Source organism: Rosa chinensis, chromosome 2 (genome assembly GCF_002994745.2).
Source record: "Rosa chinensis cultivar Old Blush chromosome 2, RchiOBHm-V2, whole genome shotgun sequence".
Lineage (NCBI taxonomy): Eukaryota > Viridiplantae > Streptophyta > Magnoliopsida > Rosales > Rosaceae > Rosa > Rosa chinensis.
In genome coordinates, this window is record NC_037089.1 from 5599092 (window position 1) to 5737633 (window position 138542).

The 138542-nt window shown below is 38.9% G+C and overlaps 19 protein-coding genes, 2 long non-coding RNA genes and 3 other non-coding genes across 29 annotated transcripts; 12 read left to right on the forward strand and 12 right to left on the reverse strand.

Moving 5' to 3' along the window:
- Positions 1-4154: 4154 nt before the first annotated feature.
- LOC112185984 (protein DETOXIFICATION 51) lies at positions 4155-6516 on the forward strand. Its single transcript, XM_024324331.2, has one exon. It carries the CDS (start codon positions 4738-4740, stop codon positions 6454-6456), a length of 1719 nt encoding a protein of 572 aa, XP_024180099.1. The 5' UTR covers positions 4155-4737; the 3' UTR covers positions 6457-6516.
- Positions 6517-25766: 19250 nt separating this feature from the next.
- LOC112188257 (protein IQ-DOMAIN 14) lies at positions 25767-27711 on the forward strand. The gene is made up of 3 exons (XM_040514969.1): positions 25767-26418; positions 26534-26749; positions 26859-27711. The coding sequence occupies exons 1-3, from the start codon at positions 25978-25980 to the stop codon at positions 27525-27527; spliced, it is 1326 nt and encodes a 441-aa protein (XP_040370903.1). The 5' UTR covers positions 25767-25977; the 3' UTR covers positions 27528-27711.
- Positions 27712-32259: 4548 nt separating this feature from the next.
- LOC112189269 (probable pectinesterase 53) lies at positions 32260-35030 on the reverse strand. Its single transcript, XM_024328561.2, has 5 exons — positions 34570-35030; positions 34190-34382; positions 33907-34113; positions 33226-33461; positions 32260-32471 (listed from the first exon to the last, which is right to left on the reverse strand). The coding sequence occupies exons 1-5, from the start codon at positions 34932-34934 to the stop codon at positions 32324-32326; spliced, it is 1149 nt and encodes a 382-aa protein (XP_024184329.1). The 5' UTR covers positions 34935-35030; the 3' UTR covers positions 32260-32323.
- Positions 35031-40592: 5562 nt separating this feature from the next.
- Positions 40593-44730, forward strand: LOC112189968 (probable glutamate carboxypeptidase LAMP1). Of its 2 annotated transcripts, none has more exons than XM_040515530.1 (14): positions 40593-40663; positions 40874-41502; positions 41590-42007; positions 42169-42236; positions 42404-42485; positions 42566-42692; positions 42815-42885; positions 42965-43033; positions 43214-43301; positions 43440-43523; positions 43670-43758; positions 43887-44003; positions 44082-44225; positions 44385-44730. In XM_040515530.1, the coding sequence occupies exons 2-14, from the start codon at positions 40973-40975 to the stop codon at positions 44565-44567; spliced, it is 2070 nt and encodes a 689-aa protein (XP_040371464.1). In that variant the 5' UTR covers positions 40593-40663; positions 40874-40972; the 3' UTR covers positions 44568-44730. The 2 variants fall into 2 exon arrangements, with proteins under 2 accessions (XP_040371464.1, XP_024185145.1); XM_024329377.2 differs by having other exon boundaries at positions 40595-40663; positions 42566-42658; positions 42733-42885.
- Positions 44731-46165: 1435 nt separating this feature from the next.
- Positions 46166-50769, forward strand: LOC112190994. The gene is made up of 3 exons (XR_002932740.2): positions 46166-46462; positions 46528-46654; positions 49376-50769. It is a non-coding gene; the product is annotated as an uncharacterized LOC112190994 (long non-coding RNA).
- A 10847-nt stretch (positions 50770-61616) lies between these two features.
- Positions 61617-61689, reverse strand: TRNAK-CUU. The gene has a single exon. It is a non-coding gene; the product is annotated as a tRNA-Lys (tRNA).
- Positions 61690-62027: 338 nt separating this feature from the next.
- On the reverse strand, positions 62028-62100 carry TRNAK-CUU. The gene has a single exon. It is a non-coding gene; the product is annotated as a tRNA-Lys (tRNA).
- A 262-nt stretch (positions 62101-62362) lies between these two features.
- Positions 62363-62435, reverse strand: TRNAK-CUU. Its single transcript has one exon. It is a non-coding gene; the product is annotated as a tRNA-Lys (tRNA).
- A 159-nt stretch (positions 62436-62594) lies between these two features.
- On the reverse strand, positions 62595-63066 carry LOC121051360 (programmed cell death protein 4-like). The gene has a single exon (XM_040513639.1). It carries the CDS (start codon positions 63011-63013, stop codon positions 62777-62779), a length of 237 nt encoding a protein of 78 aa, XP_040369573.1. The 5' UTR covers positions 63014-63066; the 3' UTR covers positions 62595-62776.
- Positions 63067-63551: 485 nt separating this feature from the next.
- On the forward strand, positions 63552-64310 carry LOC121051539. Its single transcript, XR_005806045.1, has 2 exons — positions 63552-63696; positions 64002-64310. It is a non-coding gene; the product is annotated as an uncharacterized LOC121051539 (long non-coding RNA).
- A 535-nt stretch (positions 64311-64845) lies between these two features.
- LOC112187435 (arginine--tRNA ligase, chloroplastic/mitochondrial) lies at positions 64846-71224 on the forward strand. 3 transcript variants are annotated; one of them, XM_024326213.2, is made up of 18 exons: positions 64846-65003; positions 65187-65257; positions 65363-65499; positions 65609-65684; positions 65801-65902; positions 66008-66223; positions 66760-66840; positions 67254-67337; positions 67421-67525; positions 68229-68407; positions 68570-68654; positions 68824-69007; positions 69206-69275; positions 69804-69873; positions 70227-70316; positions 70551-70619; positions 70739-70840; positions 70950-71224. In XM_024326213.2, exons 1-18 carry the CDS (start codon positions 64904-64906, stop codon positions 71058-71060), a joined length of 1932 nt encoding a protein of 643 aa, XP_024181981.1. In that variant the 5' UTR covers positions 64846-64903; the 3' UTR covers positions 71061-71224. The 3 variants fall into 3 exon arrangements, with proteins under 3 accessions (XP_024181981.1, XP_024181982.1, XP_024181983.1); XM_024326214.2 differs by having other exon boundaries at positions 64864-65003; positions 65183-65257; XM_024326215.2 differs by having other exon boundaries at positions 64870-65003; positions 65168-65257.
- A 555-nt stretch (positions 71225-71779) lies between these two features.
- Positions 71780-72788, reverse strand: LOC112187436. Its single transcript, XM_024326216.2, has 2 exons — positions 72422-72788; positions 71780-72299 (listed from the first exon to the last, which is right to left on the reverse strand). Exons 1-2 carry the CDS (start codon positions 72679-72681, stop codon positions 72044-72046), a joined length of 516 nt encoding a protein of 171 aa, XP_024181984.1. The 5' UTR covers positions 72682-72788; the 3' UTR covers positions 71780-72043.
- A 1598-nt stretch (positions 72789-74386) lies between these two features.
- LOC112189155 (mitogen-activated protein kinase kinase 6) lies at positions 74387-77684 on the reverse strand. Of its 2 annotated transcripts, none has more exons than XM_024328426.2 (8): positions 77469-77684; positions 77075-77153; positions 76316-76450; positions 75574-75798; positions 75280-75462; positions 74912-75135; positions 74787-74832; positions 74387-74686 (listed from the first exon to the last, which is right to left on the reverse strand). In XM_024328426.2, exons 1-8 carry the CDS (start codon positions 77549-77551, stop codon positions 74594-74596), a joined length of 1068 nt encoding a protein of 355 aa, XP_024184194.1. In that variant the 5' UTR covers positions 77552-77684; the 3' UTR covers positions 74387-74593. The 2 variants fall into 2 exon arrangements, with proteins under 2 accessions (XP_024184194.1, XP_024184193.1); XM_024328425.2 differs by having other exon boundaries at positions 77069-77153.
- A 3499-nt stretch (positions 77685-81183) lies between these two features.
- LOC112189506 (pentatricopeptide repeat-containing protein At5g65560) lies at positions 81184-83994 on the forward strand. Its single transcript, XM_040514026.1, has 2 exons — positions 81184-81714; positions 81853-83994. Exons 1-2 carry the CDS (start codon positions 81263-81265, stop codon positions 83930-83932), a joined length of 2532 nt encoding a protein of 843 aa, XP_040369960.1. The 5' UTR covers positions 81184-81262; the 3' UTR covers positions 83933-83994.
- A 7718-nt stretch (positions 83995-91712) lies between these two features.
- Positions 91713-95283, forward strand: LOC112187344 (glucan endo-1,3-beta-glucosidase 13). 2 transcript variants are annotated; one of them, XM_024326099.2, is made up of 4 exons: positions 91713-92286; positions 93376-94653; positions 94759-94789; positions 94899-95283. In XM_024326099.2, the coding sequence occupies exons 1-4, from the start codon at positions 92232-92234 to the stop codon at positions 95029-95031; spliced, it is 1497 nt and encodes a 498-aa protein (XP_024181867.1). In that variant the 5' UTR covers positions 91713-92231; the 3' UTR covers positions 95032-95283. The 2 variants fall into 2 exon arrangements, with proteins under 2 accessions (XP_024181867.1, XP_040370517.1); XM_040514583.1 differs by lacking the exon at positions 91713-92286 and adding an exon at positions 92998-93212.
- A 206-nt stretch (positions 95284-95489) lies between these two features.
- On the reverse strand, positions 95490-97505 carry LOC112187343 (cactin). Its single transcript, XM_024326098.2, has one exon. It carries the CDS (start codon positions 97435-97437, stop codon positions 95662-95664), a length of 1776 nt encoding a protein of 591 aa, XP_024181866.1. The 5' UTR covers positions 97438-97505; the 3' UTR covers positions 95490-95661.
- Positions 97506-97777: 272 nt separating this feature from the next.
- LOC112187345 (caffeoylshikimate esterase) lies at positions 97778-98762 on the forward strand. The gene has a single exon (XM_024326100.2). It carries the CDS (start codon positions 97818-97820, stop codon positions 98760-98762), a length of 945 nt encoding a protein of 314 aa, XP_024181868.1. The 5' UTR covers positions 97778-97817.
- Positions 98763-99490: 728 nt separating this feature from the next.
- On the reverse strand, positions 99491-100566 carry LOC112187346 (profilin). The gene is made up of 3 exons (XM_024326101.1): positions 100300-100566; positions 99996-100133; positions 99491-99868 (listed from the first exon to the last, which is right to left on the reverse strand). Exons 1-3 carry the CDS (start codon positions 100420-100422, stop codon positions 99734-99736), a joined length of 396 nt encoding a protein of 131 aa, XP_024181869.1. The 5' UTR covers positions 100423-100566; the 3' UTR covers positions 99491-99733.
- A 1377-nt stretch (positions 100567-101943) lies between these two features.
- LOC112190530 (profilin-2) lies at positions 101944-103561 on the reverse strand. The gene is made up of 3 exons (XM_024329962.2): positions 103260-103561; positions 102861-102998; positions 101944-102408 (listed from the first exon to the last, which is right to left on the reverse strand). The coding sequence occupies exons 1-3, from the start codon at positions 103386-103388 to the stop codon at positions 102274-102276; spliced, it is 402 nt and encodes a 133-aa protein (XP_024185730.1). The 5' UTR covers positions 103389-103561; the 3' UTR covers positions 101944-102273.
- Positions 103562-104140: 579 nt separating this feature from the next.
- LOC112190528 (derlin-1) lies at positions 104141-106834 on the reverse strand. The gene is made up of 7 exons (XM_024329961.2): positions 106704-106834; positions 105938-106073; positions 105789-105862; positions 105611-105704; positions 105238-105366; positions 104963-105123; positions 104141-104593 (listed from the first exon to the last, which is right to left on the reverse strand). The coding sequence occupies exons 1-7, from the start codon at positions 106718-106720 to the stop codon at positions 104461-104463; spliced, it is 744 nt and encodes a 247-aa protein (XP_024185729.1). The 5' UTR covers positions 106721-106834; the 3' UTR covers positions 104141-104460.
- A 14526-nt stretch (positions 106835-121360) lies between these two features.
- Positions 121361-123947, forward strand: LOC112183992. Its single transcript, XM_024322304.2, has 2 exons — positions 121361-122204; positions 123085-123947. The coding sequence occupies exons 1-2, from the start codon at positions 121606-121608 to the stop codon at positions 123749-123751; spliced, it is 1266 nt and encodes a 421-aa protein (XP_024178072.1). The 5' UTR covers positions 121361-121605; the 3' UTR covers positions 123752-123947.
- A 3114-nt stretch (positions 123948-127061) lies between these two features.
- On the forward strand, positions 127062-129910 carry LOC112188072 (acid phosphatase 1). The gene is made up of 3 exons (XM_024327094.2): positions 127062-127599; positions 129216-129425; positions 129545-129910. Exons 1-3 carry the CDS (start codon positions 127202-127204, stop codon positions 129720-129722), a joined length of 786 nt encoding a protein of 261 aa, XP_024182862.1. The 5' UTR covers positions 127062-127201; the 3' UTR covers positions 129723-129910.
- A 219-nt stretch (positions 129911-130129) lies between these two features.
- LOC112188071 (leucine-rich repeat extensin-like protein 4) lies at positions 130130-131790 on the reverse strand. The gene has a single exon (XM_024327093.2). It carries the CDS (start codon positions 131544-131546, stop codon positions 130326-130328), a length of 1221 nt encoding a protein of 406 aa, XP_024182861.1. The 5' UTR covers positions 131547-131790; the 3' UTR covers positions 130130-130325.
- A 2985-nt stretch (positions 131791-134775) lies between these two features.
- Positions 134776-137470, forward strand: LOC112190756 (phosphatidylglycerophosphate phosphatase PTPMT2). The gene is made up of 7 exons (XM_024330237.2): positions 134776-134964; positions 135058-135260; positions 135719-135841; positions 136162-136255; positions 136356-136438; positions 136548-136637; positions 136795-137470. Exons 2-7 carry the CDS (start codon positions 135072-135074, stop codon positions 137053-137055), a joined length of 840 nt encoding a protein of 279 aa, XP_024186005.1. The 5' UTR covers positions 134776-134964; positions 135058-135071; the 3' UTR covers positions 137056-137470.
- The last annotated feature ends 1072 nt before the right edge of the window (positions 137471-138542 follow it).

Genomic DNA, 138542 nt, shown 5'->3' on the forward strand with positions numbered 1-138542 from the left:
AGGGTTAGGATTATTAGGAGGAAATTGTAAGGTGGGCGTAGAGCGGGGAACACGGGCTCCCGTTATTGAAACAAGAAGTGGTGCAGTGTGAGCCAAATAGGTGAACACGTACAGAAAGAGGCATCCAAGAATAGAATAGTGTCAGTTGGATCATTTAAGGGTTAGAAATGTGTGTGTCATATTCACCACTTAACCCCACTATAAGCCACCACAAGCTGGCTATCCGTATTCGATCCTCTTGCTAGCCAGCCACCTTCATCTCTCAGTTTAATTTCTCTGCTGATTCTGAGCCACCCAGAATGAGCCAGCGCCAGCATTACACCCCACCTTCACTGTTCATTTCTCATGTTTCCACCATTTCCATCTAACCTATCTATATCTATCTATTTATCCTCCACTTTCTATCTTCATATATATATATATATAAACACACACACACACGGCGATCTCTATTCTCTTGCAAGCATTAACAATATGCAACTCATAGAAACCGACAACAACAGTCAATTACACTCAACTCAACAATGACAGAGATATATGAGAGACAGACTTTATCGATCATTGCATGCACAGCACCGAGGTAACAGCTTTGAGAAAACCCAAGTAAATTAAAAATGCCAAGATTCAAGGCATATAAATGTGTGTCTGCTGTCTCCTTCCTTCCATATGTTCGTGGAAACCCAGCGAGGTCCTGACGACTCCACCGTCCATCATACACCTATTGAACTTTCTGCTTTTATCGTCGACTCAGATCTTGCATTTGCATGCACGTGTACACTGTGAAAAGAATAGTCTCTTAATTCTCAAACGTAAACTTAATACATAGGATATATAGCTCCATCTTGCCATTTTCTTGTTAATGGCCAGTTTGCTACACACCTAATATCTTGTGTGAGGCCTTTCCAATATAACTCGAGATTTTAAGGGTGTGCTGAGTTCTAAATTTCATCAAGAGATTAAGAGTATATTTGGTGGTTGGTGCAACTTCACAATTGTAATCTCCGGTCAATTACTTTTAAACATTTATTCCGGAAAGCCAACTTTATAGTTGATGCTTGTGCAAACTCAGGGCAATCTCACTGGAGAAAAAATATGGGAAAATCACCTACGACCAAGGATTATGAGAGCAGTCCTGTTTGATAGATTAGGATCTGGGTGCCGCAGAGGCACTTGTTTGTAATTACGTCTTGCTTATGTTTTTTATCCAAAAAAAAAACTTCACAATTGTAACAATTTACTCTTTTTTTTGTTTTTACATTTGTTATTGAATCGACGGTTTGTGTGCTTATCCTCTTTCCTTTAGAATTTAATATAGTCACATTTATTGGCTATATGTATTTACATTAGGGGTGGGCATTTTGTACCGAAAATGCGGTTACCGACCTGAACCGCACCGAACTAAAATAGTGTGGTTTTATGATCACACCGCACCGAACCGTATAAAAGCGGTTCGGTTGCGGTTTCGGGTTATAAACCGCCCGATTTAAACCGACCCACACCGAATTTATTTTAATTACAATTTATTTATTTATTATTTCTCTATTGATGGAAATGTTGGTTTTCAATATATAAGAAATCCATTTTTGATTAGGTTTTCAGTTTGTAATAAGTTGCTATCTTTGCTTGATCATTGATATATATATATATATATATATATATATATATATATATATATATCTGTGTGTGTGTGTAATAAATTGCTATGGTCTTTCTGCAAGTTGCTTGATATTTGAATGACATTTGCTGATTTGTGTGGACTCTAAATGCATTCAAAATTTATTTATGCCTTATTGAAATTGTTAAGTAAAAATAAGCCTGATTTTGGCCATCTCTTTCTAGTTGAAATTAATAAATTGCTCCAAACCAAAACCGACCCGCACCGCACTGAAAAATGGTGTAACCGAAATAATCGGTTCAACCCTTTTGTAATGCGGTTGCGGTTTGATATATAGGCCAACAGAAAAAAGCGGTTTGGTTGCGGTTTGGGCCTCAAACCGAATCGAACCGCACCGCGCCCACCCCTAATTTACATGCTCCTCCTACTCGAGGATAAAAAAATCATGGGTTTGTAGAAAAATATGAGAAAGTTGACCTATAGCGATTCATATATATCGAATTAAAATAGATTAAAAGGTGACTGGAACTTGTTAATTTGAAAAGAAAAAAACAAACGTCGTCTGATAGAGTCAACCTGTGGGGAAGTGGGGTGAAACATATAAACAGAATGTTGTCCGACCCCACTTCCGCCGATGATGGCATTTGGACCACCCCCATTCAAGAATCCATCAAGCAAGAGGCGGAGAGGTGACGAAAACTGAGGTGGGATAAGACTTTGGAGGGAGGGCAAACGTCGATCGACAGTATTTTTGAAAGTAAAATGGGAAGGGAGTGGTTTAGCTGACGTGTAGAGGCGTGACCTTATTTCTCCAACTTAGTGTCCATTACAAAAACTCCAGTCGTCCAACCGGATCATCCAAAAGGCCACAAGGGCCCCACCGCCACCGGCCACAACAGGTGCTCCTCTCATTCCGGCTACTCCCTAGCTCTACTTACTATGATCCAAACCGAATTCTCCATCCATTTTGTTTGCACCAGAGAAAAGCCTAGGAAAGTAGTAGTATATAGACTTTGAAATCTTAAGCTTAGCTTCAACGAAGTGCAAGTGACAAGCTTGAGTGTGACCTCACAAGCCACTCCAATTATTATCTAATGACTTCGATGATTTGATCCCTAAAAACCAAAATGATTACGAATTATGCGGTTCCTATTATATACATGCCGAGTCGAAAACTAAAAGAAATTTCAATCGGGAGGTGGACTATTTGTATTGTTATAACGTAGTTTCCTATATACAAGCTAAGAAGGGAGATCATTTTGTAAAATCAGCGGGTAAGTCTATTGGTCTACGAAACCTCACAGAGATTTGCTCAGTTTTCCAAGCACCAAAGAGTCGAGGATTCAAAGAATCGAGGGAATGTTCGGAAATCTCCTAGCACCATAGCTTCACTAGACACGTCTCTTCCAATGCCTACTTATAAGTTCACATAATATATTTTTCATTGACTATAGAATTGTCTATTTTCCAAAGCATTTTGTGAATGAAACTGTCAGGACTACGACTTATAATAATGAGAAAGAGATTAAGACCAAAAATCTTTCGTCTTTCTTTTTAATATTTGGGAGGACTGGTCCTCAGACTCTAAAAAATAAAATAAAAAGAGAGAGCAAAATTCGTTCAAACATTCACCAAAAATAATTCTTCTCAATCTACTTCTATCTATGAGTAGTCGTCTCCATGGACTGGTAGTTAATCATGTGCAATAATGCGAATAAGGATATTAGGATTGAACACAATGCAACTCGTTAATTAGATTGTGTATGAGGAGACATAATTAATAAACTCGGAAAATGGCTTGTCGAATTGAGTTTTGAGGCGTCAAAACACCCTCTCCGATTCCCAAGTTCGTTGTGCTGCTACATGAAAGATGTTTGGAATGAACATAATTCAAGAACCTTTTCGATTGTGTAGTTTATTATGGAGAGTGAAATTTTAAAATCCACAATCATTATTTTCTTTTTTGATCAAAAAAGACAAAATTTAAATTACTAAAACGAGAAATAAAGAGTGTGAATTATAAAATGAAGAGTATGGATTTCACATAAGTGCAACGATGCTAATGATGGTAAAACAGTCCATTAATTGTACTATATATATATATATATATATATATATATGTTTGAGAAAGCATCAATAATCATGACCTAAACACGACTTGTCAAACTGCATTTCAAGTGTTAAACACACCCTCCCTCCATCCTAAGATGGCTGCGCGACTGCATGAAGAGTTCATTACGTATGCCCTACCGTTAATAGTAAGTAGACTAACCAATGTTATTCTGCGTCCATGCTTTTAAACTGTCTCAAAGTTGAAAGTTTATATTCTATAATCTTATTTTGAGATATAATATGATTAATTAAATGCCAGCTAGCTAAAAGTAATGTACGTAGCATAATTTCTTATACTTGAACGTGATGAGGTATGTATACACAAGTTGCTTCTCCTTTTGCATGGGCGCCCTTGATTAAGAAAAGGGTGCTCGAATAAAATGTCATTTCAACAAGTACATTGTAAAAATCTACGTAGGTAAGGCCAGAAAGCAGAGAGTACAGAGACACACAGCAGATCGAGAGTGATGTGATGATGAGAGCTATGGAGCTTCGTTGAGAGAAAAATCACCGGAAAAAAAATCGTCTCTTCAAAATTTTCACTCATCGGAAATTGAATCCTCTCTGCGTAATCTGACATCTCTGACGTCTGTGTATTCCAAACCACTCGTATATTTCCACATTTCTTCTTCACGGAATTAGGAGCTCGATCGGTTGTGGTTAATTTAAAAGATTTTAAACACAGAGCATAAAGATAAAAGAAAGTAAAAGACAGGAATGCCCCCACCATCAACGAGCACTGATCTCCTATTAATACTTGTATATCCCTCCCATCTACGGCAAAAACAACCGGTCTATCCATCTTTGAAGCTATAGGCTTAGAAGACAATATTTAGAGGAGGGCTCTCTACGAGAGTATCTCAGCTCCCAGGGGAAAAAACAGAGAGTATTTTGAAACCAAATCATATATAGCTGCAGGTCAATTCTCCGAATTAACACACTAGTGATCGATCATTAATTGTTATTACAATCTTGACCAGGCCACCACCATCAGCATCGATCGATCGATCATGTGTAATCCAAACCCTTCTGTTAATTCCACCAAGACCCAGAAAGCAGCCGAGCAGGTGCATCAACAGCCACAGCAAGGTCATCTCTTTCTCGACCTCTTCTTCTTGTCAGATGAGCCGCCAAAGCTAGTAGTAAAGCAACTACAACAGGCACCATCGTCGTCGACAAGGAGCAGGAGCAGCCCCCCAATTTGCATCACAGACGTAGTCAAAGAGACCAAGTCCCTGTTCAAACTGGCCTTCCCCATACTCATCACAGCTCTCATTCTCTACTCCCGCTCAGCCCTGTCCATGCTGTTCCTCGGCCGCCTGGGCGACTTAGAACTCGCCTCGGGGTCACTAGCCATAGCCTTTGCCAACATCACAGGCTACTCCGTGCTCTCCGGCCTAGCCTTGGGTATGGAGCCGCTGTGTTCCCAAGCCTTCGGAGCACAACGTCCCAAGCTTCTGTCAGTCACTCTCCACCGCGCTGTAATCTTCCTCGTAGTTTGTTCACTCCCCATTTCGCTGCTGTGGTACAATATCTCGACCATTCTTTTGTATCTTCGCCAGGACCCCAACATCACTAACATGGCTCACACCTATCTCATGTTCTCCCTCCCTGACCTTTTCACCAACTCCCTCATTCACCCAATCCGCATTTACCTTCGCGCCCAGGGCATCACCCACCCCCTCACCCTCGCCTCCCTCGCCGGAGCCGTCTTCCATTTCCCCATGAATCTCCTGCTCGTCACCAGGCTCCGCCTCGGCGTCGCCGGCGTCGCGGCCGCCTCCGCCGCCTCCAACTTCTTCGTGCTGCTCTGCCTAGTTGCATACGTCTGGGCGACCAGGCTGCACGTGCCCACGTGGACGGCGCCGAGCCGGGAGTGCTTGACCGGCTGGAAGCCGCTGCTCCGGCTGGCCGCGCCCAGCTGCGTGTCCGTTTGCTTGGAATGGTGGTGGTACGAGATCATGATCGTCTTGTGTGGCCTCCTGGTGGACCCCAAAGCAACCGTCGCCTCGATGGGAGTGCTTATCCAAACGACGTCGTTGATCTACGTGTTCCCGTCGTCTCTCGGGTTCGCCGTGTCCACCCGGGTCGGCAACGAGCTCGGGGCCAACCGGCCCAACCGGGCCAGGCTATCCGCTGTGGTCGCCATTCTCCTGGCCTTCCTCATGGGCCTATCCGCCACGACCTTCGCGTCCGGGATGAGATCAGGGCTGTGGGGCCGGATGTTCACCCACGACGCGGAGATCATACGGCTGACGTCTGCTGCGCTTCCAATCCTAGGGCTGTGCGAGCTCGGCAACTGCCCGCAGACGGTCGCGTGTGGTGTACTCAGGGGCAGCGCGCGTCCGACTACCGCAGCCAACGTGAACCTCAGCGCGTTCTATCTGGTGGGGATGCCCGTGGCGGTTGGGCTCGGGTTCTGGGTCGGAGTCGGGTTCAATGGACTCTGGATCGGGTTGCTGTCGGCCCAGATTTGTTGTGCCGGGCTGATGTTGTATGTTGTTGGGACCACGGACTGGGATTTCCAGGCGAAAAGGGCCCAGGGGCTATCGTGCGCCGGGTGCGATGTGATACTACCTCCTCCTCCTCCTCCAACTTCAACTTCAACTTCAACTTCAACTTCAACCAGTAGCGATCCTCCTTCAACAACGAGTAGCGATTCCAAAGGTGAAGAAGAGGAGCCATTGATTATAATTACAGTGCCTTCTTCTTCTTCTTCTTCCCGATAATCCACAAATATCAAGATGTAATTTTGGCCACTTGCTATTTTTATATAAATTATTTCTCCATCCTCTCGTTTTCTTTTAGCATGCATGATTGTAAATTTTATCATTATTATTCTTTCTATATAAGATTTCTCGATCTTTCGTCACAATTCTTTTCAGAGATTAGATTATATTAACGGAAGATGGATCAAGTTTAAAGTCACCATAACTCCGTGAGTAATAATTGAATGGGTTTCGTTTCGATTTGTCCACATTGTGCTAGTACAATCAGGGACAAATTAATAAGCTACAAGCATTACACTAGTTGTATTGAAAATTTTATCTCGTACTGAGACAGAATGAGTTTTGATTTGTTTATATTGCATTATTGCGTGAGGAGTATGAAAAAGCAATGTAAGCTAGAAACGCCAAACTCAATATTGAAATTTTATCTCGTACTCTAGACTATTAAGTTTTATTTCACAGCTCATAATTCCATCTTGATTTGAGTATTTTCCTTATTTGGCAAAACTCAATTAGGTACCTTAAAAGAAAGTTAGACGCTTTACTTTTATACATTCGACGCTTGAAATATTTTGATTTGGATGTTTAAAGTTTTATTTCGTCTTTCGATCAAAAATAGTGGGGCACGGTTCGTGCATTATTAGTTTGATTTTGATAAAAGCTTGAAATGGAGTGACATTTTTAACCGAGACAGAGCAGTACACTGGAGTTCTGTGAGAAATGTTTAGGGCAATTGGGAAATGTCTCAAAGATTCGGACATGTTCGATCTTTTCCTTCATCGAGGATGTTGGGTACGTGGACATGCTAAGCTGGGCTTTCCACAGTATCCGATTAGCTTCCAATGAGAGTTCGACACGTAGTAGAGAGTCCCACTCCTGTGGGAGGTAATGCAAGTTTGACCTTATCTTCCAGATTGGTCCCAGAAACCACTGAATTACCCACCTGGTTGGTCTCGACTGGAGGAGCTAATTATACAGTTCATAGGGGCCGAAGGAATTTTTACCTACTTAGCTTAAGCAAAACTTACAGCTACAGATTTGATGTCCCATCATAATGATAGCTCTGATGTGATTACATACTAGAAAAAGAATGGGTGGAAAAGTGGGAGCAAGAATCATGCTCCGATTTCCAGTCTAATGTCCTTTTCGTTCTCTAGGTAATTAATTAACTTGACGCTTTGATTAATTATCTTCTTTCTTTTCTTTCTTTTTTTTCAGAGAAGGTTTAGTCTCTATCACTTCGTGACATTCAAGGAAAAAAGAATACATGGAAGAGGAACAAAACCAAAACCTCTAAATCCAAAATCCAAGCGTAATGAAATTTTAGCTAGTTAATAAAAACAAAATCGGGGAAGACGTAACGGATTATTCTTGAGTGTGAAAGGATAAATGAAGGTGGTGGATCCCATCACACAATTCCAGATGAAGACGAATCGTAGTTTGCTAAAGTATCTGCAAGTCTATTCCCTTCCCTAAAGATATAAAGAGATTGAAATGTCGTCATAAATATATTGAATATACAATTATTCCACTGAACTCGAAGATTTCAAGGCACAAGAGAATGATTACGAAAATAATCAATTACCAAAGAGCAGTCAACTTCTAACTAAATATGCTTCCAATCACAAACCCAAATAGTTCAATTGCCTTGATAACCACCATAACCTCTGCCGCCACGGAGCTAAGAATAACAATAATATAAGCAAAAGCTCCAAGAAAACCACCCTTAGAATTCCTGAAAATTGCTCCATAGCCCCCCTTGCCTATCTCATGCTTCCATGCTTCATTAGTATTAATCTTGACCCACCCAATTATAGGAGGACGCCAATTAACCTCCACGACTATTGGAGCATGATGTTGTCTACATTGCACCTCAAAATACGCAGATCATTAATAGTGTTAAGCATGCTACCCCTGGCCAAACCACTTGCAGCACGAATCTGACTAGAAATAAGCCTACCAATCTCAGCAACAGAGAAGTTTTTTTCATCAAACCTGCTCTTATTTCTAGCATGCCAAACAAACCATAAATTTGTAGTAAAGTCAATCAACCATAATTCTCTAACCTGAAAGCTACGTCCAATAGCTAGGTCCTTCTCAAAAGCCTCCAAAATGGATAATGGAATTGAACCAAGTTCAAATATAAAGAAAATTTGTTGTTCCATATGGCAGCAGTAAGCGAGCATTGAAGAAAAATATGGCTAATAGATTCAGTATTAACACCACAAAGATCATAACGTGAAGCCATTGAAACCCCTTCTTTGTAAAAAATCATTGGAAATAATTCTTCTTCTTTCCCATCCCTTCTTATTAGGGCTAGGTTCGGTACGGTACCGGGCCTTCAAGTCTAAAACCACCTACCATACCAGAGCTTATTGGTACACAAAATGAAGTACCATTACCGGTACCAAGACTTCGGTTACCAACTTCTCTGTATCGGTTGGTTGGGCCTCCAATCGAGTTTAAGATTGGGCCACGATCTGGCCAGAGCCCAAGAATTGAGCCTGCTAGGCAAGGCAAGCCCAGATCTTGCAGAGTCAACCCAACCCAACACCACCACCACCACTGCCATCCCTCCACCACCGCCCAGATCACGCCAACTCCCCCAAACTGAAGGTTGAGATCCGTTTCAATCTCCTCCGACCCCAAACTAGCAACCAAGTTCCAAATCCCAACCCCTCTAGGTCTGCAAGATCCGAAACCCCACCCCTCAACGCCCCTGAACTCTCCTTCCTCCTCCCATCTACCATCGTCGCCTACGGCCAAAGCCCGTCCAACTACAGCGGGAGTGACAGCAACAAAGTTTGAGGGCTGATAAGCTTGGATTCGAGAGAGAGACTGAGGTGAGAGAAGCACTTTACAGGTTGCTATTTGTCAAGAAGAAAAAGATAAGAATCAGAAGGGATGGGAAAGAAGAAGAAGAAGAAGAAGAAGAGATAGAAGAGACGGGAAAAGAAAGAAAAAGAAGAAAGAAGAAAGAAGAAAGAAGAAAGAAGAAAGAGAAGAGAGAAGAGTCGTCCAAAAAGAAGAGAGAAGAATAAAAAACTAAAAAGAAGAAGATAAGAAGAGAGACAGAAGAGACGGGGAAAAGAAAGAAAAAGAAGAAAGAAGAAAGAGAAGAAAGAAGACTCAGAAGAGACAAGAAGAGTCCAAAAGAAGAAGACCGAAGAATAAAAAATTAAAAAAATATGAGTATGATACATGTCTTCGGTACGGTACGGTATATCATATATATGTGAAAATTGAAACCATTACCGTACCGTGTATGTGGAGTCGGTACGGTTGTACCGTACCAAGACTTCGGTTACCAAGTTTTTGGCTACCAATTCACTTGGCTCGGCTCGGATGCGGTTGGTATGGTTTGGTTCGGGAGAATTTGCCAGCCCTAGTAAGGACATTCGAGGAAAAATAAATTTGGACCATATACGTTTACCCCATGGCAAAGAATGGGACAGAAAAGCTTGCTTTGCAGTTAACTCCCCATAAGAGTAAGTAGACCAGATCAACTTATCTTCCATCCCAGGATTAGTAGCAATTGTTAATTACGGTAAAATCCTAGCGCACTTGTAAATATATTTATCAATTTGGACTTAAGGTAGAAACTAAAAATTGTTACTCATGTGCATGTTACTTAAGATGAGATAAATTATCGCAATGAGTTTAATCAAGAATAATCAGATGAAAGAACTATATATTTCTCCGATTTTTAAGTTTAAAACATAACCCAGTTGCACGATACATTAACTATTATAAACAAAATAACCATATTTATGAGTAGGGATCCCTAACCAAATCAAACCTACCGCACCTTCCACATAAAATTTAGGGTTATTATCACAAATGGTACTTGAACTATACCTCAATCTTATCGATGGTACCTGAATTTCAATTTTGATCACAACCAGTACCCGAACATTTCGATTTCATTTTAAATGGTACCTAGAACCACCTCCGGTCAAAATTCCGACTAAAAAGGGCATGTGAGGCGATCATAGTGATGATTTTTGATGATTTCAAGGGTTGCGATCATATATAGTGATAATTTTTGGTAATAGACTTACCTTGAACTTGAAATATATATATATATATATATATATATATTTTATAGATTTGGCTTTTTTGGCCAGAATGGTGACCGAAGGTGGCCTTAGGTACCATTTAAAATGAAGTCGAAAAGTTCGGGTACTGATTGTGATCAAAATTGAAATTCAGGTACCATCGATAAAATAGAGGATAAGTTCAGGTATTATTTGTGATAATAATCCTAAACTTTATAATAAAAGCGGTATGTAATGTAAGAGATATTAAATATAATTAATTTTAAATTTCAAAATACAAAAGAGCGATTGTTAATATTACACAGGAAGACATTTATTACTGTTTTATGAATTGATTGTGTTTGGACATGATGAGATCAGATCCGGACTATTCTATTTCGTATTCAATACACAGGAACTTTGAAATTGGCGTACACTCAACGTCTTTGAAGCATCTTTGCCTTTCATACACAAAATATGAACATATATATGACGTTAAAGTTTATAGTTGATTGGATGATTCTTCTTTTACCTTTTACAGCGCCACTTAAATGGAATGTACCACATCCGTGCGAGTACTCTTCTATTTTTATTATTCAACATCCGTGCAAGTACTCTTCTATTGTCATCAAAAACGAAAAGAAAAAAAGTACTCTTCTATTCACGGAGTTTTACCTGCAATGTGCCCAAAGTGATTTTCGGGGACCGATTTAATTGCCGACAACACGTATGCCTGGTACAATGATTCACTATGTACACCTCCCTACCAAAGTGAATAAAAGTCGTAAGAAGGGGTACTGATACATTTCCCATTGTTTGTTTGTAGATGCCTCAATCATGAGCTTGGCTTTCCGTAGTGCTTCGTCTCTAACCGCTCAAAACCCTAATTATTCAAACTTTGACAAAAGCTTCATTCAAAGTTTCAAACTGCGCACACAACATTTTACAGCATTTCATGTGCGATTGGACTCGCATTCGTCGCCTAGTAGCTAGGTTGGCTTATAGTTACCAAATCAACCACTGTATATTTGACAAGCCCTACGTATATATATACATATATAATTTCTTCGGATCATTATCGCGCGCACTCATATATATATATATATATGGCTCACTAAGTCCCATGCCTCTAAAAGTAAAGGATGCAAATGAATTCAGGTGGTTGAATTGTGTCCCTATGAAATGGATAAATGGAGTTTGATCAAGTACCCCAACAAACAAACAAGGGCTATAATGCAAAAGGCTCAGAAAAACTGAAAACTGAAAAGACCAGCACCACCATGGCGAGCAGCTCGGAGTGTGTTGTCTGGTATTCAGAAGCATGAAACATTCACGACCTTTTTGTGCAGAAATTGCACGAGGGGGAAATCAGCCCTTTCATTTCATTTCATGTCCGTTCAATTAATCACTACTGTGACTACTATGGTTTTGTTTTCTTTTGTGCATTGCTTGTGGGTTTTAATTATTGCCTTTGGTCAAAAAATGAAGAAGAAAAAAGTCACATTTTATCTGCTCGCAGCTAGCTAGCTACTGGGTCGGTCATTTTTTATCAATCTCCCCTAGCTTGTTGATGCCAAATCTGCATCCGTAACTTCCAGGCTAAGACTTGTTGGTATTGTACCAAGCGAAATCTGTGGGTTCCATGCCGTCAAATCTATTGAAACAATTATTTGTTTGGCCATGCTTTGCATCGATCTCCAGCATTCTGGATCGTTTCTGCAAATATATGTGTGCATTATTTCTCTAAAAACAAGCCCCCAACTACTAGATTTAATTAGATACTTTAGACTCTCTTTTTTTTTTTTGGGTCTGAATTATTAATATTACTCAGAGTTTGTTCAACATGGGCATTATACTTTTTCTACTTTAATAAAATCAAGATGACAAGTTGCGTGTTCTTTCACTCACAAAGCTTCAAAATTAAGAAGGAAAAAGATAAGGGTCATCCCCTGCCCTCATAGAGAGTCAATTTGAGTTTGTTATCAAAACTTCACCAGGACTATAAACCTAGTAAATAGTATTTTCTTTTAGTACGTAATGGCTAGAAAGGATCAAGATTCACCCAAGTACCGGGTTACCATTCGTGTCATGACACATTGAAGATGATCATCTTCAGTTCAAGTAGACGAACAAGTTGTCGAGATGCATCTTCGAAAAAAACATAGACATATTGTTACCCAATAATTTAGTCAACGCATATACTAACGAAAACAAAAATTGAATACTAATTTAACATAGTTCACTACGTATGTAAAGTTTTACATGGAGTTTGAGTCGTGTCGGATATTAATGCTGCCCTTTTCATCTATATTAAGTCTAATCTCTGTCTTAATACAATCGGTGTAACTATACTGACTTGCATGCATGATACTCTCCATACTACTTGAATATTAAAAGACAAACATGCATGATGCATGTTCCATCTCATTGATATATTAGTTGAGAATTAGTCGCCTTTCGAACATGGTATTAGGGGAGGTGAATTTTAACATATATATTCATCCAAGTATTCATTTTTATTTAAATTAAGAAAGGCCAGATTCTAGCTGGGCGTTTTCGATATATTTCTTAACATGCTAGATTCGAGGGATTTGATATCCAATTTGATAGCTTTAGAATTAAGTATTCTCTTAATTGAAAAACTAGTTCCAGTAGGAGTTAAGTTAAGAAATGGACAGTTTCATGCATTTGATTTCTAAAGTTACTACTCGACAAATATGAAGAACGAGTAATCTATTATTAAAATGAACATTTCTAAATTAATTTGAGTTTCAGGTTTATGTGGAAGATGAACAATGAACATTTATAATTAATTAGTTGGTGCATATATACGCATGTAGTTGGCCTCTAATTTACAATATATTGTCAAAGCATTGTTGTTGGCTAAAACATAATTCAACCCATTCAGATTTGCTTACCAAAGTGAATGTCAACCTCATTCGCCACTAAGCTAATAGATGCATGGGCATTAGTGATTTAGTGTACGCATATATGCGACTGAGTAAAATATATATTAGGAGTACTATATATTCAATAGTACGTTATATGCAGAATATTCACAATATATCATAATCTAGTTCTTTAATTAGATACTGATGTAATCCAAAGATTAGCACAAATTAAGCGCATGATTTGCCATGTGAATGTCAAATTAAACGCAAGCCATCAAAGCTGTCGTGAATGGGATTGCCATAGTATAAGTGCATAACTGGCCGGTCAACTTCTTGATGATATGTGTGTGATACCTATAGCCATCGATCACACAATCAGTTATGTAATTGTCCACAATCATTTATAATTCTCTCATTTGTAAGTGGAAATAAGTTATAAGTTTTGATTTATGACGACTAATTGTTGTGTAATTTTCGAATAATATACAATAGTTGTGTACTTGTGTACTTATATGTTTCAGGAAGGCCAATATGGTGCATGGCCTACGCATGCTTTTACCCAAAAATAAAAAACAATTGATATCAGCTACTAGCTACAATAAGAGAAAGATTCGAACTTATAATTTCCGACGAATGAAACCTTGTAAAACAAAAAGAAAAGGATGAGCATCTTTCGGATTCTTTCCTACCCGCATTTGGGGACCCTGCATGTGATGGGCTGATGGCACTCTAATTTTACTTCGTGCCCATCAAGCTAGGCTAGGGCAAAAGGTTGGAAACTGCAGTCTGTAACCCTAGCGTACATAGCATGGTCCAGACTAGCTCGAACCTTGATCTGGGCGTGTCCATTATCATTATCATGCACCTGCACTGCGTACATGAAAGAAGATATATATAAAGCTAGCTATGGCCTCCCTGGCCTCCTCAATCATGGTGGTCCTTCTGTAGCTGTACGTAGATTGTTCATTGAAATGAAGAAGGAGTTCGGTCCTCCGCACTGTGGTGATCCATATCATGAGCTATAACTGTTACAAATAGATGCTGGTGGAAACTCAAACATTTCGATCGATGCAGCAGCTGACCTACCAAAAAATGTCAAATCAGTACTGCATGTTTTCAGTCTCAAACTGGCCGAAAATGCCAAAGCATTATTAACCCCATTCCAATAGTTACATGCTTCTGCCTTCTGGCAAGGAGCCAGAGCAATATTAACCCCGCTCAAATAGTGAACGTACTGATCTATCTCAGAATATATACGTACTTCGATCGTATCCATTCTGACAGATATTAATTTATAGCTTCTGGGACAGCTAGGGTAAATACAGATGAGATCGACATAGTGATCACAGGCCTTAATATAACTAGCTAGGTTATAATGAAATGAAGAGAGCATTGTTCATATAAGATTATCTTGTTCTTGGGGGGATCACATAGCATTGAAAGCTAGCTAGCTAACTAGGCTTATAATAAATCGTCATTCTTCCCATCTTGTCTGAGTTGTCTCCTTATCTAAATCTTACCTAAACTAAACAAGATTACTTCTCCTTGCTGGCATTCGCATGCATTCTCATATATAATACTAAATGGAATCCTCAACAAATACCAATTATGAATCTGTGACACATATATATATATACATATATATGAACCAAAGTAGCCCCAGAGGACTCCGGCCATAATGGCTGTCCCTTTGCAACCCCATAACCACTGGCTCTTGCCCATGAAGTAGAAGAGGCCTAGCCTTTGTCCACCTTAGAAGCAACAAGAGCTTAGCTAGTAGCTAGATAGGTACATTGATTTCATGCACTTGGGATATTATTGTATTACGTACTTACTGGGTTCCTTACAAGGAAGGCTAGTTAAGATAGTGAACTTTTGCATTGTTTTCTCCAATTAATGGGAGATAGCTAGGCATGTCTTATGTCTGATGTCCCCCCTCTGGAGGTACTCAACTCCTCCACACATGGCATGTACGTGTCACCATCTACCTCTCATTTCCAAACCCATCATTTTCTACCCCTTTTCGGGTCGACACATGGGTCCTTACACTCCTAGCGTTGCTCAACATAGACTTAGAGCATATGCCTATGTACAAATTAAGAGTCCTACTTGCAGGTCATCATCCAAAATATCCAAAATACACGGTCATGTCCTTTTTGGTTGATTTGGATTACTGTTTGAAGGTATATGGAAGTGGAAATATAAATTTTTGGAGTTAGATCTATCATCGTTGCCGGACCACCCATAATAATTGATCGACTGACAAGCATTAAAGTAACTACTACGTACTAGAGAAGTACTATACACGCAATCTTTACATACATGTAGTTTTACCTTTTCCTCGACCAGCATTTTGAGCGGACATGGATGATTAACTACTCCTTTACATTGTCATATTCCTCTTAGATTTTTCACAAAGCATCACGAAGATTGGAGGAGTTATATGAGTCAGTATTGGTGAAAAATTTAAACAGAATATAGCGATACAAATTTACAATTACAGTTCAAGAAGTCACCACTGTTCGCATTACATTGATTACGTTGCTGGCCCAGAGTTGGAAAAGAAACCCAAAATTAATGATAATGTATCTTTTGGGCCGAAGGGGCCGTTTGTAGTCGGTCCAGACAAAACTACCCAAAAGAAGATGGTAGCATATGCTTGTTTTTCACATTTCTAATCTGATTTCCTTTCATGAACAATGCTTCTTCCATTTGAAGAAATAGGAGTACCTTCTGAAATGTTATAGCCAACAGTGGCATCAGAAATACAGTCGCTACGTATAAAAAGATTCTGTACCTTATATATGTAGTGATTGATAAGCTATGATATACGTACATATGTAGTCCTTTATGTATTGTATTTCCACATGCAGGTGATGAACGTACTACCTGGAGCGTCGAATTTGTAACACCATATATTCATGCTCACAATCATATACACATTAACTCGACAACAATCATAAAAGGACCAAAGCTTACCTTCAGCAATCACATGCATGGATTCCATCTTCTGCAGCTGCAAAACTTGATCACTAGAATATAGCCTTATGTTGCTTACCAACTTGCTTCTCAATGGACAGAACTAATGCAATAAAACGTGGTAGCAACAGGGACCAATTCATCTATTTATATAGGTGACTTAAACCTCAAGAAGCTTCCCATTAAAGCAGTTCATATCTGATTAGGTCTCCTAGCTAGATCCTTAATGTAACACTTTGTTCTAGTCTTTCTTGCAGACTAGGAATTGGATTATTAACCTTAATGAATTGATACACTCTTTCATTAACCTACAATTATTGGTTTATAGTTTGTGTCCATGTTGAACTAGTTTTGACATTAAGCTAATTATCGATTTACTTTATGTTAATGTGTGACAAGTCCATAAGGATTCTAACAATCCTCCCCTTGGACTGACACATATTAAGCTTGATAATTTGCACAAGAAAATGTCATAAACTACTCAACTTACTGTAGTGCGCGCCAGACAACAAAATCAAACCATAAATCCATTCCAACATGGTCAGATCACAGTTACTTATGTAGAGCAAGAAACAGTATACAGTTTAACAAAAATGTAGAGTTTCAAAACCACAAACACAACCTCCTCCAATCCACATATGTCAAACCAGAAATGATACAATATATGCTAATGTGTATCAACAAGAAGGCATATACCAGGTCCCCCTGAATGTTTCTTAAACCAGAAACTCAAGCAAATTTATTGAACACACTGATGGCTTAAAATTATTGCTTGAACCTTAACATCATGGTGTACACGATTCAAGTCATCTGATAGCAAGTATAAAAATCGACAATTTTCAGAACATTTCAACAAAAGCTGCAGCAATAACCAAAATCTGAAAAATACCTCAAAATTTCATTGATAACTTTAAACTGTCATTACAAATAAGTTGTGATGAACAAAACTAAAGACACAAGAACTCAAAAACCTCAAAATTTTAAAATGCTCCAACTGGACTAACTCTCACTTAATTTAAACATCTAAGCTAGCCAAAACTCCAATGCTTGCTGTATGGTTTTGGAATGCAGCCACTGACAATGCCTTGGTGAAAGGATCTGCAACCTGTGAATTTATGTCAATGCTCAAAATAGCTATCTCACCATGCTTTACCCTTTCTCTAACACTGTAATACTTTAAATCAATGTGTTTAGAATTATTTGATCTTTTAAAGTTCTTGCTAAAGAAAACAACTGCTTCATTATCACAATAAATCCCTGGTGTTCTAGCTACAATGTGACTCAACACCTTGGTCTGCATAAAAAAATTTCTGATCCAAAGTCCTTCACAAACAGTCTCATACACTGCAATAAATTCAGCTTACATGGTGGAAGTTGAAACAAGTGTTTGTTTCATGGTCTTCCAAGCAATGGCACCTCCTGCAAGCATGAATACATATCCACAAGTTGACTTCTTGGAGTCTGGATAATTCCCCCCAAAATTAGAGTCTTAAAATCCAATGAGTTTCAGATCCACCACTTGCCTATACACTAGCATGTAATCCTCGGTTCTCTGCAGGTACGTACCTCAACACTTTCTTCCCACCTACCCAATGCTCATGGCCTGTATTAGACTAAAATCTTGATAAAATCCCTACTGCAAAAGACAAGTCTGGCCTAGTGTAGACTTGTTCATACATGAGACTTCCTACAAGTTTGGCATAAGGCTTTGACTTCATATTTATCACTTTTGGAACTTTGCTTCTTGATTAGCTTATCTCCTTTGGACATGGGAACTTCTCCAGCTGCACACTTTTCCCTACCAAATCTCTTTACACTTTTGGTAACATAATTCTGTTGAGACAAACCAAGTAGTCTTTGTGCCATATCTCTTTTAATCTCAATACCTAGTACATAGGATGCTTCTCCTAAGTCTTTCATGTCAAAATTCTTTGACAGAAAGCTCTTGGTATCTTTAAGCAGTTTTAGGTTACTGCTAGCCAAAAGTATATCATCCACATATAGAACTAGGAAAATAAAATTGTTCCCAACTGTCTTCAAGTAAACACACTCATCAATAAGGTTTTCTGTAAATCCAAAAGTAGAAATCACATAATCAAATTTTTTGTACCACTGTCTAGTAGGTTGTTTTAGGCCATAAATTGATTTTCTTAGCTTGCACACTAAGTTTTCACTTCCAGCTTGTATAAAACCTTCTGGCTGCCTCATATAAATCACTTCATCTAGTTCACCATTCAAAAAAGGTATTTTAACATCCATCTAGTGTAGCTACATATCAAAATGAGCCACTAAAGCATGATTATCCTAAACGAGTCTTTTGTAGAAACTGAAGAAAAAGTCTCAGTAAAGTCAATGCCCTCCTTCTGTGTGAAACCTTTGGCAACTAACCTTGCCTTGTGTCTCTCTACATTACCATTAGCATCCCTTTTGGTTTTGAAAACCCATTTACAACCTATAGGCTTCTGTTTGGGGTCTGGTTCAACTAATTCCCAAACTGCATTTTGGCTCATGGAATCAATTTCTGCTTCCATTGCCATCTGCCATTGATGAGATTCTCTACTTTCAATGGCCTGATTAAATGTAGTTGGATCACTGTCTTCTGCATAGTCCATTTCAATTTATGCTTCTTGCAGATAAACAATGTAGTCACTCTCTCTCTCTCCCCCCCCCACCAATAAGTTGGTTTTCTTGCTCTCTGTGATCTTCTAGGCTGAGAATTTTTCAGGATTAGGTTGAGCTACTTGAGGATTTTGAGGTTCTGCATTAGGGATTGGTTCAAGTAAAATTTATGGTTCAGCTTGATGATCATCAAGATACATTTCCTGATCAGGCACTTGATCTTGTGCATCTTGATTTTCTGTAACAGTTTCAATTACTAATGCTTCTTGTTCTAAAGGCAATGCTACACTTGTATTCTCATCTGACACAATTTCCTCAAAATCTGAGGTTAAATTCTCAAAGTTTGTATTGTGAACTTTTTCACTTAGAAACTTTACTTGATGTGTTTCAAAAATTCTAGGTGAATGATGAGCAAAATATAATTTATAGCCTTTAGATTTATCTAGATAACCTATAAAATAGCAACTAACAGTTTTGGAGTCAAGTTTATTCAAGCTTGGATTATAAATCCTAGCTTCTACATGGCATCCCCAAACATGGCTGTGATGAAGACTAGGTTTCCTGCCACACCAAAACTCAAAAGCAGTCTTTTCTATGGCTTTTCTAGGTGTCCTGTTGCAAATATAATTTGCAGTTTTTAAAGCCTCACCCCACAGAAATTTTGGCAAACCAGTTGTACACATCATGCATCTAACCATGTTCAAAAGTGTCATATTCTTTCTCTCTGCAACACCATTTTGTTGTGGATTATAGGGTGTTGTGTATTGAGCTTTAATTCCATTGTCTTGCAAAGCAAGGCAAATGGACCCTTTTGTTGGCCGGATTTAGTGTACTTGCCATAGAACTCACCACCTCTATTTGATCTCACTGTTTTAATTTTTTTTTTTCTAGTTGATTTTCTACTTCAGACTTAAAGATTTGAAAGGCTTTCAATGCTTGTGCCTTTTCTGAAAGTAGATAAACATAACTGTATCTAGAAAAATCATCAATTAATGTGATGAAATACACATTCCCACATATAGTTTGATGCCTAAATGGACCACTTATATCAGTGTGTATAAGTTCTAGTAAATTTTGGCTTCTATATGTAGTCTTCTTTCTTGTATTGGTTATTTTTCCCCTAAAGCATTCCACACAGTCTATTAGATCTGAAAAATCAAGTTCATTTAGGATTTTGTTTTTCATCAAAATTTTCAATCTCTCTTTTGATACATGGCCAAGTCTCCCATGCCATAAAAATGCAGACTTTTCGTTTAGTTTGGTTCTTTTAACACCTGTTAAAGTGCTAGTACTGTTTGTGTTATTTTCAACAAGTAAAATTTATTGTTTGGCCATTGAACAATTGAGCTGTAAATAATCATTCATAATAACAACAGAACCAAAATGAATATAAATTTTAGAAATAAGAATTCCATTACTATCAATAACAAGTCTACAACTGAATTTGACTAAAACTGAAATTGAAACTGAAACCAAATTCCTTCTCATGGAAGGTACATAAAAGACATTGTCCAAAACTAACAATTTTCCTAATTCTAAATCGAGCTTTAAGGTGCCAATAGCCTTGACTGCCACTTTCATGCCATTGCCCACACACAGGTTCACTTAATCACTTTTTAGGATTCTCCCCCTTATGAATCATTGCAAAGAATTAGTAATATGAATAGGTGAGCCTAAATCTATCCACCAAGACTGTGGTTCAACATTTACAAGATTAATTTCTAAAGGAAAAACTGAATTAGAAAATATCTTACCCTTTTTGGCTAACCAATTCTTGTAGCCAATGCAGTCCTTTTTCATGTGACCTACTTTCTTACAAAAGTAGCACTTGAACCTAAATGACCTGTTTTCTTTAGCCACTGTAGCTGTTGAACTCTTAGTTATGGCTTTGGTAGGCTTGAGGTTGTTCTGGGGTTTTTTCTTCTTAGTCTTCTTTATGAGATTGATGGTTGTGGCAGGCTCTTTCTCTTTATTAATCTTATCTTCCTCATCCACACAAATAGATATGAGCTCATCTAGAGTCCAGTTACCCTTTTGAGTATTGTAACTGATTCTAAGATGACTAAAACTGTTAGGCAGGGAATGTAGTGCATAATGCACCACCTGTTCATCCCTAACCCCCATCAATAGCTCCCTGAGTCTGCTATTTATATTGATCATCTTCATGATATGCTCTCTAACTCCCCTTGAACCCATGTACTTTAAGTCATGAAACTCCTTAGTTAGCATAACTGCTCCAGCTTTCTCACTTTCTTTAAACTTAGCAGCTATAAGTTCCAAGAAATCTGATGCTAACTCAGGCTCTTCTACACTTCCTTTGATACTCTTAGACATAGAGGTACGGATGTGGTTCTTAGCCATTCTATTGGATCTATGCCACTTCTTGTAAAGGTTAGTTTCTTTCTTGGTGCTCTTATCAGTCAACTCTACAGGCTTATCCTCAGTAAAGTAATAGTCTATGTTTTCATGCATTCCCATGTAGTTCTCTACAGAGTCTAGCCAAGCTCTATAATTGGTTCCAGTTAGCATCAAGACACTGTTCAAATTTATGTAGTAGTTACCTAAGGAGCAAAAAATAAAATTCAAGTGAGTTCTCAATTTATAAAGAAAATAACTTTAAGTTTTCTGTGTTTTATTAAGCTTTAAGCAACCAAAACAAGAACAATCCAATACAAGATCATATAGAAAACTTAATCAATCCATACTTGCATTCATGTCAGTGCACATATAAAACAATATTAAGCATCACTTTTGAGCAGAAGCATAATATTTCGGAGTTCTTTATCAATATGCCATGCTTAACAAAAATAAGTTATCCAAAGAAATTTATCCACATCTTTAGACAAAAGAAAAATTTCCAAGTATCCAAATATATTTCCATTAAGCATGCATATTGTTGTCTTGCATTCTAAAACTACACTTGACCACTTCTTTGGAAGATAAACATAAGCATAGTTTTAAAACAGAAGACACAATTTTAGTTTTGTTATACCATATGCTTTCTACCAACATCAATGAAGGATGTTTTATGCACCATGTTCACTTATGCCAACAGAAAACCACAAAACTCATGAGCTTTTAACTTTATATTCTACCCAGATCATATTGTCTTTATAAGAAAATTAAGCTCTTGTATCTGTTAATTTCAACAACGTGTAAAGCTTTTGGGAGATTCTAATTCTTCATACATTGTCACATGATCACAGATGCAATACCATATAAACAATCAATTCATCATGCATATTCAAGCACAACCAAAGTTGTTTCGATTCCAAGAAACCAAAGAACAATCAAGAAGTTGTAAGTTTCATTCGGTCACCATCTACTCTAGCCTAACGCACGTCTGGAATGCAACTAGGGTTCTTGAGCACAACCAAAAACTTAATAATCAAGCTATGAATTGAAACCAATTTTCACATAAAAACCTGATTTTGCTTTTTCCCCAATTTGCTGCTAAAATTCTCAGCGGAACCATGAGTTCAATATCCAGAAGCAGAAATCAACTCCACCGGCTTCTTGATTCACAGCAATTGGGGTTTTGAATCCCTTCTCGAGATGAAAACATCTCGCGCATTTCCAAATCCAGTCTCAGACCTTCGTCTTGATCAAAATTAATCGTTGTGATACAACGGTCACCTATTCTTGAGGTTGTGGTCGAGTTTAGGCCTGGAGCATACGCTTGCTGTGACTGGGCCTAGAGCTTGTTAACAGGTTGGAGGCTTGTTAACCCATAAAGCAAATTTTTGTTTGTTTGTTTTGCAAAACCTTAAAACGATTTTTATGTCAAGCAAAACTAAATTCATATTTGCGAGCCTATGCTCTAATACCAATTGTAAAACTATATATTCACGCTCACAATCATATATACATTAACTCGACAACAATCACAAAAGGACCAAAGCTTACCTTCAGCAATCACAAGCATGGATTCCATCTTCTGCAGCTGCAAAACTCAATAACTAGAATATAACCTTCTGTTGCTTACCAACTTGCTTCTCAATTGACAGAACTAATGCAATAAAACGTGGTAGCAACATGAACCAATTCATCTATTTATAATTTTATATAGGTGACTTGAGGTTTAACTTCCCATTAAAGCAGTTTATATCGGATTAGGTCTCCTAGTTAGATCCTTAATGTAACACTTCATTCTAGAATTGGATTATTAAATTTAATGAATTGATACACTCTTTCATTAAGCTACAATTATTGGTTTATAGTTTGTGTCCATATTGAACTAGTTTTGATATTAAGGTAATTATCAATTTACTTTTATGTTAATGTGTGACAAGTCCATAATGATTCTAACAAAATTGAGCTAAAAGGATAGATACATGACATGCATATACATGGACCGAAATACGGAATCATAATGGACTTTCACCAATGCCAGTACTGGGCCATAAATGAACTGCATTTGCAAATGCAAGACGTCGTGTGCACGTATGACTCGATAATTAGCATTCGGAAATGAGATTTTGAGGTTCAAACCCACAAGAGTGGAACGAGTAATGCATATCAAGCTAATGAATTTATGTTGGTGATCATCATGATACTTGTTGCATGGCTCCCGTGTTCAGAAAGATTTGGTCCTGAACTTGTCAAGACTCAGAAATATATATCTAGTTAAATAAATCCGATACTTGCGATTCACACAAGTAGTAAATTTTTTTTTTTTTTTCACTGGTTGCAGAACAAAAGCTTCATACAATTTGTGAGTGACATACAGAGCAAGAATTTATGACCTTTCTTTCACAGTAAACTCGACTGTGTACAAAATCTTCCTATATCCATGTAAATGGCCGCAGGGCGTCATTGTTTCACGGGGGCTTCATTTATGAAATGCCAATCCAGGGCCATGGGCCGAAGCCCAATTTTCCACCCACTTGCAGATATTATTATTCGTACGCGAAATGACGGAAGCCTCCCCGAGTCGTCAACGCTGCGACCCGTACGTTTCCGTAAATACAACAGATCTTCGTGACCTCATTGTGGATTTCACCTTTCAATACTGCTAATAAGTCAATAGAGATGAAATTACATTTTGCCCCCTCTTCAGTGTTTGAATTTACAAACGAAGGATGAAATGACCGGAGGCCTCTGCAAAAGGACATTACGTTATTGAGGACCTTTTAAGTTTGATGAAGCTGCTGCTGCCGCGGCGGGGGGGGGCCGTACGTGCTTCAGAGTTTTGCAGGAAAAGGGTAAAAGCTAAATGAGACCGGTGAGATGAAAAAGGGCTCAAATGATTTACCAAACAGTGAAAAATGCATGCATGCATTTCGATTTGATTAGTTTCTGAATTAGAATCATATGCTAGCTGCAACAAGCATGGCCTCGATTAGCTATTAAGGTATTGCCTATGGCTGTTGCCACATACGACGAAGAAGAATGGGGTGTTCTGTGGTGCTTTGGAATATTGAACAGATGTTCATTCATTCATTTTATTGAATGCTAACTGAAAAAGCCATGTAGAAATTAATATTTGGCGATGGAAATTATATCTCCGGAAGGTCAAATTTCACTCATTGCCATGGTCATGAGAGAAATTGATTTCAGTTCAAAGAGAGAAGGGTAAAAGTCAATGGTGATGATGATAGTAGTCTAATAATACCATTATTTTCAAAAATAGAAATGAAATATTCCATAATATTTGAGTTATTGAGAGAGAGATTGATCTTTGATTCGATCGCCGATCCTTAATACATAAATAGCTGGTTTGAGTTTGGAGTAATTTTATTTTGTGTCATTTAATTCAAACTTGTCTCACCAAAGAAGTGGAATATGTTTTAATTGACTCACTTAAGCGAAAAATTGACATTCTTATCACAACACTTGCACCACTTGGGGTACTTTAGTATTATCTTACTTTTCCTTAATGATGCTCTTAGAATTAAGATTTCGAATTATGAATGAAAATTAGGTATTGGGCTCATGATCTTTGTTATGTTTGAATTTGCATAAAATTCCACATAAAAATGGTGGGCATAACCTTATCAACGTAACTAAAAGATCATATCTTGTTATCCATTAAGTTAACCGATTGTGTTCGAATTTAAATTCTCATACGATAAGCTAAACGGACTACCGCAATTCGATCCGGGCATTTACAGAAAGGATCGAGTTGAGCTTGACACGCCTCTATGTGCGTACGAGCTAGTGTTCCACGTGCTCATAGTACTACTAATGAAACAGAGCTTAAAGAAGAAAACTTGCCTAAAATCCAATATCACAATAGATTCAAAGGCGTTTTTCCCTAATCAGTATTTGTTTTATGTTCATAATGAATCAATGAGCAAGTCCATTATCTAAAAATCTTTCCAAAATATATAACAAAGGCATCACGAGAGTGTCAGAAACGCTGTAAGACACTTGAAGCATCTTTCTTTTTTCAGACACGTCGCTCCACAAAGTTGTAATATCATATACACTATGATATTGATCCCTCCTTTTCTCATATACAAAGAAAGCAAAACCCTTTCTGAGAAATCCGAGTTGCCCATTGGAGAAGAACATGGACGCGTCCAAATCCAATGCGTTTTCAATCGCTTTCCCCCAACCCACTCTCCTTCTTTTGTTTAAATTTTTTCCAGTGACGAAAGAATCTGATTCTACCGAGAGTGAATTTCATTTCCACCATTATTTTACTCGCCTCTGTTTTTTGGCTTCACTCTAACTTCCCTGTTTTTAATTCAAACTTGGGGATTTGGGATTTTGTGGCGCAAATTCCTCCTCCCTCTTCGTTTTGTTTATTCATCTTCAAAAACCCAAATTTGAAAAGAGTTGAGAAACAGATAGGTTTTCTGTTTCAAACTTCTAAGTTTTTTTTTTTTTTTTCTCCCAAAGATTTTATTCTTTACCGACTACTCTGTTTCTCCGAAAGTACATAAGTTTGTGAGCTGTAACCCTGCTTTTGCTTTCACACGCAATCCTTTAAACACTTCTCATCTTCTTCTTCTTCCTCTCCACAGCTTAAACACACTCTGACTGTGAAAATGGGTAGAGCAACGAGGTGGCTTAAGGGCTTGTTTGGGATTAAGAGGGACAAAGACAGAGAGCAGCAGCAGAGACCCAATTCAGATTCAGCTTTGGTTTCCTGTTTTGAATACAAGAAAGCTTCAAGCTTTGGGAGGGAGGCGAGTCCTCCTCCGGCGACGACTCTGCTGTGTCATAATCCGGCCACTATCCCGCCGAACATTTCACCGTCCGAGGCTGCCTGGCTGAGGTCCTTCTACAATGAAACAGAGAATGAACAGAGCAAGCACGCAATCGCAGTTGCGGCCGCCACTGCCGCCGCTGCTGATGCCGCGGTTGCTGCGGCTCAGGCGGCCGTGGCGGTCGTCCGCCTCACTAGCAATGGCAGAGGCACCATGTTCGGCGGCGGCCGCGAGAGATGGGCCGCCGTCAAGGTCCAAACTTGCTTCCGGGCATACTTGGTATGTGGGTTTTGCCTTAATTTTAGCTCAATCTGCACTTAATTCCTTGCTCTTGACCTGAAAAAAAGATTGTGTCTTGGGTTTTGGTCATTTTTGGACTGTGAATTGAATGCAGGCCAGAAAAGCCCTGAGAGCTCTGAAGGGACTGGTGAAGTTACAGGCATTAGTGAGAGGCTATTTAGTGAGGAAGCAAGCCACTGCTACACTCCACGGTATGCAAGCTCTGGTCAGAGCACAGGCCACTGTTCGTTCTCATAAATCCAGGGGCCTCAACCTCAACATTAACATCACTGAAGCCAACAGAATCGAAATGCGCGCACGAAAATCCACGGTAAATAACCAAAAAAAAAGGTCTCGGATTTCATAACAATTTGATCAGTACTGCATTTAATTGAATCTGGCTGGTCTGACCAAATGTGAGTGCTAATGAAATTTGGCAGGAGAGGTTTGATGATAGTCGGAGCGAGCACACAGCTCCGAGCCACAGCAGGAGGCTCTCTGGTTGTTTGGAGAACAACAACAGTTTCAACACCATTGATGAAATTCCCAAGATTGTTGAGGTTGACACAGGAAGGCCCAAATCCAGGTCTCGTAGAACCAACACTTCCATTTCTGAACTAAGCGACGAATTTTACCAGGCAGTGTCTTCTCCACTCCCCTGTTGCTGTCCGGCCAGGTTGACCATCCCCGACCACCGGAACTTCCAGGAGTCCGACTGGGGACTCACCGGAGAGGAATGCAGGTTCTCCACGGCGCAGAGCACGCCGAGATTTGTGAACTCCTGCGGGTCTAATGCCCCGGCGACGCCGGCCAAGAGTGTCTGCGCCGACAACTTTTACAGGGGATTTGGGAACAACCCGAATTACATGGCGAGCACTCAGTCTTTCAAGGCCAAGTTGAGGTCTCACAGCGCTCCGAAACAGAGGCCGGAGCCGGGGACAAAGAAGAGGCTTTCGCTTAATGAGTTGCTCGAGTCAAGGAACAGTTTGAGTGGTGTTAAGATGCAGAGGTCTTGTTCACAAGTGCAGGAAGCCATTAATTTCAAGAATGCTGTGATGGGGAAGCTTGATAGGTCGTCAGATTTTAGTAGCTTGCTGAGGAGGTCTTAATGTTCAAGCTAGTTAACCTTGTTCAGCTCTTAGCAAAGAGATTAGGGTTTATAGCAGAAATTTTAGAAGCTTGTAGATGAAATTGAGTTAGTACTAGGGCAATGAGGTTCTTAATGAGGTTGTTGTGTATGTTAATTATATGAATGCAATGGAAGCAATTATCAAATTATGATTGAATTGCAAAGTGGTTTGCCTTTTCTCTGAGAAATGATGAAAAAAAAAACTTGTATTTTTGGTTCCTGCGGAATCGAATCCCATCTCATCATCATGAGCTTTCATTAAGCTAGCTCTTAATTCCATTGTTCATCTATCTTCTTCTCAATCATTATTTGGTCTATCCATATTCCAATTTTTTCACCTTCAAATCTCTTTTTTTTCTACTATAACCGTAGAAGTAGTCCGACTATGACATATACCAATCATTGACGGTTTAGACCAATCTTCTTTATTTTTGACTGTAGAAATATTTGTAGTATGACATATACCAATTCTGCTCGCTTTATAAAATTTACACTTATTCGAGTTCCTATAACCGAGAAATCGTATTGACAAGACAATGCTGGCAATATATTCCACGGGACCATATTACTATTATTTTACTATTTGAACACGTGAAGCAATTTGGTCCCATACTTTGGGTAAAATCCCAGGAAAGAAGAAAATGTTCCATCATTATTGAATATTGACAAGGACGGAGAAGAGAAGACGAAGAAAAAGGGGAAGTTTGAACCATCCCGCTCTCAAAAGGCTCTTCCTATCTGTGCGATTTGGAGAATTCATTAGGTTTTGTTTGATGCTGTGAAGGGAATTATGTGGAAATGACCCTACCTGCTTTGATTTGTTATGGCTCCGATAATACTTTTTTCACTTTCTTGTGACTATGAAGCAGATGTTTTCTATATTAACCGTTTGATATTATTCTCCCCCATATTATTCAGAGCACGGAAGGTTGAGAACCTTGCAAAGATCAGAGGAAACAGAGAGGACTGTTTTCACGGCTGATTTCACTTTTTTGAGTGAAGAAAGGACTATTTTGAAAAAGTAGAAACTCATATGAAAGGTGATGTCTTTTCACTGTAAAAATTCAAACAAATTGTGTCGGCGTGTCATTATATATATATATATAGGACTAAATTTTCAATAAAGATCTAGAAGATATACGATTCTAATTATTAATTAGATGACTAGATAAATGTTGCATTTGAATTTGTTAAAGATAATTTTGATTTTTAATGAATATGTTGCATGATGTTAAGATTAGCGTACATTCTCGTACAAATAGAAGAAATGACCCACAAATATTAATGTGTTGCCTATTTTTGAAAAGTGACATGATTGATGTTGAAAACATTGTTCCATATTTCACTTGGTGCATATGTGAGTAAATTGGCAAGATGAAAAAGGTATATGAATGTATTAATTGGTGTAGGCTATTGATGGTTGTAGCTTGGTCTTTGTTTGTTGCTCCACGTTATTTACAAGATGGGAAGCTTACCACCCATTGCTCTTGGTATGCCTATATATGTGCAGCAAGATTGATGTATTCAACAAGCATCAAGAAAGCATTTGGCAAGCATCGAAATAGCTTTTGGGTCGTGCATGAGAGTGAAAAAAAAAAGTGCTAAGAGGGAAATTCGTTTACGTGATAATGTGAGATATTGTGTTCTTGGGTATTTTCTGAGTGTGTACAGGGGCTTTGAGATTTGGGTAATGAGATTTAACTCATGTATCTTGTATTAGTTATATTTTCATAGTGACAAAGCAAATATCTTGGGTGAACATAGACATGAAATTTGTTGAATCATGTTCAATCTTGTATCAACTGTTTTTCGTCTTTGTTTGTTTATTTTGATTTATTGTGGTGTTATTTCGGGTGTGTCTGTTCTTGAATCTCGGTTTATTCGATCATGTGGTTAAAATCCCAGCACATGATACAACAATGATACAATTCTTACTGGTACAATTTGATGGTAGTTTAGGCAAAATAAATACTTCAATGAAGATCCAAACTATTTTGATCATTAGATTGCAGAGTTATGTTCGTACTAATGAGAAAATATCCTATTGAAAACGACTTTCACAGTAGATTTATCAATTGTCAAATTTAACAAGAACAAAAGAAAAATAAAACCTAGAGAGAATGTCGTGGTTTGTCTTTTGCCTTGTCCGGCTGCGCCTCGGCTCTGGCGCTGGCTTCTGGCCTCGCTTGCGCACAGTGTGTGCGGCCGGATGGGTCGTTTCCGGTTGGCCTGATGCTTGGTGGCGGGGGTTAGGAAGTTTCTTGTCTCGTCTTCCTCAGTTGAAGGGGGTCGCTGCACCTGGTCGGCTTCGTGGTTGTGGGGTTGGATCGGAGTGAGACGGATCTACATCAGCGCGGTGGGTTTGGTCACGAAGCCACCATGGGTAGTTGGAGGGCTGGTGATGCGTGGCGGCTGGGCTGGCCTTCTGTTTGGAGTAGAATTCCGGTCTGGATCGACGCCTTGGTTGTTGATGGAGATCGAGTCTGGGATCGTGGTGATGGAGGTTGGCCTTGACTGTTTGTCCGATGGCAGCGATGACATGCCGGTGGTGAAAGCCCGTCTCCGGTGGTAGAGTAGCGGTTGTGGTGGTTTGATGGTGCAGCTGCAAACTTGGGCTGGGCTTGAGGGCTGGATCTCGGCTTCCTTGGCTTTCTGGGCTTGGGCTTTGCCTTGTGCCCCAATTTGGTCAATGGACCATTTTGGTTATGTTTTTATTTTTTATGTTTTATTTTATTGTTATTTGTTTGTAAGAAGTGGTTTTATGCCGGCAATAAGTCTCTACCTTATAGTGGTAGGGCGACGTGAGCTTTGTCCTTGATTGCGCTTATGCAGCTGGTCTGCTCTGGTTAGGCGGCGAGTTCCTTGCTTCGTCAAATGATCGCAACCTCCCAGTTGTAGGATGAAACTGAGTGCTACCGGATTATTTTTTCGGTGGCAACATAGTGGGAAAACTGATAACAGTAGTAAATTATGGCTCCGCATGAGCAATATCTTTCCGATGTGTCACCACAATTGTAAAGCGAATAGAGTTACCAGTAGTGCATTCTTCGCTAATTGGTGTTTATTAGAATATATATATATATATATATATATTTAGTGGAGACTCATGTTATTATCTCGGGATGTTCTCTCAATGCTTATTGTATTTTGGGGTTTAGGCACAATGTCCCCTCCCCCCCACCCATGTATTCTACAGTTTCATTAAAGATCAAGGCTTGAGGGCAGCCGTACTGACCCTATTTCAAAAAAAAATAATATATATATATATCAAACAAATTGTGTGTTTTTTAGCCATGTACGAAAGGAACTCCGTCGGTGAGCTGAATAATTTTGTCGTAGCCAATCCATATATGAAATTGGAAAGTAGTCCAGCACACACTATTCATCATAGGATGAGAAATTGAAGCAAAAGAATTGGTTGTAGTAACCTGTATTCTAGCATTACCAATTCCATAAGCAATTCTAGTGCTTCCAAAAAAAGTTACTCTGTATTCTGTGTTGAGAGAAAAAGGAGGTAGATAATAAGCCAATGATGATTAGCTTTGGACGACCTGTCACAATGGGCAATTGGAAGGCTGAACTGTGAAGATTGAAGCAAAGCAAAGCAAGCCACTTTCTTTTTTTCTTGGTAGAATCCAAGCCCAGCTTTGTTTTCATGAAAGGGAGCTTTCAGAAGTGATGCTTTAGCAGTAGGTCAGGCGGCTGCAGAGCCCTAGAGATTAGTGACAATTTGGTTCTCTCTAGTTTCTCTTACCCAAGTACAGTAGCCAATAGAGTAGTCTCGGTAGTCAGTCCTCGGGATACAGTATCGACTGAGTCACTAATTTTTTCTTCAAGTTTGTTACCACATATGCCTTCTTATCTTGCTTATTTGTTCTCTATAAGAGTTGAGAGGTAATTTTGGGTTTTGAAATGACACAAACACAATAGAGGGGCAAATAGCAAAAGAGAGAGAGGGTTTAATTATAATTAATTATAAAAAAATCTAATGAATTTTTATCAGGAAGACTATCTTTCATATGATTAGATTTCAAATCCGTCAAAAAATCTTTCATATTCACCAACTACCAATGAATCTTCATCAAAAGGAGCATCTTTCATTTTGTAGAAGCCTATTTAACTAATCATTTTATATTTAATATTATAAATCACTAATTAGAGCTTAAGTAGTATGTTAAAAAACTAGAGCCATATGATGATATCAATGATTAAAATAATGTCATGCAACATGTAAAATAAAACATCAATACATAATATGTCCCGTAGAATTTTCTGCTTTTGAAACTTCATTATGCGAAGAAAATTGGACGAAGTAGGTCTTATATTTCTAATGGTCGGGCCTCAAATTTGTAGGATGTTTTTGTAGGTCTCAAACTTGAATATGGGATTTGGAACTCAATTTTGTAGGACTTTTATTCCAAACAAAAGGGAATAATTTTGGTGAGTCCGAATTAATTTGGACCCGGCTCACCTCGGTTCCAAATTTTGGACCCGGATTCGAGTCCTGGATTGAGCCTACGTGATGGATTCTTATTCAGTTCTTCTATAATGGGCCGATAATGGATTTTAAATATGGTTTTGGGTTTGGGGACCAAATTTCTGCTTGAGCACATTCCAAAGTCCAGTCTCAAATTCATTTTTGTCTAATTACTAATATCTGTTCTGGAAAAAGACATATGTTTTTTTTTGGTGAGTTGGGGAAGGTAAAGAAGTGCTTCAGCCAATATATCACAATCATTCATGGATAACAATCATGTATACATTAGTAGATGAAAATCAGAATTTGAGCCACTCAGACCCATCTATGAAGGTAAGGGAAATAAAAGGCTTTGCTTCCTCATCAGTGAGTTCCCTAGACCACGACACCCTCCCTGCATACTGAGCCCCAGGTCCTGTGCACTTGTATTGCCCATAAAACACAGTCCTGCACAAACACAAAGACCTAAATTAACAAACAATATCATCATTGCAAAAGCTTCATGCGCATGGCCACTAAGGCCAAAGTGAAACTGCCAAAGCAAAACCAGAATGGGTGATGTAGGAGGAGGATTAGGTAGGTGGCTTGTATATGCAGCACCAGGATTATATGTAGGTGCTGGCGTGGCTGTGCTTATAATATGCTAGCATGAATGAGGTAATGCTTGAGTTGGTAGAGAGGGTTTTTATATCTATGCACTTCTTGAATGTGTGGTGCTGTGGTGCACTACACGTAGGTTTTGCAGAGGGAAAGGGCTAGATGACATATAGTCATATAGACATGGTTTTAGGTCGTCTTTGTGAACCGCCCATTTTGTTTTCAAAAGGCCTAAAGTGGCCTCGGCATGCTTGTATTGGAGGGGTAGAGAGCCTATAGGTGATTCATGTGGCTAAATGGGCCATTTTCACTTTTAAGTTGCAGTGACGATAACTTCTAAAAAAGAAAAGTTTATATTTAATTATGTGTCTAGATTGTGTTTATGTTTAAAACTAAATCAATTTGAACGCTCGAAATTCATATGAGAGCAAATGTAAATTTTGACTTTTAGTGTAAAGTGAAAGTTAGCTGTGAATAAAGTACTTGATAAAATGCCTCTAAGAGTCTAGATTCAAAAAGTTTGATATAAAGTTCTAAAGCAATGTCGTTTTGAGCACAAACACATACAATGCATAACAAGATAGGGAGAGAGAGAGTTGCGTACATTTCACGATTAGGGTCACCCCAGTTGTACCAGCCTTTGGGTGTGATAATGTTGTCCATATAAGTGTAGGCAAAGACTACCCTAGAAAAAGGTCCCCAAGCCCTTCCAAGATAGAGAGCTCCTGAACCCGTGACCTTACAGTTGACAAACGAGAACCCCGTCTCCTCCAGTAAACTGCTCCTCCCTTGCGCCGTTAATGCCCCTGTGCTTGTTGCTATTGCATGCACGTGACATCCCTGCACCACATTCGCACACTTACATGTGAGTGATAGAGCTTGTGATCGAGACTGGAATCTGGAACACTAGGATTAATACGACACTACACAAGACACCAATCGATCAAGAACATGCTTATGCATATGCATGGCCCTAAATTCACTTCATTGTCAAAGAACAAAGTAAATATTCACAACGGCTTGCTCGAATCCGATAAATTTTAGTGGTGTGTTCGACGATCTGTTGCTTGAATTTAGCTCCTGTCTAAAATACGAGAATTAGACCGTATTATTTTATAAAAGGAAAATGATTATATGTCAAGCAACAATTCATTGAATACAATGTTTAACATTGTCATTTAATTATGTGACAGATACGATGTATAGAATCGATGATCACCACACGATTAAAAATCTACTGAAACAAATAATGCTTGATTAGAAGGTGAAAAGTGAATTAAATTACCTCAAACAGAGAGAGACCATTTCCGAAGATGAAATCAACAGAACCTTCAATGTAACAATCTTTGTAATAATGCCTTCCCAAATGGTCGTACAATGTGTCCTGTGCTCCCAAAAATCTACACCCTAAGAAGGCTGCTGTGTCTCCCGATATTCTAAACGCCACTGCCTGCTTTCCGATTGCTCCTGGAGCCGGTACCGGCGTGGTGTTCTGCACATAATCACACAATTACACCGGAGATCAAATACTAATTGATAGTGTTGAGTCCATAAAGCACATTACGTACCTTGAAAGTAATGTTCCTGGCAATGAAATAAGGTGAATTCACAGCAAAAGTTGCAGAATTGTAAGTCCCCATCGGTTGTTTTTTTGGACCTGAAGGTGTTTGAGCTGTGTCTCCCCATTGAACTATTGTCTTGTCCGCCCCTGCTCCTTCCATGGTTATAAACGATTTCAATGGCGGTATATTCACCTTTTCCCTGCAAAACAAAATTTACCATTTCAATACTTGATCAATTACTGCATGGTTAAATGAAAGAAACAAAAGATCGCACAATTTTTGTCGAGCAACAGATGATGAAAGAGTTGAAAAACAGAGCATTTCTAACAGTAAAAGACAGAGACAAACACCAACTCCCACAAGGAAGAAGACACGGAATTACTCACTTGTAGACACCTGCATGGACCTTGATGACGACTCTGACGAGATTGATGAACGGAAGAGAATCAATGGCGTCCTGAATTTTCGTAAAGTCTCCCCGTGAAGGGTTCTTAGCCACATTGAGTGTGTAAGAGGGGAAGAGCTTGTTCTTCGCGTTCTTATAAACCGAGTGTTTGAGTCTCCCAACAAACTTGACCCACTTCATGAATTGTTGCTCCGAGAATTGGGCTCGGGTCATGTTCTTGGCCAGGTGTACTTTTCCGGCGGAGTTTCCCGGCCGAATTCCCCTGGTGTGACATAAGGTCTGTGTTGAGTTTAGGACAAGAAGAAGAAGAGTAGCATAGAAAATGCTTTGGAATAATGTTGGCATTTTAAGAAAGTGAATAGAGAATGAGAAGAGGAGTATGTTATTAGCTTGAAAATTCCAAGCTATAATGATAGGAAATGACTCGTCCAACTCTGTGTTTGGTTTATATACAAGTTTTTTGGTGGGTTCGGTTTAGGTGGAAAGTGAAGTGATGCTGAGATAGTTCTGAAATGGAGAATCAAAGCAGTCACGGGTGGTTTTCTTCTTCTATATGTTTACATGTGAGAGTAGAACCAAACAATCTAAGCCACAAGGAGAGGACAGGTTCGGCTTTTGTGAGCTTATAATAAAAATAATCGTCGGTTAAAATTGTTGTTGTTTGCACTTTTTTGTTGGGGTTTGTTTGGTGGTGCCCGTGAAGTGTCTCTCTTTCTGTTTGTGTCTGTGAATATATTTTTCCACGGAGTATCAATAATGGGGCTGCTTCTGCGATTGCCTAAAACATTAGTATATTGTATATCAGTTATAACCCACTTCCTTATAATTGGTTACGGATTCAGCGCTGTTAGGTTGATTACGAGATGTTCTTCATGATTCAAGAGTATTGAATCTCCGGAGATGTGAAAATCATGATCCACTATGAAACTTTCTAGTTGATTACTGCTGGAATGTGATGGATTGATCTGGGTGATGAAAATGAAGTAGTTGGTGTAGCTGAGAGGATGGTTTTTAGGCCCACTTTGAAGAAGAAGACAGAGATACTTAACCACGTTGAAGGGCTTGTGTTCTGTGGAGAATTTTGGTGATATAAAAGTATTGGAACCAAATATGAACACGGGGTGGAAGAAACCAGAATAAGGTCTAGGTTTTCTGTCACGTAACAATCTAATCGCCACGTCGATCTATTTTCTAGTGTTGTGTAGTATTTCCACAGTGCCACTACGAGTTGCTACTTCATTGGGTTTGAAATAATTACTTGTTGAAAAATAATGGTTACATATATACACGTATGTGTATGTCACCTTATAGGCTTGTAGTGTTGTGACAGAGAATTAACGCAGAGCGAGGATTACTTTACCATGGGATGCAAGCAGGTTGTTCCACGCGCGTGTGAATATTTTTGGCGTTTTGGGTTTAGCACTTGGCCACCTCTGCTCTACCTTATCCAATTTAAGTTGTCAAGTGTTTTGCTGCTTGTTTTTGTTTTTCAAGTCAAGGGGAACCCAAAAGCTTTTTAGGCCCAAGATAAAACCCTTAGACGCATGTGAAATGCTCCAACTGTGCATTGCAGATTTGCAGCACAGTGCCTGACCACTTTGACAGATTTGGGATTCGAACATAGGTCGGGGAGCACACCCAATTAGGCAAGAACCACTAGACCACTTGCAGTGGTTTTGCTGCTTGTTGATCGTGTTGAGTATGTGGAGTGTTGTCTCATATCTTGGATTAATCATAGTGTGTTAAAGTCTGTGGAGTTTGGAGTCTTGATTTTGGGCATAGTATTTTGTGTGATTTAATATATTACTTGGATTCCTAATTGATGTAGAACAAATGACGACAAAGATCGAAGAACAACTTGATTGTAAAAAGGGAAAACCCAATTTGCTGCAAATTTGACATTTGGTGTCCGAATCATGATTGCCATACATTTTCGGAAAGGGAACAACGCTAGGAACAAAACTCGTCGCTTTGCCACAACGTGTGGGCTTTTTGGGGCTTTCGGAATTGTTTCGGGTCTCAAAACAGCGGTTTACTATTTTTCAAAATTTTCAGTTTTCTAGTTAGTTTTGGATTTATTTTGTTTTAACCCGTGGGATTTAGGAATTCATTGTTAGTTGCCCTAGAGTTTCTTTTCTCATATATAAGCAACCTTAAACGGCTGCGGAACCTATCTTTTATCATATTGTCAATCAAATTGAGAGTTTTCTCATTTATCTCTGGTGGACTCTAGAATTCTTCTTTTAAGTTTATTGCTTGTAAACCTGTGTTACTTTCGACTGCGTCACTAATGGATTCATAAAGAATCTGGCTTCTCTAGAAGATTGTGTAGAGTTATAGATTTTTCACGTGTTATTCACTTTTCACTTGTTGTTTTCTCTTCGATCTATTTGTTCTTCAAACAAAACTTTCATGATTATGAAAATGTCTAAATCAAATAAGGTGCTCAATTTATACTCTTCTCTAGGTTAATTAAAGTGGGTGAGGACATTTTATGGGTTTGAGTAATGATACTTTACTCACCAATGGTTAATCTAAAATATGGGAATTCAAAATCCAGAAACAATTAGGGATGATCAAGTAAACCAATGATTAATCAAAGAACAGAGGTGGGAAATTCCTTGGTGAGCCACTTATTCAGCTCTTGCTCTTTTAATACTGAATAAGTGGGAAATTCGAACCTTCGCTATTCTCAACGATACTGAACAAATGGAGAAGAAACAAAATTAACTTGAAATCTAAAAGGATATCCATATTTCAAATTGAAATTGAAATAACCTATAAAATCCGATGGTGAGAGAGGAAGAGGCTAGGAAGAGAGGAGGAAAACATTTGGAGTTGTATCCCTAGTTCGTAAAACTTCCCAATTCATGAGAGGAAGTTGTGATGTTATGAAAAAAGAAGAAGAAGTTAGTGTAACTCAAGTAACGGCAACATTAAAACAGTTTAGGAAGGTTTCTCTTGTACTAGCTAATGTGTCAACTCCTGTAATCATTGGATTGAGATATGATGAGATTTATGTAACTTCACACAATGCTCACTTTAGAAGAGCTAAATCCTATTCATATTCCTAAAAAAACAAGCTAGTTAAGTTATTTGGTTGCAAAGTTATTTCTGACGCAGACGGATTGATAACTAGGTTTACCAGCAATAAACCTAAGCAAAGGATTCTGGAGTCCACAAGAGATAAAAGAGAATAATCTCAATTTTATTGATAAAAGATGATAAGATGCGTTCTGCAGCCTTAAGGCGGCTTATTTATAAGAAAATAAACCCTAGGGCGACTAACAATGGAACCCTAAAGCCCATGGGTAAAAACGAAAACAACCCGAAAATAACTAGAAAAACCAAAACGCCGAAAAATAGAAAAATGCAGTTTTGAGGCCCTAAACGACCCTGAAAGCCCGAAAAAGGTCACAGGTCGTGGCAAGGCGACGAGTTTGATTTCTGGCGCGATTCCCTTTCCGGAAAGATAAGGTGCATCCCAATCGGACTCCGGACGCCCATTTCACGTCTACTAGTCACTTTTCGTTTTCCACCTTTAACACGATCCAATTGTTCTTCAAATTGGACCGCCATCTGTTCTGCATCAATTTCTTACTGTACCCTTAATGGATTAGGTCTTTAATAACTATATATCCTTAAGACATACTTATATAGTATAAATATAGGCTAGGGTTCCTGGGCTGAAGGTTATTCTGCCTCACTAGAGGTTGTATCTTATATATGATTAATCCAAGCTTCTAGGTTGATGTGTTTCTATGGATTTTTTGTTCTTAAAATTTAAATTTGTATTTAATATCTAGTATGCAGTAATGCAGCAAGAAGTGACCCAATTACTCGATTTTACTCAAGGACGAGACCCTGAAACTCCGTCCTCCCTGGTAAGAATTCCTGGCTCCGCCTTTCTTAATTGTAGCAGGTTCTATATATTCGGAATCACCTTAACAACAGCTATTAAGGTGGTGCGGACCCAGGATTTCCCAGTAATCAAGCTATATATACAGTTGAACAAAAGCGGTCCTTTGTTGATCACCTGCCATTCGCTGTCACTTCATTCTACAATTATGTCATTGTTCAACTATTTATGGTGCTTCAATTGCATGTAATACTGTAATAGTGTATTATGCAGCTCTGCCGATATGTGTGCTGAGAATCCACCAAGCGATGATACACGTACTAAAGATCCGATTTATCTTCTTCAAGCATACCTGTCATGCTTTGGGAACACGTGTAGATATTCGTGAAAATTTTCATATCCTCAAAGTGAAAAGTTTATCACGATTCGTCCTTCTGAGTATTGTAATAAGGATCATACTAGAATTATGCAATCTTCTTCAACACGTATGATCGTGGACTTTATTAAGACTGAGTTGTGTTAAACAGCGACAAACGTGGCCCGTGGCCCACCATTGTACCGATACTGTCCAAACTTAACCACCCGTTAGGTGTTGTCCTTCTGAGTATTGTAATAAGGATCATACTAGAATTATGCAATCTTCTTCAACACGTATGATCGTGGACTTTATTAAGACTGAGTTGTGTTAAATAGCGACAAACGTGGCCCGTGGCCCACCATTGTACCGATACTGTCCAAACTTAACCACCCGTTAGGTGTTGAGTTTTTAATTACAAAAGGCCTCGGTACAATTGGGTGAGATCCACCCACTTATAAGTTATATTTTATTTGTCACTTTTCCAATGTGAGATCTTTCCTCTCCAACATGCCCCCTCACGTGCAACCTACTGGACACTTGGTAATTTCGATGGCAATACAGGGAACCCCAATTTGGGCTCATGATACGTGCCTACGTGGAGACGCAATTGGAGAAGGACCCGCTCTGATACCATGTTAAACAGCGACAAGCATGGCCCGTGGCCCACCATTGTACCGATACTGTCTCAACTTAACCACCCGTTAGGTGTTGGGTTTTTAATCACAAAAGGCCTCGGTATAATTGGGTGAGATCCACCCACTTATAAGTTATATTTTATTTGTCACTTTTCCAATGTGAGATTTTTCCTCTCCAACAAGTTACATAAGTAGAAGAGCGTAGAAAGCAGTGTGTTATTGTGGATCAGATACTCGAATTAGTTCAAAGCTCGATCATATGAGGTACTGGTGAAACAGAAAATTATCGATTATTTGGAAGCCAATACTAGTCCTTCCAATACTCGTGGGACGTGTACTATTTGCATGGTTAACTTTGAGGTTGGACGTAATGCTAGTCGATTGCCTTGTTTGCACATTTTTCATGGATCATGCATTGCTGTTTGGCAGCGGAGAAATCATAGTTGTCCCATTTGCCGGATTCCAGTACGCACCTGAATATATATCGTGGTTTTAATAGCTCATTGTAGGATCTGCGTGGCAATATCGATCGACACGTGGCCATCCTCTGCGTCCCCTTTTTTTTTTGGTCACAATCCTCTGCGTCTTAAATTGTTAACACATACATCAAATAAGAACCATGCTTTCGTTTTTATTTACGTACTTGCCATAAGCCTTCCCCCCACCCCGGAATAAACGCACACTGCGTACTGAGTTCGCGGACTGCGTAGGAACCCACTAAGCAACTACCATCACATGTCTCTAAATAGACACACCCATCATCTCCATATCATAACTCTCTGAATTTCTAAGATCGCACCAGGTCTTACCATAGGTTTCATCCCTCACTTCCAAATTATTGTATCAACAAGTTATACGTTACGAGTTTACACCGTCAGGTTAAGCAAGCCTCAATTCATCATCCAACATCCCTCGAATCAGTAGGTAGAGAGCTCAACTCCACGACAGCCACGAACCAAAATATGAGTAGTGTATACCCGATACCTTTCCATCTTTATGTATAGGTGGGCAAAATCAGGGCAGAAGCCTGAAGGCGATGCAGTGGCAAGTACGTAAATAAACAATCAAACGTGGTTCTTTTATTAGTTATATCTATTAACACTAAAATCTCAAGCATTACCACGCGTCCATTGTCATCGATCAGTCAACCTTTAAAAAAAAAAAAATCAAAATTAAGTTGACAGAGACTGACGAGGCAGCCATAGCTAAAACAAGAAGCTTCACAGTCTTAAAGTGTCAACCACTAGCAGACAGTTGCAGTGATTTAGTGGTTTTTGTCTAGTTTGGTGTGCTCTTTAATCTAGATTCGAATTCTGAAGCCGTCAAAAGTGGCCCGACACTGTGCTACAATACACAGTTAGAGCATTTCACATACGCCGAAGGAATTTATCTTAGACCTAAAAAGTCTTTGAGTTCCTCGACAAAGTCAAAAAGAGTCTTAAAGTGTCGGTTTCCAAATTGGGAAATCCGGCAGTCAAGCTTAGCTTTTTGTACTTCCGATCCTTCCCTAATCCAAAAAGTTGAGACCCAAATGATCATCAAAACAGCCACCGCGGCTTTCCTAGCCATACTCACCTCCTTCACCTTCCTCCTCTTTTCTCCGACCCCAAAATCCTCCTACCACTCCCTCTTCATCTCCGACTCCCTCTCCTCCAACACCTCGATCTCCCGCCACCTCCACACCCTCACGCGCCGCCCCCACGTCGCCGGAACCCCCGCCAACGCCGCCGCCGCCGCCTACGTCCTCTCCATCTTCACCTCCTCCAATCTCCTATCCCGCATCACCCCCTACCACGTGGCCCTCACTTACCCCATCTCCCGCTCCCTAAGCCTAACCCCTTCACCTTCATCACCACCCATCACTTTCGACCTCCAACAAGAAACCTACCCCGGCGACCCTTACGCTGACGTGGCAGCCGAGGTCCTCCCCACTTTCCACGCTTTTGCCAAGTCCGGGGATGTCACCGGTCACGTGGTTTACGTCAACTACGGGAGGGTAGAGGACTATGAGACACTGAAGAAAATGGGAGTCAACGTTTCTGGTACAATCGTGTTGGCTAGGTATGAGGAGATTTTGTTTCTATGTTTTGGTTATAATAGAAAACATACCACGGAAAAATAGCAACTGTAACTTGTCTAATTTCGCAGGTATGGGGAGATTTATAGAGGGAGCATAGTGCAGATTGCTTATGAGCAAGGGGCGGTTGGCACTTTGGTGTATACCGATAGGAAGGACTACGGCGGAGGAGGCGGAGGGAGGTGGTTTCCGGAGGAGAAGTGGCTGCCGCCGAGTGGGGTACAGGTGGGGACGGTTTACAATGGGATAGGGGACCCGACTACGCCGGGGTGGGCGAGTAGTGAAGAGTGTGAGAGGCTTTCTGATGAGGAAGTGGAGAAGGGTGGGGATTTGACTTTGATACCTTCACTGCCTATTTCTGGTGCTGATGGTGAGACTATTTTGAGGGCCATTGGAGGACAGGTGGCGAATGATGATTGGCAGGGGAGTGGGGATGCCCCAACTTATAGGGTTGGTCCAGGGCCTGGGGTTGTACATCTTAGTTACGCTGTAAGTCTCAATTAAACCAGGTGAAGCATTTTCATGTGTTCTGTGTACTTTTAGGCACATGTTTATGTTTATGAAGATATCATAACTGTCTTTTTGACTTGAAGTAGAACTCAATGTGCAGCAAGTTTCTATCTTTGCACTGATTCTGATGTTGGTTTTAGGGGAAGCAAGTTATAGAACAGATTGAGAATGTGATTGGTGTCATAGAAGGTGAAGAAGAACCTGATAGGTAAGTTTGAGTTTTTTGCAAGTTCAGTTCTAACATTTGAGAATAAGCAGCATCTATTACTACTAGGATGTCAGCCTACAAAATGACACTACAAGTAGTCTTCATAATGTACTTCTATGAATGAAAGAAAAGAATCCATGCCATTGTAAGTTACCGAATATATGCAGATTTGTCATTCTAGGTAATCACCGGGATGCATGGACATTTGGAGCTGTTGACCCAAATAGTGGCACTGCAGCACTGCTAGAGGTAATATTGGACTTGAATTCTGTAGCATCATCAAGTTCCTGTTCAAACTCAGCACAAGCTCCTTTTGATGTGTGATGCAGATTGCTCAAAGATTGGGGAAGTTGCAGGAAAAAGGGTGGAAACCTCGACGCACAATAATCTTGTGCAATTGGGATGCTGAAGAATATGGCCTGGTCTCCCTTTCTCCCTCTGTCACTATTTCTATTTGTATGTTTCTATGAGATTGTAAACTGAATAAGGTTTACAGATAGGATCAACTGAATGGGTAGAAGAAAACAGAGACATGCTAGCTTCGAGGGCTATTGCTTACTTGAATGTTGACAGTGCAGTATATGCGCCAGGATTCTGGGCCTCTGCCACTCCACAGCTTGATGAACTTCTTAAGCAAGCTACTCAACAGGTATTGCAAAAAAGCATATCTAGATATCCCAACACTATTATTACACTCCAGCTCAGTGATTCAAAATTTGAATTTGAAGGTCAAAGATCCTGATAACTCATCACAAACTCTCTACCAAGCATGGATTGGTTCCAGCAGTTCTCCTACAGTAAGAAATTGCTTCACAGAACTGTATAAAACTTCATTGCTGTGTTTAAGAAAAATTACAATTCATGTCATTTCTGTTCAACCAATCAGCTATCCAAGTCTTGCATTATCTACACATAATAAATGTTGGAAGACGTTTTTCATGAAATGTAATTTTAAACGCTGTATTTTTCATACAAAGATTGGCAGGTTGGGAAGTGGAGAATCTGATTTTGCAGCTTTTGTTCAATATATTGGAATTCCGTCAGCTGACATGGCATTCGGTAAAGGTAACAACACATTTGATGTGGCTAAAGCTCTCAAGTCTCAACCATGATTGCCACTCAAAAAATAGGAAGAATGGCATACTTAACTTCGCTACTTAGCATTATGATTTAAATGGCTTACAAATCATTTTTGAATTACAGGATACCCAGTATACCATTCCATGTATGATGACTTTGTATGGATGGAAAAATTTGGTGATCCTTTCTTTCATAGGCATGTTGCAGGTCTGCTTTATTCTTTTCTCCTTCTTCAATCTCCAATGAAATTCTTTTACTCCACTAAAAAAAAATCCAAGCACTATAAAGTTACACTCTTACAATGACAACGTAAATTCAAGTGTCCCAACTGATTGTGTTTGTGTTGAAACCAGTGGCAAGTTTATGGGGTTTGATAGCTCTTTGGCTAGCAGATGCAGAGTTTGTGCCTTTTGATTATACATCCTATGCGCTGGAGCTACAGGTAAGGCAACACTATCTTTCAGTTAACCACTGTATGTCTGTATGTACTTTCGAGATAATTAGACGTGTTAGTTACATTCAGTCAACCTGAACAGAGTTGTTCTATGATATTGAATCCTTGATTGACAGAAATACATGAAGGATTTGGAAGTCGAGATCTCAGATAAGAACATAAACCTAACTCCTCTGTTCAAGTCCATTGAGGAGCTCAAAAAAGCAGCCACAATAATCAACAACCAGAGAAGGGTATCAATTGTGTTTCCTATGAATCTTAATCGACATTTAATTTCACGAATGTTCTAAATTGGAAGCATAACTGTACAGGAAATAGAACAAAACGAAGGTTGGCCTTCAATATGGAAGAAAGATCATTTCAAGGTGAGAGAGCTCAATGACAGACTAATGATGGCAGAGCGTGCGTTTACAGATCAAGATGGTCTATTCGGAAGGTCATGGTATAAGCATTTGGTATGTTTCTTGCAAGGTTTCAACAGAAGTTATTTCCTTTGTTGTCATTTGATTTTGATCCTCAATATATCTCATAATAAGCTGATGTACCTAAGCCTCAATGCCAATCTTTTATTGTGATTAGTACAAAATGGGCCAATTAGTGTAGTGTTTTTGCAGATTTATGGGCCCTCAAGGAATGATGATTACGGATCTAAATCGTTACCCGGCGTAGATGAAGCCATTGAAAAGGCAAAGAGACTGAATACAGCAGAGTCATGGAAATTTGTACAACATGAAGTTTGGAGGGTCGCTAGAGTTGTGAGACGTGCTGCAAAAGTCATCAATGGTGATCTAACATGATAGGCTGATAGCTAATGAGACATGCCGACTGAAACAGATCGATTTCAAATGATAGCTTGTATAATGTTTTAATCAGATATCTCCATGTACAAAGGAGGTTCTAGTTGGATCTCTAAATTTGCTATTTGGACATCTTCTACTTATTGGACCCCTAATTCACTTTTTTAAATTCTTAAATAGCTAAGTGCACCTCTTTAATTTTACCAAAATATTCTTGAACAATTAAATTTATTTTTCAACAAACTTTTGTTCTATTTTTTATTATCTCTATTAATTAGAAGAAGAAGCAGAATGAATTGACCAAATTGCAAATTTGGACTAGTCAAGTAAGTCAAGTTTCAGTTATTAACGCTGCTCGTGAGTGCCTTTCCTAAAAGCGAAATTCTTTGATGTTGGTTCCCCCGGTTCTATGAATCAATCCAACATTTTGGGGTGTCGTAAGCCATGGAGAATTGAAGATATAAGCTTTGAAGAAAAAGTTAAGGGTAGCAGCAGAACAAACTGATGAGAAATTACAAGTATTTTTTGTTACTGTTGCATTCATCTACCCCTTCCAAAAGTTGAAACGAATAAGGAGTAGTTTTGCTTACAAGTATAAAGGCCAAACTTATCTAATTCCATCTTCAAAACATGGGACTTTAATAGAAAACAATAACAATTTAAAAATTTCTACAAATGTATTATCTCGCATCCAAGCATGGGAGATTGAAGGGAGAACATACTTTGAAAGTAAAAAAGAAAAACGTCGTTAGTTTGTCGTGGGAGGTAAAAAGAGTTTTTTCTTTTTCTTTTGATCCTTATATGTCTTTTTATATGAGTTGACAAAGTCTAATAACTATTGAAAAATGATGGAGGTCCAACTACAACCACCCATGTACAAAAGGAAAAAAAAAAAATTCAGAAAATTTCTTGGTTTTACCAAATTAAGATATCGGAATATTAGTGTGGTACGATGAACTATTGTCATTAAGAATTAGAAAATAAATTCCTAGACCCTGTACAACTAAGAATTTAGATGAAAATTGTTTGATGCACAAATTTGTTTATCAAATAATATGTACATCTGGTTCAATGTCGTCACAGTTTTTTTTTTTTTTTTTGGAGAAACGAAAAAATACATTAAAGGGATCAGCTCCAACGAGAGCTCAGAAGGGGGGCCTCAACCCGTAAATACAAACACATGCTAACAAGCAGAGGCGGAGCCACATAGGGCACAGTGGGTCCCGTGACCCACTGACTTTTTAACATACAAATAAAATTTAGTTACCTTTGATCACCAAGTACTAGCTTGGTGTAGTGGTTGGGATTCACTTATTAAATAATTATAGATGTTTTTCTTTACTTAATATATTCATTTAAAAGAAAATAAAATATTATTGCATTCTGTTAAATGATTGCTGGATTTTATTTACTAAGAAAATATTTTACTAATATAGCTAAGAATACTATTTTGAAACGATTTTAAAATATGAAATCACGTCGATGACAATAATCAAGTTAATAGATAGAAATTTTATTTAGAGATTTTGTATGTTTTTATATATCCATTTGTGCCTCAGTAAACTTAAATTCTGGCTCCGCCACTGCTAACAAGGATTTATCATCTCCACCTGTCACATACAAGACTGGGAATAGAGAGAAAATCTGACAAAACCCAGTAAGGGAGAGTGAATAAAGCTAATTAGAGACAATTGGAGGGCAGGGGAAGCCATCCGATCCGTCTTCAGCACACGAAGCAAAGAGGGTGGTGGCAAGGATGTCCATCTGAGAAGACCCACCATCCTTAAGGCAAGCAATGCCGCTGCATGAGCGACTGAATTCGCTTATCTGGGAATCCATTCCCATCTGATTTCAGAAAAGAATTTACTCCTCCTCTTAATTTCAGCGATCAAGAGGTGATTTCTACAATTCCTACTCTTTGTTTTTGATTGAATATCCCTGATAACTTCCAATGCATCAGATTCCACGATCACTCTACCAGAAAGGAGTTGCTCTTGCTGATGACGACCTGTGGGGAGACTATCGTCCGATTAAAGATAAAATCGCAACTGGCAGTCTAGATCTTCCAACAATAGACACTAATCACAGTAAGTACTCTCTTCTTTTCAACTGCATTAGGAATTAAGGAATTGATGCTTAATATCCAGTTGTCCAAAGTTGTGATGCACTGTTTATCAATTTTCATGCCTAATGAGGATCCAAACCATATCACATCTACCCAAGGGCAAAGGAGTAAAATGTGTTCCATCGATTCCTCATAGTTCCCACATATAGGAAAAGTAGAAGATGCGGCTAACTTCCTTTTATAGAGATTAAGAAGTGTTGGGATAGCACCTGATATGGCTCTCCAAAAGAAGTTTCTGATTTTTAGAACGGTATCCAATTTCCATAGTAACTTCCACATACTGCTATCCACCAAATGAGAAGAGTGACTTGCGCTTTGCTTAGTCCTGTTTTGTTTAATGTGAAGCCAATGATATCCAGACTTTACAGTGTCGTCCCTATTTTTGTTCCATGGCCATATTAGTCTGTCACACCCATATTCATTTTCAATGGGAATCGTCTGGATTAGACTCACCTCACTAGGTTGTAACAGATGTAGTATTGGTCCAAGTGACCAAGTGCGAGTTTCCCAGTCAATTAGGGAGTGAACTCGGGCATGCAAGTTGGTAACAACATTATTGTTGTGGGCAAGCAGTCCGATACCTGGGGGTGGAAGCTAGTTATCTTTCCAGATATCAATTGACAATCCATTGTCAACTTGCCAAGTAGAACCCTTATAAATTAAGTCCCTAGCTTTAATCAAGCTTGACCATCCCCATGAGGCTCTGTACCCCTTTACTGCATCTTTAAAGTCTCTGTCTGGGAAGTATCTAGCCTTCACAAATGTAGCCCATAAAGAGTTAGGATCTTGAATTAGTCGCCAACACTGCTTTGCGATGAGGGCCATGTTGACATCTTGTAGGTCCCTAAAACCCATGCCGCCCTCCGCCTTTGTGAGCCCCAAATGCCCCCAACTCTTCCAGTGGATCTTATTTCCAGTATCATTGGACCCCCACCAGAAATTGCCAAGTAGGGAGTTGATCTCAACGCATAATGAAGCAGGGAACTTGAAACAAGCCATAGGATACACTGGAATCGCAGTAGCAACTGACTTTTTTAGAACTTCCTTTACAGCCATAGACAAAGCTCCTTGCTTCCATCCATCAATTTTCAGGCGGATTCTCTCCTTTATATACCAAAGGGCTTCCTTTTTTGATCTCCCCCAGAGAGTCGGTAGCCCTAGGTATTTCCCCGGATTGTCAACCACATTAATATTTAATAATTCACATATCAGCCTGCTCATCTGACTTGGGTTATTAGGAGAGAAGAAAAGGCTAGACTTCTCTTGATTAATGAGTTGGCCCGAAGCTAGGCTATATTCCTTCACAAGCCATCAATTTGTAGACAGTTTGGAAGAGTAGCTTTCAAGAAAAAAAGAGTCATCTTCGAAAAAAAGGTGTGAGACCATAGGACACCCTCTGCTGAGTCTGATCCCTTTGACTATGCCAGTGGATAATGCCTTTGTCATTCTCATCGACAGAACCTCACTCACAATAAGAAAGAGATAGGGCGAGAGAGGATCGCCCTGTCTAAGGCCTGTGCTGGGCTTGAAAAAAGAGCCGGGGCTCCCATTTAGAACTATTGAGAAGGACACAGTAGTGACACAACCCATCACTAGCGTCACCCAACTTCTAGAGAAACCAAACTTTAGTAAGGCAACCTCCAAGAAATCCCATTCAACTCTGTCGTAGGCCTTGTTCATGTCTAGTTTCAGTCCCATCTCGTGGTTTCCCCCTTCTCTTTTCAACCTTAAGTAGTGATAGGCCTCATGAGCTAACATGATGTTGTCTTGGATTTGGCGGTCCGGTACAAAAGCATCTGGTTTGTTGAGATGATTTGTGGGAGAAAGGTCTTAAGCCTATTAGCAAGGAGCTTGGACAAAATCTTGTAGGAGTTATTACAAAGACTTATAGGTCGGAACTGTGAGGTTCTTTCGGGATTTGGGGTTTTCGGAATTAGTGCGATGTGGGTCTTATTCAGTGCCTCTAGTCTGATTCTGCTAGCACCAAAATCCTTTGCTGACTCCCAAACAATCTCATTTACTATATTCCAGTATCGATGATAAAACAGTCCAGAAAACCGTCAGGCCCGGGAGCTTTTAGAGCTCCCATCTGGTAGGCAGCAACTTTCACCTCTTCCAATGAGAATGGCATCATTAAATCATCATTCATTGCAGGACTAACCACCAAATTGACACCAGAAAGAGCTTCACCCCATTCTCTGTTCCCCTGGCTTTGAAAAATCCTCTTGAATTGATAAACGTAACCCAATAAACCCCAATTTGATGAAGGCTGCCACATTAATCTTCTGGTTTTGGGTATAGATGGTTTTTTCTCGGGTACAATAGATCTCCTCATATGCTTTTTCTTTTCTCCTCAATTTGGGTAACTTCAGTTCTTTCCCTATTTTTCTCTTCTCCTTTCCCTTCAAGAGTTGGACATACTCTAAGGCTTACTTATAGTAACACAGAAAACCAGGGGTACTTGCATACCTAAAGCGTCCAGCTTGTCGCTCAAACTCTTATGCCATGGCTTTCGCCTCTTGCTCCTGATCCTCTTCTTCCTCCCTTGCATGATTAGTACATATTCACTCTGTTACATCCTCACCATTTTATTTTAAAAACCTAAGATGGCAGAGAGTACAATTCTTAATTGTTTGTGTATAATATGCACCCCGTTTGCATTGTGTTTCATGATAATTCGCAGTTGTTTCAAGAATAGCACTCACGAAACAGAGGAAGATATTGAATCCGGCCAGCTATGATCAGAAAGTTCAGAAACTCCACCATCACATGCAGGAGCCAAGTAACAATGTCAATGTTGATGCACAAACAGCATAGCAGGATTGGAACCAATGCTATGAAACTTTCGAATATCAAATGGAAGTTGTTAATGGATCGAACTGGCAGCTGTATTGGTGATCAGTGTAGTATTTGCCAGGAGAAGTTTGACGAAGATGAGTGCGTGATGCTTCGCAAGTGTAAGCATGCATATCACCGTAAATGCTTTATATATATATATATATGTATAAATGCCTCATTTGCATCTTTAGATATATTATTATGTGTCACGTTTAGGCTGCTGCTTCTTTTATTCATTATTTTGTAATTGTTTCAGCTCTGTGCTCTTTTTGAGTACCTTGCTTCATTTTTTTCTCAGAGATGTTTTAGTTCTTGTCCCCCTCTCTTTTTTTGTACTTTCTTTTCTTTTTGTTAGTAAAATAAAATAGAGGGACGGACGGTGGCGGGTTCCCGGTTGCGACGGTCCCCTTTCTTTATTGATTGTGGGTGGGTGCTAGTCATCCCAAATCGGCTATCGCAGAGGAACTAATATCGCATAATCCTCTATTTAATTAAAAAATACATCAATATATTAACATTGTCCCCTTCAAGAACATCAAACCCCTCACCATGGCTACTTTAATGCGTTGTTTCTCTGTTATGCGATCACCAGTGTGTAATGATGATGAAGATGGGGGAAGATACAGCTACGTACTCTTTTCTTTTTGGTGAACCTCGATGAAAACAGGAGTATCTCTTCAAATAGAAAGAAGTAAATTATATAGAGGGGAACTGTATCAAATCTGTCGACAACATCAATAAAAACGGAAATTAAGAAGACTCATTTGGTCCAGATAATAAAAACTATGAATGATAGGTAGAGCCAAATCCCACCAAATAACTAACTCTGAGGAAGTAGTTCCATAATCTACTAATACATCCTCGGTTTGATTCTCTTCACGAAATATACAAGTAGATACGTGCTTCTTATAGTATTAAATTGATAAATAATGATAAAAAAATTTCAAACATGGTGAGCTGTGACTTGTTAGTTAATTATAACTCAAATATTGTAAAAGTCATGAATTCAATTCTCACTAGCATATGTAAAGGTGGGGAGGGCTAAGAGTTTTAAGGAAAAAAAAATGAAAGTACTGTTTTGCTGGACTTCTAGTATTTGTAGTATATCTCAAATGGTGTCCTATATGTATTTGAACTATACATCCAGTAGGGTTTGTTATATGTCGATCAGGTATGTTGTTGTTTTACATTTACTCAATTTTGATCAAAATCCTTCCTTTTTATACCCTGCATATATGTACTAATAAACCACTGAACAATTATAATCACATTGTTATGAACAGATAAAAACAAGTTTTTTTTTTCCCGTGTATATCTCCTCCTCCGTTTCAAAATAGCACTAGCTATATATGTGTAAATTAGTCTTATCCACTCAAATCTGTAAAATTATTTTACGAGAAAAAATTTGTTGCCTTCAAGAACCCTACACCTTGGTAACTTTAAATCCTTCTGGCTGCTATAGGCCTCTGATTGATCAGTTAGTCTGTCTCTCTGAAATGACATCGTTTTTGGCCCCTGCTCCTCAACCCTCTCATCAGGGATTAAATCATGGTGAGTTTGGATTTATTATACTCACAATATACATACTAGTTCTTCTCTGCGTCAGAAAACCAGAGTACGTCCTCTATCCTTGTTTAAAGCTTCTGTGTGTCTTCATACTCGGGCCATTTGTTGTGTGCGCCTTCATACTACTCGGGCCAATTTTTGTGTGCTTCAAAATTATACAGACCATCATTGTAGATACGAGACACCAAACAGGTCAAGCTCACCTTGATATCGAATCTGGCGGCCACCAGTTACCAGCCGCTCCACCGCAGCAACCTGCTGGTAACAATGCTGGACAGCCACGACGGCCGAAGGATTGGAGTGGATACTATGAAATTTTTAGTCATCTGAAAGTTGGTGAGTGTAGTATTTGCCTGGGAGAGTTTGAGGAACCAGATGAGTGTGCGAGACTTCGTAAGTGTAAGCATACGTATCACCGGGAATGCATTGATCTGTGGCTACCTAAATCTTGTCCGATTTGTCGTCAAAACGGAGTATAAGAGATGATAGATGGCTGTAGCTTGTTGTTCTCCTAAACCTTACTACTGTGAAAATGATGAAATCTATGATTGGTAGGCTTCTAATTCTACAGTTTTTGGAAATGTTTCCTGGTTGCTTTGTCTCATATTCTCGCCGTGTGCTATTATTTTTTCTGGGGGCGGCATATGTATTTTGCAATTTTCTTGGTTCCTAAACCCTGAATTTTGTTGCATAATATTTCTTGATTTGTAATTGTACCAAAGCATAATTTCGTCATTCATAAAATTGATGTTTCAGTGTAAGCGAAAACTATGATCTTGTATCTAGAAGCCAAAGAAACAAAAAGGATTTGTACATGAGGATGAGGTAGAGCATATATAGCTTGGACTTATAGAATTTGTAGTATAGCTAGTGACCTATCTGGATTTGAACTATATGTATAGTCAACTAGAGTTTGTTAGTTATTGAGATAAGATTTACCAAATTTTAATTAAAAACCGTCCCCTCAAATTACTGAAATTGTTCCACAATAAATTTGTATCACCGGAAATGCTTGATTAGTGGCTTCTCAATCGTGTTTACGTTCTCAATCGTGTTAGATATTAGATATAAGAACAATTCTTAGATTCACCCCTAGGGTGAATAAGCATATTCACCACTGTTGTCGATTAATATATTTTTACTTAATAAATTTATAATCTAACGGTCTATATTTTAAATTATCTTTTAAAGATTATCTTTGTAAAAAATCAATAGAATCGGAAATTATTTAAATATCTAATTGAATCAAACAAATGGATGGTTCTAACAACACTTACTACTACTGTGATAAACTGTCCATGTATTTCATAGAAATGAATAACTAAGTTTTCAATTTTATTGATTTTTTATAGAGCTAATATTTATATTACGTTATACAATATGAATGGTTGGATTAGAAAATTATAAAGTTATTATGTGTTAATAGCAAGAGAGGGTGAATGAGCTCATTCACCCTAAGGGTGAACCTAAGAATTGTTTCTCGAGATATAATAACTTCAGTATGTACTCCTAATTGTATCATTCTAGTCTGTAATCACATGCTTTGCATGGTGATAAAAATTTTAATTGTAAAAAAAAAAAAAGTTATATGTAAAATAAATAGATTCAATGGGTAATTATTGCAGCGAGAAAATAGTATGAGAGAAAAGTTGAGGTTGTAGGATCATTTCTTTTCAATTTTCTTAATAAAATCATAAAATTGTCTTATATACCCTTGTGATTTAACTAATTGTCAAAGTTTTTTTATTTTTCAGGGTTAAATCTATCAAAATTTTTAGTTTTGGCTAACAAAACCTCTTCTCTTAATAATAGTATAGATATATTGTCCTTTTTGTGCTGGCTTGCTTTCCTCCCATTTGGCTTTTCATCAATGCAAGTTGTTTTGTTGGGTAATTTAGGGTTTGCAGTTAAGCATTTAGGACTCTGATTTGTCTCTTGTGGATAATCTGATCTATTAAGAGCCATTGGAATGCTACCTACTCTTTTCATGGTCTCATCTTAAGTTACAAAAGCTTCTTGGCCGAAAAACTGAAATTGTATGGCTGTAAAAATGGCTCAATTCTTTGACAACTCTAAAAAAATATTTCTTTTTCAGTCGGGAAAACGATAAGCAAGATTAATGCAAATGTAAAGTGTTAAAGAAATTAAAACTAGCCAAATATAATTATGAATTTTCATATTGGCATGGATAGATTTGATTTTAACACATTGTTTTTTTTGTAAAACTAGCGGTACGCATACAATTGCCTGTTGTTTTTGTCAAAACCACTCGTTCTCAAACCTTCTTCTACTAGTGCAACATCTCTAATTCTCTATAAACTAACAAAGATGGAGAAAGCTTTTGAGGCGTTTGAGTGTCATGATGAAGAGGAAGAGAATGTTGTTGAAGAGACTTATTATAAGTATTAGGCCTAGGCGTCTAGACTCGAGAACCTGAGAACCTGACCCGAACAGATCAAAAAAGCCCGATTCGGTTTGATTTTGTGTTGGAAAATATCGGTTCGGTGCAAAGCCCAACCCGAATTACAGTTCATCCGATCAGGCTCGGGCTTGATATTTTCTGGGACCGAAAGACCTAGACGGACCGATTTCTCCTCCATCTCAGCCTCTCTCACTCTCCTCTCAAGCCAGCTCCTCCTCCTCCTAAACCTTTCCCCTCCATTTGCAAACCTAAATGCTCCGACGACCCGAAACAACAGCTCATCAACCACAGCCAATGGCGGAGCCAGAATTTCATGTCAGGTGGGGCACTCGAAATTTTTAGAAAAAAATTTAGAATTTAAAACATATACCAAAATTTTTAATATTAGTTACAATAAGATTGATATTTTTCTTAAAATTACAACTATAAGGATGAATAGTGTTAGTGTTTTCATAAAAAAAAAAGAAGTGTTAATGTTCTCAAAAATATAAAATTGTAAAACCATCAGTTTAATTTTTGCCAACGCCAACATGAGTTGAACCTGGGACCAGCTACAAAAGACCAGCTACAGTTTTTACTTACATAACTTTGAAAAAAAAAAAATTAAAGTGGGGCACGGGACCCAGTAGGTCCCCACGTGGCTCCGCCCTTGACCACAGCTGCGTCACTTCCAGATCCAACACATACACAAATAATATTTCATACACCCAGATCGGAGAAGAAGATAGGAAGGCTAAAAAAGATTGGATTTTGATTCTAATATTTGAAACCCAGTTTGTCTAACACGTCATTGCCACTACCCACTTTGATTAATTCCAAAGCTAAATCACTCACCATCACCAAACCCAAATCCAAAATCAAATGAGCAACCCATACCTTCTTCATTATCCCACTCTGCTACTCTGTCTTCTCTGCACAATCACTATCATCACAACCATAGTCATTTGAATTAAGGCCCTTCTTCTTCTTCTTCATCGTCTTCCACTTCTTTTCTCTGCTTTGCTTCGCTGGAAATCATTCCATTCGGTGAGGATGATCTAATTGATGAAAGACGAGGAAGAGGAAAGAACTGAAGAAAGAATATGGGTTTTCGGTGAGGATGACCTAATGATGTTGATTTGATGAATATATGGTAAATAGAGAATTGCATAATGGGGATTGGGGAGGAAGAAAAAAGAAAAAAAGAAGAAGAAGATATGAAGAAGAAGAAGAAGAGTGTGTTGAAGAAAAAAAAGAGAGAGGAGAAAGTAAAAAGAGGGTTATGGGATGACCTAGGATGAGATAAATATAAACATTGCACATAATATATTGAGAGAGTCTCGTGCTCTATTGGTTGGGAGCAAGCCTTTCGTGTAAGAGGTTAGGGGTTCAAACCTCGCCTCTTACCCTATTTTGTGCATATTTTGCATATTATTGGACTTGCCAGCAAAACTGGGAAACTGGATTTTAGGCCCGAAAAGCCCGAAGACCGAACCTGCCAGTTTGGGATCAGTTTATGTCGGTTTCCAATTTTGAAAAAGACCGAACCGGTCCGGACAAATTATTTTGGGCTCGGTCTCGATTTTACCAAATTTCAGGCCCAACCCGACCCGAGTCCAGCCCTAATAAGTATAAGTCACACTCATCGAATTAGTGGTTTACCATAAATCTAGTCTAGAGGTATAATCATTATTCTTATTTAATCATCATTTCTCTCGAAATACTAACTATTGTTTTCTCGAAAATGATGTAAAAAATTATTTTTGTGTTTAAATATATTGGTGTTCTATTCTTAAACCAAGGTTTTGCTAATCCGTAACTAAGCGTTTTTATGATTTTTTTTTCATTATTCTATTAATTTTTTTTAGGTTATGTTTTTTTTATTTATAATTTTTATAATTTTTAGGTTATGTTTTGTTAGAGCCTTTTTGTTTGGGTCTTGCACGGGCTTCTCTATGTTTATACATAAGCACACAAATATGACAGAATATAACTAATATTATGTTTTCAGCTTCGAACCATGTTTCCCTTTCTTTGTTGTATTGGATTTGGGGCAAGCTTATTCCTAGAGTAGGGATCATTCCTGTATATACTAACTATTGTTTTCTCAAAAATGATGTAAAAAATTATTTTTGTGTTTAAATATATTGGTGTTCCGTTCTTAAACCAAGGTTTTGCTAATCCGTAACTAAGCGTTTTTATGATTTTTTTCATTATTCTATTAATTTTTTTTAGGTTATGTTTTTTTTTTTGTTGAAATTTTTAGGTTATGTTTTGTTAGAGGCTTTTTGTTTGGATCTTGCACGGGCTTCTCTATGTTTATACATAAGCACACAAATATGACAGAATATAACTAATATTATGTTTTCAGCTTCGAACCATGTTTCCCTTTCTTTGCTATATTGGATTTGGGGCAAACTCATTCCTAGAGTAGGGATCATTCCTGTATATCTTCTTGGCATAGTGCTCCTCTCTCTGCATTATTGGAGCTCTCATGCAGTGGAGATGTGGCATGAATGGTTCGATACATGGCTGGATCCTTCCATTTGGGGGATCGAACCCTGTACCTCCCGCTTGCAAAGCGGGTGCTCTACCACTTGAGCTACATCCCTAATTACGTGTATTAGTTATTTTGATAAAATAGTAGTATGTGTATAAACGAATTACTTATTCTAATTTATCTCTTACATTACTAAAAGTACGTCTTTCATTATACTTTTTTATTCAAGAAGTACATCTATACTCTTGCTTAATTAACATATATATATATATATATATATATATATATATATTGGATTATCTATCACATCTTATATCATAATCTTCAATTTGCAAATTGCAAATTTCAACCCATAGAGTTAAATGGATCCAATCAGAGTTATTTTCAAATACAAATACGAAATGTCGAAATGACACGATAGCGACCACACCAACAAACAACTTATTTAGGTGAATTGACACTCCTAATTTTTTAGTTAAAAAAATTGACATCCCTACTTGAGCAAGGAAAACAAAGCCATGAACTTGGGCTGATTGGGCTTGCCGTGTACCCCAAGTCCAAAGTCCAAAGTCTAAGAGACCAAAACACAGTTTTCCAATAATAGGAATTGCATCTCCTAAAGAGATAATATTACAAATGGTCACTGAACTTTGATCTGTTTAACACTTTTGTCACTAACTTTTCAAATATATCACTTTAGTCACTTAAGTTTAATTCCGCCATTCACTTTAGTCATTGCCGTTAAATCTTCTATAACACACAATTACTATTGATGATATTTTAGTCAAATCACCCGCAAAACGAATCCTTCATCTAGTTCTTCCTTTCTTCTTCCTCTTTTTTTTTAAAATTTTTTTATTATTTTAATTTTTTTATTTGATTCTCAACATGGAGTTAAGTCCAAGAACTCCCCAAATTGGTGCAATGGCAATAGCAAGAACATGAGTGTACGTGGATAACTATCTTGAATAAGCAAGCACGTTGCTTGTTAAGCTGCAGAGGCTCTCGAATACTATTCGAAAACTGGACGAACGCTCTCATTATGATACACCAAAAGATTTAAAACAAGAAGGAATCAATGATGAGGACTGGAATCAATTATAGTCATATGTGTGATTATTCCCTTTTGCCTAATCAAATCCAACAAACATGCATGTAAAGACTTATTCATAAATACACCCAAATAGAGAACCAATGATGAGGACTGGAATCAATGAAACGATTCCTACCAGGAAGCCATAGTTAAAATTTGACAGAGAGATAAAAAATTATTAGATTTTCTCAATCCAAATCGCGGATTAAGTTCTATGTTCTAGTAGTGAAGGGCGATTAGCAACTCACTAAGCAGATTATGATCTTTGGCTTTTCTGGGCTTCAGATTGAATGTTGCTGAGCTCTCCAGGTATGGGGATGGGTACGTATGAGTATACTTTGCTGATAGACTTTGGAAATTTGGGATTATGGGTCAGACATTTCTTTTAATGAGAAATCTCCATTAATTGAAAGAAACCCAAAGAGGAGATGATTACATCAAGTGATCAAGGAGAATAAAAAAAATACATCTAGCTCAATATGAAGACCCAAGGGTTGAGCAGAAGATGCGAGGGAAGAGAAAGTCTTGAGAATTGTCAGTTTTGACGAAATGTCGGTGTTATTTACTTAATTTTGACGGTAAAGTTAATTGTTTGTATTAAACTGGATGACAGAGTTAAATTTGAATAGCTAAAATGATATATTTGAAAAATCAGTAACTAAAGCGTCGAACAAGTCAAAATTCACTAACCATTTGAGATATTCTACCACTCCCTCTCCTAAATCCATTTATGTGTGAGAGTTCACTAATTAGTAATTACTCTTACGTCCGACCACGGTAACTTTCTTACAGTGCCCTTAGCTTCCACAAGCTAGCCCTGTTCTTGATTAGAAATTCCATGTATATACTTGCACAGATTTCGGCATCTGCAACTCTACCCAGTGAACCACCTGATCGTACTCAACTCATTATAGCAGTTGTAGTTGTTTTCTTTCTCCTCGCGCTTGCTAAGCAACCCGGGAAGTCGTTCCTCCGGGCTTGTTTTTCGGTTTGTCTCTTTGTAATAGCCTGGCCGTTGCTTCTCTGTTATTTAATCATACTCTCCTTCATTCTACCTCAAAATTATCAAGCCCCACAAGATATAGAAACCGGCAATGGCAGCGGGGGTTTACCAAGCTCAGCTACTCCTCCACATCCACAGCAACCCGCCGATAATGGTGAACAAACAGCACAGCCGCAACAGCCGGATCCGAGCAGATACTTTGATATATCCAGTACCCAGATGGACGGTGAGTGCTGTATTTTCCTGGGGGAGTTTGAGGAAGGTCGTGAGCGCGCAGAGCTTCACGAGTGTAAGCATACTTATCATCGTCAATGCATTGATCTGCGGCTACCTAAACCATGTCCCCTTTGTCGTCGAGACCAATTACTATTAGAGATAAAGCAATTAACACGTTTCGGAGTCAAACATTTATGTATAGACATACCATACAACTTTGATGATTCAATTTTGATGTTATTTTGTTAACATAGCGTCAATTACTTAGACTATTAAGCTTACATGAATTTAGAGTCCTAGAACAGATTCCTAGAACTAGGAGATACAACTCAAAATTAATCTCTACTTACTGAACGAATTTCTTATCATGTTTTATAGCTCAACGATAAAAGAGAAAACAACGTTGTAAAAACCATTGTGAACTAATGAGGTTACTCTTTAATTCTTTATACTATATATCCTTATTCAAAACAGTAACGACTTATGATTGCTTCTGATTACAACAATTTAAAACAAAAAAAATGTAGAAAATAGAGAGATACAATCTCAATCCACATTAACTTTTCAGACCTAAAAAAAATCCACATTACTTTCATCTAAGAGGGTTCACAACTTTACATGGAATAAATTCAATTTTTGTTGATGATTTACAATATACATGCATGCAGTGACACGAGAAATCGCTGGAGCAGAGGCACTTAATCAAAAGTTAGTGGTTAATTAATTATTTCGCGACAAATAGGACATGTAGAGTTCTCAGCTAGCCACTTTTCAATGCAATCTCTGTGATATGTATGCTCACACTTAAGCTTTCCGCACTTGTCTTGTTCCTCAAACTCCATCAAGCGTTTGAAGTCGAAAGGAGCGGTCAGCTTCTCCTCGGCGACTATGGATTTGAATTGGGTATGGGTCAGAGTGATAGTAACCCTTCCACGGTTCCATTTCGCAAAGCTTCAACAAAACAGTTTCCGCAAAATTCAGACCTCGATCGGATAGTGTGGTCGGAGAATGAGGGCGCATTCGACGAAGAAGTTGCGGTTATCGGGAAATCCTCTACGGAGGAGAAGGCGGCTCTACGAGAGAGATTGCACCTGCAATGATATGCAATCCGAGCCCATTTCTGTCATCGCAGCTCGCCGGAGAAGGTTGCGACGTAGATTCAGGCAAAGGGAGGAGATGCAGCAGGCCACCGGCGTCGATATGGAGAGTGAGACTGGTTTGGAGAGAGAGAAAGAGGAGAGAGGAGAGAATAGAGAAGAGAGAGGGAGAGATCGGGATGAGAAAGAGTGGCATAACATGTAATTCATTAATTAGATTAAGGGCAGAATAGTTATTTCATTTTAAATTGGATTATTGAGAATAAAAATCTCTTATTGGGGTAAGCGGGATAACTTTAGCTCATTTTTGGGCTTTTGGTCAAGGACCCAAAAATTAATGTCATTGACACCGATAGCGAAAAATTAAAACACCCACCGTGGGGCTTTAACCCACAACCACAAGGTTAAGAGCCTTGGGCTCTACCAAGCTATACAGGCTTATGTTTGGTGCATCAGACTTAGCCTACTCAAAGATGAACTCTGCATAACAATTTTGACAAATTTATAAACAGAAATCAAATATCCAATTGCACATATCAGAATCATGGTGCACTCTTTTTTTTTTGAACCAAAGCATCTCAAGGACATATCATTAATAATAGAAGGTAAGGCCAGAATGACCATTACATATCCTTCTGCTATCATCTACAGATAGACAAGAAGCTGTGATGCATAAAACACCACTTTGATACATAGGATAGAACCATTCATTCGACAAAGCCTATTCAACTATGACCAAACGAAAAACATAGTAATAGGCTAAGTTTACACAAAACTAGCTAAAAAGTGGGTATAAAAACCCAATAACCCTTTTGGACTCAAGAATGTCAGGTCCAAAAGCTATCTGCAAAGCCCCAGGCATATCAAATGGCCCGGGAAGCCCATCAAGGGAAACACCTAAGCCTAGGGGTGTGCAAAACACGATACAAACCGGCCAAACCGGTCGAAACCGACCGTTTCGACCGGTAAATATGGTTTGGTTAATGTTTTTTAGCGTTAAAATATGAAAGCCGGTTCAATACCGAACCAAACTGTTTATGAATTGGTTTGGTTTGGTTTTTCTTTTACTTAAACCACGAAATCCGAACCAACCGGTATGTATTAAATATAATAGAAAAAAATTAAAATTATATACATAATATATATATATATATTTTATTTGTGGGTAGTCTTTTATAATTAAGTTCTAAATTTCCAATTATAATTTGATTCTCAAAATGATATACTACCATATTGAATCCTAGACCCAAAGGCTTAAAACCCAAATAAGTGAATCATTTTGAAACCATTTTTTTTTTTGACAAAATTTTGAAACTATTTTGGATTTTGTTATTTGAATATTTGTTTTGGATTTTGATTGTTAAATTTTTATTATTGAGATTGAATTTTAGTATTTTACTATGAGTGTTTCGTAAACAAAACGTTAATGTTATATAGGTTAAAACCGCCTTACCGACTGAACCAAACCATCTTTAAATGGATTGGATTGGATCGGATTAAGCTTATTTTTTTCGATGACCAGTTATCTAAAATGTCTAAACCGCTTACTTTGGCATAGAGACTGTTTGGAGTCAAAACCGATCCAATCCAATCCAATCCGCGTGCAGCCTGCAAAACATGTAGCCTCCAAGCTGCTACCTCCTCCATCATAGATCTTACCGGCCAAACATTCCACCGACCCAGGCCGATCCAATCACAGGTAGCCCGATGCCATCATCTCCTTCGCAAGCGCCAAGAGATAGGCTCGAATTGTATCCCGCCACACTAATCTGAACACCCTGAACCAAATTACCGCGACGCAACTGCAAACCACAATCCATTCTAGCATCCTCTGCAACTTTGGCCAAGAAACTGAGCCGCCGCCGCCTGACATCTCCCATGATGGCTGCAAGTGAAGCCAACCCCATCAAAGGTTCCAATTTGAAACTTCCGCTCCAAAAAGCAGAAGTGAATTGGTAGAGGGAAAGAGGAGTCGGGAAAGAACCATCAAAGGTTTCAGCGCGGTCGGAGCCGCCGTATCCATTGGTGCCACAAGGTTTCAGTGCACTTTTGAAAACCAAAGCAAGCAAGTTTCAAAGTGTCCTGTACACCTATTGTAAGGATCATCATTGTGGTCTGACCACTCATCTTGTTGGCCAGTAAGAGCAATCTAGTAAATGGTCGGATAGAAAACCGATTACTTTGATTCTCCGACCAAAAAAATGAAAAAACGCCCACCGTGGGGCTCGAACCCACGACCACAAGGTTAAGAGCCTTGCGCTCTACCAACTGAGCTAGACGGGCTTATGTCTGCAACAACTGACTTACCACATTTAGTTTAAGATAATTTGTATCTTTACATCAGATTAATGCTCCTTAGTCCTTGACAATAAAAGAAACCCAACGAGCATCCATTAGCACAGAACGGAGTCATTATATCACAATGCACCCTCTACCAATTGAGCTATAGACGGCAGGTTTCAGATTCATGCTCCCTAATTAAAATAAAAGCCAAACATCATCCATTTGCAGAAATGAAAATCCTCAAATATAGTGCACCAAACAAAAGGGAGCAAAGAAAAATAACACAAAATAAGGATTACCTAAATGGCCAAAAAAAAAAAAAAACAAATCAAAAGAGACGCCCACCGTGGGGCTCGAACCCACGACCACAAGGTTAAGAGCCTTGCGCTCTACCAACTGAGCTAGACGGGCTCATGTCTGCATCAACTGATTTATAAGCTTTGCTCGCAGATTGAACATCAAAACATAAGTTATTTTTATGACTGAAATTTAACAAGCAAAAGCAATACAGATCATGGAAATGTACCACCAATAAGCAAAAACACCAAACACCCTTCTGATGCATCTCAATTGCATAACATTTCTAACAATAAAAGGAAAACCCAAAAAGAGGTTAACACATTGTAAGGATCGCCCTCGAGAATGCAAAAATTCTAGACAAAAAGGTTAACACCGCCCACCGTGGGGCTCGAACCCACGACCACAAGGTTAAGAGCCTTGCGCTCTACCAACTGAGCTAGACGGGCTTACGTCTGCTACGCCTTGTTTACTACCTTTATTCTAGAACCAACCTGATACCAACTTAGTTCTCGACTAAATAGAAAACAACAACCAAATTTCATAGCATTTTTCAGTTTTTCAGATCCAAAGAGAAAAAATTGCAGAGCATTCATTCACAGCAAGGATCAGATCAAGCACCAGGTACCAAGAAGCTAGCATAAACCCAATAAAAACCACATAATTTCAAAGTTTTACATAAACATCCTAAAGGATCATCGCCTTCCTTGGCCTTATCTATTTACATCTCATTCATAGAAACTGAAAACTACGTGAACATCAAGATCACGGATCAATACCATGAAAATCATCAGGCGCTTGGGATCTCGACTGTGTCTTCAAAGTTTGGATCCTTGGCGTCGATGACTTCCTTCTGAAAACCCATCTCGGCCGTAGAGTAGCCCAGATCACCGGCCCAGGTGAACTTGCCGCCATGGCCACCTTTCTTGGGCGATCCATTCATGCCCGACCCTGATCTCCTGTCCTTCTTCACCTGATCCTCTCTCGCATTCCCTTTGTGACTCTTCCCGTTTCCACTGTTCTTCATCTTCTTCTCTGTAACCTGAAACTGGGAACTGCTTATGGGATCAGTGTGTAAGAATTGTTGCTTTATTTATGGTCAAGGTGGGGTATTTTGTTTTATTTTCTGTGGGTTTGTGGGGTACGTGTGGCGTTGTTATTAGAGGAGAGCAATCGGATAAGATCAAGGAAACAACAGCATGTGAACTTAGCCAAGCAGGGCGGTAAAATGGCTCAATTTTTTAACAACTCCATAAATGTTACTTTTTCAGATGGTAAAACGATAAGCGGGATGACGAGAATACATAGTGTTCAAAAAATTAAAACTTTATAAATATAATTATAGATTCTTATACCGGAGAGATTTAATTTTTTGAACACTATGTATTCTCGTCATCCTGCTTATCTTTAATACTATTTACTTAATTCCCACTGTTTTTTTGAAACAGGCGGTATGCCCACAATCATCTGTTGTTTTTGTTAAAACCACTCGTTCTCGAACCTTCCCGTCTACCTATAAAAACAACCTCATTAGTCTTCTAATTCGTGCAAAACATCTCCAATTCTCTACAACCTAAAATAGATGGAGAAAACTTTCGAGGCATCTGAGTGTCGTGATGAAGAGGAAGATGATGATGTGATTGAAAAGTCTAATAATAAGGATAACTCACATTCATCGAATTAATGATTTACCAGAAATCCATCTTAGAGGTATAATCAATATCCTTATTTAATCATCATTTCTCTCGAGATAATTATAACTATTGTTTTCTTGAAAATGATGTAAAAAGTTATTTGTGTTTAGATAGATTGGTGTTCCGCTAAAAAATTAATTCGTTTATCCATAATTAGCTCTTTTTATGATTTTTTTTTACATTGTTCTTTTAAAAGAACAATTAGTTATGTTGTTTTGTCAAAGGCTTTAATGTTTATGTCTTAAACAAGCGCCCATATTACTAGTATCTATGTTTATACATAAGCATACAAATATGACAAATAATAATATTATGTTTCAGCTTCGAACCCTGCTTTCCTATCTTTGCTTCATGGGACTCGGGGCAAGCTCATCTAGAATAAGATTCAGAGTGTCATCATTCCCAGAGCAGGGATCATTCCTCCATGTTTTCTTGGCACAGTGATCCTACATTCACATTTTTGGAGCTTCGTGCAGTGGAGATGTGACAAGAGTAGTGTCAATACCTAGATAGATCCGTCCAATTTAAAAACTCATCAAGACAGTGAATAACTAGCGATACGTATATTAATTTTTTATCAAAATAAATTGTATACATATATCCAAATGACATATTCTAATTTATCTTTTACATTACAAAAAAATACGTGTTTTATTAAACATTTATCATGCATGGGATACATAATTAACATAATTTTTTTTTCTTGGATTATCTATCATATCTGTTCCATGTTGTAATTATCATATTGTAATCTTCAATCTATAAATTTCACCCCATATAATTAAATGGATCCAATCAGAGCTAGAATTCAAGTACAAACACGAAATAACACGACAGCGACTGCACCAACAAACAACACACTCACGCGAATTGACGTTCATTCATTTTATTTATTTATTTTTAAGTTTTAAAAGGTTGACATCCCTACTTTAAGCAAATAAAACAAAACTGCGGACTTGGGCTGATTGGGCTTGCCGTGCACCCCAAGTCCAAATTCAACTTCTCAGCCCGTTCACAGCATGTGGGACCCTATATCCTCTGTTTGCTGACATGGAGACGTCTCATTGGCCAAGCTTTGCCCACCCAAAAAGACGGTTAAAGGTTTCTCCAAGCAGCAAAAAAAAAAAAAAAAAAAAAAAGCCGGAAAATGCAAAAAAAGAAAGAAAAACAAATAAAAATAAATAGAGAATAAATAAAGAAATTGAAGGGAGAAAATAAGAGCAATGTTAGGGTCCTCCATAAACCTCATACTCCCGCCGCCGATTTCACCTTCGCCGTTTCTCTCTCTCACTCGTCTCTCTCTCCCCTCCCTCCCCGCCGCCGGTAACCTCTCAACTCGCTCTCTCTCTCATTACTGCTTGTTTCATACGCGTGCTTTTCTACTATGCTTGGATACTGAGAATTTCGTAGTGCTTTACTGGTTGTTTGTTAGGGTTTATACGAATCAGTGTAGGAATATTCATAGCTGTAGTTGAAATTTGATGTAGTCATTGTGAAACTAGACAGAATTGTTGAAGGCGTCATCCAAGAAGCTTATCACTGCAACTAAGGCGCTCTCGGTATCAACCATGGCAGCTGTGAGTTTATAGTTTGGATTCTGCATTTTGAAATTAGAGTTTGCGAGATTCTGTTTCGTTGTGTTTGTGTGTTTTTGAAGGTGGATTTTGATTTTTGTGTCTCAGGGAGGAGAGAATGTGGCGAGTTTGAAGCGGCAGTTAGGGCAGCTGTTTGAAGTTTCGATTAGGGCAGTGGTGCCTGATGAGCTGAATGTGGAGCCGGTGGTTGTTCCTTCGGCTGGGAAATTCGGAGACTATCAATGGTGTGTGATAGGGTTAAGCTGTGAATTTTGAAGATGTTTCTGTTTGATCCGTGCGTCGTACAAATTTATTGTTGAGATGTTATGTTATGATGTTTTTTCTTTGGTGCAGTAACAATGCCATGGACATATGGTCTAAGATTAAGGGAAAGGGAACTGAATTCAAGAATCCTAATTCTGTTGGACAGGTATTCACATTCACCTTTACTTCTCTCATTTTGAATAGTTTTATGTTGGGTGATCATGGCTTCTGTGTAGGCTTTGAGTTGATAGCAGTGATGATTGGTTGTTTTAATTTCTGTAGGCCATCATGGGAAATCTTCCTAAATCAGAAATAATAGAGTCATGCACGGTAGCAGGGCCTGGGTTTGTTAATATTGTGTTGTCAAAGAATTGGATGGCTAAGGTATTGTTAAAGATCATCTGACCTTATACAGTTATTCATTTATGTTGATGTGGAAACTTGTACTCCATAATTGTAATTGTAACTGTGAAAATGTTGTTTCTTCAGAGCTTACAAAAGATGCTTATTGATGGGATCGAAACATGGGCACCACAGCTCCAGGTCAGACGGGCTGTTGTAGACTTTTCCTCACCTAATATAGCCAAGGAGATGCATGTTGGCCATTTGCGATCTACAATTATTGGGGACACCCTAGCCCGGATGCTTGAGTTTTCCAAAGTTGAAGTTCTTCGGCGTAATCATGTTGGTGACTGGGGAACACAGGTAAATGTAGTTTTTGATAAGTGATAACATGTGTATTGGTATGGAAAATGACAGTTTTTTGTTTGGGAACTGATCATTGTATGGCATCCTTAAACTCAGTAAATAAACCATGGTGTTATTCCTGAGAGCTTGCTTCCTTTGAGCTGACGGCTATGTCATGTATCTGTTTCATTAGCAAAGATAATCCAGACAATTCGTGATGAACTATAACTATTCAGTCAGTTTTGCAAGCCATCTATGATGTTATACATGCCTTATGTGTACATGTATAGGCTTATATACATACCTGCAACCAAATATGCATATTACATACTCTTTGCTGGTGGAATATGCCTTTCATTTGTGTGATCTTTGCAACCTTCTGACATTGGAAGTACAGGATGTATTAGGAGGGAAGCCATTGGGTAGGTCTTTTCTATATCTCGTCATGGTTCCTTTATAAAGAACATATTTTCTTTTTGTTTGTTACTATTATTATTATTATCATTATCATATAACAGCATATGTTTTTCAACAACCTTCTATGGTTATTGCAGTTTGGCATGTTGATTCAATACCTTTTCGAAAAGTTTCCAAACGTGGATGATGTAAATGAAATGGAAATCGGTGATCTTCAGGTGAGTAAAGTATTTTCTTAGTTCTTTTGTCATTAAATCACATCTCTTATTCTGCATTTAGACTAACTAGTACTCAATCATATGTATTTAATTGGATCAAGTTAATGCTACCAAGATCCTATTATGCCTTTATGCCCAAAATGAATGTAACTTCTCTTCATTTTATTAGTTGGGGAGTTGAGCCTCAAATAATGAACTTGAGAAATATTTGGATGGAGCCTTGGTTAAATGAGCAGTGATGTGTGGTATTCTTTGGTGATTAAGTGGGATTAAACGTTTAATGGATGAATATTCTATGATGTTACTGTGCTTTTTTATGTAATATTGTTATTACCACATTTTCCTAGCCAAGATGAATAAGAAAATAAAATGAAGTGATCGGTACTGACTATAATTGAGTGCCATTTTGTTAGGAATTCTATAAGCAATCAAAAAAGAGATTTGATGAGGATCCGGCCTTCAAGGAGAGAGCACAAGCTGCAGTGGTATCCCTTCAGGTGAGTGATCTAATCTCATTTATCATGAGGTTGATGTCTTTGTCCGTAAGGTTAGAAAGTATCTGATGCAATTCTATTTGCAGGGTGGGACTCCCAAGTACCGTGAGGCATGGCTTCAAATCTGTGAAGTCAGCCGTAGAGAGTTTCAAATGGTCTATGAACGGCTTGGAACTCATTTAGAGGAAAAGGTTTGTTTCAGATTTCTGACTTTACAGTTTACTTTGACGTGTAGCTTTTGAATTAGTTTTTTCTTTTTCTGTAAGAAGCAAATTTTGCATTGAAATTAGGGGGGATGTACCTAATTTAAATACGTAATTTATCTTTTGCATGCCTTCTCTTATGGTTCGATAATATGTACTCCTGGTTCCGCCTAGGTGCAATTAATGAAATTCTTTCTCCTTTAGGCTGTAAGTATTACTGTATGATCACAAGAGGTTGATGTATCGCTGGTATATAATCTTGCAAGACAATGAAGATGAGATATTGCATAGATTCTGATTAGTGATGGGAATAGTTATTAAAAGCTTATTCTGGTTGTTTGAGCGGGAAGGGTAGGGGTTGTTTGGAGTTTGAAGTAACTTTGATAAGAAGATAAACTATAGCTTCTATGCAAACTATAGGTGTGCATAGGCAATATGGTTTCGTAACTTTGACAAGAAGGTAATTCATAACTGTGCATATGCAATGTTTATTTGAGTACATTTCTGGATACTTATAATATAATGATATACTTGAAATTCACTTTTATGACTACAAAAAAACAACAAATAATGGAATCACATCTAATGCATTAAAGTTGGAAATGCACAAAGATTCTTCTCTGTTGTTATGTAATATACTGAACTGTCTTGTTTGCACTGAAGTCATATGCATATTTTTTGTTTCTGGCAGGGAGAAAGCTTTTATAACCCATATATTCCTGCGGTTTTAGAGAAGTTGACTGATCAAGGACTGATTGTGGAAAGCGAGGGTGCTCGTGTAATCCATCTTGAGGGTTTTAACATCCCCCTTATTGTTGTGAAGAGCAATGGCAGTTATAATTATGCTTCCACTGATTTGGCAGCTCTTTGGTTCGTCAAATATTAAATTTTGATATTCAATGAAATTTTGCATTATATGTCTGAGAGCAGTTAACTTGGTTAGCCAGTCAGTCATATTGCATCACTATTGTTCTGTCTGATCTGCCTAGTCATGCTGTCATCCTTACTGACAATGCTGCTTGCAATATACAGGTATCGACTTAATGAGGAGAAAGCTGAATGGATCATATATGTTACTGATGTTGGCCAGCAACAACACTTTAATATGTTTTTCAAGGTATACATCAAAAGCCATAACATGTCTCAACAGACCCTGATTTTTCGCTGTGGTCAATAATCCTTGAAAAGTTGAACTGCAATTAAGTTCATGTTCCTCCTACCTTCTACGGTATGGGATATTCCATTGTTGTTATGTGGTTGAACATAACTTTGGTTTTCTGTTTCAGGCAGCTACACTCGCAGGTTGGCTTCCAGTTGATGGCTCGTACCCTAAAGTTAGCCATGTTGGTTTTGGTCTTGTTCTTGGAGAAGATGGCAAACGATTCCGGACTCGCTCTTCTGATGTGGTTCGATTGGTTGATTTACTTGATGAAGCCAAGAGCCGAAGCAAAACAAGTCTTGTCGAGCGTGGTATGACATTGAAGGACCTACCTAGCTCTCTCTGCATCTTCATATTTGCAAACATATCTCATTTTAGCATGTATTTGCATAAATCTTACTTATACAGTTATATCATGTGGAAGTTGTTTTCTCTCATTTATCATGATTGCAAAATACTTAACCTTTCAAACTTCTGATAGTGGTAAGTATTTCTTTAATCATAATCAGGTAAGAGTGAAGACTGGACTGAAGAGGAGCTTGAGCAAACTGCAGTGGCCGTTGGTTATGGCGCTGTGAAGTAAGCTGTCTGAACTTTTATGAGTTTATAATCATTTTGATGCAGTAATAGTTAATTTCTCATCCTAATGAATATTGCCCTGTTATTTTAGCAAGAGTATGAATTGTAACTACGGCCAGAGGTTTTTGGAACCCTTAACTGTGAATGGATATCCTACTTTATGTAGTGTTGCTTGAGGACCTTAGAAATTTTAAAAGCTCTTTGTCAAAAGCAACTTGGAAGGATGTATATGCCGACTTAGTCCTGCATATGTTATTAAAATAGGATATTGACTTAGATACTTGAATACAACTTTGTAAATGCCCTTTCAAATAATATTTCTGTTCCAGATAGTCTGGAGAATTTCTACTCTCATTTAATCTTTGCTTTGATATTACAAAATATGTTGGAGAAAAAATGAGCTTGGATTTTTGTGCTGATTCTATTGATTTTTAGTCAGTATAGTACGAGTCTCCTGTGTATGTATTTATTTTCTATTTTCAATGCTTGATTTGGTCTTGCATCTTTTCTGATAATATGTTTTGACAGGTATGCTGATCTGAAGAACAACAGATTGACCAATTACACTTTTGATTTCAATCAAATGCTAAATGATAAGGTGCGTTAACATCACTGAATTATTGGAAGGGTTTGTATAATTCTTCTCAAATAGCATTTTTACTGAGAACTGTGTTCCTTGGAAGATAGCTAATTTGGTGTTGAATTAGCCATCTTCCAAATGGAAATTTATATGGGAGATTTCAAATAAATCATAAAGTTCATAAGCTAGTTGAGCACCTGGCTTTTTGGCTTTCTGATTGTATACTAATATTTGAAATTCTAACTGCCTCGAATTTCTTAGTCAAATTTGACTTTGTTTGAAGACTGTTTGCAATTTATTCTAATGAACTTTCCATATATTTGTCACGCTAATGCTATATTTGTCCCACTGGTCCAAAACTATTTGAGCAGGGAAACACTGCTGTTTACTTGCTATACATGCATGCTCGGATCTGTTCAATCATAAGGAAATCTGGCAAAGACATTGACGAATTGAAAAAAGTAAGTCCAACTGCAATATGTCACCTTGTTATCAATGTCTGTTGATCTATTTTGTTAGTCCTGCACTCCTGTATTACTATACATATGAGAGGCCTATGTACCCACGTACATGTCCTATACATGTAGGTGTTTACACTTGTCTCTATTTATGTATTCGGAACACTTGACACAGAGGCAAATTTGAAACCTCCTTACTGCAAAGGTCTGATTTCAATTTCTTTCTTTTTGATACAGACGGGGGAAATTGTGTTGGGTCATGCGGGTGAGCGTGAATTGGCGCTTCACTTATTAAAGTTTTCTGAGGTAAGGACATAACATAAATGGAACTCATTGCTGCCTTGATGACCTTTCTCTCATCTTTGTTGGTTGCTGCTGTGGTATGCTTGGTTCTAACCTTGACACTTCTCGCTTTCACTTTCTAGACTGTGGAGGAGGCTTGCACGAATCTGTTGCCAAGTGTTTTATGTGAATACCTCTATAATCTATCAGAAATCTACAGCGGAAAGTTCTATTCCAATTGCCAGGTATCTATCATCCATTTAGTTGCCTGATGGTACATTGTAAACTTGTCTTCTATTCCAATTGACAATCGGAGAAATCTTATTTAACTATGGTACATTGTAAACTTGGCAGGTTATTGGGTCGGCAGAGGAACCAAGTAGACTCTTGCTTTGTGAAGCAACAGGCGTAGTCATGAGGAAATGCTTTCATCTTCTCGGAATTGAAGCCGTGTACAAGATGTGATGTGTTCACCTAGTCTGACAGTTAAATCACCAAAGATATGATGGCGTATGATATAATTCTACAACCTACTTAAACATAGGGATTTTGAACTATTTTACCCATTTTGCACTGTAAAAACCATATCCCGATATCAATGAATGACTATTTTGATGGAATGTAGCACAGTTCTTCAGCTATAAATTTTGTTCAATTTACTAAGTACCGTCTTAAAGTTTCTCTGCCATATAGTTTTAGGCGTCATTGCAAAAAAATAAAATAAATCACAGAAACGAGCAATTTTGTGGTTCAATTAGAACCAACACTTAAAATGTCGTGATAAATACAAAATGTTTCACACAACTCCCTAAAACTAAAGCGTCTCTGATTTGGGTTCTTCTTGTCTCGAAACAGATCAAGGTTGTTGGTCGAGTTCAGTTTTTTGTATTTTGGTTTTCTTTTCTTTTCTTGAAGAATTGTGATAATATAGGCCACCAGAAACTACAGAGAGTTTTGGTGAGAAGCAAAATTCACCACCCGAATCGTGTAACTTCTCGGCGGACTCTTGCAAATCTCGGATGTTCCACTACAATTGTTAGCTGGAACAGATCTCCATCATGGTGTTTTAGATTTAGGTTGTGTTAGACGAGACTCGTAGATTTTGTTGTTTTTCTTAGTCAATCAAATAAATAAGAAACTAAGAAAGAGTTTTCGCGACTCTTTAGTTCCTGACTGAATCCAGGTTTAAGAACAAAGGTAAAGTCAGAAACTTCTATTAAGAAATAATGTATAGGTATTCCTACCGTACCCATACATCAACAAAGCTAATCAGAAAGGTGATGGAATTTCACTATGTACAAATGACCCGCCATAACAATTTAAAAATTGTAAATCCTCAAAATGTTCCAGATGAACAATAACTATTCCAGGCAAACAAAAAGCCCAGACTGAAAAACCAACTCCCTAATACAGATTCCATGCAAGAAATGCTTCTGTCTAGGAAAGCATTATTTCCTCTTGGTATTACTACTTATGGAATATAAGAAAGAACCCTTTGAAATAGCTTTCTTTGAGATAATGGCTTTCGGACTTGTACTAAAAGATTTGTGACCATGATCTAAACCACCTCCATAGCTCTTGCATGGCTTCATTTTCCTTCTATAGGGTGCTGCCACCTTCTTTGCAAGATCCTCTAAGCTCTTCACACCTCCCAGAGATGTGAAAGATTGCGACTTTCCTTGATAATACTTCGATAAACCTTTCCTGCATAAAGCAAAACCCAATAAATTTAGAACAAAGAAGAAAAGAAAAGTACAGTGATGAATATATAGGAAATGAAGAGAGAAACATATTGCATACATGTATATAGCTAGGTTATTGTTTACCTTATAGGAAGATGAATCATGAGCTCAGATAATTCATAAAGAGGTCCATTTGAAGATGAAGAAGAAGAAGAAGATACATCCTCGACCAAATCTGATGAAAACGAAGACGAAGACGATTCCATGGAGTCCATGGATCTTGAATCACAATTATCTTCAGGGTAGTCTTCCTTTATAACCCAGTTATCTTCAAAACCCTGATAACCAATCTCGCTTTCTTTCCTATTTTGATCACCACCAACCTTAGCTTCTTGAAGACCCATGAAGAAGATGAAGAAAAAGAACAAGTAGCAGAAGATCTTAGACTTGGTGTTGAAGAAGTCTGGAGCTAGAATATTATGGTTTCCGATTTAGGTTGTTTCCGAGGGAGCAATATATATATATATATATTAATATATATATGCCTGATGGGAATAGGATAAAAACACTTGGTGGAGTTTCCGTTTAATAATGAACCAATGGATAACACTGACTATTCCGTTATCATTTTAATAAATAAATTTCTATAACAACGCTTTATCCCAGAATTTGTCATTATCACTTATCACATCCTTATGGTCTAAATTTATTTGCTTTCCCATAGAACAAGAAATGAGGATAAGGTCTAAATTTGAAGGCATCCATATCTGAGTCACCGTCTCTCTCCATTCTTCTTCTCAAACTGGGGTCACCATCTTAGGGGAACTTTTGCCTCATAAAGACATGACAGATTAGCATATTCCCATGTTTTAAGGCATCAAATGTAAATTAATAAAGAAAAAGGGTTTTCCAAAAGGGTTTTTGGTTAATGGGGTATAGTCCAAAGTGGCTCTGAGATTGTCTACAATTTCATGTTTGTCTTTGACACAAAGTTTTACTATGCATAACATTGTTTCCCCCACCAGGTTGGGACAATGCTTGCTGGCCTGCACTGTGTTTGTGTTGCTTCCTTCTTTGTCCTCTTTGATCTTTGATTATGTGAGGATAATCCGGATGTTTAATAGTGCTTTGGAGCATAAATTTACCATTTATGTATATGCAATCCAACCGTTAATAAATTATAATCCAATCTTATTAATCGAACAGTTCAAGTGTAATGAGCATTGATTAAGACGATACTGGCTGACCTACGTACATTGTGTTTGTGTAACTTCCCTTTGTCCTCTTTGACCATTGAAGTTCTCTTTTACACACCTAACTTTACATATATGCTATATCTAAGTGAAAGGTGAAGATAATTGCGATGTTTTTACAGTACTCTTCATGTGTCTCATTCCTGAATTTAACGGTTGAGGTTTAAAGAAAATTTATGCTCAATGTTTATAAAAATTTTCGAAGATAACCTCTATTTTCATGCCATCATTATTTCAGTGATTAGATCTTGGTCATTGTCACCACAACAGGAAAGATAGTCCTAATCACATTTAAAAATGTTTGAAAAATTGAACGAAAGCTTAATGCAATGAGAAATATTAGAAATGATGTCCCTTAGTATTAAGCATTAGCCCACATCAGCTCATAAAATTAGTGGCTGAAATGTATCAGGGTTGGTTTGATAACGAAATAATCCATTTAATTATTTTGAAGAGTAGGGTTGGAAAGGAAGGAACCGAGGAAGGGAATGAAGATAAGGAGGTTGACTAAGGCACAGGTCATGATGATTGGATTGGAGTAGTGTTATATATTAGGTCTTGATGGGTACTCAAACTGCCACCACATGCTTGCTGCTTCATCTTCGTCTTCTGCCTACTGTAAACCTTACCCTCACAAAGATTCACTCTTTGTAATCTTATCCCATATCTGTAAGACTTGGACCTCTCGAAGTCCAAACCTTGGTGTATAAATGCCTATAGTATAATGCCCACAGATAACCTACCTCTGCTGGCTTGACTCCATCACACCAGCCTCGGTGTCTCACTTATTCCTCCAACCACATCCATATAACGTCGGCCATTATATTCTTAAAAAAAAAAAGTCCAAAAAGGGTACTTAAATATGGAAAATAAAAGAGCAACTCATTTCTTTGACATAATGGAAAACACAAGGTATATATAAGGTTTTGATACAGCCAGTGCATGGAGAAGCTGTAACTTTGTAAAAGTGAAAAAACCACACGGCAGTAACTAAATATTACAATGCAGCAGTAGTAATACCTGCATTTTTTTTTCTTCCCTCAAAAGTATACTACAGGATGATCTATCTGGGAAAATTTACAGGGGATTCCAAGCTACCCACCAGAATCTCAAGATCAATGTCCTTGTCTTCAAACTTTTTGATGAATGGGTGACTCTGAAAGAAGAAATGAATTTCATATCAAATTTCAACTGAAAAAAGAAAGCAATTGCTAAATATTAAAACATTAACAAAAATAGAACACTAGCTGACTAACCAAAAGATCCAAAGATGATGATCTGTGTTGAGGGTCTTTCTGTATGCTGCAAAGGGAAATAGAAAATGTCACATTGCTGTGAATTGGATATTTCAGAGGTGAAGAATGCATGAACATGTGATTACCAGGCAGACACAAAAGAACAGAACTCGGGAGAGAACTGATCCGATGGAGCAGTAGGTGGTGGACTGCCAACAATTGCCTCCAAAAGCTCATAAAAGCTTGGCCAGCTTTGTTCATCTTCAGATTGCATGTAAGGAAACCGTCCAATAGCACACTCAAGTATCACCATGCCTAAACTCCAAATGTCACTGCTGTAGTCATAAGTACCCCCTTTAATTCTCTCTGGCTGAAAGAAATCAATCACATTGTTTAGTAACTCAAATTCTGCATTGTATCTCTGGTATGTGCCAAGCTTGAACAGAAAGACTGTAATTTTAAGCTTGGGAGCTAGCAGTGAAAGGAAGCGAAAATGAAAAGGATCATTACATACCGACATATAATTGTAAGTACCAACAAATGTGTCCCTCTGACCCATGGAGCTAGCAAGTGAAGCACTCACACCAAAATCAGTAATCTTGACCTCCCCCTTGTGGTTTACTAGCAGATTGGATGGTTTTATGTCTCTATGTATTACATGCCTTTCATTGTGCAAGTAGACAAGACCTTGTAAAACCTGATTCATAAGTATAGATTTATAGCCAAAGGGGGGGGAAGATGAATTTTTTGAACTGTTGCAAATGATTTTAGTCTTGACATTCAATTGAGAAGTGATATACTCATATACCTGTTTACAAACGACTGCAAGATATGGTTCAAGAATTGTCTTAACTTGTCTGATCACATCTGCAAGAGATCCACGGTCCATGTATTCTAACACAAGAGAAATTGCTCCATTGCGATAAAAGGAGTGGTGGCAAACTACCACATGTGGACATTGTGCTGCTTGGTTTATTTTTAGCTCCTGCACAATCTGTTTACGAATTTCCTCTTGTATGTTCATCTGAATAACCTGTAAAACATAAAAAAGAAAGAATTTCTAGTGATACATTTATCTTACTCCCGGAACAATGAGCATAAAGGTCTTATGAGAAAAGAAGAACCATAGGTATAGGTAAGGTAAGAAAAGGATGTGAATGTAAGGATAGTAGGATGAGAGAACTTAGTAGATAACGAAGATTAGAATTCTAACAACCCATAGAGCCATAACTAAGAAGTATCTATATTCTGCACCATATGCTACAAAAGAATTTAATGATCTGTTCTGGAAGGGTAGAATTTGATTAGGAAATTCTATAAGTTGCATCTTAACTACCACATTATTGTACTGTTAAGAAAATGTATATATGATATGACCTTTCCCTAAATCAATTAGAACTATGATTACTTGCACATAGGCCTTATGGTTAAGATGAACTTTCTTTTCTTTTTCACATGAGACAAAGCTATATCAAACCAAAAGTTGACAGAACACAGAAAAGCCAAGGACACGAAGGTAAGAACAAAGTTGTGTTTTCTAGAATACTGACCTTCAAGGCAAATAGTTTTCCTACCCATTTATGGCGAACAAGTTGAACTACACCACCACTTCCCTTTCCAATCACTTTGATAGTCTCGAGATCTTCCAAGGAAAATTCAACATTGAGCTCCTTGCTATCAGAAGGCTGTTCAAATAAACAAAAAAAAGTAATGAAAAGAAAATCATATGAGGATATAGACAATATAGTAAGGAGATTTCTGTGCATATAGATGAAAAAGTGAGAACACTAGGCATGTATTCATGATGCATGCAAAAGAAGACACAAGAAGTCAAGCCTCTAACTTAGAAATATGAGACCAAGCCCCAAATGTTTGTGGCATAACAACAGACTTATGCACCCAAGAACACTAAAGCGTCAAATGGGGCGGCAAGTTTCCATTGACTTCCTAAAGGCTAAAGGGTACTCGTCAGGCTTCAGCAATGCAGAGCTTAACACAGTTTAAGCACTACTTAGCCATGCCATCATTCCCTCACCACCAAAGTTCTCCGAAACCACAAAGACCTCCAAATTCCATCACTTCTAAGTCCTCACCCATATATGGTTAGACAGATATATCAACGACCAGTTGGGAACTCAACCACTAAACCCAATTCGCGGCAAAACTAATATGCAGTTAGGGTCAGATTCACATGATTGCCAATTGGTTATTAACAACAGAACACTAAAACATCGTACAAAAATGAAAACCACATATATCAATCCCAAAGCCAATTCTTGTTATGGTAATCAAATCAAACTTACTCGGACCTCCTTTTCTTCGGAGATAAGCCGCAACCCTTTCTGGTTCAGAAGCAAACCCCCATCATGAAATGTGCCACTGGCAGTCCTGAAATTCAAGGCAGGAAAGCAGAACACTTTCATAAACCCACAAACCTAAACAAGACCCAAACTTTCCACTTAAAACCAACAAATTAAAGATCTAATTAATAGTCTTGGGCAATCAAATTCATCAAGTCCCCCCAATTATGAAATTTCCATATAAAACCCTAACCCAGAACAGGACTATCTATCCCAGATACCAATCAAAGATCCAAGATACCCTTTTTTTTTCTTTAATTTCTTTCTTTAAATATCCCTTTCTAGTATCCAAGAATAGAAATTTGGGGGAAAATTATATGAAAGATGAAATCTTTGGACTTACAAGAATGAGGTGATGTTGGTTTCTTGAGCAGGAACAGAGAGCTTGAGCTGCTTCTTCAGATTCAATGGCGTCTTCGTCTTCATCCTTTGGACTTTTGCCCTGATTGGGTTTTCAGTGAAATTGGGTTTTCGATTTTTGGGAGATGAGGGTTTGATTAAGTCTGGAGTGGAAGTAGAAAGAGAGAAATTCAAACGGTGGAGACCGCGAAAATTATATAGAAATATTTGTTTCCGTTGCAATAATACAATTTTTGTTTATTTCGGTTCGATCTAGTGTGGGCGGTTCTATTGTTTTATGGTGCTGCCACCTTTTTCTAGTGAATCAGATCGTTAGTGTTGAGATGTGATTAAGTGTGGACTGTGGACGAGTCTACTAAAACCTTATAGGCCCTTGGAAGCCGAAGGAATATGAATATGAACATGAATGAACCTTTGAATTCTCAAACATATGAACATAGTCTTTGGTTCATGCATGTATTGGATGCTACCAGTTGTTTGAATTCGCCTGATCAAGTTTTATTTGATCAATTGAGATTCATGTTGAGTTGCATTGGCACTATTTCCACTTTCTGTTTACTTATTTGAAATTTTGAATCGAAGTAATTATTCATAGTAAATATGGTGCACGATATGCGTAATTCATATTGAAATGTTGGAAGAAACTGAATAATCTCTCATTGATTTTGAGCGTGAGAAATTAATGTCATTTTAAGAGCAGGGGGACAATTCTGAGGTTAGTCGGATTCTTGATGATTGTAGAGAATACATGCAAAATTTTATTTTTGTTCGAGTTCGACACATTTATCGAGAAGTAAATAGTGTAGCAAATAGATTGACTCACTTTGCTAGTTTAGATCTTGTTGTGAATCTTTCTTTAGATGAGGCTCTTGATTTCTTACCGGATGTACTCTATGAGAATATGTGTAACACAACTAGCATGCTCGGGGTATAGGTATTACGTCCCCGGGGTGTCAAAATAATAATAATAATGATATGGGCCTAGGGCTGAGCCTCTCAACTTGACTGGGTTCCAAACCCCATTATTCAAAAAAAAAAAAAAAAAAAAAAAAACAGGGGGAACAAATATACTACTTAGTAACATTAGAATTAATTACCTTTTCTACTGTTGGATTATGCAACCTATGCCTTATACATAATATTCAAAGATAAGCTTCAATGGAAATTATTCTATGCACCGACGGTGTAAGTGACCCAGCCCTTGTAAAATAATCTCAACCCTCACGGCGGTGCTCTAAATAATCTCTCAAGCTTCAATAGTTGAAGTATTAGAAATTGTTTATGCAATTCATTACATATTATTGTAGCTTATGCGTGAAGTCGTTTGTAGACTACACTTCCACAAATGCATGTTTTATAAAAAAAAAAAAATTACAATTAAATAACTATATCAAAATGTGATCCCACCAAAAATAAAAATAACAACTAACACATAAATTGCAATATTTCAACATATTATTGCACTAGGTGATGCTTCAACATATACAATGCCTGCTTTGTCGGTGATTGTTGTTTGTTTGTTTTGTTTTTCGTTTGGACCTTATTGTTGGTTGCTGGTTCTCTTGGAGAGGCTTTTGGGTCTCTATGTATTAGTTTTTTGTTCAAGAAAAGCTCCTCATGCTTAACCTAAAAAAATAATATATATATATAGAGCTTCTCCACTGCAAACGTCCGCAGTTTTTCTTAGGTACGGATTTTCAGTTTTTGCCCACTTTTTGATCATATTTTTACATCTTAACCATTCAGTTTTTAGGTCTTAATGTATAGATCATCTCTACAAATTGTCAGCTAAATTGATGATCGTTAAGGCATTTAAAACTGCAATTTACCATTATAAACACAAACGGTTCCGTTTCGACAGATTCGGTTTGTTCATGTAAATTGCAGTTTTAGAGTTTTCTTTGCTGTTGCTATAATTAGATTCACTTATTAGTAATTTGTGGGTTTTACCGTTTAGTGTATTCATTACCATGTATAGAATTGCTGAATTTCTGTAACAATGCAAGTATATCTCCTAATTACAATGGCCTGAAATACGCATTGCATTTTACTCGTTTAAAATTTGAAGTTTTTTGTGTTCTTTTTATCATTCACTATTTCAGAGCCACGAGTTGCAGACTTCAGTCTTATTTGTTATTTTTTATTTATTTATTAAAATAAAAGGCTTGAGTTTGTTTTCCCAATCATGTTAGCTACCTATATGTGAACCTAATTTAACTGCTACAAGAGAAACTGCTTCTTTTTGCCGTTAATCCTTGTAAGCGCCCTACCCTCCAGGGTACAACAACCGTTAATCCTTATAAGCGTACACTCGCAAACTTGGATCCTAGAAATGCTTGATTTTTCCCCTTGGCATTATGGAATAACAAGAACAAAAAACTCACTAGAGAAATGGCTACGGAGAGAAATATAGAAGAGATAATGAATTTCATTGTGTGTGTAAGACTAAGAAGTGATAGGTATATATAGTTAGGGCTGTCAATTCCGACACGACCCGATAACACGACTCGAAACCCGCACGATTAAAAAGCGGGTCAGCCATGAGTCAACCCGCCATGACCCATTTAATAAATGGGTCGGTCACGGGTCAACCCGCCAACACGAAGTGAACCCGTATAACCCGATTATGCTATACTTCTTCTTGAAATTTTGGGCGTTGGGAGTATTTGATCATAGGATTAGACAATTTGAAATATTTTTCTTTATAATGATTGGATTTAATTATTTATGAATATATATATATAATTATTTATATTCTTAGTCTTGTGGAGTTTTTAGTGAATTCAATCAATTTATGCATTTTTTTAGTTAAATGGGTCGCATTGTTAACCCTTCAATGGGTCATTTTGTCTAACACGACATGACCTATTTGTTAAATGGGTTAAGCGGGTTGGAAATGGATAACCCGTTTAATAAATATTAAATAGGTTGGGTTTGAGTTTAAATTTTTGACACGATTATTAAATGGGTTGAGTTTGAGTTTGTATATTGCGACACGACAAATACCTTGACCTGATACGAACCCAACCCGACACGACCCATTGACAGCCCTAATATAGTAGATGAAAAGGCTTTGAGATATTATGCAAATTTAATAAGATAATTATTGGAATATTGTAACTCCCGTAACGTTAATATGCCCTAATATTATGAACATAATGAATTAGTAACAGTTTAGAATAAATGTATAGTAAATAGCTTTTCAATGAATTTGGAGTTACTCAAAGTATTTTAAAATACACCATCAAAATTTAAATTTCCAACAGTAGTCCCAAGAGAAAGACCGAATCTCTCTCCATGATGCAATGTATTGGACAGTCTGCGGTAGACTCAAATATAGTCCTGTTCAAATGGTTAGTTAATTCCGTATTCACCCGTGTTGACTGATGTGCAGTTGGAATTAGATCCCAGAGTAGAAAATAATAAGGCACTAAGAATGCTAACTATCCTCCGCTATTGGATTTAAATTCAATAACAGTAGTGCACAGCTGGGTACAATTTAATTGACTAGAAATATAATTATTGTGGCTAGGAAATATTTTATTAATCATGTTTGTTATTCGATTAATGATATTATGCTGTGATAGGTAAAATGAGATATTTGTGAAATTCATTGTGGTTTAAGCCCAAAAGGCCCCTTATAAACCCCAAAAAAAAAAAAAAAAAAACCCTTAAACCCTAAACCCCAATAAAAAAAACTTGTCCACTTGCCCAGAAACTCACCCCTCCTCTTCCATCCCCACCGTCAAATGTCCGTCGCGCCACGCCGCCGCCTTGATGATCAGAAAAGCGACGGCCACGATCACCCCATTCAAGCACCAACTCTTGTTCTTCTTCTCCTCCTCCTCCTCTCCACCACCACCGGACAACCTCCCTTCCCAGCTCTTCGCCATCCTCTCCCGCCCAAACTGGCAAAAACACCCCTCCCTCAAAGCCCTTATCCCCTCCATATCCCCCTCCCACGTCTCCTCCCTCTTCTCCCTCAACCCGGTCCACCCCCGAACCGCCCTCCACTTCTTCACCTGGCTCGCCCACAACCCCAAATTCCACCACAACGTCCACTCCCACTCCTCCCTCCTCGCCCTCCTCCTCCGCAACGGCTTCTCCGGCCCCGCCGAGAGGGTCCGCATTTCGATGATTAAGGCTTCAATCTCTAACGCCGACGCCCGGTTCGTGCTGGACCGGTTGCGCCGGTTCAAGCACGAATTCGGGTTCAAGATCACCCTCAGGTGTTATGATTCTCTTTTATTTTCAATTTCCAAGTTTTTAGGGATTGAAGATTTGAAAATGTTGTATTTGGAAATGTTGGAGGATAAAATCTCCCCTGATTTGCATATATATAATATCATGGTGAATGCCTATTGTAGATTAGGCAATGTAGTTGAGGCTGGTGTCTATGTTAGTAAGATCGTTGAGGCGGGTTTGAAGCCGAATACGAATACTTACAATTCTTTGATAATGGGGCATTGTAGGAATAAGGATGTGGATAGTGCTTACAGGGCTTTTAAGGTGATCCCCAACAAGGGTTGTGCAAGAGATGTGGTTTCGTATAATGTATTGATACACGGGCTCTGTGAGGCTGGCAGGAGTAACGAGGCGTTTGAGTTGTACTCTAATATGGAGAAGGATGAGTGTTTACCAGATGCGCCGACGTATAATGTTCTTATTCATGCATTGTGTAGAGGGGGGAGGAGATTGGAAGGGATGAGTTTGTTTAAGGAGATGAAAGAGAAGGGTTGTGAGCCTAGTGTAAATACTTATAATGTGCTCATTACTAGCCTGTGTGACGAAAATAAGCTTCAGTATGCTAGGAAGGTTCTAGACCTGATGTCGGGGAAAGGGTTGGTTCCGGATGTTGTCACGTACAATGCATTGATTGATGGGTATTGCAAGGAGGGAGCGGTTGAGGCTGCGTTTGGGATTCTGGGTTTGATGGAATCTAATAAGTGTCGTCCAAATGCTCGCACGTTTACTGAATTGATTCATGGCTTTTGTAAAAGGAATAATGTGCACCAGGCAATGGCGCTTCTTGATAGGATGCTTGAACGGAAGCTCTCACCAGACCAGATTACATATAATTCGTTGATCAATGGGCAGTGTAAAGCAGGTCATGTAGATAGTGCTTATAGGTTGCTTAGTTTGATGAAACATAGTGGTTTAGTTCCTGACCAGTGGACTTACAGTGTCATCATCGACAGTCTCTGTAAGTTGGGGAGATTAAAAGAAGCTCAAGCCCTCTTCGATTCTCTCAAGGACAAAGGCATCAAATCTAATGAAGTGATATTTACGGCTTTACTTGATGGTTACTGCAAGATTGGGAAAATCGATGATGCTCGCACTTTATTTAATAGAATGCTTGCTGAGGGTTGTTTCCCAAACTCGTATACTTACTGTGCCTTCCTAGGTGGGCTGTGCAAAGAGGGAAAAACAAAGGAAGCATTATCAGTGGTGGAACAGATGCTAAGTAGTGGTGTGAAGCCTACAGTCCACACTTGTAATGTTCTAATTAACCATGTGCTGAAAGAAGGGGATTTCAACCATGCTCAGAGGTTTTTGAGTGAATTTGTTTCTCTTGGTTACCGACCTGATGCAGTCATGTACGGTACATTTGTTCATGCATATTGCAGCATAGATAATATAAAAGAAGCAGAGAAGGTAATGACTAAGATGGATGAAGAAGGAATTTCTGCAGATTCATTGACATACGCATTTTTAATCGAGGCATATCTTCGTTTGGGATTAATAGATTCTGCATTTGATGTCTTTAAGCGCATGTTTGATGCTCATTGCAACCCTTGTCATCGCATCTATTACTTGCTCATCAAACACCTGTCAAATGAAAAGTTGCTGCAGACCGACGATAATGTAGTAGGACTTCATATGGTTTCAAGTGTCCCATCAGCTGATATGTGGAAGACAGTGGATTTTGAAATTGCTTTAGAGCTCCTTGAGAAGATGAATGAACATGGTTGTGCACCGAATGTGAAAACTTACGGTGAGCTTATAGTAGCACTTTGCAAAGTTAGGAACTTGGAAGTAGCCCGTAAGTTGTATGCTCATATGAGAGATACCAGCATTTCTCCTAGTGAGGATATTTGTAACTCTCTTCTTAAATGTTGCTGCGAGTTGAAGGTGTATGGAGAAGCAGCTATTCTGGTGGACGCTATGATTCAGCTTGGTTATTTACCAGCATTGGAGTCGTGCAAATTGCTTGTATGTGGACTTTTTGAAGAAGAGAATAGTGAGAAGGCAAATTCTGTTTTCTGCAGAATTCTTTGTTGCGCGTATAACTACGATGAAGTGGCCTGGAAAGTTCTTCTTGAAGGTTTACTTACGAGGGGTCATATCAATAGATGCTCTGAGATGGTAACCGTCATCGAAAATATGGGTTACAAGCTTCATTCTGAGACCTATTCAATGTTAATTGAGGGATTTGATGGAATATAATACTGATCTTCATTGTTGTTTTACCTGTATATGTTTCTGTTCAGCTCAAAGAGTAGATCTTTTCTTTTTTTGTTTAATCACTTACCTGAAGAAAACTATTCTGGAAATTAAAGCGTGTTAGTTCTGCACCCAGTAATTGAGTACAGACTGATATTCAAGTCCAATGATGCGATGATAAATTAAGTAAACAAATCCAAAAACTACAACAAATTTAGCATTTAGGCTACATGTAGATATGGGAATCTTTCCAAACTTACGCAGCCTTCTGCAACACATAGTCTCAGCTATTCGATAATCGTTCCTCGGTTAGCCCAAAGATAAGCTTCAGAACAAGCCCTGTTAGGGTTTTCCTGAACTCCTGATATATTCCACTACCAATGCCGCATGTGTCCAAGTCTCATCCATTCCGTCACAACATTCCAGAATAAGCCTCTCTGAGTACTCCTTACCTATCAACCTAACAATCTCCAACGGCTGAGGAAGCCTTCGAGGCGAATAGTAGATGATTATTTTGTCCAATGCTGCTGCATTCTTGAGCATATATTTGACTAGTGATGATAATGGGATCATATCTTCTTTGTGAAGCTCTATATGCACAGCCTTTATTTGATGAATAAAATCAATGTTTTGGGATTCCTAGTACTTTTTCGAGTATCTAGGGGCCTCCTCCAATCTTCTCAACTGTAACATATACATATGAAAATGATGGTAATACTCGAGTGGTATCAAACTAGGGAAACTTGAATAAATAACAAAATACTGAATAGGAAATGATGCTTGCTGGTTAGTGGTTACATTCACTACAGAATAGAGAGAAATTAATTCAGATGCAGGTGTTGAAACTTACATTAACATGAGAGGGTCCTTCGGAATATGATCTGATTGAGAGGAAGTTTAAATTGGGAAATCTGCCGTGGTAGCTAAAGGTAGGGAGCTTTGCAGGGCTGGCATGGACAAACAAGTCTTGTACATCACCGAGTCGCAACTCACCATTGTCAAGAACCTGCGCGCAAAAGTTACCGGCCAGTTACCAGTTAAAAGCACAGGATGATGCATGATTAATTGAAAGACGTAAGATATTGACATATATATACCTGAAGCAACCTTTCACCTACACACAGAGTTTTGGCCTCATTGACACATTGAAGAAGCTTAAGAGTATTTTCACCAAAATTACTTCGTTGCTCTTTCCTTCCAAATACTAAAGCTTGTTCTGAAAGAAAGTACAGAGCAGCAAATTGCAGAAACTTGAAGTTATCCAGGTGATAATATGCAGCGACTTCTCCTTCCAGCATCAAAGTAGATTTGGAGCCAAAATCCTTACTGATCTGGAGCTACATAAACTCAATATCTTGAGGTTCTCGGCTTCAACACTAATACTTTCGTACGACGGACCACTAATGTTCAACTTTTGAAGAGATGGAGAGGCAAGGCTAAGACTTCTTAGCCCACGAATACAGTGAAGAACCAGTTCTTGTGTGTTTGTGCACGATTCTGATAGTCACTTAGCAAACAAGTCCTCTTCCATAACTTGAACATCATGAAGGGTTAAGGCGTCAACTCTCTGACATTATCACTGGCAACTGCTGCATCAAGCCATCCCTCCAACTGCTGCATCACCTTACTCCGAACTAAGCTCAATGTGGCTCAAATAACTTTTGTCTACAAACCCGTGGCGTCCTATCATAGACTGAGAGTATCGATTCAGAAACTTTAAGGAACTGATCTCTACAGCGGCAATGTATGTTTACTGAATTAACACGAAATCTTGAAACCAATGTGCATAACTTATGAAATTCTTTCGACAAGGTGCTGGCTCGAACAATGTTTTGAATATCAAGGTAACCAAGTATTTCAACACTAACTTCCTGGGGTAAGTTACTGAGTCTGTTTCGACTTTCTTCAAGTGATTGTGACATGACTCATACAAGATCAACAAGTCGAAGAACAAAACATCTCAAACTACGGTGGCCAAATGTTTATCTTTTCTGCTGGTTTAATTTAAGCCATCCTTTTGTTTTCCTACAGGTAGACGCATCAAATAGTTGATGTAGAAAAGAAATCTTCTTTGATACATATATAAATGCACGCACATTTAGCAATAAACCCTAAACCTAAGCCTGCTTTTCTGTTGATCTTGAACCTTTCTTTTGTTGATATGCCAGATGGTTTTACATCTTATTAATTGAATGTTTTTATTCAGATGAGAAAAAAAAAATATTCAGAAGTAAAAGGAATTTCGGCTGAATACTAAAGGCTAGTTATTGGTATATGTAACACAAGATTCACAAGTTGAAGGAATCCATGATCATAGAGAAAATTTTCACCTCTGATAAAAATTTAGGGATTTAATGGAAGAAACTAGTAATTTATATTAATCTTCGAAAATCTGGTTTCGCTAACTGAGGCTCATTATGCCCACCAATAAAACGGCCCACTTCTGTTTTTTTTTTTTTGAGACGAAGAAAACTCCATTAATAACCAAACAGATTACAAAGCATTGGATTTATAGTTATGGGACTGTCATGAGCCAAAAAGACCCAACCAACCAAATTTTACTCCCATACTTGCGAGCTACAATGACTAACAACTAAACCTGTATCGATACAACCCAACCATCAACATTAAGATGAACTTTTTCACCCGTTCGAACACCGCGTCCCAAAACAGCAAGACCATGGGTAAAGGTGATTCACCATCACGTTGATAATCAAAAAGTACCGACAAAAGACCAGACCATGACACCGCAGAACGACCATGACACCATAACAATGGCATCGACACTACCCTGTAACACTCAAACCCCTCGCTCACAAGAGGAGGGACTTATTTTCAACAAGACAACAACTAAAAACAAACAAAGAAAAACTAAGCGACTGGAAACAAAAGTCCACCAGAGAGACCCAAGAACAAAGGCCTGATCCAAACACCCCCTCCCCCAGCAAAAAAGCAAACGCAGCAGGCAACCATCCCCTCCGCCAACGAACCCCTTCGCCACCACGCCGCCGCCCCGCAACAAAACACCATCGCTTCGAATCCCTCCGTCGCTGCATCACCTTGTCATGCCGCAAACAACTCCTACACCAAGCTAACGACCCCAACAAGATCCCAAATCGAAGCTGAGACAGATCCCTTCCGAGATGGCCATAACAGTGATTCGATCTGATCAGCCGCAGCCCAAATCGCAGGATCGGTGGGGTCAGATTCCACCGCCGAAAAGCCGAGTTCCGTTGTTGCTGCTCTTCCACCATCGTCTCTGATCCAATAGGGATATATCGAGATCGATCCACCCAACTCGGAAACAAAGACCCATCCTCCCTCCCTGGACCATTCCGAACTTTATTATTTTTCAGTATATTTTTTGGAGAGTTGGAATGCCTTGTTGATAGTGGCATCACACAAACTATATTGCGACATAGGCAACTATTTCTATGGATGACGTCTAGTCGATCTTCTGTGACTACAATGGTTGGACCATCACAATTGATTCATGATCGAGGACCAGCTCAATTTATGTTGCCAAATGGCACAAGTATTAATGTCACAGAAGCTCTATATGCTCCTAGGGATGGAAGGATCCTATTGAGTTTTAAAGATATAAGAGCTAATGGTTTTCATGTGGAAACACATTGTGATAATGAACAAGAGTTCCTTTGCATCACCTCTAATGAATACGGACATAAACGAGTATTAGAAAAACTTATGTGTCGATCTAGTGGGTTGTATGCAACCACTATTCGAATTATTGAATCCAACCATGTCATGAGAGATGACTTATGGGATTCTGACACATATAGGCTTTGGCATGATCGTTTGAGACACCCAGGTCGTGATATGATTATCCGTATATTAAAGACTTCACACGGACATCCATTTTTCAAAACGAAAAGAAGTCAGAACCAAAATTCGATCCAAGGTAGGGCTGGTGCCTCCTACCCCCTGCGGCCCAAAAGTGGTATTGACGCCACTAATACCTCCTTGGTTCCTTTTTCTACTTCTAAAGTCAATTGTGACTTCGTGGCTCAACCAGATACTTCCCTAGTTGCTTCTAAAGCCCATCTTTCATTTTGCAAAGCCTGCTCCTTAACAAAATTAGGATCGAGATCATCCCATGCAAAAGACACTAAAGAAAATATTCCATTCTTACAAATAATCCAAGGTAATATTTGTGGACCTATTCAACCAACTTGCGGACCATTTAGATATTTTATGGTGTTGGTTGATGCATTGACACGATGGTCACATGTCATGCTATTGTCCACAAGAAATGCTGCATTTGCTAAACTCCTAGCACAAATCATTAAATTAAGGGCTCACCACCCTGATCATCTCATTAAGTCAATTCGTCTTGACAATGCTAGAGAGTTTACATCAAAAACGTTTGATGACTATTGCATGTCCATTGAGATTGAGGTTGAACACCCTATTCCTCATGTTTAAAAGACTTCAAATGGTCGCTAGAGCATTGGTTATGCGCACCAATCTCCATGTTTCTGCTTGGGGCTATGCAATATTGCATGCAGCTGTGCTCATTCGTCTAAGGCCTACTGCCACTCAACTCTTTTCTGCGTCCCAGATGGTTACTGGATATGAGCTTGATGTCTCACACTTACGCATATTTGGGTGTACAGTTTATGTACCAATTGCGCCGCCACAGAGCACCAAAATGGGTCCTCAAAGACGATTAGGCATTTATGTTGGATATGACTCTCCAACCATTATCCGCTGCTTAGAACCCTTAACAGGCGATCTATTTACCGTTAGATTTGCTGATTATTACTTTGATGAGACAGTCTTCCATTCGTTAGGGGGAGATAAGAACAATAATGTTCAACAGGAACGATAGAAATTGTCGTGGTCTGTCCCCACTTTGTCTCATCTTGATCCCCAAACCTCACAGTCTGAAATTGAAGTGCGGAGAATTCTCAATATTCAGAACGTAGCAGACCCTATGACTGATGCGTTTTCTGATATCGCTAAAGTGACAAGATCACATATACCTGCTACAAACGTGCCTGCAAGGATTGATGTCCCTAAAAATTATGGACATGGTGCCACCTCTAGGGGTATTGGGCATGGCGCCTCCACCACTAATAGTGATGGCAATGTGGCTCAGGCCGGGCTCCCAGCAAGGAAACGTGGGAGACCCAAAAGTTCGATGGATTCTTGCCCGAGAAAGAAAGCGAGTTTGGCACAGAAAGATCCATTAATCATTGACATAAATAACCTGTCTCATGAAGATATTCCGGATTATGGTTATGTCCAAGAGACATCATTGGGGGACGCTCCAATGTTAGAACCAATTCCAGGGAATAGGGAGATCTTCATGAATTACACTAGTATACATGAGACGTTGAATCGAGATTCTATTTTCCTTGATGATGTGTTTGCATATTCTATTGCTCAAGGAATTATAGAACACGATGATATCGAACCTCGCTCCGTTGAGGAATGTCAACGAAGAGCAGACTGGCCTAAATGGAAAGATGAGATCCAGGTTGAATTAGATTCACTAACAAAGAGACAGGTATTTGGGCCTATAACGCTGACACCCCCAAGTATAAAGCCTATTGGCCATAAATGGGTCTTTTTTAGAAAGCGTAATGAGAAAAATGAGGTTGTTAGATACAAAGCCTGCCTTGTGGCGCAAAGATTCTCACAACGCCCTGGAATCGACTACGAAGATACATATTCTCCCGTAATGGACGTTATAACGTTATGCTACCTTGTCAGTTTGGTAGTTTCCGAAAAACTTGACATACAGCTTATGGATGTGGTTACAGCATATCTCTATGGGGATCTAGATTCAGAGATATATATGAAGGTTCCAGATGGACTTCAATTACCCAAGTCAAGTGGCTCTAAACCACATAGCGCGTTTTCAATAAGATTGAGACGCTCACTATATGGATTGAAACAATCCGGACGGATGTGGTATAACCGTCTAAGTGACTACTTGATTGGGAAGGGATATGTTAACAATGAAATATGCCCATGCGTGTTTATAAATAGGACAAGTTCTGGATTGCAATTGTAGCAGTTTATGTCGATGACATGAACCTAATTGGAACTCTAGATGAGTTAAAGGAAACTGCTAAGTACTTGAAATCCGAATTTGAGATGAAAGATCTTGGGAAAACACAGTTTTGTCTCGGACTATAACTCGAGCACCGTAGTGATGGGATTATGATCCATCAGTCAGCATATACTCAAAAATTATTAAGGCGCTTTAATGAAGATAAAGCAAAGCTTGTGAGTACTCCCATGATCGGTTGTAGTCTTGAGCCTGAAAAAAAATCCGTTTCGTCCAAGGAATGAGGACGAAGACCTATCTAAGTGCAATAGGCTCATTATTGTACTTAGCTCAATGCACAAGACCGGACATCTCATTCGCAGTGAACTTGTTAGCTCGACACAGTTCTGCGCCAACACGCCGCCATTGGATTGGCATAAAGACAATCTTTCGATACTTGAGAGGTTTGATTGATATGGGCTTGTTCTATCCCTACAGAGAGAAAAGAAATAACGGAAGTGTGGGATCAGACTCCACAAGGCAAAATGCCACCTTCCGTGCTCCTTCTCCCTTCCATCAAAATGACAACGATGTCTTGATAGGTTTTGCTGATGCAGGTATCTCTCTGACCCTCACAAAGGTCGCTCCCAAACGAGTTATGTCTTTACCATGGGAAGCACTGCGATATCTTGGAGGTCTACAAAGCAAACCCTTGTTGCTACTTCCTCAAATCATGCAGAGATTATCGCTCTACATGAAGCCATGCGAGAATGCATATGGCTAAGGTCTGTAGTTAGACAAATTCGAGGAACTTGTGGTTTGAAGTCTACTACAGATGAACCTACATGCATTTATGAAGATAATGCAGCTTGTATTGAGCAAATGAAGTTAGGTTTCATCAAGGGCGACAACACCAAGCATATAGCGCCTAAGTTCTTTTACAATCAGCAACAACAAACACTTCTAAATATTGAAGTGAATCAAATCCGTTCAGAGGATAATGTAGCAGACTTGTTTACCAAGTCGTTACCTAAATCCACCTTCGAGAAACATGTGAAGAGTATCGGATTAAGAAAGTTATCCGAACTCCCATAATTATAGAAATCAAGGGAAGACCTTGACATCAGGGGGAGGTATGATGTCTACATATTCAATCTCGAAAAGTGAAAGACGTGTTGTGCTATTTTTGCCATTCGATTAGGGTTATTTTTGTCCCACAAGTTTTTTGTTACCTGACAAGATTTTTAGTGAGGCAACGATCAAAACTTCATCACCGAGTTTGAGCGGCACAAGGGGGAGTGTGGAAGGATGTCGACTACTCCACATTCACGTGCGTTGTGCTCTTTTTCTCCTTCGACCAAGGTTTTTTTTTTCCACAGGGTTTTTATTACTGGGCAAGGTTTTTGACGAGGCAACTTAGAAGCGCATAGCTGAGGCAACACTATTGACATGGAATATCCAAAGGGGAGTGTTGTAAATGATAATGACTATTCATGCAATTGGTATTGCTTAATGTATGCGATTGACAGACTCATAATGTATGCGATTGACATACTTGTAATGTGCGATTATTATTATGTATTGCCTTTTGTATACATGATGTAACCCTATATAAACCTCATGGTGAGATGAATACAATACAATTATCTAATTCTCTACAACACCTTTCGTAATTTCTATTGACTAGTCATTCATTTCGTAATGTTTTTTCCTCAATATAATAAACATTCTTGGATGTACCAAAAGTAAATCTAGCAACATTTACCCTGGATTTTTGGTCATTCCACTAAACAAAAAGCCAGGCAAAGGAGACCAAAAATCCCTAAAGCAAGAAACAAAGATTTGTGTAACATTGCAGGAAAAAATTGAATATTTAAACCCAAACCAGTCCTGGGAATAGAACCGTTCAGGTGGAGTGTAGCTAAGTATCACCCAGTAGAGTTTAGACATATATATATATATGTGGGGAACCAGCAGAGCAGACATCCGAAAAGGTTCCGGAACCGAGGCCATTGATTAAACCAAATTTCATAATCGTGGCCCCGAGTCCGGTCCTGTGTCCCTGACACAAGCACTAAAGACTGTACTGCTCAAGATTGAACTCCACGAAGCTTATAGCAAGTGTGCTTTTCACTCTCGAGCTCTGAGCTTAAAAGAGAATAGAGCCGTTGGTGTCTAGGAGGAGCAAGAAAGTTGAAGACTTTGCCATCTCAGAAGTAGGAGGAGCAAGAAAGTTGAAGACTTTGCTTGATTTTTGTGGGTTGAAGAAGTTTGAGAAAGAGAGCAATGGCTAGTGGGTTCAGGCTTGTCTTTGCCCTCTCACAGCTGCTTCTACTTTTCGGTTTGTTTCTCTTTCTGGGTTCTTCCTGTTCTTCTTTAATCTCTTTGAATTTAGTTTCGTTCTGTTCTGTATGTAATGGGGGTTAATGTCTCAGCTGAATTTTTGCCTTCTTTGAATCTTTGTTTGTTCTGGTGTAGCGGTATCTGATGAACATTTGCAAATCCACACATGAAATAGAAAATGTCGGTGGGGTTTTCTTCCAAGTTTCCACTTTAGCTGCATTATTGGCCTATTGGGTTTCTGTAGTTTTCACCTTTTCTTCTTAAAGACGTTGCCTTGGATCCTAGAAGAGTCTAGCAGTTTAAAGTTTTCAAGTTCATTTTTTTTTTCTGAGTAATGATTGGTATTTTGGTGGAAGGACTATAGGCTTAGGTGCTTAGCTTGCTTTTAGCTCCAGGGGTCATTATTTTTTTTATGAGAGCTTAGTTCAGCTATCAAATACTAATGTATTTAGGACTTTAAACTTTTCTGGGTATATTTTGGATTTTTGGTCAACTGGTTGGTTTAGTTTGGAACTTTATCTATATATTCTTTTGAAGTGTTCTGCAATGCCTGTATTTGTATTTTTGCAAGTTGGTGCCTTAGTGGGGTTTCTGATTATGCCTTTGACGGACAGCTACAATTCAATAATGGAGTGGAGTTTTCGAGACTCTGTCCAGTTTGGCATTATACATTTTGTAAGAATGATATGAAAAGAACAGTCATTGATAATTGATTGCTGTGGGGAGAATGGCTAATCTTCAATTTGATGTACTTTACTGTGTTTTTTAACTTATAAGCTAAAGTGAGTAGGTAGTTGATAGGTTTTGAGATAGGGTTCTTTGCCGGCTAGCTTGCAATTCATGTAATCATAGTAGAAGATGGATTTAACTATTGAAGGGAAACCTTTGTTCTGAGTAGTAATTGTTGAAATTGTTTAACAATGGGTATGACTAGTAGGAACTAGACACTACATATGGTTTTAGTGTTTTGGTCCTAAATCTTTTTAGTGTTTCTATATTTAGCCCTTCTTAATCAGTCCTTTGTTAACCCATGTCTTCAGAGTTCATTGAATACTCATTTGCCTGAATCATCTGAATGTTGTTACAGATCTTAGCCAAGGAAGCATTGTGGGAATTTGCTATGGAAGAAATGCTGATGACCTTCCTACACCTGACAAAGCTGCTCAGCTTGTGCAGCTTCACAACATCAAATATGTTCGGATTTATGACTCTAACATACAGGTCCTCAAGGCCTTTGCAAACACTGGTGTTGAACTTATGATTGGGGTTCCGAATTCAGACTTGTTGCCATTTTCTCAGTTCCAAACTAATGCAGATACCTGGCTTAAGAACAGCATTATGCCTTACTATCCAGCTACAAAGATCACATACATAACAGTTGGAGCTGAAGTAACTGAGACCACCGGTAATGTCTCTGCCCTTGTAGTACCTGCCATGAGAAATGTCCTCACAGCACTGAAGAAAGCTGGTCTTAGTAAGAAGATTAAAGTATCAAGTACACATTCCCTCGGTGTTCTGTCTAGATCATTCCCTCCCTCTGCGGGGGCGTTTAGTAGCAGCTATGCATCTTTCCTGAAGCCCATGTTGGAATTTCTTGCCGAAAACCAGTCACCCTTCATGATTGATATATATCCATACTATGCTTACAGAGATTCCCCAAGCAATGTCACTCTTGACTACGCTCTATTTCAGGCATCCTCAGAAGTTATTGATCCAAACACCGGTTTGCTGTACACTAACATGTTTGATGCTCAGATTGATGCTATATATTATGCACTGATGGCTCTGAATTTCAGAACAATCAATATTATGGTCACTGAGACAGGCTGGCCGTCGAAAGGATCACCAAAAGAGACAGCTGCAACTCCTGACAATGCCCAAACTTACAATACAAATCTGATTCGCCATGTCATTAACAATACTGGCACACCTGCGAAACCTGGACAGAAGGTGGATAGCTACCTCTTCTCTTTGTTCAATGAAAATAGGAAGCCTGGGTTGGAATCTGAGAGGAATTGGGGGCTATTTTATCCTGACCAGACAAGCGTCTACAACCTGGATTTCACCGGAAAAAATGCTGTGGATATGAACACAGATGCTAATGTTACCAGTTCAAATGGAACAACAACTTGGTGCATTGCTTCAAGTAAAGCTTCTGAAGCGGACTTGCAGAATGCTTTAGACTGGGCTTGTGGTTCTGGGAATGTGGACTGTACACCGATTCAGCCCAGCCAGCCTTGTTTTGAGCCTGATAATACAGTGTCTCATGCATCTTACGCTTTCAACGTTTATTACCAGCAAAATGGGGCTACAGATATTGCTTGCAGTTTTGGAGGGTCAGGGATTAAAGTCGATAAGAACCCAAGTATGTCTACAACGATCCAAATTTTATATCACACTTTTTTAAGTACTTTATGCTTGTGAATCTCATTTGAAAGGACTAACCAAAAACTGATTTTCATTCGTGCAGGCTATGACAGCTGCATCTATATGACTGCAGGGTGAGTTTTACATTTCCTACAAACCTAGTTCCAATTTTCGTTTATCAATATCAATGTTAACTCTATACTTACCAAGTTTGTCTTTCTTGGTTTGCAACTTTGAATACAGGAGCAACAAAACTATAGCTAGTAGTAATACAACGGCAATATCTTCCACTTCCTCTGCCACGGTGAAGGGAGTTCCAGCATGGATTTTCACTTGCTTTCTTATGACTTTCATATCATTTCTTTTTATAAGTTGACCATGGCTGAGAAGCAGAAGGTATTTTGCCACGGAAACTGGTGATCTTTGTACTGTAGTGATTCATGTATTGCAGGGAGTGGTGGTGTGTAATTGTTGGTTTTGGAAGTTTCAGTCAGATACATGAAAAAGAATGTAACTGCTGTATTAGATCAATCTGCTCCCCCTGTTTTGTATATTAGTGTTGGATCTTCTGAAGGTGGGATGGCATTTATTAAAAGGAGCTGGCAGGGTCTTATGGTTGATATGCAAATCACCAGTGGAGTTTCGTTAGCTACAATCTGCAATTTTTAAAATTTTGAAGAACCTAACTAACCAATTCAGATTGCAGATTGCAGCAGTGCTAGGAAGAACTAAAATTATGAGGAAAAAGGAGTTTATCTTTTGGGCTGCAAGTTTTACGTTACGCAACAGACGAGAGAATTTGTTCCGAGCTTTTAAACAAAATAGTATGGCATCAAGTATTATTTAAATTCTGTGTTTGATGGTGATTTGCACCTTACAATGTTATTCAATAAAACAAAGCAAGTTCGCTACACTCTGTCTATTAGATTAAAGGAAACATCTAAGGAATGGTGTGCCAGTTCATGTAGGTTTCCGAAGGACGACGGAAAACCAGCCACATTGTGGATCACCTGCGGTAGCGGTAACGTTTGAAGTTGAAGTAAAGTTGCAAAATGCCGCGCTCAAATGTGCTCTTATACCCCTTCTTTTGAGAGACTTCCCAATCTCTGTTAACTATCCGGAATGCAATGTCCTCATAAGGTGGCCCTGCACTAAACCTTATAATGCAAGTGTCATTGTTCTTGTTATCTACACCCTCATCCTTCTCGATATAAAAACTCGGAGTCTTTGTCCTGTCAATAAGGTCAGGATAGAATATGTTGAACTTATATCCTAGCACAACCTTTGGAGGTGGATTATCATGATCATAGTGAGTCTGGTTGTACTTGTTCCATTCAAATCCTGTGTGAAATCGGTTGTAGTACTTCGGCTTTCTAGGCCGGTACTTGTCATTCAATGAGTTGTATGCGAGCTCTGATGGTTTAATGTTCACTTCAGAACCGGAGCCGAACACCACATCTCCTTCCCTCATTTCTCCCATGGCTCTCATTGCCACTTGCTTCATCTGCAAGTCAACTTCTTGTGGACGTGGCTTCGCTGTTGAGGTAGCTGCTTGAATTCGTCTTTGTTGTCTTTCTACCACAGCCATGCGCTTCCTTTCGAGCATAGCCCTGTCCTCTTCGGCGTCAATCACTGGCTCCTTTTCATCTCCATGAAACACTTGTGGCGAAAATGAGCCTGTCTCATATTCCCTGTCCTCCTCTTCCATGGGTTCAGCTCGTGAACCATGGACTATATCAGAGCTGTCTTCACCATCCACCACCTCTTGTTCGAGTCGTTGCAGATACTTGTGCAAAATCTTAGCATACTGCTCTTTCAAATATGCCTTGGCCTTTAATACAGGGAGCTGTGAATGAATAGCCTCCCAAAATTCAGTTAGTTTGTCTTCTCCCCTCACCTTCTCCTCCGTTTGGCGTTGTAATAAATTCAGTTCACTAAGAGTACAATATTGATCTAGAACAGCCTTGACGTCTGCTTCAACACTAGAGTGCAAGCCTTTTCGTTCAGCCGGAGGTTCCTCTCCACGAACCCTAGCTTGATCCACTGCATCTTTTCTCTGAGCCTCGACTAGCTCCGAGTCACAAACCACCAGAAGTGCCTCCCAAAACCCTACATGCTCTGGCATTGCACTGTTACAATGATCAAGATTCATTTGGATGTCGTCCCGAAGCTGTTCCAATCCCTCCACTGCCAAGCCCTTGAAAGCATGCATGTAAGGCTCTTTCAAATCCATTCCCATGTGATCAAAGTCCTCATCCGATTCGGAGTTGCCATTCAGATGCTTAGACATTAGAACTAGATGATCAATAGGCTTGAAACGCCCTTCTCTCAATCTTTTCTCCGATTTGATTCTGCTTTGCTCATAGTTAAACTCTTCTTCTTTCTTCTCCCAATCTTGGAACTCAGCTCGGGCACGTTCTCTTGCTAGCAGCTCCATTTCCTCCTCACGTTGTGCTCTTTGACGTGCCCTTTCTTCCCTTCTTTGCTTGACCTTTGCGATCTCGGCCCTCCTTTCTTCCTCATCTTTAACTGCAAAGTAGGAGTCGTCAAGGGGCACACGGCCTTGGCAAACATCACGCTCTATCTTCTTTCGCCACACAAATGTCTCGGTTTTCTTCTTCTTCTCTAATTTTAAAGCCTTCTTCTCTGCCTTCTTGGCCAAGTACTCGGCAATCATTCGATCCTCCTCCTCCGCAGAGAGCCTCCTCTTCTTGCGGTGGTGACGGGCATGGCTCTCATCGCTGTCGGAGGACTCCGATCTTCTTCTTCTGTGTCGACTCATTGAATCTTGAAGAGAAAAAACAAAGATAGTAGGTAGAGGGGTGGCCTTTGCCTTCTTATAGAGAGAGGGCTCCCGACCTAGACGGAGTAGAACGTACTAAATAGTAAATATAATCCAAGTAGGACTCCATATCCAAGTTGGACTGGTATTCCAAATCCAAATAGGAAACCGCTACATTGTCCAAACCCGAGGTGGAAATACTTGATCACCACTCCTGTTTAAGGATCTCAGAAGACCTCATTTCCCTGTAAATAGGGCATAAAGGAAAGCAGAGACCTCATTCACTTCACTTGCAAAACAATTAGAAGTAAGAGAGAGATCAAGTGGAAATTCACATCTCAATTGGGTTAGCACCAGGTTCTTTGCTTGTTTTTAATATCATGGCCAGTGATATGGGGAATGTCAAATACGAAGAGGAGTACATCTTAAACTCTAGAGGAATGAAGCTTTTCACATGCAAATGGCTTCCGGACAATAACAAACCTCCCAAAGCCTTGATCTTCATCTGCCATGGATATGGCATGGAGTGTAGCATCACCATGAGCAGTACCGCAACCAGACTAGCCAAAGTGGGGTTTGCCATATACGGGATAGATTATGAAGGCCATGGAAGATCGTCAGGCCTTAAGGGCTATGTCAAGAGTTTTGATCGTGTTGTTGACGACTGCATCAACCACTTTACAAACATATGTGAGAGCAAAGAGAACAAAGGAAAAATGAGGTATCTGTTGGGGGAGTCAATGGGAGGAGCAGTGGCTCTGCTTGTTCATAGGAGAAAGCCACAATATTGGGATGGTGCGGTCTTAGTTGCACCCATGTGTAAGATTGCAGATGATATGAGGCCATCTCCTATTGTGATCAGTCTTTTGAAAAAACTCTGCAGGGTTATCCCAACTTGGAAAATAATCCCCACAAATGATATCATCGATGTTGCTTTTAAAGTACCTGAGGTTAGGAAACAGATGAGAGAAAACCCTTACTTCTACAAAGGCCGACCTCGTCTGAAAACCGGCTACGAACTTTTGAGGGTCAGCACGGATATTGAACAGAGGCTTCAAGAGATCACATTGCCGTTCCTAGTTCTCCATGGCGAAGATGATAAAGTTACCGACACATCAGTTAGCAAACAGCTCTATGAGGTGGCCTCGAGTTCTGACAAGTCACTGAAGTTGTACCCGAATATGTGGCATGGTCTGCTCTATGGAGAACTAATTGAGAATTCTGAGATTGTGTTTTCAGACATAATCAATTGGTTAGACAGGAGAAGCACCTCCGGAACTTCAAGGTCGGAGGGAGAGTTGAGAAGGGATGGTGAAAAACATTAAGAAACTTCACATTTCAATCGAGGAGAACTGAAAGTATGTTCTCCTCTGCACATACTGACCAAGAGATTTGTAATTGCCGGTCATTAGATTCAAAATCAACTGTAGATGATAAACCAAAACTTACTTTCAATTGTTACTGGTGAGTGATCACAAATTTGTTGATCACCACTGTATACTAATGTTTGTATTTGTGAGATAAATTCTGCAGTATATGTAGGTTACGATTGAAAATTACTGAAATGCAAAGCATGAATTGATATGTCAATGTATTAGAAGGCCCCTCTTCTGTTTTGATAAGATCTAATTAACAATCCAAGTACCTTGAAATTGAGATTCCCCCAACCGTAAGCCTACAAGAGGAATTAGTCTAATCTACATCAACTAACTCCCACCACCACCATCTAAAAAAAAAAAAAAAAAAATCCCACCACCGTCACCTTACTGAAACCCCGAGAACCATCCTAACCATCTTCGAAGTCCACATTCTAATAAAAGAAATCTTCAAAGTCCATATTGCTTCAATCATCTCTAAGGAACCATGCCATGAACTTTGAAATTTCATCAGTGCAGATTTCAAGCACCATACATTTATGCAAGGAAGAATGTACAAGTAGCTATGATCTGTTGTATGCTTCAATATATGATGATCAGGGGGTTTTGGTTTATCCATGTTAAAGAAGATTTGACAAAAACTGAAAGCCAGCACCCAACTATCAATCGCACAAATCTGAAGTAAAAGTATTTATAAATTTATGCAAAACAATTTGCCACATCCATCTGCTGAAATCCAGTGGTAACAAGACTTTAAAATCTTACAATACCATCCATCAAAGTAGTACACAGATAATAAGACAAAGACCATAATCATCATTTCTCAAGCACCAAATGTGTTTCCACTCACCACCACAACTAGTACATGTAGTTTTGCTTTCACTGCAACCACACCAAACAATCAAGACATACCAAGGTGTCTAGAGACCCTGCTCAACCAGATAATCGCCAAGCCTCTCCACAATCATGTTGCATTGTCCGGGAGTCATTGGCTCATCATAGATCCCAATGAGCAATGCCAGAGTAGTCTTCTTCACAGTAACACCTCCAGGGCCCTGAAATCAAAGTCACCAAAACTCAGATCAAAACCATGAACTGGGTCAAAACACATAAGCACAAATTGGATCACAATGCAAAACCATGAATTGGGTTTTGAAACAAGAATGAATCAGATTCAGCTACCTTCTTCCCTCTAATGACAGCTCCAGGCTCTCCTTGGATCACCATGTACTTAGTGCCTCCAAGATACAACCCAGTTGGAGCAAGTGTTCCAGGTTCATTAAAGTCATTCACAATGCCAGTAACTTCTTCAGGCTTCAACTACGCCCAAACAACAACAACCCAAAAAAACCTCAGGTTCATTAAATTCATCCCAAGATTTGATTCAACAAAAACCCAAATCACAAAAAAAAGGGGGCTAATCTATTGGGTCAATCAAACTTCAAATTGGACATAAAGATCAAAGCTTTGAGCAAAAGGGTCGAACCTGAGGGAAGGTGGCGCTCTGGGCCCAAACGCTGCCGTCTTGGCCGATGATGGCGGCGGCGGAGAGGTGGTTGCCTTCGATTTCGCACATCAGGTGGTCATCGACGTAAGTTTGCCACGACATCTTGAGATTTCTGGGGTTTGATCGGAGCTGTGGGGGAGAAAGTCTCAAGCTTTTGGGCTCTGCTCAAGCGCCTCTAGTCTTCTTCTTCTACTGAATTTCAGCGTTGAGGCAACGCACCGCACACACTTTATATATTGAAGAATGATGACAGATCCTATTGATCCATATTTTCCTTATTAAATAAATAAAAACAAACAAACAAACTTTTTTCATTTGTGATTTTTACCCCTTTGTAAAAGTAAATGAAAAATGACCTCAACATGAAATTCCAGTCCCATCTGATTTAGTAGATAGTCTAACAACTACAAATTGTCATAAAAGATTCGACTAGAATATAAGACGGTAACACATAAAAGATAAGTAACGTGTTCATTTTGATTATATTATCGGAAAAGATAGGTTTTTGATTTTTTGTTTTAGTCAAGGATTGAGAATGTGATAGGTTGTTTATTGTGTGACAACATACTCAAAAACATGAGATACAATCATGGTTGGAACACATTCCTACCTTGTTTCTGATTTTGTGAAGTTATATCAGTCAATATGATGCAGGTTTTCCCAACCCTCTAGAACAGTAAGGTTGGTTCTCTGCATTGATCTTTGAGTTTACAGTTCTTAATTGATATGGACAAATATTCTTTTACTGTGCCCTTTGGTTTGCTTTAAGCTGTTGATGACTTGGATCATAAGGTGAAATTTCATTGATTGTTACTTTAATTAACAGTGTGGGAAGAGACTAAGAGGGGTTATAAATAACATAATGCTGAAAGCAGAATGGAAATATGGAATAGACTGGCAAATACACCAGCTCATTTGAGCATCTTATCCTCAGCCAGCCCTACACAATCAAAAGAAAGGTAGCTAGTTGTCAAATGATCAAACCCCTTTCTCAAACAGGCTCATGGCTCCTCTATAATAAAATCATGATGCTAGTTCTTTCCAATAATAACAAAGCTTTAATAAAATAGATTAACTTTTTGGAAAGCTAAGTCTGTGGGAGGATATCTATCTCAGTCACAGTACATGTTTCTTTCTGTAAATGTAAATCTAATGCGATTTTAGATTGTTGATTTTCTGCCCCATCACTTTCCCAAAGAATGCTTGACTGGATATTCCCTATGATATGTGAGGACATCGACTTGCACCATCTGAGGTCCTCCATGAGCATAAGAATAATGGCAAATCTTCTATGTGCCAGCTGAACCATTCATCAACTAATTCGCCTTTGGTTTAAATTTGACGACTTATTAGACTGTTTAACACGAGTGTGCATTACCTATAAATTGATATCGCTTTAAGCATCCAACAGAAAAATGTGAGGATTTATTCTTTGGAAAACCACAAGGTGCTAATTACAAGCAATGTAGCATACAGGTGCATCAATGATGGCCAAGGACAGAATATAAAGAGCAGATTAAGATGCTTTTCATTTGTATATAGCTAGTTTATTCTATTCATCATTTCCATACTTATATGAAAAAGAAATAAAAATTCCACAAATCACAAACCACACCAGCTAGATATTCAAACATGTGCTGGCAAACTTTTGCCAGACAAAGATTCTTTAAGATTGTTCCAATGAAATAATGTACCATAGAGAAAAGCTACAAGAGAAATTAATAGGGAATATAGGATACAAATTATATCATGAAAATATCAAGTTTATGCAATTGATCAAAAAACTGCTTTTAGTCCTTCTCGCATGGTTATTGCTTGCAACAATGTCTTCACCACCAATTGCAGGCTAATGGATGAAGGATATGCAAACTTGGAACCGAAACCCCCAAAAAAATAAGTAAAAATAAAAACAGCAAAGTTCAAAACGTAAACTTTTGATGATAGATAAGCACCCTAGAGGCCTTGATCAGCAAGGTAATCTCCCAACCTCTCAACAACCATGTTGCACTGTCCTGGAGTCACTGGTTCTTCATAGATTCCGAATACTAGTGCTTGTCCAGTTTTCTTTATAGTGATGCCTCCAGAGCCCTGAAGAATCAATTACAAATTAAGGGTATCTTAGTCTATATTTAATAACCTGTAAAATTCAACCTAACACACATGAGAGATTGATTTTATAGTAGATATGATGTAAGTTAGAGATCATCAATTTTCCAAGGCTCTTGATTTGTCATTGCAATCCATTTCTACTATAGCAAACTTGTTCTACATTCATACACGCCTTAACTAGCCCAGTAGGCTACTCTTAAGGTACTGATACTCACATATATGGTTAACCTAGAAAGATTGGGAAAATAAAGGTTTGGAGGGCATTTGAAGGGCTTGCAGTCTTTGGTGTAAGTACCACTGTACCATGACTACTAGACTACAATGCATGCATTTAGCATATATGAGTTGGTTTTCCTATGATAGCACATTGATAACTAAGCAAGTAGATGATCTCATTGACAGGATTAAGTATAAAGAGATGAGATGATCACCTTTTTCCCACGGATAACAGCACCGGGCTCTCCCTGGATTACCATGTACTTTACTCCCCCGAGGTACAAGCCAGTCGGAGCAAGGGTTCCAGGTTCATCGAAATCTTTCATGATAGCAGTGATCTCCTCAGGCTTAAACTGCAGATATTGTAAGTAATGAACCAAAATCCACAATTAGGACATGCAATTTTTATTTGTCAAACTCAATGCTGCATACACAATGCAACACACTTAACACCAAATAAGATCATATCATGGTACATTGTCAGATTAAGGATCACATTGTAAACCACAGCCTTGACATGATTCCGCTAACATAAAACATTCAGATGAAGTCAAGCATTCAAATGCAAATGGATAAAGATGGATGATGGAGTACTACTAATAGTGGGGTTGGACCTGAGGGAAGTTAGCACTCTTGGCCCAGGGGCTGCCATCATGACCAACAATGGCCGCGGCAGCAAGATGCTGGCCATTGCCATCAATGTCACACATCAAGTGTTCATCTACATAAGTCTGCCACGACATTTTTCCTTCTCTGGTTACTCTGTGTCTTTGATGTTGTTCACTTTCTTGCTTCTTCTTTGTTGTTTATAGGCTATGCCTATAACATTGGATGATATATTGTTATGGAAGTGAAGGAGGGCCTTCCTTGAATTGTATTTTGGAGTTAATGTTGTGGCTTGGTCAGTGGTGGTTAGTTTGACAAGGAAATTATAAATAGGGAAAGGAGAGATGTGGGGAGAGAAAGCTTTTAAGGCTAAGAAACATTGGATCTCATCTGATGGTTCACCTCTAATTTCTCTCTCAACTTTCATCTTTTACTCTACCATGTGTCATTTTACCCTTGGTCTTTGCTCTTTTTCACGAACTTTCCTCTGCTTCCGTTGAGAAATTACTATTTATCTTTAACCTTACTTCATGGCACTTTCTTCCTTCCTCTCCAAATCCACATCCCACCATACCCTGAGAGCAGTCCTTCCTGTCTCACAACTTCTCAAATTCAGATACGAAACCCAAAAACGCAAAAGGAAAATTAGGTGCTGTGAAAAATGTAGCAGCACTGTTAGAAGGGTTGATTGAAGTAGTGAACGAAACTCATGATGATGTTGAACCGCATCTGGATTTTTCTCGTAGAAATTAATGTTGGTAATTGATTATCATATCATCTGTTACATCAATTAGTAAGATGGATGTTTGATCCCTCTAAGACAAGGAACCCAATTTTTAGCATAACCTTACCAAGCAAATTATCACAAGAACCGGGGAACGCAGCTGTCTATTAAAATTCGAACAGACAATGCATTAGAATGAATGAAATTGACATTATAATTTCCTCTATACCATCGGCATTCATTCAATATCTGTTCTGAGAAACTCAAGCTATGTCGAAAGCAATTCCTTTCTCTTCACAAGTTTAACGAGTTATGAAAATGAAACCTCAATGGGGGAAAAACAAAGTTTTGCTACATATGCAACAGTTAGAGCCCTATCACCAAATTGCATCCTTTGTGCTTGTTAGTTTTGCCTTCAGCAAAGATTCTGAGAATGTTGAAATGATTGGGGTGTCTCAGACTCTCAGCCCTTTGACAGACCACAATTAATCATTAAGTCGATAAGACCTCCCTCTGAAAGCCACACCCGTACCGGGAGCGGCAGCAGCAGCGGCAGCAGGTTGGGATCGGCTTGTTAGTGGAGGAGCACCTATCCTCCATCTTGCAACTATTTTATGTCTGTGCAGTAACAGTCAAGAAAAGCTATAGGGAAGAGCAGGTGATTTATTGATACAGTAGGAAATCAATCACTACCATATGGTAGATGTAACGAGGCACTAGTTTTCTATTGAAACATGAAGGGCAAAAGCATTAAATTGAATGGACAAGAGACTGAAAACTAACACTACAAAAGAAGAGCATTATGATGATAGATGAGCTATATCTTTCTTAGGTAACTAACATGGATCCAAACAAAACTGGACAGCAATGAGCTAAAGGTTGAATGCAACGGAGAAGCAGGGAGAGAAACTAAGTTCAAGCAAATGATATGCTACGAATGGATTGTGTAAATATCACTTCAGAAAATAAATAAAGAAGTAAGGATACACCCATCTTGGAGTCTTCAATATGTTCTTTCCACCTGCCAATGGATGCAACACGGTCAAGAAGTGGTACAGATGTCCAGCAATGATTCCCAGCAGATCTGGCCAAATTGGTGAACCAAATATGACGTCCAAAGCAAGCATCGCCCAGGGGAAATAAAATGCCTGCAATCACAATATTAATGACAATGAACACACAGACATTAAGATATGCAGCTGCAGATACATAACAAAATAGAACACCCAACAGAACATGGGAATGTATACCACTGTTCATACCTTAAGTTGCACGAGGCCATATAAGTTGATATTAGCATTCGGATATTCTCTACTCCAGACATAAACAAGCATGAACACAAGAGATACCCCCAAGAATGGAGACCAAAACAGTGGGATGGTGGATAAAACCTAAAATTTCAAGACAAGCACAAGAGGTCAAAACAAGAGAAATAAAGATGGTATATATTTCAACAATACTAAATCCTAGCAAGCCAATACCATATTTAGACAAAATAAGAACAAGAATATGAATAATTCAGGATTAAAAGTAAACACCACGCACAATCCTTTCAGTTTCAAATGAGGTCCAGTTTAATTTCTACACACTGCAGTAAATCCTTTCAAAAAAAAAAGATGAATACAACTCACACACCAATAATGTCAGGGCTCCAAATATCATCATCCACAAGAAATCAGCAGTACGACGTTCAAATGGTCCCTTTTCAAGTTGAACTCCATATCTTGCTCTGTACAATCATTAGCAGTTTTGTATCAGAAGTGATGAAGATCTATTTATAAATCATCTGATCAGGGATCATACAGATACTTACATCATTAAAAGGCGAATTCCAAAGTTGACAGAGAACTTCCCAAGGAAAAAGAAATTTGTAATCAACCTCCACACCTACAACAGATGGTGAAGTTAAAGGAGTGTTCTTTGTCACCACTAAACACAAAATCTTAAATATGAAACCCATACCTGGAACTGTGAAAATACTGGTCCATATAATAATGCAATAGTTCGAGGATCATAAAGTCCCAATTGAAAGGCCGCAGTTGCCACCACACAGATGGTCCCGTAAGCCTTGCTTATGGGTGGGAGTGACCGATAGAATCTGAAACAAGCAATTAACAACTCGTTGAACGACCAAAAGAAGCAATTACAACAATTCTATCTTAGCGAAAACAAGAACTGGTGCATAAGATAACAATAGTAAAGCCATTAGCACATGGAGACAAAATTACATGGGGAATCATAATACTACACTTTCAATAAAACACTAGAGGCACTGTTGCTAATCTAACTTCATCCGAAGCCAAACAACAAGAAAATGTTAAGGTCCAAATCTGATTTATTTTCTTTAACATGCTTCCCAAGTAAAACAAATTTTAAGGCTCCTAGAGTGATTATAAATAAACCCAACACAAGTTGGGTTTTTTTTCCTTATACCCAGTTCTACAATTTCCACAAAACCCTAGAGTTAATCCAAAAAAAAAGGCCCTATTCCTAATGTACTAGGGTCAGTCCAGCTTCACAGAAACTCAACTAAATTCAAGTACAGGATACCAATTGATGCAAATGAATAACTAAAAGTCTAAAACAAAGCAAACCCAGAATTCAACATTCAGATTTCAATAAACTGGCATTATATAAAAGCCTACAAAACCCCAAGGACAGAAACGAACAACAGGAAACAAGAAATCAATGAATCTGAGAGAACCAAAAAGGAAACAAAGGGTATTACTCAGCAGGAGAAGACATTGCAGACCCAGAATTCAGAAACTGATTTTCAGTGAGTGATAACCCAGCGAGGTCAGATCTCTCGCGCTCTGAAATTGTGAACACACCACAACTTGGGAATTAAGAAAACGAATCTTCATTACCAGAAGCTTCTCTAATGCTTAGTTAACGTGCACGTTTCTTGATCCTCACACGTGTGAATCGATGGGTTTGGGTTGGGCCGAGATGGGCCTGAACTTGGTTCTTGTTTCTCAAATGGAACTTGGATTACCTAATTGTGTTAAATTCGAAGAGCTAGCTAAACCCTAAAATCAATTGTATTATTATTATTATCTGAACTTGTCGACACATTGCTTCCAAGGATGTGTGTTAATTCAGGAGGAATCGGAGACGATCCAAACAAAAGAGAAAAGTTCTTTGAATTTCTCAACAGTCACGTACTGCATGTGAGAAAGTGTTTGAAGAAAAGAGTTTGCGTTATGTTTGTCTTCATTGGAAGTTTTTTCAGAAAGAAGAAGTGATAAATATGTAGAAAATGTGCTCCTGGATAGATGGATTAGTAAAGCAATTGCAACTGATAATGTCAGAGTGATTGATATTTCCATCTTCAACATCTCGATTCTAGACGTACAGTCGACCTATCTCTAGACTCTGGCCTAGTGCATGTGTACCAATGTACGTACATTGCCAATCTTTGAAAAAGCTTCGATCGACTAAATGGACAAAAAGAGTTTCCCCACATTAGTACTACGTACTTTGACATCAAACCTCCACGTTAAGAGATTACTGGTGTTCTAGTTGAGCCAGAAGATTTGTTTGCCAAGTGGCTCTCCGAATCGTGTAAAAAGTTGGAAGACTTGTTTGTACAGGATGTTAGGGTGAAAAGTCTTAATTAGTATTGCTTGCCCATCTCTTCAAAGGTTGTCAATAAGTGGTGCTTATGACAGTATTAATTTTGAAGCCAAGAGCCTATCCGACATAATAATATGCCTCCATTTTGGCACCAAAACAATAACGATTTTTGCTCCATATCTAAATTTTTTGGCGCTGGAAGGAGTTATTGCTTAAAATTATTACCTGGATAACTTCAAGTTTCTGAAATATTTGCTAGACTTTATTTTAAATCAACAGCGAGGAGGAACTTATTAGAATTGTCCAAATACTGATAAGCAGCAAGGCCGGAACTCTATATGTAGACGAAAATATTCTTCAGGCACACACACACGCGCGCGCGCGCATATGCCTAGCAACTACATATATGTGTGTGTGTGTGTGTGTATTTCTTGTGTTTTGTACTACGGTTCAGTCCCTATTGATTAATATGTTTCGTGTTGCAGGTTGTTAAGGAATGGAATCTGAAACTCGGTACTGTACAAAACTTGAATGTACATACTAACGGTGCAGCACAACCAAAAAAGGCCTCCTACCTCCGAAGATTTCCCAGTTTGAAATATCTGTCCATCAGATCATATATATCTTGATGGTGAGATGAATTCATCCACTGTGGCGGGGACAAAAATCATGTTAAGGAGAAAGAAAGTAAATGCAGGTAGTAGGGTAAGTTTCACAACCCTATTTCATATTGAATTTCACCGGCCTTCAACGGCAAGCAATATTATCCTATTATCATTTCATTGCATTTTTTCTGACCACCCTTTGTTATTCTTCTTGCGTGCATGATATGTTCATTGACAATTGAGAAAGTTGAGCACTCAAAGTTACTGGGAATCGGCCAACTCCGAGCACCTGGAATTTGTTAATCAAATAAAGTTTTTAGAGGTAGATCTTGAGAAACAAGATATCATCAAACCGAAAGTCGTCAAATATTAATGTCTAATGCACCAGCATTGGAGGAAATAATCGTGCACTACTCCACTCAAGAGTTTCCTGAGACATCAGACTTGAACGCATTGTTAAGAAAATTTTCGATCAATGTGCATTAGTACTTCCGGAACCTTATGATTTGTGTTGCAACATATTTTCATACTACGTACAGAAAGAAGTAAAACCTTTACTTTCTAAAAAAAAATTAATTTTGTTATATGGTTTGTGCAATTGTGTTGTAACAATAACTTAATATTTGTAGCTACGTGGGATTTTGTGTAAAATATTAAGGGTTAATTATATATAAGTGCATTTTTGAATGTTTTTTTTAGCCATAAGGCCACCAACCATTTTTTTTCCCTCATAAAGCCACTAGATTAAAAAATGTGTTAAATTTTGGATATAAAAATCAATATATTTACATAAATGCCACTAGAGTAAAAAGTCAACAATCATCATATCTCTCATCTCCGACGAGGTTTCCGGCCAACTCTGACGGGTCTCAGGTGAACTCCGGCTACTACAAAAGCTACTCTAGTGAGATTTCCGGCAACCTCCGGCGAGGTCACAAAAGTGACACTTATATGTAATTTTCTAAAATATTAACTGCCTTCCGCAATTTTTAGAGATCAAATTAGACTAGCCGGTATCAGTATTTAGGAACTCGTTTTTTTCTTCTAAAAGGGCAACTCAAGTGACTCTCAAAGTTAGACATGCACGTTTAAGTACAACAACTCATTACTAGAAATTAACATCACCCCAAATTAATCGACACAAAAGAGCTAATTAGTATATATCGTTAAATGCTCCATATATTTCAACTTCATAGTATTAATTATATATATTTCAACTTCATAGGCAAGCATCATTTTATTTCATCTTCTCTGAAAACTTTTCCTTTTTGCATGTGAATGTACATGTTTTTTGACAGTTGAAGAAGTTGATCACTAAAAGTTACTGGGAATCCAAGAAACTGGATTTTGTTCATCAAATAAAGACTTTGGAGGGAGATCTTCCCAGAAAAGGTATCATCAAACTGTGATTAGTCAAATACTTACTTAAGAATGCATCGGCATTGGAAAAAGTAACCATCCACTATTCATCTTACGAGTTTCCTGAGCCATCGGACATTGTTAGTAATATCAAATTCTTAGATCGCGAGCACCGTTCAACAAGGCTTATTCTAATACCTTGTAAGTTTTGGTAAAAAAATATTTGTCATACCGTGGACAAGAACTATATATGATAATAAGAGCATTTCCACCGGTTGCTTTCTTGATCAAGCTCCACCTAGATTTGGTGAGGTGGTGACCATAGAGAAGCAAAATGGAGCTTCCACCGGTTGCTTCTTAACCAGCCATAGTATGAACTTACTTGACCCAGTCGAAGAATAAGGGCAAGCCCATGACTAAAAGCTTGACCCAGCTTGGCCAGTTGCCACATCAGCCTAGATATGGTCAAATGATATGGGACGTTGGATTGAATAGTTTGAGCAGATCTGACGGCTAGGTAATTAATATGTATATATATATTTGTAACGTTAACAAACGGTAACAAAAAAAAAACCATATTCTTAAAAATTCTAAAAATTTCTCTATAAATACCTACCAATTATTTTACATCTCACACCCAAAAAATTATCTTTTATAGTAACCCAATTTTGTTCTTCCTCCTCTTCCTATAGCTCTCATATTCCAAATTTTGTTATTTCCAATATGGCCGAACAAGGGAGAAACATAGCCCAAAAAACCCCACACGTCGTGGCGAAGCGACAAGTTTTCTCCTTAGCGTCGTTCCATTTCCGAAAACCTAAAGCAATCACAATTCTGACATTAATTATCCATAAATCTCCATTATTACCATCTATTTATATCAAATCTATTTCAATTTTCCAATAATTTTTTTTAATGAACAGTAAATCTGACTAGTCAAGAAACAGAACAGGTGGAAACCCATGTCCAGTGGCAGTGAACAGTTTCTTGACTAGTCAACCCCTTGACTTTTTGACCTTGACATTTCTTGAAAACGGGTGGGCTTGCTCTAACAATAGTTTAAAATCTGTAGCCTCAATGCAGTCTTTATTAATCCCTTTAAAATCTTATTTGTTCATCCTAGCACGTGTTTTGGTTCATGTGTTATCGATCAATTGTGTCCTTAAATTGTAGCCTCGCTCAATGCAGTCTTTAACATGAATAGAGATGAGATAGGTACGAACAGAATGATTTTGATCGGATTGCACTGACCTGAAATAAGAGGCTGGCTAAAAGTCTCTTTCTCCATACACACCAAGGTAACAATTTCTTACCCCATTCCAATCCAGTAATAGTAGAATCCATGGGTACCGGTGGATATGAGGGGGAGTATAGCATGTATCATTTATATTCAATTTCATTGCTCTATCCTGCACTAAACTGATCGTGATAATTTGGGTTCTGGCCTATAGGGGTCCTAAATTATCCCTAGTTATATAACTACCCATAATTTGCGTTTATTTTGAAATAAAATACCCTACCAATGATTTGTACATGATATCATATATTCATATATACCAGAGCTTATTAATTAGCTAGCTAGCTAAGGTTGGTGGATCAATACCCTACCCAATCTGACCAGGAGATAGCTCACTATGGAGGAAGGAGATAATGTATACACGCTGTGGGGGTGGTCAATTAATTTGACCATGCAATCAAGGCAATTAAAGGGAAGTAATGACGACAGTAAATGTGATTATTATTGTAGCTGTAAATGCGACGATTAATGTGACATTCAGTGTGGCAATCATGGCCTCCAATAAGTAGCAGTTATTGCAGGATTAAGTACGGCCTTAATGATGACTTGCCGCCCAAGTTATTAGTAACTTGCCGTGCAAGTTTACTTGCAACCCAAGCCGTAAGTCACCTATAAATAGAGACAAAGCGATCAGGTATGACATCAAACTCTAGTTGAGATTTATGTACTCGACTCAGGAAAATACTGACTTAGGCATTGGAGGGTCTTTTCCAGGTACCCCCCCCCCTCTCCTTTCTCACACCGATGGCGAAGAAGAGTCTCCGCTTCCTCGTTAAAGCCAAGAAACGGAGGGAGATTGCGTAGGGAGGTTACGTAGGGAGATTATATAGAGGGGTGACAAAGAGGAGAAAGACTACTGAGAGAAGCTACGAAGGGATGTCGCGAAGGGAGCTCACATAGGGAGGCTACGAAGGGAGCTTACGTAGGGAGGCGACGGAGAAAGGTTACGAAGTGGAGACAAATCACATAGCGATGACAAGTTACTAAGCCAAGAGGAGTCTCCGCTTCATCAACATTAAGTCAACGACGAATAGAAACCTCTCGATTGTCCCCGGTTGAGCTTCCGCTCCAATCCGCATTAATTGTTGGGTCAAATTCTTAATCGAAATTTTTCACCTCCAACAAGTGGCGCCGTCTGTGGGAAACACTTTTCCCTAAAAAGTGATGGCGGGAGCTGCACCTCAAGACATCTCATTTCTGTCAATGAGGCCTGGCAGTGACAAAAGTAACAAATGCTGGCGGTTGCTGTGCCACTAACACAAGCTTAAACAAACCTCACGTCAAGGGGGCAAGCAGCACACTGATTGGTTGAATAACTTGAGGAACCAGAACAGTCCAATCCTCGAGGGCTCGAAGGAAGCACGTGCTAAGGAAAGTGATCGATGAGTGTAACTGAGCCAATCTTCGGGGGTTCGCAGCTGAAATCGAAGGGGACTCCGGTAAGTCTCCATTCAAAGTAACAAATGGCCACCAACCCAGTTACTCCTATGATTTTCGTTTACAATTGATCTTGAAATGCAATGGAAGCCTGTGGCGAGAATGACTAAACTATTGTTCGATAAAACTGGTGCGACCTTCTGGACCTCACCCTTGCTGCAGGCGGGGTGGGATGATGGACCATGCCCTCACTATAGGCGGGGGTAGGATGGCATGCCTCACCCTCACTGCAGGCGGGGGTGGGATGATGGACTACACCCTCGCCGCAGACGGGGGTGGGATGGCATGCCTTACCCTCGCTGTAGGCAAGAGTGGGATGATGGACCACACCCTCGCTGCAGGCGGGGGTGGGATGGCATGATGGATTTTAAACTTGCAGGATGCATGTGGAGGTTATGCACGGAGAAATGGGGGCAATCCTAACCCCAAAAGATGTAAAGAAGCAGTGTACGGAGGGCAGACCCTCCAATACGGTTTGGTTTTAAATCCTCAAATATAACATTTTTGTTTGAAAGGCTCCGTGCCTCAAATATTCTACCTTTGTTTTGTTTTTCTTTCTGAGCGTCTGCGAGCACAGACAAGAAACTCAAGGAGGCAAATAGGGGAAGGGAATACACATCCAAGCCATGGAAACGTCGGTGACGGTCATTGCGACCGACTTCGTCATCATTTAGGCCGACATCGGGGTCGATGCTGAGGTTATTGCGAGGATGCCTACGTCAACGACGTCGAGATTGGCACCCTCGTCGAGGTTGACACCGACGTCGAGGTTGACACCGATGTCGAGGTTGACATCGACATCGAGGTTGGCACTGAGGTGAGGTTATTGAGAAAAACGCCTACGCCGACGTCGAGGTTGTCGCCAAGAGCCGACAATGAGACGCCAACGTAGAGGTCAACACTGAGACGTCGCCGACGTCGAGGTTGGCACCAAGGTTATTGAGAAACACGTCACTGATGTCGAGGACAACGCTGAGGTTATTGAGAAAGATGTCACCGATGTCGAGGTTGGCGCCGACGTCGAGGTTGACACTGACGTCAAGGTTAGCGCCGAGGTTATTGAGAAAGAAGTCACCGATGTCGAGGTTGGCACCGACGCCGAGGTTATTAAGAAAAACCTCACCTACGTCGAGGTTATTAAGAAAAACCTCACCTACGTCGAGGTTAACACCGATGTGGAGGTTAGCGCCGTGGTTATTGAGAACGACATCATCGATGTCTAGGCTGGCATCGTAGTTACTGAGAAAGACGTCACCGACGTCGAGGTTGGTGCCGACGTCGAGGTTGACACCGAAGTGGAGGTTAGCGCCGAGGTTATTGAGAGCGACATCATTGACGTCGAGGCTGGCATCATAGCTACTGAGAAAGACATCACCGACGTCGAGGTTGGTGTCGAGTTTATTGAGGAAAAGTCACCACCGTTGAGGTTGACGCTGCAGACATTAGAGAAGACGTCATCAACACCTACGCCGACATCGACGTTGTCGTTATTGTGAAGGAGACGCCATGACGTCGAGGCAAACGTCGCAGAATATTAGGTGACTAAGAAGGGAAAAGAGGAAGAGTTTCGTAGTAGGGTACCTCAGGCTCGGAGTCTGGTTTAAGTTGCGCTAGGGGCACGGCTAAGGAACGAGGCAGCTCAGTGGGGGCACCGAGCGCAGGCGAGACTAGAAACTAGACTTCGGCGCTGTGGCCGAGGCACCAGAGACGCCACAAGCAGACGAGTCCGCGATGCGAAGACCCGACACTAGAATGGCTGCAAGACAAAGGCAGATTTGAGTCATGATTTAGGCACGTCAGCGTCGGCGTTGAAGAGATAAGATGCCGACTCTAAACAAGGAACGAGGATCTTCTTATACGGGCATCTACATTTTCAACACGAGGAAGGCCTAGATGAAATTCAAAGAGGGGTGCCTAAAGAGAAATATAAAGATGTGGTGCCCATAAAGAAATTTGAGCTTTGGAAATGTTCTCTTGCGATGAATTCCCAAGGAGAAAATTTGGGGGCATTGTGGGGGTGGTCAATTAATTTGACCATGCAATCAAGGCAATTAAAGGGAAGTAATGACGACAGTAAATGCGATTATTATTGTAGCCATAAATGCGACGATTAATGTGACATTCAGTGTGGTAATCATAGCAGCCAATAAGTAGCGGTTATTGCAGAAGTAAGTACGGCCTTAATGATGACTTGCCACCCAAGTTATTAGTAACTTGTCGTGCAAGTTTACTTGCAACCCAAGCCGTAAGTCACCTATAAATAGGGACAAAGCGATCAGGTATGGCATCGAACTCTAGTTGAGATTTCTGTACTCGACTCAAGAAAATACTGACTTAGGCATCAGATGGTCATTTGCAGGTACCCCCCCCCCCCCCCCTTTCTCACACCGACGGCGAAGAGGAAGGGAGATTACAAAGGAAGGTTACGTAGGGAGATTATATAGAGGGGTGACGGAGCGGAGAGAGACTACAGAGAGAAGCTACGAAGGGAGCTTACATAGGGAGACTACAAAGGGAGGCGACAGAGAAAGGTTACAGAGTGGAGAGAAATCACAGAGTGGTGACGAGTTACGAAGCCAAGAGGAGTCTCCGCGTCGTCAACATCAAATCAATGACGAATAGAAACCTCTCGATTGTCCCCGATTCAGCTTCCGCTCCAGTTCGCATTAATTGTTGGGTTAAATTCCTAATCGAAATTTTTCACTTTCAACACACACCCAAATGACCTGTCTAATATGTCTCAGCCAACTTCTTCAACACCATGCTGGCATTGTTTGACTGGAAACCCTAGCTAGCTTATTTCGAAAGACAACGACCATGTCAAAGTAGTAACCCTAATATGAACTATGAAGCACTTGATCATCGAGTTTAATGAGGGTTTGTGAGAGACACTACACCTTACCCTGCAAATTAAGGACCAAAGGCAAACAAAATTTCTTTTTCGTGTCTTTTGGGTTCCACAAAATTTGTCTTGGGACAAAACTACAACCAGATGGGTCCACAAAATTTGTCTATACCGTTTCATAACGTTAACAAATAAGCACTGATTGATTTTACATGTCACATACCAATTAAAAAGATCGATTGTATGATCGTTCATGCCCTACTGGATATTGTATCTGTTAACACTAAACAATAATAGAGAAGAGTCTTGAGTCTTGACCAACGATAGAGATATATCGATCACAAATCGGGGGCATTTTTAATGGAATAAGTGTATGTAATTATCTGCCAAATTTCTCATGAGTCCATAAGAAAACTTAATTTATGATGTTTTCTATCAGAGTATGAATATTCATAATAACAAATAGGGGAAATGATCATTTACCCAATTTTGGGGTTAATTAACCTCACTTACCCAAATACTCTAAGAGATTGCCGACTTATCCAAACACTCTAATAGATCATTTCCTTAATACCCAATTAAGTATTTTTTATATTTTTTTATTTATTTTTGGGACATTTTTGCCCTCTCATTCTTTGTTACTTAGAGAGAGAAGTGATCGGAGACCTTGCCGGACTCCGGTGACAAGTGGCCTGCCGCGGACTCCGGTGATCGGACTCCGGCGACCGGCGACCAGAATCCGGCGACCGATCACTGAAATCAGGCAATCGGTCACCGGAATCCCGATTCCGACTACCGGATTGGTGATCGGATTCCGGCGTCTGATTTTATTGCTCCCTAATAATACCCCGTAATCATATTATTGCCCCGCAATAGACATGTATAACTACTCAATAAAACTTTTTTTCTCATTCTTATTTCTTCTTTCCTTATAAGCCTTCTGCCAAATTTACCAAAAAAAAAAACAGAACGACGACGTCCAACAGAGTGAAGTTGTCCGAGCCCTGCTAGCAAAGCCCAAACCCGAACCTGGAACGTGGAGCTTCGGAGCTTCCCGGACCTCTGACTAACAAAACCGGTGTCGACTCTAACCAGATCGGCTCCGACGAAATGCCCTGTGCATATACTAACCTCCGCCGTTCTACGTCTTCTGCACTGTGATCCAAAACCGAACACAGTAGTCGCCGATCCGAACGCAGTAGTCGCCTCGATCTTGGAGATGCAAGACTCGTCAGGGGTCTTAGAGGCCACCAGAAATGGAGGAATTGTAGAGAGAGATTGGGCAATTTAGGGTGGGGATATGAGTATGAAGCAGAGAGAGAGAGAGTATGAGGGCAATACTGTCAAACACTGTTAGATTATGTAAATAGGGTTAAAAAACTTTTGGTGGAGTAAGCGGACAATTTTTAGATTAAAATTGAGTAAGTAGTCACGGCCCTTAATAAATATGCATAAATTTTTAAATCCGTCCATCACCAGTTAGTTGTTTCTGCAATAGTGTAGGAATGCTTCGCATGGAAAGGCCACGACTCTCGAGTTCTTGACGGTGGTTTAGTACTGTTGCTATGCTAGCTTTTGGAAAATCAACGATTGATTATTTGATTATTATGTGATTTGTTTAGTATAAACATTTGGCATGATGAGAGAGTTGGCTGGACTAGCTTTTGAGGAGTGAAACATTTGGTAGCGTAGCAATGAAACAAACATCATGCTCCGAAAATGAGATTGCCGATTAGACTAGGCAAGGGTGGTACCACTACCACCTACATGCTTGCTCCCGGCCCTGCATGCATATATGGATTCAAGAATTAATTAGTTTTTACATGAAAACAAAATCATTTAAGAAATTTAATTGGTAATTACCTCCACCACAAATGACAAATTGGAAGGATCATAGATAAAAACATTCCAAAACAGAAAACAATAAGAAAAAAAAGACATTGCATATGACATTTGATTTAGAAATTAATTCAATTTGGCCATATATTCATGCACCTTGACCATTTAGGATTTTATATTAAAGTCCCACCAATACAACCAGAAACATTCTCAATCCCATCATCATTTATAATGGAGTTTAAAACACATTCCGTTTATCACACCAAACTACATACAATTTCTATTAGTTTGTGCATTTCTTTGCTAATGTGGAACCGCAATGCGTCCCTGCAACAAATACAACAATTGTAACCTACATGTAAATTTTTAATGGTCATGAATTCAAGTCTAATCATAAACACGTTTGAACTTAATTGACAATATTAAGAGAGCGACTCCTTGAATCAATAACATAAAGTTATATTTTTTTATACACTACCGTGAATTTAAGCCATCACTTAAGGCAATTTAAATACAAATTGAAAGCTATTAATAATACCTCGCTGAAAAGGACGAATAAGCTCCGTGCATACAACTGCACACCTATGCACCACAAACTCATAAAGCATCGAATTTAACAAAATTTATTAGGCAAAAAATAAAGAAATTAAGAAACTTGACTAATTTATTGAAAGGAAAAAAAAAATCATAAAAGACTGTTAACGGCGTCAGGAACAGTTTGATTAGGCGGCGCCACATATGGCACGTCAATTACTGGTGGTATTTTATGTATAAAAATCCAGGTAGGCTTTGAATGACAACGTGGTGACAGCCTTCACCCAGCTGTCGTGGCCCCACCGTGGGCTCTCCTCTTCCATATTTCTTTCCTGATTTGTCCTTTTGGCCCTTTTTGCTTGCGATCACAAATTACGTCACTTAGGGTTTTTGACTTTGAGCTAAAATTGCCAACTTTGAGAGTTTACTCGAGGTATCAATTATTCCAAGAGTTTAGATAAGGATTCCAACGAATCTAAACCCGTATTACTGGTATAAATCGATTCTCATGGATATTCTCTTTACTGAGTAGGAGCAACTTTAACGGTTTCCTCATATTTGGATTTGAGTGATTCTATTCAGACCTCCCAATTTGCTATTTGGATCGCTTTTATTTTTTGCACAATTTTAAAACCAATTTTACCCCTTTGCAAATATATGTATAAAAAAAAAAAAAAAAAAACTGCATCTACATCGTGGGAGTTGCAACTCCCCTCTTACATCTTGCAGTTCTCTCTCCAATTCTATCCTTATCCACAAAATTTAGAAAGTTAAAATTCAAACTTTGAAATAACTACTCCATCTTATTTATTTGAAATCACCATCTAATCAAAGATTAAGAAGAGGAAGAAACATGGTTTGATCAAAACTGGAAAACAGAAAAAGAAATACATGTATCATATGATCTAAGCAGTAGACATCTCTCTTTCTCTCCAACTCTCTATTGTAATCCTCTCTCTATTCTCCTTTCCCTCTTCCTCACTATTCCTTCATGTCTTTCTTCTCATACACCCTCTCTCTCTTCTTGTACCCATCTCCTAATTGGTTGTCACTTGCTCCAGGAGCTTGAGACGTCTTCATTGTTTCATCTCAAGTTTATTATTAGATTCTATAATTATAGATTAGATGATATTTTAAATCTTTGAATTTAAATTTATACAATTTCAATGTCAATATATCTTTGAAATTAGAAAACAAAAACAGGGTCAAGACTTACTTTCATTGACTTTTCTCTCAACCCAAAAAGGATTGACCAAGATTCATCAAACCTAGTTGGGCAATCAAGAATTATAAGGTTCTTTAAATTGCTCCAATGGAAATCCAATTTCAACTGCATCAAGTAATGCCAAATTATTTGAAGAGCACAAAATGAGGTTTGAAATTGAGAGTTCAAATTAGTCGACCAAAAGAGAGGAAACTCCAAATTTGCTCACTTGACCTCACTCTATTATGAATTATTAAATGACATATATAACCTACTATAAAATGACTATTAAGGACAATAATTATACCAGAAAAATTGTTATATTTATTTTCTCGAGACTTTCCAATTCAATAATATTATATTGCACCCCTAACTGGAGTTGGATCCCTAAAATTGTTATATTTAGTTGCCCATAGACTAGCTGGAGTTGGATTTGACGCCACCAATCACTTGGTGTGGTTGGATCACACCCCTAACTGTATTCATGATGTCTTCGACTATGACTGTAATCACCTCACTGGAGGCTTCCATTAATTGAAAGTTTCGTTCAAAAAAAAAAAATTATATTGCATTCTTTATTATTTTCCCTATCTAGCTATTTTCATTTTCCAATTTCACTACATACTCATTAGAGCATTCATATATATTTAATAAGAAATAAAACTATGATTAGATAAAAATGCATGATATGCATATTGAACACATATTCGTCAGGGAGAACAAAATAAATTGTATTATGACCTAAATCTAAATCTATCCGTTATATCTGCAAAAAGAAGAAAAAAAAATAGAGCTAGCAAATAAAAATAAATAAAAAATATTTAAATAATTAATCATGAGGTATAGAAAATAGAGAAACATTAAGTAATAATGATTAATCTGTTTTTTTTTTTGTACAGCTAAAAAAGAAAGAGTAAATAAAAAAAATCACATAATAGTTCATGTTATTTTATTTTTATTAATTTTTAAAACTCATTACCTTGTGTTTGATTTTTTTTTTATTGGATAAGAGATTTATGTTGTCTGATTAAGGAATGTAGATGTAATTAAGATTTATAGAGTAATTAAATCATTGAAATGACTAAGTTTTTTATTATAAAGATCTTAGTTTGTTTGTAAATTATATGAGTGAGGTTATTTGAGGAACTTTAGTGAGGTTTAATGAGTAAATTTAGTATTTAAAAATTTGATAGGAGGTGTAAAAAACATAGAGGTCAAGTGAGTAAATTTGGAGGTTCCAATAGAAAAACTTGAAAAACAGAGAAATCTTTAATTTTAAAAAGAATTTTCTTTTTTGGGTGTGCTCTCAGTTGATCATAAAAGCTAACTGGAGTTTGGAGGTGCAAAATATTTTTTCTTTCTTTTATTATTGGAACATCACATATGTAACAAAGGTGTAAATAGATAAAAATAGGGGTAAATCAGGAAGTTCAGTGGCAAAAAAAATGAAAAGAGGTCCAAATAGTAAATTGGGAGGTCTGAATAGACCCACCATTTTTATTTTTCTCTACTTTAGGAAAAAATGAGCCTTTTTTGCTCAAACAGATTTTTTATAACTATCTATATTTTAGGAAAAGTGAGGAAATAGAAAACTAAATTCCCTATATTTACAGCAATCTCTACAATTTTAAGGAAAAATATAGAGATTTTAGAGATTACTGTAAAATAGGGAATCTGTTGGAGTTGGAGATAGAAGGAAAAAAAATTCTAAAACTTTGACTTTTGCTTCCCTATTATACATAAATTATAGGAAAACTGTGGAAATTGCTCTAAGTAATTGGTGTAAAAAAAAGGAAAAACTTTTGCAATTATAAATACCATTTTGTATGTAAGTGAGAGTGTAATCGTGTATTGTGATGTAGAACTAAATCTTCAATCCTTTGACACAAGAGATGGTATGTTTGAACATGTGACAATGCGTATAGCGATATATTACTAACATTATGTGAGATGTACATTATAGTTCTATGTTGTTTATTTATAATAATTTATTTTATTTTTTGAAACGATGTTATAGTATATTATATTTCACTAAGGTTTCAACAAGGCACATACAAAATTGTACGTGAGCACAAATGACACCTCATAAAATTGATTATAACAACGGATGTCGATTGAGCAAGGGGGAGTAAGACTAGTGAATATTTTGGCTTTTTTTGTTTGTTTTGATTTTGAATAATAAGTACGTGACTTCAACTAGAGACCTCATTTACTTATCACTATAGAAGAAAATACCTATTAAACCGATGAGGTACAGGGTGCGCTTATGAGGTCATTGGCCTTTAGAAGATGTCACATTGTCGCCTATGCAATATATTATACAATCTTTCCCCCCTTAATTAACCTAAAGGGATAATTAATTAAATTAACTCGGTAAGACATATAACTTTGATGCCTCGAAGAAGATGACAAACTACTCCACTAAACCTTTCACGGATCCATGAGCACACTAGTAAAGTATTCATTCCCTACTTCATGCAAGAAGTCATCAGAAAAGACCAGATGGCAATGACTAGGTTTTTTTTTTTATTACCCACAATTAATTAGAAAATTCCCAATTAAGACTTGAATACAACTAAAATGGTATCCAACACAAAGTCCTACAGGATTCCCTGAATCCATCCACATCCAAATACTACAGTAAAAGTGATTAAAGAAAACCACTCACCTCCAGCTACCCTCCAATCCCACCATCCAAGCCTTTCCAGAAAGTGAAACGTTAAAACCGGTAACATGCAAAACCAACTCATCATCATCCATTTCACCTGCATCAAACACCCCATATAATCATCCTTACTTGGTACCATGTCAACACCCATAACCTAAAACCTGTCTCCACTCTCCTCCGTCTCTCTTTCTCTCTCTCTCTCTCTCTCAGAGCGAACCAGACACAGAGACCGACATTAGTATCGAAGGAATTTAAACGTTGATTTCATGGATCCGTGTCCCTTTGTTCGGGTCATGGTCGACTCTTTAGCCCTGAAGCTTCCACACGCCACCAAGCCGGCAGGTTCCGGAGTTCACTCCTCCACCACTCCCTGTTTCTGCGAGCTGAGGATCAAGAACTTTCCTCCCCAAACTGCCCTTCTCAGTCTCTCCAGCTCTACTAACGACTCCCCTCCCGACTCGTTTACCTCAGCGCATGGGTTCAACCTGGACCCGACTGCGCTGAGGCGGTTGTCGGGAAAGCCCATCACGCTTCGTGTGTCTGTGTACACGGGGCGGATGGGCAGGACATGTGGAGTCACCAGCGGGAAGTTGCTGGGCCGGGTCAACCTCAGCATTGATCTCGACGCTGCCAAGTCCAGCCCGCGAGTGATCCACAACGGGTGGATGAAGCTCGGGAGTCATAGCGACAAGCCCTCCTCCGCCAGGCTGCACATGACGGTCCGGGCTGAACCGGATCCCCGGTTTGTTTTTCAGTTCGGTGGCGAACCGGAGTGTAGTCCGGTGGTTTTTCAGATTCAGGGGCGGGATATACGCCAGCCTGTTTTTAGCTGCAAGTTCAGTGCCGACCGTAATTCCAGATTCCGGTGAGTTCACTATATTAATCTTTACTTTAATGGCGCACTTTAGTCGTTAATTATGTCTTTTTGCTAACGTGGGCCAAGATAGTTAGGGAAAAGAGTTGCTTTTTTTTTTGGGTGAAATTACTTTTTGTGTGAGTGAATGAGAAAATCGGGGGTTTCTTCACGATTTGGGTTTTTTGGTTAAGCAATTTTGGAGTGGGATGTGTGATGTGTCAGTGTCTTTATCTAGCTGGGGTCCAAAAAAACCACATGCCAAGTTGGTTCATTTTAGATTTTTACGTTTCTTCATGCTTAATTAATTAGAGCATCTTCATGTGTTCCTTTCATGATAATGAGGACAATTAGTTTTTATCCTTCATGGGTCGTGGCCAAATCAGCGTTACAAGATCAGAGTAACTGAATTTCTGGAGTAGGATACGTGATTTTGATATGTCGATAGTTCTATTGTACTCCAGAGATGGTTTTATTGTACTTCAGGGTATGATATATCCCGATATCCTTAGCCGTGTAATTTAGTGAGAACATGATAAGCATATCATGTTCGGAGCGTTTTTCTTCGATTCTGTATAATCGTCGTAATAAAGTGAATAATTCAGAAAGTGGCTTTTGAAAATACAAAAACTTAAAAACAATTTAATGGAGGCATTCTAGTTGCATATCTAAACTTGGTCAAACAGACAATGTCAGCCTCAAAACAGCCCCATTAGATATAGTTGGGGATTCCTTCCCATGTGCAGATATTTGGTCTCAGTTCTACATGTTCTGTTGTTGGAATATAATCCAATTTGACAACTACATTCTCATATTAATTTGTATATTCTGTACTAATTAATCATATGATCACACAACTGAATTAACTAATATGATCTTGTGTTGAAATCAGATCTCTGCCACCAGATTTCACCAGCAAGAATAATAGAGGATGGAGGAGAACCTTTTCAGGTGAAAGAGAAAGGCCTGGAAGGGAAAGAAAGGGTTGGATGATAACAATTCATGATCTATCCGGCTCACCAGTGGCGGCTGCCTCCATGATCACACCCTTTGTACCGTCCCCGGGGTCCGACCGGGTCTCTAGGTCAAACCCGGGTGCTTGGCTAATCCTCAGACCACATGGCTTTTCTGTGAACAACTGGAAGCCATGGGGTCGTCTGGAGGCCTGGCGCGAGAGAGGCCCTGTCGATGGCTTGGGCTACAAGTTTGAGCTTGTCACTGACAATGGCCCTAGTAGCAGCATTACCATTGCCGAAGCTACATTGAGTGTCAAAAGGGGCGGAGAGTTTTGCATCGACAGTCGACTATTGAGAGACTCGGGTTTGAATTACTCCAGGTCTCCGGTTAAGGGGTTTGTGATGGGATCGAGCGTCGAGGGGGAAGGAAAGGTGAGCAAGCCTATGGTGCAAGTAGGAGTGCAACATGTAACATGTATGGCTGATGCTGCTCTATTTGTAGCACTTTCTGCCGCCATTGATCTTAGCATGGATGCTTGCCAACTCTTCTCACATAAACTTAGGAAGGAGCTTTGCCATGATGAACAGAATTTCTTGTCCTAGAAACTGGTTCAAACGTACCCTTGGATTAATTTTATTGCTAATATGTATTCTATCTGCTGCTGTGACAACCAATTAGTTTTTGCTAATTTGAGGCATTGTTGGTTTGAGCAGAAAATATGTATATCTTTCTCCACATTCTTTCATCCTGAATTTTTTTTTCCCCAAATCTTGAAGATTTTCTCTGTTATTGGATGTATATCCCTGTTCTTTGGTCTCCCATCTGCTGGCAGTTTTGGGGTTTGTAAACACATTGTAATACAGCAATTTCCTTCTTTTGTACAAGGAACTCACAAATCATGAAACAACATACAATTCATTCAAATTAGTGAAAATATATTGCATTTTTTTAATGTACCAAAAAAGGGACTGTTATAGGTTAAGTAAAGATAAATAAGCCAAACTAAATCAATTCAACGTCACTGTGATTCAACGTCATAGAAAAAATTTACTAAATTTTAGTTTTATATGTGGCAATAGCACCATTGTCCAGATTATCATGTTGCCTCACACGTTGTTGTCAAATATACACACACACACAACATTTGAGGCAGACGTCCACACTGCCGCAAAAGTGCGGACGTAGATGCTTTTGCAGCAATCAGCAGCCAATGGCGGCGCGAATCTTACCGGACAGAGACCGAAGGCATCCCAAATGGCTTCACCATGAAGATGAAGACCAAGGAGATAGAGGTCGAAGGTTATGTGCAGCGACCTCACCTGAAACTTCAAGCCTGATCAAGGTCGACTGCATACTGGTATCCGGCGAGTCCACCAGCAAGAAGAAAGGTCAAGATCGACGTCCGGTCTCCGTCCGCCTATATATATAGACACACACACATTTGAGGCATATTTAACCAGAATTAGAATTTAATTAGATTGTCAACTAAGTTGGGACTCATTTCTTAATTTTATTTGCTAGTGTTGTCACACAAAGAGAATTAAATCTTATTTCTAGCTTAAAAATATCATTAAGGAAAAAAAATGTTACTTCTTCTCGATTAATTAGCAATCCTATCTAGTACTATATATCCGTTGTGAATGAGAAACATTAAGCACACCCCATTCAGTTTTTTTTTTTCCTTGAATAAAGGGCTGGTGCGGCTGCCCTCAAGACTCGATTAATGAAACTGTCGAATACAAGGGGGAGACATTAATCCTAAACCCCTGATTACAATAAGCATCTAGAGTATGTCCTGAAATAATATCAGGAATCTCTACATAAGACGTGTATTCTAAGAAGCACTAACTAGCAAATAGTGCACCATTAGCTACTTCATTTGCTTTAACATAGCAGTGACATAGCGGAAAGATAACTCGATATGTAACCCGATTACAGCATAGCATAATTACCAGCTTTAGCACAACTTTCCTCCTATGTTGCCGCCGAAAAAGAAATCCGACGACACTTAGTCTCACCCTGCCACTAGGCGGCAGCGCCCATTTGACGAAGCAAATAACTCGCCGCTGACCTAGAGCAGACAAGACATGTAGAGTGCATACACAGGCACAAAACCCGATTAGTCCTACACAACTAATGTAGGGATTTATTGCTCGCATAAAGCGACATATAACTAACCAACATAAAATAAACTTAGACCTATGGCAGGGCCCAAAAACTGAGCCCAAGCCCAAGCCCATGTAGCTAGAGGATTAGAGCCAACATGACAAGCCCGACCCAATACTGTTTTAGCCACCGCCGATATCCTGGCACATTCGTCGCACCTCCACCTATTTCGGGTTGCCGCCATCATCAACACTCCACCAGCCTCCCAACCTAGACTTCTAGCCATCTTTCTACCCAAATCAGATCTGGGATCACCCATAGATCCAACCCAGAGCAGGTCATCCATCGGCCCTCTGCTATTGACTGCGCACGATCCTTACTTTGCTCCCAAACCAGCTACATCCGACCAGCCCCGCGACAACAGCTTCATCCGCCGACCCCGCCAAACAGCACCAGACCACCGCTCGCCATTAGACGCGATTTCCTCAGCCACTTCTCTCAAATCCCAGCGATCCAGATCGGATCCACTATGATTGAGAGTCAAACAATCTCACCTCTGACCCATTCTTGATGGACGGACAATCAGACCTGTGCGGCTGCACCCACAACGCACCAACGAGGCCAATGACTACCCCGAGGCGGAGGACCGCTGGACGAGTGCAAAGACGGCTAGGGTTTCTTCCTGTTTTCGCTCTCGGCGCTCTTGCTTGCATTTGATTAAAGGGTTAAATTGTACAAAGTTACTGTTGGAGAGGAAAGATCCCACATTTGAAAAGTGACAAGTGACAAAATATAATATAACTTATAAGTAGGTGGCTCTTACCCAATTGTACCGATGTTTTTTGTGATTAAAACCCAACACCTATCAGGTGGTTAAGTTGGGACAATATCGGTACAATGGTGGGCCACGGGCCACACTTGTCGCTGTTTAACATGGTATCAAAGCGGGTTGCTCTTCAATACGTAGTCATCATGGACCCGGATATGGGTTCATTCATTAATTGATTCAACAATCTCCTCTCCAATCATGAACCTAGTTTGGGTTCATTAAATTGGCCATCGGAAGTTTCTGATTGGATTATTTCCAAGTGTCTGATGTGGGCCTTGGATTGTTATGTGATTGGTCAAGTCTCTAATGTGAGACTTGTGACCCGATTTCCAATGTGGAATCGGGTTTGTCAATTAATTCCACGTGCATACCTAGAGCTAGGTTGTACGTGAGGGGGTGTGTTGGAGAGAAAAGATCCCACCATTAGAAAAGTGACAAGTGACAAAATATAATCTAACTTATAAGTAGGTGGCTCTTACCCAATTATATCGAGGTCTTTTGTGATTAAAACCCAACACCTATTGGGTGGTTAAGTTGAGACAACATCGGTACAATGGTGGACCACGGGGCACACTTGTCGCTGTTTAACAGTTACTAGGTTTAGTCTTCTCCTCTCTTAGAGGAAGAGAAAGATTTTAATCTTCTTGTTGTCAGTCTCATGAATATGATATAGCCAAAATTTCAGATAATAACAACTTGGATCAACAACAACAAAGACTCTGAGAAAAGGAATAACTGCACCAATATCCTCAATTGGCACGAGGTATGCGTCATTGAAAGCCTTCTTTTAACAAGCTAAATTTGAGGAACCCATTTTGATTATCCAAGTTTTTTCTTTGGTCTGACAACTCCAATAATTCTGTCATCCATTCTGTTATTTTTGTTAGGAAGTTAAAATTATTTACCACAAACACTTTTTTTTTACAGCCAAAATTGACTCTGGTCTTGGCAACATAAAAACGAAACAAACACCTTTTCGTTAACAGTTCTTTCCTCTCCCTCTCCCTTCAAAGGTCTCTCTCTTATCTCCGTCTTGATTCTCAAATCTCTGAAAAGACCGAAAAACCAGAAAGCTCTTTTAGCTGCAGAAAAGACCTTTCTGGGTTTTCCGTCAATAATGGCCTCCTCCTCCTCCGTCCGCCTCCTCCTCCTCATCGTCCTCGTCACCATCCCCGCCTCCCTGTCCCACACCATCCTCCAAATCCCGCCGAACAGACACGCCTCCGAGGACCGCAAGCTCCGCGCCGACGACAACCTCTTCTGCGACAGCTGGCGGTTCTCCGTCGAGACCAACGACGCCGGAACCTGGGACAGCATTCCCTCCAGGTGCGTCGGATTCGTCCAGGACTACATGACCGGCTCCCGGTACGCCTCCGACTCGGCGGCCGTTGCTAATTTCTCGCTGGCGTTCGGTCAGGCGGTGAAGCTCGGCGGCGACGGCAAGGACGCCTGGGTGTTCGATATCGATGAGACTCTGCTGTCCAACTTGCCGTACTATGAGGCCCATGGGTTCGGGTAAGCCTTGATTGGTTTTTGACCGTCCGATTTGATGTTTTTTTTTTTTTTGACTCATGAGTTCGTATGATTGGTGGTTAATCATGAATGTAGGTTTGGAATTTGTTTGTCGTGTTTTGGTAGGTAGGAAGTAGGCATGTGATTTGGTTGGTCATTGTAGTTGGGGTGGACCAATGGGAGGTTGCCAATTGGAATGCAGAGGACACATTAAGTATTGTGATCATGATATATGCTCAAGTGCATTATAGAATTTTAGAATGATAATAATGGAATAAATATTGGGAGAAAAAAAAAAACTCAATAAAGGGGTTTGTAGGGAATGTTGAGGGTCTATGGGTTGCTTATCATTGGGTTGAAAATGCCGTACCTATACTTTTATTAGGGTTTTCAATCTCGTAAAGATTGTTAGGTTCGATAAGAGGGACCGGTTTCTGAGCGGAATTAGAAGTTTCTCGTTATTAAAAAGAAAAAAGCAAAATGTCTCACATGTGTTAGTGTTATAAAGCATGCATTGAGGACAACTTTGTACTTTTGTAGCATATAAATGATGAAGGGCCAATTGGGAAGAAACTATGAGTATAACATCTTAGAGCATTTTTAGCAATGCTAGCAATTTTTGAGTCAAATTTTAGCTAAAGTAGCTAAAAAGTCATTTTGGCTAGCCACTTTAGAAATATGTCTGTATCAGTGCTCTCTACTTTAGCTAATTTTGAATTTACATTATTTTTTAAAGGAATATTAAATAGTTTAATTGTATTTATAAATTATATAAAGTAACTCAAAATGAATGTTTTAAATTATAGGGAGCTTCATCTCGCTCTTTATATTTATGAGCGAGATAGCTAAAAGTTATAATAGAGAGTCACTTAGGAGTCTGGTGCAGCTGCTAAAATAAATAAAAAGCTAAACATACTCTCTAAAATAGCTAAGGAGCCAAAATAGAGAGTCTGCTAAAGATGCCCTTAGCCTTGTAGGAAAAGAATGAATGAAGAAAGACTCATATAGAAGAAGTTATGCTATCAGAGAGTAAATTGCTTGGTTTCCTAAGCTATGCAGGCAGTGGTGGATCGAGGATATAAAAATGGGGTGGGCTAATCTAAGGTTGCTTATAATTTTTTTTTTTTACAATTCTAAACATTTTAAGACACTAAAAATTAAACAAGAAATTTATAAAAATTCTATAAAGAAACACTTGTAGAAAATTTACAAAACAATGAAAGAAAATAGTAACCAAGAAGAAGGAAGGGAGAAAAAAAATAGGGGAAAGAACAATAGAAACAAGAGAAGAAAATATTGTAAGCAAAGAAGAAATGGAGAAGAAAATGGGTGAAAAAAAACAGAAATCGAGGCAGAAAACACAAGAAAATGGGCAAGTGGGGGCTCGAACTTGTCATAAAGAGGTTAAGCATACACCAACTTAGCCAACTGTGGTTTTGTGCAAAGCTAACCACATATACTATATAAAACATATGAATAATTTTGAGTTGGGCTATAGTCCGCTATACCTACAACGTGGTTCCGCCATTGTATGCAGGATCATTTGATTGCATCAACGATTTTAAAAGTGTTTTTTTTTTTCCTGTACAATGAAATTGACTAGGACTATGTTGTTACAGATCAGTGACATTCGATGAAGAAGCTTTTGATGAGTGGGTGGATTTGGCTGAGGCCCCTGCTATCCCAGCAAGTTTGAATCTGTACAAGGGGCTCCAACGGTTGGGTTTCAAGATTTTCCTGTTGACTGGGCGGAGCGAATTTCAGAGAAATGCCACGGTGAAAAACCTCCTATATTCAGGTTACAGTGACTGGGAGAGGCTGCTACTGAGGTAACATCAGCTAAGCCTTTTTCTCCTCAAGCAATACATATACATTATGCTTCGGTAGAACAGTAGGATAACTAGCCTGATTATAAGGATTACCAAGCTTTAGTTAATCATGATTACAGGGGACCTTCAGATAAAGGAACACTCGCGACTGAATACAAATCCAAGAAGAGAGCAGAACTGATAACCGAAGGTTATCGACTTCATGGGAGCTCGGGAGATCAATGGAGTGACTTGTCGGGCTTTGCAGTTGCCCGACGATCCTTTAAACTTCCAAACCCAATGTATTATATTGCATAATTTTTTTTGTAATATAACTGTGTAATATAAATGTAGCATTGTTGTACTCTTTTCTTCATTATGTTCATCATGGCCACCATGATAATATTTGATTTTGGTTGCCATTTGGGGAAACCTTGTATTATAACACTGTCTCTGCTACATTCTTTTCAGTACCTTGATTCAGACTACAATTCCATTTGAACTAATTTCACATCAGAAACATGGAGCTTCCAAAACCTCTTTGATATTTATCTATTTTGGCTAGATTGATAAAGATGAAAGCCATTAAGGCCTAGAGCCCTAGAGCTCTTGTGAATTGGGAAGTGGCAAATCAAGCTTTTCTGGGTTCACGTGACACAAAAAGATAAACCTGTTTATCAAGACCATAGTAAAATATTCCCACATAGATGTCACAAGCCAAGCAGTGAAACCAATTTTTATATTTGTTTAATTCTACTAATAATTCTTCTATTGCTAATCATCAAAACATTTCCTGGAAAACTTCTTTTCCAGATTCAGGTAGGAGTTAACAAAGAAACTAAATTAAGAGAAGCTCTGAATGATAATTAATACATAAACAACCACTCACCAACCTCTTGTACAATGACTGATTGCAAATTTTCATGGAGATGATGATGATGATGGTGATGAGCTTGGTAGGACTGAGCCACAAACAAGAGGCTTTGCACCAGGAATTCTCAGACAATTTAAACCACCTCCAGGAATCAAAGAACACTGAGGCTGAGGTCTCTGCATGTTCTTCCCAGGAATGCAATTCAATGAGAAATCAAACCCAACATTCCTGTAATACAATTTGGCACATTCCTGGCTGAACCCAGAAAAGAAATTATAAGCAACAGTCAGATTGACTAGGCTTTTCAGAGAGCAAACAAGGTCTGGCAAAACCCCAGAGAGCTTGTTGTGTGCCAAGTTGAGTACTTCAATTTCTTGGAGGCAAGAGATTGTGTCTGGCAAATGGCCCGCCAGAGAGTTGAAGCTCACATCAAAGACTTGGATCTCAGAGAAAAGGCCAACTCCCTCAGGGATGCAACCAGTTAGTTGATTATTGAGGAACAAAATCTCCTTCAATTTGGTGCCAATGAACCCAAAGTTACTTGGGAAGTTGCCACTGAACTTGTTATTAGCTAAATTGATGACAGAAGCTTGTGCATTCCCCAGACTCTGAGGCAGCTCACCTTCAAATTGGTTGTTGTTGAGAAAAATTGCATCTAGGTTTTTGTTGAAGAGCTCATCAGGAATTGAACCAGTGAAGTTGTTGAATCTGAGGTCAAGGTAAATGAGGTTGGGAATGTATAATGTGGTGGTGGGGAAGGGGCCTGAGAATTGGTTGTTACTGAGGTCAAGCTCTTGGAGAGAGTTGAGGTCTGTGAAAGTGTCAGGAATTGTGCCTGAAAATCTGTTGCTGTTGAGATGGATCAGGGACATTTCAGTCAGAAAGGAGAGCTCTTTGACAAGAATGCCTTTGAGATTGGCATGGTTGAGATCTATTCCAGCCACAAAAGTTTGGCCATCCTCAGAATCTGCACAGAAGACTCCTTTGTAAGAACACACATCTGGGCCAACCCAAGTGTCCAAAACCTTGGTTGGGTCATCAGAGATTGCTGATTTCCATGCTTGGAGAGCAGTGTACGCTCTGCCAAGGTCTGAGGAGGAAGACCCAGATGGAGGATTTTGCCCATTGATGCCTCCACCAATCCAAACACTGCCACCACCACCAACGCCAACAGGGCCAACACTGACACCGACACCACCACCAACACCAAATCCAGCTTCTGTGGGGATTATATGTAGAAGCATAAAAGCCAGAAGCCAGCACTTCATTTTCTCAGTAGAGAAAAAAACACTATAATGCTTGCTTGATGGGTTTACTTGTGATTTGTGAAGCTGTCCAAATGTGATTGAGGTATTGAAGAGACAAACTTGTGGGGTTATTTGGTATTGAATGGTGTTTGGTTTCACTTTCACTTCTTTGTTTATGTTTTTCTTTTTGGGATATTCACTTTTTCCTGTAGTTTTGTTGACTTGTGAGTGGTGAAGTATTCTTCAGAGTTAATATATCCTCACCAACACATAAACAATGTAGATTAGTGGTTATGAACTTGCATAATAGTATGCTTTAGTTCCCAATGATTAATAACTAGGAGAAAGATGAATAAGAATAGAAGGAACTCTTTTGGATAATGACTCAGTAACAATCAGTCTATCGCTACATCGTAGTCATTTCAGATGAGTATTGTGATTTAAGCCCCTTATGAAATATCTACCATGTAGATTAGTGGTTATGAACTTGCATGATAGTATGCTTTAGTTCCCAATGATTAATAACTAGGAGAAAGATGAATGAGAAGAATAAAAGGAACTCTTTTGGATAATGACTCAGTAACAATCAGTCTATCGCTACATCTTAGTCATTTCAGATGAGTATTGTGATTAGGCTTAACCCTATGAAATATCTACCATGCTTATCAGATCCCTTAATCCCATGAAGTAGGAGGTCACTATATAAATAGGCACCTAACCAGAAATTTATACTTCAATGTTTGAAAGGAAAAGACTGTATCTGGATTCTCTTAAAAAGGAATAGCAGTATATCTCAAGTATGAAAGGGTCTAGAAACCAATTAATGTTAAGACCAACTGATACTAAGCCGCATCTGCTTCTGTTCATGACATTAATAGCCAGACCTTATTATGAACTTCATTAATTCCTAGCTGATCCATAACAAAGCTAGGAATTATTTGCTTGGTTTTGGAATGGGTAGAAGTTAAACTGTTAAAGCATGTACCAATTACTAGCAGCTAGACAGAATAATGAATAAGGGAATTAGTGAAGACAGTGGTTGTGATTCTCTCAATTCTAACTAATCACAATTTTAGCCTCAGAAAGTAAATTAGGACTAAGCCCATTTCATAATTAGCATTTGTTACAATAATGCAGAATGGAGCTAAATAACATGATTATGATGTTGCCAATGAGGAAATGTACAGCTTCTACTACAGGGAATAGTAACATGTAGTGTTTGGGCTACAGCGGTGATGTGGGGAGGGTTTGGTACAGAATGCATCATTGGGACAAAAGAGAGATTCATGATGTGAATATCAATCAAAAAGCAAGCGCATGCTACAATGGGTGGCAGCTAGCTCCCATGGCAAGTCATCATCTCATTCACTAAATCACAAAAAAAAAAAAAACAGAAGGAAAGCAGAAGAAGAAAGAGATTGAACTACCCAGTTGCCCACACTAGAAGTGGAAGCCCTGAAAAGTAGCTGTGGTTTAAAAGCTTGACCGCAAGAATTTCACCGACACCATTTTCCCCAAATTAGCAAAGAGAAAATCACAATGCAGGATCCAAGAAGCAGTTGTATATTAGGTAAAGAACTTAAATTTGATTGACAGTAAATAATGTAATAGAGGGTCCTACGCAGTTTTCTCTGTTTTAGACAGTTAATGTACATGAACAGTTCAGAATTATACCCAACAAGCCACCTGTATTTCATGTGCTACTGCTTCTGCTTGGTTGGTGAGCTATTCTAAAGGAATTTAATGTCAGTTCCTTCAGTGTTCCCCTGTATCCAAATCGATGAAGTACATTTATGGACTGGAACATACTATTGCATCAATTAGATGGCCATAGATCATGTGATCTTTTCATTGGAGGAGATCGAGGGTTTGGAAAGATTTGGGCTTAAGAATTTGATTAAACTTTCATGACCCGAGAAGATGGTGGCCCAATGGGACTGGTCTTGCAACCTTGCTAGGCCTATAGAGGTGAACTGGTGAAAATGTGAAATGAAATAATGAGTGAACTGATACTGTTTTCAGTGACCCCAGGAACCCGTCCAATCACTCAATCAGTAAGGCAGTGCTAGTAGTTAAACCAAGTTCTTGAAGATAGGGAACATCAGACAACTGGTGCCAATAATATATTCATCTAACCAATTAAGTCCAAGAGGATTAAGTTCAATGGGAAGCACATCAATACCAGAATCATCAACAACTACATATTTGTCACTGTCATCCACAACAAACGCAAATGCCAAATGCTGCATTTTCCACTCCACCACTTGGTACTCCTCACTCAAAAGGCATCACTACGTTCACATGACATATGTGATTACACTTCTACTCTTGATTTATAATAGTGTTTGATATTTTCCGACCTTGTGTCAAGTACTAAACAATGCACGTAAATATCAAATGTATAGGCGAAATTGACTAAAGAGTTAAAATATAGAGGTGAAATTGACTATAGAATTAGAATATAGAGACCGCATTCGGTTGATGATAACAATTCAAAGACCAACCTGATTTATTTTCAAGGTACAGGTTGATTCTAGGAACAAAAGTGATATCATCCTTCACTTTTCTTCTTCTGGGTTCAATTTTTGAATTGCTAGTTCTAGTTCAAGGTATAGGAATCCATGTGAGACCTCTTTTAGGTCATTTTTGAAACCAACAGTTTATACTGTTTGAATCTTTTGAGGAATTCAAAAACAAGAAGCTGTACCAAACCATGAGCTAAAGCTACCCTTCTCCTTCTTCTTCTATTTTTGAAGCTTCCTCTCACTGCCTATTTTGGAAGTGCATACCCTAAAATCCTATATATTACCTCAAACAAACTTCACACTCCACACCCATCATTCTAATCTCAGCACACAAAAATAGTCAAGAAAATTTTTCTTTCTTTGGCAGATGAAGAGGAATAGTCATTAGTCAAGCCAAACATACTTATCTATCTATCTTTTCTTTTTTTTGAAATTATTTTTTTAATTTTCTGGGTTGTGCTTTTTGACATTTGAGTATTTATTAAATAAATTTTCTTGGTCATGCTGTATCCTAGCCTTTTGAATGCTTTTACTAAAGAACCCTTAAATCACTTTGAGACTTTTGACTCATAATTAGCAAAATCTAATCCACCTATCACCTTCCAACACGTATTAGATAACGTTAATTACATCCCTAATTAACCCCCCCCCCACCCCAAAATCCAATTTCCCACATTGACTGTTACAATTACGTTTCAGTTACCTAAAATTCTTTTGGCATATTATTAAAAATCCCAAAATTCCTTGGCATCTAAGTTACACTATACCACACACACTCTCTCTCTCTCTGAGTGTCCCCAAATTTAGAAAATCACCTCTCGAATATTCCCAATTTCCTTTTCTCCAACCTCAGAGCTCTTGCCCGATCGGTACCCAATTTGGCGGTTCATTCAATTCGGCAGCTCGATCGTAAAGTTCGTATCTTTTTTTGATTTGGGGATTTTTTTTTTTGGGGAAATTGGAGTTTGTTGGGTAAAGAACTAAAGATTGGATTTTTGGTGGATTAGGGTTTTGTTGGGAGATGAGGATCGAGCAATTGGATGAGCCGGAGTTGGATCGGAGCGAAGGGAGGCAGATTGTGAGGGTTGACGAAGCGAAGAGAGCCCTGGTCGGAGCCGGGGCTCGGATCCTGTTTTACCCGACCCTTTTGTATAATGTGCTTCGGAATAAGATGGAAGCTGAGTTCAGATGGTGGGATGAAGTTGACCAGGTTTTCATCTTTGACTTTTTTCCCACTTTGTTTCTTTTTTGTGTGTTGTTGGAATTTTTTTTTTTTTTTGAATTAATATTTCTTGGTATGAATTTGATTGCTCATATAAGCTGATTTTGAAGCAGATTTTTTTTGATAATTTTCTAATGAGGAAGACAGATCTTTAGATAGTTGATGTGTAGGAAGATATATGATTTTGGTATTTAGGGATTTTTGAGTTCTCTATGTTCTTTAGGTCTCTTGAATGATAGATAATTGTGTATTGCTATTATATAATTTTTGGTTGATCCATTGTGATCAAATTCGTCAGTAGACCAAGTGTGTGTGTGTGTGTAATGAGATATATACAGCTGGTCAACTTCATTCTGCAGTGTTGTATCTCGGTGTAAGCTTGGATTGGAGACATGTTTTTGCTAATTTTATTGTGTTTAATGGATGAGTTGTGTTTGTTCTTTCAGTTTGTGCTCCTTGGCGCGGTTCCATTCCCCAAAGATGTTCCCCAGCTGAAGCGACTTGGTGTTGGCGGCGTTATCACGCTCAACGAATCTTATGAAACTTTGGTTCCTTCCTCCCTGTATCATGTGCGTGACTTCTATTGATAGCTAGTACTAGCATGTTAGCTATGCAGTTTCTTCACCTTTTGTGTTTGGATGAGATAAATGACTTATTCAAAGCATCTAATTTTTCTCAAAAGAAAATATTGAGAGATAAAATTTGGCTTCTTACTTTTTTTTTCCTCCAACAGAGAGTGCAGGGATTAAAACTTCAGAACAAAATGATTTTGTATTTTGTTTTTCGATTTTTTATTAGCAATCAAACAATAATACTGCATTCAAGTCTTTAAAGTTTATCCCTGTTTAGATTCTGCTCTCATCCTTTTGAGATGTTTGATGAGTTTCAGGCCCATGGAATTGAGCATGTAGTAATCCCCACACGTGATTATCTCTTTGCACCTTCATTTGAAGATATCAGCAGGGCTGTGGAGTTCATTCACAGTGAGTGATTTTATTCCACCCTTATCTTCTAATTTGTAATCACTTAGCTAGGTTGGTTTAATTGTTATTTTAATTTGGAACCTTGTTTCTTTATATACAGAGAACGCATCATGTGGTAGAACTACTTATGTTCACTGCAAAGCAGGACGGGGAAGGAGCACTACTATTGTGCTTTGCTATTTGGTAACTATTGCTTTCAAATTCGGCTTCTTTTATTAGCTGAAGAGTTATTGCTCACAACCTTTCACAACCATTTGGACATCATAGGATTGAGTTGATTTGCTCCCTGTAGGTGGAATACAAGAATATGACCCCGTCTGCTGCCCTGGAGTATGTGCGATCCAGAAGGCCTCGTGTGCTGCTTGCCCCCTCACAGTGGAAGGTATGTTTTGCTTGATTTTAAGCATTTTGTTTAAATCTGCAACATCCTTGCGTTAGATGTTTTGATCAGTGCCAGCAACTGAATTCTTTAGATTCGATTCCCACCCAACCCTTGCTCACCATTTTCTGCTTTTGCTTACATCTTAACAAATAAGCAGGCTGTTCAAGAATACAGCAGATGTTGTAGAGCTACCACTGCATGCTCTCCCTCAGGAGATGCAGTTCTTATTACAAAAGATGATCTCGAAGGTTATCATGGCAGTTATGACAATACTGCTCGTAAGCAGTTGGCAATGGTACCTAAGATTGTGAAATCCAGCCCCATGATAGCGCGCTTGTCCTGCCTTTTTGCATCCTTGAAAGTTTCCGGTGGACCTGTCACAAGGCGGCTGCCAGTTCCAGAGCCACGCGCTTGCTGAGCCCCCTCATAGAAGAAGTGGCCCGAGTTGTTTGTTTGTACAGAAGAGGGAAACAATTTTGGAAGTTTTATGAAGTTCCAAGGTTTTCGGTATCTTCATGTTCATGAGAGAGAAGGTAAATGAAGAAACTAAGGAAAAGAAAAGAAAAAAGAAAAAAATGAAAGCGGCGGCGTTTGTCAAGGTTGTGTATAACGAACACTCTGTCCATGGCTGAGGAATGTAATTGCAGTTCTGTACATAACAGTATGTCAATTTTCTCCTTTCCCGTTGTCATTTTGCTTGTCAATCTCCTAGTTTGTACCAATCGCACTATGTAATTTGCGGGATTTCAATCATTTTGCTCAACCTTGGTAGTTTCATTGATGTGGTTGGATGTGGTTCCTCTGCTTCAAATTCTAAGCAGGTTTCTATTCAATAGTGGACTGACCATCTAAAAGCCTGTATTTGGGTTTGGGTCGAAATAGTAGTTTCATGTCCCATCATCTTTAGGTTGAAACAATTTCTTTCTATTCTAGTTTCAAATTTACAATCATAGTAAATCTCTTCCCTGCTTGCTTTGCTTTACTAAATGACATGAGATCTTCGACCCTTTTCTAGCTTTTTCTGTATGTTATGACGAGTCTGATGACTACGATGGATGGTGACAAACCATTTTATATATCGTAGTCCTAACGTGGTAGTTCATAGTGTCATTTTCTCATTCTTATCTAACCCTATCCTTAAGGATAAATATTGTTCTAATAATATATCTGGACAAATATTAATACATAGTTTTCACTTTTAAACATCAATAATATATGGTATATGTTGTAGGAAAATATGATTCGAGAGAATTTTGAGGGAAATTGTGTGTTCTATTATTGATAATAGGAGCCCTTTATATAGAGATATACAGATTACATACAAGGTAATAGAATATGAATATAATTAAGAAAGCTAGAACCTTCTCCTATTATAACTCTAGAACTAAACCCTAGTTTGAAGAGGCACACTAGAATACAACATCCTTCAACACTCCCTCTTGTGCCGTTCAAACTTGGTGATGACGCTTTGATCGTTGACTCACTAAAAACCTTGCCAGGTAACAAAAACTCAGTGGGACAAAAATAACCCTGGTCGGAGGACAAAAAGAGCACAACACGTCATTCACTCTTCGAGATCAACATGTAGACATCATCCTCTCCCTGATGTCGACATCTCCCCCTGATTACTATAATCATGGGAGTTCGGATAACTTTCTCAATCCGATGCTCTTCACATGTTTCTCGAAGGTGGATTTAGGTAACGACTTGGTAAATAAGTTCGCTACATTATCCTCTGATCAGATTTGATTTACTTCAATCTTTAGAAGTGATTATTGTTGCTGATTGTAAAAGAACTTAGGCAATATATGCTTGGTGTTGTCGCCCTTGATGAAACCTAATTTCATTTGCTCAATACAAGCTGCATTATCTTCATAAATGCATGTAGGTTCATCTGTGGTAGGT

Excerpts from the sequence above, each read along its gene's own strand:
- LOC112188257 (XM_040514969.1), top strand. The coding sequence starts at position 25,978 with ATGGGTAGAGCAACGAGGTGGCTTAAGGGCTTGTTTGGGATTAAGAGG. Across the intron at positions 26,419-26,533 it reads CTTGCTTCCGGGCATACTTG|GCCAGAAAAGCCCTGAGAGC; the intron begins GTATGTGGGTTT and ends AATTGAATGCAG. Across the intron at positions 26,750-26,858 it reads TGCGCGCACGAAAATCCACG|GAGAGGTTTGATGATAGTCG; the intron begins GTAAATAACCAA and ends GAAATTTGGCAG.
- LOC121051360 (XM_040513639.1), bottom strand. The coding sequence starts at position 63,013 with ATGAAGAACAGTGGAAACGGGAAGAGTCACAAAGGGAATGCGAGAGAG.
- LOC112187343 (XM_024326098.2), bottom strand. The coding sequence starts at position 97,437 with ATGAGTCGACACAGAAGAAGAAGATCGGAGTCCTCCGACAGCGATGAG.
- LOC112189155 (XM_024328425.2), bottom strand. The coding sequence starts at position 77,551 with ATGAAGACGAAGACGCCATTGAATCTGAAGAAGCAGCTCAAGCTCTCT. Across the intron at positions 76,451-77,068 it reads CCGAAGAAAAGGAGGTCCGA|CCTTCTGATAGCAAGGAGCT; the intron begins GTAAGTTTGATT and ends TTATTTGAACAG. Across the intron at positions 75,799-76,315 it reads GAAAACTATTTGCCTTGAAG|GTTATTCAGATGAACATACA; the intron begins GTCAGTATTCTA and ends TATGTTTTACAG.
- LOC112188071 (XM_024327093.2), bottom strand. The coding sequence starts at position 131,546 with ATGAAGTGCTGGCTTCTGGCTTTTATGCTTCTACATATAATCCCCACA.
- LOC112187345 (XM_024326100.2), top strand. The coding sequence starts at position 97,818 with ATGGCCAGTGATATGGGGAATGTCAAATACGAAGAGGAGTACATCTTA.
- LOC112190756 (XM_024330237.2), top strand. The coding sequence starts at position 135,072 with ATGAGGATCGAGCAATTGGATGAGCCGGAGTTGGATCGGAGCGAAGGG. Across the intron at positions 135,261-135,718 it reads GGTGGGATGAAGTTGACCAG|TTTGTGCTCCTTGGCGCGGT; the intron begins GTTTTCATCTTT and ends TTGTTCTTTCAG. Across the intron at positions 136,256-136,355 it reads GGCTGTGGAGTTCATTCACA|AGAACGCATCATGTGGTAGA; the intron begins GTGAGTGATTTT and ends CTTTATATACAG.
- LOC112189269 (XM_024328561.2), bottom strand. The coding sequence starts at position 34,934 with ATGCCAACATTATTCCAAAGCATTTTCTATGCTACTCTTCTTCTTCTT. Across the intron at positions 34,114-34,189 it reads CCAGGAACATTACTTTCAAG|AACACCACGCCGGTACCGGC; the intron begins GTACGTAATGTG and ends GATTATGTGCAG. Across the intron at positions 32,472-33,225 it reads GGTGACCCTAATCGTGAAAT|GACTGTGTTTTATGGGCAAT; the intron begins GTACGCAACTCT and ends GTGTTTGTGCAG.
- LOC112189968 (XM_024329377.2), top strand. The coding sequence starts at position 40,973 with ATGATCATCAAAACAGCCACCGCGGCTTTCCTAGCCATACTCACCTCC. Across the intron at positions 42,659-42,732 it reads ATGCTGAAGAATATGGCCTG|ATAGGATCAACTGAATGGGT; the intron begins GTCTCCCTTTCT and ends TAAGGTTTACAG. Across the intron at positions 42,886-42,964 it reads TTAAGCAAGCTACTCAACAG|GTCAAAGATCCTGATAACTC; the intron begins GTATTGCAAAAA and ends TTGAATTTGAAG.
- LOC112187344 (XM_024326099.2), top strand. The coding sequence starts at position 92,232 with ATGGCTAGTGGGTTCAGGCTTGTCTTTGCCCTCTCACAGCTGCTTCTA. Across the intron at positions 94,654-94,758 it reads TAAAGTCGATAAGAACCCAA|GCTATGACAGCTGCATCTAT; the intron begins GTATGTCTACAA and ends TCATTCGTGCAG. Across the intron at positions 94,790-94,898 it reads TGCATCTATATGACTGCAGG|GAGCAACAAAACTATAGCTA; the intron begins GTGAGTTTTACA and ends CTTTGAATACAG.
- LOC112190530 (XM_024329962.2), bottom strand. The coding sequence starts at position 103,388 with ATGTCGTGGCAGACTTATGTAGATGAACACTTGATGTGTGACATTGAT. Across the intron at positions 102,999-103,259 it reads AGAGTGCTAACTTCCCTCAG|TTTAAGCCTGAGGAGATCAC; the intron begins GTCCAACCCCAC and ends CAATATCTGCAG. Across the intron at positions 102,409-102,860 it reads CTGTTATCCGTGGGAAAAAG|GGCTCTGGAGGCATCACTAT; the intron begins GTGATCATCTCA and ends TTGATTCTTCAG.
- LOC112189506 (XM_040514026.1), top strand. The coding sequence starts at position 81,263 with ATGATCAGAAAAGCGACGGCCACGATCACCCCATTCAAGCACCAACTC. Across the intron at positions 81,715-81,852 it reads GGGTTCAAGATCACCCTCAG|ATTAGGCAATGTAGTTGAGG; the intron begins GTGTTATGATTC and ends TGCCTATTGTAG.
- LOC112190528 (XM_024329961.2), bottom strand. Across the intron at positions 105,367-105,610 it reads TTGGAGCCCTGACATTATTG|GTTTTATCCACCATCCCACT; the intron begins GTGTGTGAGTTG and ends TTGAAATTTTAG. Across the intron at positions 104,594-104,962 it reads TTGAAGACTCCAAGATGGGT|ACATAAAATAGTTGCAAGAT; the intron begins GTATCCTTACTT and ends GTTACTGCACAG.
- LOC112183992 (XM_024322304.2), top strand. The coding sequence starts at position 121,606 with ATGGATCCGTGTCCCTTTGTTCGGGTCATGGTCGACTCTTTAGCCCTG. Across the intron at positions 122,205-123,084 it reads GACCGTAATTCCAGATTCCG|ATCTCTGCCACCAGATTTCA; the intron begins GTGAGTTCACTA and ends TGTTGAAATCAG.
- LOC112188072 (XM_024327094.2), top strand. The coding sequence starts at position 127,202 with ATGGCCTCCTCCTCCTCCGTCCGCCTCCTCCTCCTCATCGTCCTCGTC. Across the intron at positions 127,600-129,215 it reads TATGAGGCCCATGGGTTCGG|ATCAGTGACATTCGATGAAG; the intron begins GTAAGCCTTGAT and ends ATGTTGTTACAG. Across the intron at positions 129,426-129,544 it reads TGGGAGAGGCTGCTACTGAG|GGGACCTTCAGATAAAGGAA; the intron begins GTAACATCAGCT and ends TCATGATTACAG.
- LOC112187435 (XM_024326213.2), top strand. The coding sequence starts at position 64,904 with ATGTTAGGGTCCTCCATAAACCTCATACTCCCGCCGCCGATTTCACCT. Across the intron at positions 66,841-67,253 it reads TGGAAATCGGTGATCTTCAG|GAATTCTATAAGCAATCAAA; the intron begins GTGAGTAAAGTA and ends CCATTTTGTTAG. Across the intron at positions 68,408-68,569 it reads ACTGATTTGGCAGCTCTTTG|GTATCGACTTAATGAGGAGA; the intron begins GTTCGTCAAATA and ends TGCAATATACAG.
- LOC112187436 (XM_024326216.2), bottom strand. The coding sequence starts at position 72,681 with ATGGGTCTTCAAGAAGCTAAGGTTGGTGGTGATCAAAATAGGAAAGAA. Across the intron at positions 72,300-72,421 it reads ATGATTCATCTTCCTATAAG|GAAAGGTTTATCGAAGTATT; the intron begins GTAAACAATAAC and ends TGCTTTATGCAG.
- LOC112185984 (XM_024324331.2), top strand. The coding sequence starts at position 4,738 with ATGTGTAATCCAAACCCTTCTGTTAATTCCACCAAGACCCAGAAAGCA.
- LOC112187346 (XM_024326101.1), bottom strand. The coding sequence starts at position 100,422 with ATGTCGTGGCAAACTTACGTCGATGACCACCTGATGTGCGAAATCGAA. Across the intron at positions 100,134-100,299 it reads AGAGCGCCACCTTCCCTCAG|TTGAAGCCTGAAGAAGTTAC; the intron begins GTTCGACCCTTT and ends GTTTGGGCGTAG. Across the intron at positions 99,869-99,995 it reads CTGTCATTAGAGGGAAGAAG|GGCCCTGGAGGTGTTACTGT; the intron begins GTAGCTGAATCT and ends CTTTGATTTCAG.